Source organism: Gymnogyps californianus, unplaced genomic scaffold (assembly GCF_018139145.2).
Source record: "Gymnogyps californianus isolate 813 unplaced genomic scaffold, ASM1813914v2 HiC_scaffold_120, whole genome shotgun sequence".
NCBI lineage: Eukaryota > Metazoa > Chordata > Aves > Accipitriformes > Cathartidae > Gymnogyps > Gymnogyps californianus.
Genome location: NW_026114001.1, coordinates 1,275 through 145,453, shown reverse-complemented (window position 1 = coordinate 145,453; position 144,179 = coordinate 1,275). Strand labels below are relative to the sequence as shown.

General features: G+C 42.9%; 1 protein-coding gene across 1 annotated transcript; it reads right to left on the bottom strand.

Moving 5' to 3' along the window:
• Positions 1 to 58,837: 58,837 nt before the first annotated feature.
• Positions 58,838 to 127,283, bottom strand: LOC127027993 (dual specificity protein phosphatase CDC14C-like). The gene is given in 15 exon segments (XM_050913827.1): positions 58,838 to 58,942; positions 60,872 to 61,025; positions 61,157 to 61,295; positions 63,625 to 63,855; positions 64,218 to 64,305; positions 65,274 to 65,336; positions 67,303 to 67,369; positions 74,908 to 74,984; positions 92,290 to 92,387; positions 94,737 to 94,796; positions 95,020 to 95,024; positions 95,784 to 95,895; positions 108,946 to 109,069; positions 126,621 to 126,877; positions 127,190 to 127,283. Coding segments are annotated over 15 exon segments (1,674 nt in total).
• Positions 127,284 to 144,179: the final 16,896 nt, after the last annotated feature.

The following is a 144,179-nucleotide window of genomic DNA, read 5'->3' as shown; positions in this document are numbered from 1 at the left end:
CACAGAGCCGAGATATTTGTTTATTTCATGTCTGCGCAGAGATGGGTGCTAGGTGGTAACTCCACAAAGCTAGCACACCTGGTTAACACACGGTAAAGCATTTTATACCTTTCGAGCAACAGTTATCAGTATTTTTACAGTTTCGCTTAGTTACCCTCGTTCCTATTGGTTCTCGCAAGTCTCATCTCCACTTAAAGTCACAGCGTCCTCCATTTTTACTGCACATGTTCTGTGAGGAAGGGGCTTCTGTTGGTAGGGGGCTCTCCCTACCTAAGGGCGGGTTTTCTAGTATGTTAATTAGGAGAGTTCACTCAAAGTTCAAGTAGCTCTTTGATTGCCCCTGTGCTTATCTTGGTATTTCTTTACCCACTGACTTATGGTGTCATCTTGTTTCTCTTCTCAAGGTGGTGCCTCGTTAACTAAGTAGTATCCTTTGTTTTTGTTTCTCGCATATCTCCAACACTAGAAAGCGCCCAGAAGGCTCTGAGATTTCATTGCCTGTGTGGATTTGTGCCCTATGGCAAGGAAAAGTCTTCTTCTGCCGCGACTCCGTCTCTAGAGGCGGGGAGTAGCTGAGGATTGCACATAGCAACGGGAGGAGCGGAGCGAAGTCGCCACCGGGACGTGCTACTGCCATCACCGAGATGTGTTTAGGGCGGGAGACCCGGAACGGGCGCTGTGGAGGCTGCGGCAGCGCGGTCATTGCGGCACGCGGTGGCCGTTGTGGGGCGCTGCAGCGGCAAGCGCGTGGTCGCGCCCTGTGAGGACGCAGAGCAGGAAGCTTGGAGCCGCTGGTGGGCTCCTGCGGGCTACTGCCTCCCTGCGGTACTGGGATATCGCTGGAGGCGTCCAGAGTGTATGGAGAAATGCCTGTTTCGGTACTAGACATAGCACCATTCACAAAAGTTTATGAAATCAATAGGAGTTATATGCCAAATACTTATACAGATCTAGCTTCAGATTGCCATTGTTTTATGAGCTCTAACCAGTCTGTATGAGTCAAAGTTTGAGGTTTATCTAGTATGTTTTATCCAAAGTTTCTAAAAGTTATTAATTTTAGTATTCAGTAATTACTGTTTTTAAAAAAACAGGAAGCTGGGATTTGTATCAGCTTTTATTTGATCCACGTGAGTAAAAGACATACAGCTGAACAATGAAAGATTTGGTGATCAAGAGGAATAATTTGAAAATACAGTGGCATACATTGATTTGGCTTTATCTGGTAAAATCCTGAAAGATAGGTTGTATGTTTGACTTTTAAATCTCAAAGTAACCACAGTTACTTAAATCCTTAAGTTCCAATTAAATCCACAGTTCTTAAATCCTTAATAAATACTTGAAATTAGGAAGGCTTTGGCTTTATCAGATACAGCAGTACTTAATTTATTTTATGTTGTGTTTCTGCATTTTTTTTAAAGTAGTACACCTCACTAATGTATTTCTTTTGGCATTTGGTTCAGGCCTTTAACATGAAGATAACTAGTACTACTAAAGTAATATTCTACTTTTTATATAAATAGTTCACTTGAGCCCAGCTACTGAATGCTCCAGAAGGAAGGAAACAGAATGAGATAATCATGCCCATAATGAAGATTAATTGCCATCCCTTCCTGTGAAGGCAATGGAAGAATAGTAGTTAATATGTAGGACCCCGATACAGAGGAACAATAAGAAATTCTCCCCCTGTACTTGGCACTGGTGAGGCTGCACCTCAAATACTGTGTTCAGTTTTGGGCCCCTCACTACAAGAAAGACATTGAGGTGCTGGAGCGCGTCCAAAGAAGGGCAATGAAGCTGGTGGACTTGGCAGTGTTAGGTTTACGGTTGGACTCAAATGATTCTATGATAAATGTTTCTATAAATACATTAGCAGCAAAAGGAGGGCTAAGGAGAATCTCCAGCCTTTATTGGATGCGGAGGGAAACATAGTGAAAAAGGATGAGGAAAAGGCTGAGGTACTTAATGCCTTCTTTGCCTCAGTCTTTAATAGTAAGACCAATTGTTCTCAGGGTACCCAGCCCCCTGAGCTGGAAGACAGGGACAGGGAGCAGAATGAAGCCCCCATAATCCAAGGGGAAATGGTTAGCGACCTGCTACACCACTTAGACATACACAAGTCTATGGGGCCAGATGGGATCCACCCAAGGGTACTGAGGGAGCTGGCGGCAGTGCTCACCAAGCCACTTTCCATCATTTATCAGCAGTCCTGGCTAACCGGGGAGGTCCCGGTGGACTGGAGGTTAGCAAATGTGATGCCCATCTACAAGAAGGGCCAGAAGGAGGATCTGGGGAACTACAGGCCTGTCAGTCTGACCTCGGTGCCGGGGAAGGTTATGGAGCAGCTCATCTTGAGTGCCATCACACTGCACATACAGGACAAGCAGGTGATCAGGCCCAGTCAGCATGGGTTTATGAAAGGCAGGTCCTGCTTGACTAACCTGATCTCCTTCTATGACAAGGTGACCCACTTAGTGGATGAGGGAGAGGCTGTGGGTGTTGTTTACCTGGACTTTAGTAAAGCCTTTGACACCGTTTCCCACAGCATTCTCCTGGAGAAACTGGCTGCTCATGGCTTGGACGGGTGTACTGTTCGCTGGGTAAAAAACTGGCTGGATGGCCAGGCCCAAAGAGTCATGGTGAATGGAGTTAAATCCGGTTGGCGGCCGGTCACAAGTGGTGTTCCCCAGGGCTCAGTATTGGGGCCAGTTCTGTTTAATATCTTTATCAATGATCTGGACGAGGGGGTGGAGTGCACCCTCAGGAAGTTTGCAGATGACACCAAGTTGGGCGGGAGTGTTGATCTGCTTGAGGGAAGGAAGGCTCTACAGAGGGATCTGGACAGGCTGGATCGATGGGCCGAGGCCAACTGTATGAGATTCAACAAGGCTAAGTGCCAGGTCCTGCACTTGGGTCACAACAACCCCATGCAATGTTACAGGCTTGGGGAAGAGTGGCTGGAAAGCTGCCCGGCGGAAAAGGACCTGGGGGTGTTGGTCGACAGCCGGCTGAATATGAGCTGGCAGTGTGCCCAGGTGGCCAAGAAGGCCAATAGCATCCTGGCTTGTATCAGAAATAGAGTGGCCAGCAGGACTAGGGAAGCGATTGTCCCTTTGTACTCGGCACTGGTGAGGCCGCACCTCGAGTACTGTGTTCAGTTTTGGGCCCCTCACTACAAGAAAGACATTGAGGTGCTGGAGTGTGTCCAAAGAAGGGCAACGAAGCTGGTGAAGGGTCTAGAGAACAAGTCTTATGAGGAGCGGCTGAGGGGACTGGGGTTGTTTAGTCTGGAGAAAAGGAGGCTCAGGGGAGACCTTATTGCTCTCTACAACTACCTGAAAGGAGGTTGTAACGAGGTGGGTGTTGGTCTCTTCTCCCAAGTAGCAAGTGATAGGATGAGAGGAAACGGCCTCAAGTTGCACCAGGGGAGGTTTAGATTGGATATTAGGAAAAATGTCTTCACCGAAAGGGTTGTCAAGCATTGGAACAGGCTGCCCAGGGAAGTGGTGGAGTCACCATCCCTGGAGGTATTTAAAAGACGTGTAGATGTGGTGCTTAGGGACATGGTTTAGTGGTGGACTTGGCAGTGTTAGGTTTACGGTTGGACTCAATGATCTTAAGGGTCTTTTCCAACCTAAATGATTCTATGATTCTAAGTTGGTCTGTCTTCAGTGATGTAGCTCTTTATTGCTCAGCCAAAAACTTCATGCTGTCAATTGAGTTCAGTAGTATTATATTGCTGGAAAATGTATGTAATAACTAGATCCACTAAGTGACAGTGTTACACTCTACCTGTTTAGGTGTCCAGTCCCAGAATGGACCTTGAGTCCTGCAGTAGGTTTGGGAGGTTTCTATTCAGGGCAGGAGACATTTAGGCCCTTGAGAATGAGATTCATGTTGAGGGGGGTGAAAGAGTGGCTGTAGGAAAGGTCAAGGATGGGATGCCACTCACTGGTAATTAAATGCCTCACTGTAAAGGTCAGAGGAAAGTCAGCCTCCATTCGGGTTTCACTGTTTCCTGTAATTAGGAACCTTTGCCCTTTAAAAAAGAATGAAGCAGGAGTTCATTTGGTAAAGATGCCATATTCCAAATCTATACATGCTTAGGAAGCTGGGTCTCCTCTACTTGTGTGGGGCTGCTATTCTGTGCACATGAAAAATCCGCTTGCGGAAAGAACCTGGATGGAGGAGTGTACTGGGTCTGGCTGGTATGGAGCTACTTTTCTTCATAGTACCTTGTATGGAGTTCTGTTTTAGATTTGTGATTAAAACAGTGTTGATAACACACCAATGTTTTAGCTATTACTGAACATTGCCTGCACAGTGTCAAGGCTTTCTCTGTTTCTCACTCTGTCCCTGCAGCAAGTAGGCCGGGGGTGGGCAAGAAGTTAAGAGGGGACACAGCCAGGACAGCTAACCCAAACTGACCAAAGGCATATTCCCTGCCATATAACGTCATACTCAGCAATAAAACTGGGGGGGTAGTCTTTCCAAAGTAGCTGTTGCTCGGAGACTGGTTGGGCATTGGTCTGCTGGTGGGAAGTGGTGAGTGATTGCCTTTGCATCACTTGTTGGTTTTCCTCTCTTTCCTTCACTTATTCAACTGTCTTTATCTCGACCCATGAGTTTCTTGCTTTTGCTCTTCTGATTCTTTCCTCCATCTCGCTGGGATGGGGAGTGAGCGAGTGGCTTGTAGGTGCTTAGTTGCTGGCTGGGGTCAACCCACCACAGTCCTTTTTGGTGCCCAATGTGGGGCTTGAGGGGTTCGAGATAACGATAGATTTCATTGGAGTGTGCTAGACTGAATTTATAGGTGTTATACCTGTTTAGCTGTTACTTGGCAGGTTGTTACTTGCTGTTGCTGGTCACGATGTTGACTTGTTTGCTCTCAATACTGGTTTATTTGTTCTCCTCACCTGCTCCATGGCGTGCTCCCTCTGTTGCTGTACATCAAAGTCCAGGGCTTGTTAATGGCTGCTTTCAATTTTTGCTCTTTGCTGTGTTGTTTATCACTTTGTTTTGTTTTGCCTGGGAGAGCTATGATAAAGGCACTGGCTTTGAGCCTAATCTGGTATTTGGGCCCAACATTGCTGCTGTCCCAGTACTCCAGGAACCATCTCATGGAAACAATTAACAATTACACCTTTCTCCTCTGGCATCTGCCCACCATGATGCACATGGCTTGGAGACCCATTCAATGCTACACCACCTGGGTTTCCCACCATCTAAAGGGACGTAAGATTATCTATACTGTTCTCTCCTTATAGTGTTAGCTCTAATAAATAGCATTTTAAATGATACCTTACAGCGTCTGAGTGTCTTTCTTACTGGGATCATAATGGACCAGCACCTCTGGGTGACAAACAATTGCCTGGCACATCGGACCCACAGGAGTATAAGGCTCTGGTTGACACCAGTGCACAGTGTACCCTAATGCCACCTGAGTATAGCATCGAATGGGCCTCCAATCCATGCACAGCATGCTGGGCAGACCCCGTCCATAGAAGAGATTCTCCCATTTTGGTCATTCAAGCTATTTAAAGGTTTTTCTTACAATAAAACAGCTCTATTCATCATTTCCACTGTCAAACAGAAAGGATGTTCACATGAGAACCTCTTGCTGCACTCCTAGATAAAGGCAGTCTAATCACTGATACCAAGTGGGAGCTGCCCACAGGCTTCTCTGCTACAATGAGTTGGCTGTTTATCCTGTGGCTAAAAGGGATTTGTGCAGCACAACACAGGCCTGAAGTCCACGCTGTATGTGCAGGATATCATGGCACAGCACAGGCCTGGACCTACTCAGGTTAACTGTTATGTGGATCACTAACCCCTCGATGTACAATGGTCTCCTGGTCAGGATCAATACATTCTGGTCTGAGCATTCATTACCTGACTCCTGTAATTGCAAACCAGAAGTCCCTTCATCAGGATCAGGAGGAGAGGTGTCCTCAGCCCTTCTGTTGCCTCTGGGGAATTGCTTGACAGAAACCAGAGCAGTAATCTTTCTGGATGAACCCCTTTTAGCTGCTGTTTTTCCCTGCAATTCATGTACACGGACTTCCAGGTCCGAGGTAGGTGCATGGTCCCACTTCCTCGCATCCTCTCCATAGTCATGTAGATGGAACCACAGGGTGGCATGTGATGTGCACCCACAGTTCCCTTTCATTTGAGTGGGGAAAGGCTGACTCTGTACAGCACTCTTCATAGCCAGGATGCTGGTGTGGTGGGTTGACCTTGGCTAGCTGCCAGATGCCCACCAAGCCGCTCTATCACACCCCCTCCTCAACTGGACAGGGGAGAGAAAATATGAGGAAGGCTCATGGGTAGAGATAAGGACAGGGAGATCACTCACCAATTACCATCATGGGCAAAACAGACTTGACTTGGGGAAATTAATTTAATCTATTGCCAATTAAACAGAGCAGGATAATGAGAAATAAGAACAAATCTAAAAACACCTTCCCCCACCCCTCCCTTCTTCCTGGGGTCAACTTCACTCCCGACTTCTCTACCTCCTCCCCCCGAGCGGCGCAGGGGACGGGGAATGGGGGTTGTGGTCATTTCATTACGTGTTGTCTCTGCCACTCCTTCCTCCTCACGCTGTTCCCCTGCTCCAGCGTGGGGTCTCTCCCATGGGAGACAGTCCTTCACGAACTTCTCCAAGGTGAGTCCTTCCCACAGGCTGCAGTTCTTCATGAACTGCTCCAGCATAGGTCCCTTCCACAGGGTGCAGTCTTTCAGGAATTAACTGCTCCAGCGTGGATCCCCTGCGGGGCCCAAGGTCCTGCCAGAAGACCTGCTCCAGCATGGACTCATCTCCGTGGGGCCACAGGTCCTGCCAGAAGACCTGCTCCAGCATGGACTCATCTCCGTGGGGCCACAGGTCCTGCCAGAAGACCTGCTCCAGCATGGACTCATCTCCGTGGGGCCACAGGTCCTGCCAGGAGCCTGCTCCAGCGCGGGCTTCCCACGGGGTCACAGCTTCCTTCAGGGCACATCCATATGCTCTGGTGCGGGGTCCTCCATGGGCTGCAGGGGGACAGCCTGCCTCACCATGGTCTTCTCCATGGGCTGCAGGGGAATCTCTGCTCCAGCGCCTGGAGCACCCCCTCCCCCTCCTTCTTCACTGACCTTGGTGTCTGCAGAGTTGTTTCTCTCACATATTCTCACTCCTCTCTTCCAGCTGCTGTTGCACAGCAGTTTTTCCCCCTTCTTAAATATGTGTCGTGGTTTAACCCCAGTCAGCAACTAAGCACCATGCAGCCGTTTCCCCCTCCCCCTCCCAGTGGGGTGAGGAGGAGGAAAGGAAAGAAAAAAAAAGTAAAACTCGTGGGTTGAGATAAGAACAGTTTAATAACTAAAGTAAAATATAATACTAACAATAATAATAATGAAATATAATAATAATAGTAATGAAAAGGAATACAACAAAAAAAGGAGGGGGGGGGAGAAAAAAAAAAACAAACCAGTGATGCACAATGCAATTGCTCACCACCCGCTGACCAATGCCCAGTTAGTTCCTGAGCTGCGATCCGCGCCTCCTGGCCAACTCCCCCCTGTTTATATACTGGGCATGACGTTCCATGGTATGGAATACCCCTTTGGCTAGTTCAGGTCAGCTGCCCTGGCTATGCTCCCTCCCAGCTTCTTGCACACCTGCTTGCTGGCAGAGCATGGGAAACTGAAAAGTCCTTGGCTTAAGATAAGCACTACTTAGCAACAACTAAAACATCAGAGTGTTATCAACAGTATTCTCACACTAAATCCAAAACCCAGCACTGTACCAGCTACTAAGAAGAAAGTTAACTCTGTCCCAGCCGAAACCAGGACAATATGTTATCACAGAGGTGGTACCACCGTTGCTGATTGGCTCAGCCTTGGCCAGTGGAGGGTCTGTCTTGGAGCTGGCTGGAACTGGCTCTGTCCGACATGGGGACAGCCCCTGGTGAGTTCTCACAGGAGCCCCCCCGCTACCAAAACCTTGCCACGTAAACCCAATACAGCTGGCCTATAGGGGCAAGAAGGAAGAGAGATTATCTACGTTCTCTTTGAGTTGCTGGAACCAGTGGGACAGTTTCTCAACAGATGAGATACAGGCCTGTAGGGTCAAGGGGAAGGGGGAAGAGATATTCTCTTCAAATTGCCAGAGCTAGCAGGCTGGTTTATCCACAGTTGGTGCCTCAATGTCTGCCCAGACCGTTATCGCCAGGGTGTTGGCATACTACATCAGTGCATTCTGTACAAATGTCCAGCACATAGACTGCATGCACTGGATGTCATCCATATCTTTGGAGGCCTGGTTGTTGTGCAGGTTGCTATAGAATCATAGAATGGTTTGGGTTGGAAAGGACCTTTAAAGATCATCTAGATTAGATTGTTCAAAGCCCCATCCAACCTGACCTTGAACACTTCCAGGGATGGGGCATCCACAACTTCTCTGGGCAACCTGTTCCAGGGTCTCACCACCCTCACAGTAAAGAATTTCTTCCTTATATCCAATCCAAATCTACCCTCTTTCAGTTTATAATCGCTGCCCCTTGTCCTATCACTACAGGCCCTGGTAAAAAGTCTCTCTTCATCTTTCTTATAAGCCCCCTTTATATATTGAAAGGCTGCAATAAGGTCTCCCTGGAGCCTTCTCTTCTCCAGGCTGAACAACGCCAACTCTCTCAGCCTTTCTTCATAGGAGAGGTGTTCCAGCCCTCTGATCATTTTTGTGGCCTTCCTCTGGACCCGCTCTAACAGGTCTGTGTCTTTCTTGTGCTGGGGACCCCAGAGCTGGACACAGTACTCCAGGTGGGGTCTCACGAGAGTGGAGTAGAGGGGCAGAATCACCTCCCTCGACCTGCTGGCCACGACACCTCTCATTACTGGTTTCCATTTGGACTTTGAGTCATTGAATGCAACTCTTTGGATGCGGCCATCCAGCCAATTTCTTATTCATCGAATAGTCCATCCATCAAATCCATATCTCTCCAATTTAGAGGTAAGAATGTTGGGGAGGACCATGTCAAAGGCCTTACAAAAGTCAAGGTAGATGACATCAGTTGCTCTTCCCTTATCCACCAACACAGTCACTCCATTGTAGATGGCCACCAAATTAGTCAGACCACCTCCACCACCACTAATTCCCTCAGATACTGGATACCTTCCTCTGTGGTAGTCCACTTGCCTTGGTAGTTTACAAGATCCTCCTTGAGGTGATACCTTGTCTTCACACTCGACAGAAGCTGCCTCCAGAGGCTGCAGATTATTGCCCCTCTTCCAATTCCCTTGTAGATTCCATGGTCCCTAGTGAGGGATCCCAGCTGCCGGGCTTCCTTATCCTCTAATTCCTGACTGTGGGCCCAAGTATTCCAGCATCGGAGCAACCAGGTGATAATTCGCTCACCTGGCTGATGGCCGAAATCTTTCTGCATATCTCGCAGCTCGCTCAAGGACAGGGACTGGGTGGTTTCTGCCTCTCCTGTTCTTGTGGCTGTCCTGCTGCAGAATAGGCTGACTCTTCTGATTCTTCCTGTAGTGAGAGACTAATTTGTGCCAGAGCTTAGCACTAGTGACTAAGTAAATGAAGCCTTAGGCCGCATGAATTGTACTTCAACCTTTGTTTTTATCTATGGAAATGTAACCAGTAGATAAGGAAGTATAAGTAAAACTTTAACTACAGGATGTTCTGTAACAAAAGAGAAGGAAATGTCTCAAGACACAGACAAAAAGGGTGCCTGGAGACAGCGAGAGTGAATCAGAAGAGAAGACCCCAGACTCCGCGAAGAGGATTGGATGAGCAGAAGTGCCATGAGGAAATCAAGCGACCTATAGAGACTATAAAATCCGGTAACAATCGACAGGCGGGGAGTTGATCTGATCTGTTAAAAAGCAGAACCTAGGGACGAGCCCTGTTGAGGTGACGTCCGCATAATTCCTACCATGGTCTAGGTGGCGGCTGCATAATTCCTACAACATTCCTCCTGCCCCCCCTCAGGAGGATCTTTTTCCTCTCTTACTAACAGGGTTGACCTCCACTTCCATTGTTTCTTCTTGACTACAGGAGCAACTGTTATAGTTGAGGGTTGGGTCTCTCATTTAGCCACAGCGTTCATTTGTGTGCTCTCAAATTGAGCGACCTTCTCAGTGTCTTTGTGTGTCCTTAGATTGGGAGACCCTCTTCTTCTTTTGAGGATGATGGACAGAGGCTTGATAGGTATGGGCCAGGCCCCAATACAGTGTTAGAAGTTGCTGCATCTCATTGGGGCAGGCAAAGCTCCCCTCCTTCAAATGGCATACCAATTCAATGGGATTACATGCCTGTTCAGGCATAAAATCACAGGCTATTGGAGGTGATAACAGACACAGTCACCTGCCCAAATCCTCCCATACACCCTGCCACCCATGGATCAACCACCTCGGGGCATGTTCCTGTGTGGCATTCTCACTTAGCTGGTTAACCTTACGAACAATAATAAAAATCAAAATCAGGCTCATGACACATACCAGTGCAAACAGTCTGATTGCATAGGGATATTCAAGAAACTGAGAGGCCATTACAAGAAGGCTGGAAAGACCTATCCTGGAGGAAAGGAAGGGGTAGGTGCCATTCTTCCCTCTCTCCACAAAGTGTCTCTCAGAGGGGAAAGGTGTAATTGCTGGTTGTCTCCATGAGAAGGTTCTTGGAGTACTGGGACAGCAGTATTCTGGCCCAAATACCAGATTAGGCTCAAGGCCAGTGCCTTTATCATAGCTCTCCCAGGCAAAACAAAGTGATAAACAACACAGCAAAGAGCAAAAATTGAAAGTAGCCATTAACAAGCCCTGGATTTTGATGTACGGCAAGAAAGGGATTAAGCACCAGAGCAGACAAGGGAAGACATAAATCAGCATACAGAGTAAATATGTCAGCATCATGGCCAGTAACAGCAAGTAACAGCCTGCCAAGAAACAACTCAGGTAAACAGATATAATGGCTAGAAGTTCAATCTAGCACACTCCAATCAAATTTGTCATTATCTCAAACCTCTTTAACCTATGTTGAGCACCAAAAAGGACTGTGGTGGGTTGACCCCAGCCAGCAGCTAAGCACCACACAGCTGATTGCTCACTCCCCCTCCCCCAGCAGGACAGAGGAGAGAACAGGAAGAGCAAAAGCAAGAAAACTCGTGGGTTGAGATAGAGATAGTTTAATAAGTGAAGGAAAGATGAAGAAAAAAAAAAACAAGTGGTGCAAAGGCAATCACTCACTACCTCCCACAAGTAGACTGATGCCCAGCCAGTCTCTGAGCAGTAGCTACCTACCTAACACCCCCCCCTCCATTTTTATTGCTGAGCATGACATTATATGGCATGGAATATCCCTTTGGTCAATTTGGGTCAGCTGTCTTATCTATGTTCCCTCCCAATTTCTTGCCCATCCCCAACCTATTCGCTGGAGAGGCAGAGTGGGAAAAAGAGAAAGCATTGATGCTTGTCCTGGTTTCAGCTGGGACAGAGTTAATTTTCTTCCTAGTAGCTGGTACAGTGCTGGGTTTTGGATTTAGTAGGAAAATAATGTTGATAACATGCTGATGTTTTAGTTGTTGCTAAGTAGCTCTTATCTTAAGTCAAAGATTTTTCAGTTTCCCATGCTCTGCCAGCAAGCAGGTGTGCAAGAAGCTGGGAGGGAGCATAGCCGGGGCAGCTGACCTGAACTAGCCAAAGGGGTATTCCATACCATGGAACGTCATGCCCAGTATATAAACAGGGGGGAGTTGGCTGGGAGGGGCGGATTGCTGCTCAGGCATCGGTCAGTGGGTGGTGAGCAATTGCATTGTGCATCACTTGTCTTTTCTTGGGTTTTATTTCTCTTTTTTTTTTGTTATATTCCTTTTCATTACAATTATTATTATTATTATTATTAGTTAGTAGTGTATTTTATTTTACTTTAGTTATTAAACTGTTCTTATCTCAACCCACGAGTTTTACCTTTTTTTTTCCCTCCTCCCCATCCCACTAGGAGGGGGGAGTGAGGGAGCAGCTGCATGGTGCTTAGTTGCTGGCTGGGGTTAAACCAGAAAATGCTGTACAAGTACTGCTCAGCAATAGCCAAAACATTGGTGTGTTATCAACACTGTTTTAGTCACAAATCCAAAACACAGCACCATACCTGCTGCTGTGAAGAAAATTAACTCCATCCCAGCCAGAGCCAGTACAATGTCTCACTATAGTGCTGCATTTGTAAGCTGCTCAGCTGGTCAAAGTATTATTACACACACTCTTTGAGATCCAGGGGTTTAATTAAAACTTTTTTTTTTAAGCAGACACAACTGTCAAACTTTTTGGAAAATCCAGACCAGTTTGTGTAAGTGCACTACCTACCTAAAGCTGAAGTTGTGCTTGGAGTTCAAGTTCAATATACTCCTCCTTTCATTAAAGCCACTCATTAACAGAGGTGGATTATATCCAAAGACCCTTGATTAGACAGTTATGTGATGGCATCAAATTCTAAGCTCTCACTGAATAGTCTACCTGGAAATGCATATATAAATATATAGAAAATTTGGGGAAGAAAGAATTGAGCTACTAGATTCCTGAAAAGAGGTTATTTGCCCATGTGCTTATTACCAGAGCAAACCTAGTCCCCTTCAAAAAAGGATCAGTGCTCTCAAGTGTCTACATTATGTAATGCTTTCTGCAATCTGAAGCAAAAGTCTGCTCATATTCATGCTTCCATAGCTGCCTTTGTAGAAACTTGTCCACTGGAAGAAGGTAGGCAGAGTTCCAAGAGGGGGCAGATTGAAAGTTCAGTAGTTATTGCAGTTGCTGTATGCATGCTATTCACCTGCAATATAACCATGCCGTTGCATGTTTTAACTCAGTCCACTTGACATGGTTTCTTCTTTCCTGCAGCTTCCAGTTTCAGCACTGAACATTCACAGCGATTTCTTTCTGCTGTGTTAAGGCTTCTAGATTTCCTTTCATCAGAATCCTTTCTTAAGTCTAAGGAGTTTGAAGCACTCTATTTTCCTCTGCTTCTTCCAACCATCCTTTAAGCAAAAAATATTCGTTTTGTTTGAGTAATAATAATGTATCCTCATTCCCCAGGTCTGTACATTTGCCAGCCTCCTGGGATTGTTGTGTCAAAAGATTTGATCAATTAATGCACTACAGAATTAATTATTTGATCAATTAATGCACTGCATTTACTGGCACTGTCACCTTTAGCAAGCACAATAACCAAAAAATCAGTGGCAGCCAAGTGGCAGAGCCAGACAGCCCCAGGATGAGGGGGCAACTGGGAAGAGAGGGAGGAGCAGGAAGTAACTGTTGAATAATGCATATACTCATGAATAATTAATTAGCTCATACTCAGACGGATTGAATGCCGTGAGCGGCACATCACAGTAGTCAGTGGCCTATTATTGAACATGCCGGACGCTGTGTGCAGTGTTAGGAGCTGTTGCAGCTTCCTGGGGTAGCTGCAGCAACGATGAAGGGCGTGGTAGGTAGTCTGTTGGCTATCGTCATGCAGGAGAGCTTCGGTTGCGTTGTCACCAACTGCTTTTACCAGCTCCTGGACAATGAGTCTGACCCCTTCCACACCCTCTGTGATGCCGAGCGCCGCCAACAGCGGCGCAAGAAGCACAATGAGGCAGCAGTAGTCACCGCCAGGAGACCTGGTCTCAGTGGCAGGACCAGTAGGACGGAGTCCTGGAAGGAGTGCAAGCAGTTTCATAACCCTCTCGCCCCCAGTGCTGCTGATTCAAAGGAACCGACTCACAGACGGACTGTAAGCCAAAGCACCTTTATTTTTGCTAGCAGGGAGAGCATAGGGTCCGCACCCTACAAAATGCATCTCCGCCGAGGTAAAATTTCAGTCAGCTTATATAGCAGTTTTATTAAACATTCCATACATTCTGTGGTTAATCCCCGATAAGCAAGCAGTCTGGTTACAAAATTTTAGTGCTCTATTTTGTCTATTGTAACTAATTTTATGGTTCCCTAGATAACAAGGCATATGTTAACAGAGCCACCTATCTTCAAGGACAGAGTATATAAAATGTAACTAACAAGACATAATTCTCAGCAAATCTGGTATGGTATCATTATCCCTCCTTTTCTTTTGAGGATAAGAATTCACAGTATTTGCTAACTCATATTTATGCTTAAAAGCGGCTTAGTTATGTCAAGCAAACCTTCAAGCCATACTAAACTTCATTCCTTAATTCACTGCTGCAGCCCCGTATGCCATGTTGAGGGAATTACACCACCTACCAGGAATTATGCCACCGTCAACACCCTTGGCCCGTGTTGAGGGAATTACGCCACTGTCAACAGGGCTCAGCCCTAGGTTCCTGCTTGAAGATGAGTCACCAATCTGCTGAGTAAATAAGTGGTTTATTTATCCAACATGCAGAGCAGCTCGAGCTGGGTGCCTCCGAAGAGGGACCCTGAACAAAGAAATCCCTGGGCATTTATACCCTTACAATCTAAGTTCCCCACCCCTCACACGACAGTTCGGACCAATAGTAATATTAGGGTCTGGGGTCTTCCCGTTCTTCATTGGGTCCCTTCATTGTCTCTAGGCAGGCCGTTTTTTCTCTTATCTCTAAGGTTGCTGCATCAGCTGACGACTGTAGCGGCCTTCCTTGGTTCCTTATCTTCCAGCTCGAACCAGCTCTGGGGCCTCCTTTTACTTAACTAGGTAAAAGTTCAGCATATCTAGGTGAAAGTTCACAGCTTGTGGCCTAAGGCTTCAGCACATTTAGCTACTAATGCTAAGCAAGTTATGCTAAGCAAGTTCTTTATAAGTAGTGTAACAAATCGCACAACACGCCACCTGGCGCTGCAGACGGGGCAGTGGTGCCTCGGCAATCGTTGGGCGAGTGTGGTGGGGGGGTACCGAGAGATGGGGCTGCCTTGGGCAGCACCTCATCATTTGATGGTCCGTGGCTTTCACCTCGCTGTGGTTTTTTTGGGGAGTAGGAGGTGTCGGGGGGAGGGGAGGAGTTGGGCCACTTTTTACCTCTTTCTGCTTTGAGACAACAGGGCAGGTGATCCTGTCATTGATGTCCTCGTTTTTGTGAATTAGAGGGGCATTTTTGTTACGATGAGTGGCTGAGAGTGAGATGGGGAAATTACTTGAGTTCACTGAGCTGTAAGAATGGATTATGGTTGCTCCTTTCTGGAAAAAGTGGTGCACCTACCAAAAAACACAAAGAAGTTACACTAGAAACTTAATTTACTTACCCACAAATAAAGGATCTCGCTCTTCTAGTGTTGTGGTTTAACCCCAGCTGGCGACTAAGAACCACATGGCTGCTCACTCACTCCCCCCCAGTGGGATGGGGGAGAGAATCGGAAGGGTAAAAGTGAGAAAACTCATGGGTTGAGATAAAACCAGTTTAATAATTGAAATAAAATAATAATAATAATAATAATAATAATAAATTGTAATGAAAAGGAAAATAACAAAGAGAGAGAAATAAAACCCAAGAAAGACAAGTGATACAAATGAAAACAATTGCTCACCACCAACCGACCAATGCCCAGCCAGTCCCCGAGCAGTGGCCCCCCCACCAACCTTCCCCCTAGTTTTATTGCTGAGCATGACATCATAAGGTATGGAATATCCCTCTGGTCAGCTGGAGTCAGCTGTCCCAGCTGTGTCCCCTCCCAACTTCTTGTGCACCCCCAGCCTACTCGCTGGTGGGGTGGTGTGAGAGGCAGAAAAGGCCTTGACTCTGTGTAAGCACTGCTCAGCAATAACGAAAACATCCCTGTATTATCAACACTGTTTCCAGCACAAATCCAAAACATAGTCCCATACAAGCTACTATGAAGAAAATTAACTCTATCCTAGTGTCCTGGTTTTGGCTGGGATAGAGTTAATTTTCTTCTTAGTAGCTGGTGCAATGCTGTGTTTTGGATTTAGCAGGAAAATAATGTTGATAATACACTGATGTTTTAGTTGTTGCTAAGTAGCGCTTATCTTAAGTTAAGGATTTTTCAGTTTCCTATGCTCTGCCAGCAAGCAGGTGTGCAAGAAGCTGGGAGGGAGCATAGCCAGGGCAGCTGACCTGAACTAGCCAAAGGGGTATTGGCTATAACCCTAATGTATTGGGTTTGCGTGGCAAGGTTTTGGTAGCGGGGGGGGCTACAGGGGTGGCTTCTGTGAGAAGCTGCTAGAAGCTTCCCCTATGTCCGATAAAGTTAATGCCAGCGGGTTCCAGGACGGACCCGCCGCTGGCCAAGGCCGAGCCAATCAGCAACAGTGGTAGCGCCTCTGTGATAACATATTTAAGAAAGGGAAAAGAAGTTTCAGGGGAGTAGCAGTTGCAGCCAGAGAGAGAGCAGAGTGAGAAGATGTGAGAGGAACAACTCCGCAGACACCAAGGTCAGTGAAGAAGGAGGGGGAGGAGGTGCTCCAGGCGCCGGAGCAGAGAGATTCCCCTGCAGCCCGTGGTGAAGACCATGGTGAGGCAGGCTGTCCCCCTGCAGCCCATGGAGGTCCACGGTGGAGCAGGTGGATGCCCGAAGGAGGCTGTGACCCCGTGGGAAGCCCGCGCTGGAGCAGGCTCCTGGCAGGACCTGTGGACCCATGGCCCCATGGAGAGAGGAGCCCATGCTGAAGCAGGTCTTCTGGCAGGACCTGTGGCCCCACGGAGATGAGTCCATGCTGGAGCAGGTCTTCTGGCAGGACCTGTGGCCCCACAGAGATGAGTCCATGCTGGAGCAGGTCTTCTGGCAGGACCTTGGGCCCCGCAGGGGATCCATGCTGGAGCAGTCTGTTCCTGAAGGACTGCACCCTGTGGATGGGACCCATGCTGGAGCAGTTCGTGAAGAACTGTAGCCCGTGGGAAGGACTCACGTTGGAGAAGTTCGTGAAGGACTGTCTCCCGTGGGAGGGACCCCACGCTGGAGCAGGGGAAGAGTGTGAGGAGTCCTCCCCCTGAGGAGGAAGGAGTGGCAGAAATAATGTGTGATGAACTGACCCAAACCCCCATTCCCCGTCCTCCTGTGCCGCTCAGGGGGGGAGGAGGTAGAGAAAATAAGGAGTGAAGTTAAGCCTGGGAAGAAGGGAGGGGTGGGGGGGAAGGTGTTTTAAGATTTGGTTTTATTTCTCATTATCCTGCTCTAATTTGACTAGCAATAAATAATTTTTCCCCAAGTCGAGTCTGTTTTGCCCGTGACGGTAATTGGTGAGTGATCTCCCTGTCCTTATCTCGACCCACGAGCCTTTTGTTTTATTTTCTCCCCCTGTCCATTTGAGGAGGGGGAGTGATAGAGCGGCTTTGGTGGGCACCTGGCATCTGGCCAGGGTCAACCCACCACAATACCATAGAACGTTATGCCCAGTATGGCCGCCCACCTGTATGGACCAATATCTCAGCTATTAGGAGAAGGTATTCTTCTGGGCAAGAGAGAGGAGAGAAAAGGTACACACCACGGGGTACCCTGTGGTTTTACCTGCGTGAGCACGGAGAGGATATGAGGAAGTGGGATGGAAAACCTACCTCAGTCCTAGATGCACGGGTATGTGAATTGCAAGGAAAAACAACCACACATGAGGGTTCTTCCAGGAAAATTGCTGTTCCAGTCTCCGGAAGGCAGTGTGAGTGGTGCAGCAGACAGAGTAGAAGGGCTGATCTTACTCCTGATTCTATGAAAAGGAATTCTAATCCATTCTTACAAAAAGTGAGTGGAGAATCCTATGACCAGGACTAGAGGGGCCCTGCCTCCAGCCAGGTGGAGGAAAGGGACAACCGGGTTTATTGGACTGTGTGGATTCGATGGCCTGGCACTTCAGACCCACAGGAGTATAAAGCTCTAGTAGACACCAGTGCACAGTGTACCCTAATGCCATCAAGCTATAAAGGGGCAGAACCTATTTGTATTTCTGGGGTGACGGGGATCTCAACAGCTAACTGTATTGGAGGCTGAAATAAGCCTAACTGGGAATGAGTGGCAGAAACACCCCATTGTGACTGGCCCAGAGGCCCCATGCATCCTTGGCATGGACTATCTCAGGAGAGGGTATTTCAAGGACCCAAAGGGGTATCGGTGGGCCTTTGGTATAGCTGCCTTGGAGATGGAGGAAATTGAACAGCTGTCCACCTTGCCTGGACTCTCTGAGGACCCTTTGGTTGTGGGGTTGCTGAGGGTCGAAGAACAACAGGTGCCAATCGCTACCACAAGGGTGCACCGGCAGCAATATCGCACCAACCAAGACTCCCTGATTCCCATCCATACGCTGATTCGTCGACTGGAGAGCCAAGGAGTGATCAGCAGGACTCGCTCACCCTTTAACAGCCCCATATGGCCAGTGCGAAAGTCTAATGGAGAATGGAGACTAACAGTAGACTATCGTGGCCTGAATGAAGTCACGCCACCGCTGAGTGCTGCTGTGCCAGACATGCTAGAACTTCAATATGAACTGGAGTCAAAAGCAGCCAAGTGGTATGCCACAAGTGATATCGCTAATGCATTTTTCTCAATCCCTTTGGCAGCAGAGTGCCGGCCACAGTTTGCTTTCACTTGGAGGGGCGTCCAGTACACCTGGAATCGACTGCCCCAGGGGTGGAAACACAGCCCCACCATTTGCCATGGATTAATCCAAAATGCACTGGAACAGGGTGAAGCTCCAGAACACCTGCAGTACATTGATGACATCATTGTATGGGGCAACACAGCAGAAGAAGTTTTTGAGAAAGGGGAGAAAATAATCCAAATTGTTCTGAAAGCCGGTTTTGCCATAAACCAAAGTAAGGTGAAGGGACCCGCAGAGGAGATCCAGTTTTTAGGAATAAAATGGCAAGATGGACGTCATCAGATCCCAATGGATGTGATCAACAAAATAGCAGCTACGTCTCCACTGACTAGTGAACAGGAAACGCAGGTGTATAAATTCCACAATGGTGGGTCTGCAGGATTCCTTAATACACAAGGACATGGAGGTTTTATTTTCTAAACTTCTTTATTATACATTACTACAAATTACTGTTAGTAAAGCGAGTATATATATATTATTTTTTCAATAGTAGCAGCAATCAAATATTTTAATACTACAAAATTACCACTAGTAAAGCAGCAAATATACTTATGATAAATTACTTGTATGCATGTCTATATATATATTTTATATTCAGAGTGTTACTGGTACCATGCTCATCAAACCAATTCCAGGTGTGGGGTCAATCAAAACCGATCCCAGAAGTAGGGCCAATTGACAATAGACAAAGTCTCACTTCAAAGGTGATCCGCATCATGGAGTTGGGAGTCAGCCAGGCATCCCCAGTGAGGGTCCAGTCTGTCTAGGAGATCTCATAGAAAGGTTTCATGCACACAGAGTTCTCAGAAGCTCCATTTTGTGTAGAAAACAAGTCATTTTTATATTGCAGAGACATAAGGGGGTGTAGGACACCACCACCTGGAGCAGCCAATAGATGTTGCTGATTTCTATTTTTTACCTGGGACAGCCAATAGGTGATGATGTTTTCTGTTCTCTCAGACCAATTATTTTTTCCAGACTGTTTTCCTGTTCTTTCAGCTAGAACAGCCAATAGCAGTTGCCAATTCCTACTTTCTCAGGATGTTTTCCCCCTTTTCCAGACTATTTTTCACCTTTCCAGACAATAAGTTGCTGTTTCAGTTCCTTGTTTTTGCACTTATTGATGGTCTCTCGGGATGTCTCTGTTTTTTAGGTACCTAGCTGCACTTCAAAGATGCCAGTTGTGCTTCTCAAGGATGCTTCTGGTTCACAGGCCTAGTTCCCAGGCTAACAGTTTCCTAGCAGTTCCCAGGCTGGCAGACATCTGTCAGTGTTCAAGCAGGCATTTTCTCTCAGTTCTTCTATTCAGTATTTTTCCCATTATAACCAGGTCAACTTTATGGCTGCTTCCATCATGTACTTCACACTTTTTCAGGCTTGGTCTTATGGAGTCCTGATGGACTCAGGAGGCCTTAAAGGGGAAATGGTTCTTTGGATGTTGAAATGAAAGCTTCAGAAATAGCCCTAAGAGATAAAAAGAAAAGCATCTTGCTGCATTGATGCAAACTCTTCCACTGTTGCATCTGTTATTTACTGGCTGTTTTAGCATCCCTCTTGATATATTTCAGCATTTGGCATTTTGGTCATCACCCTACACATGTAAATTTCCATGCTCTTGCAGCACATGATTGCTGTTGAAATTAACAACATTAGCCGTTCTTAATATATTCTTTTTTTTCCCCCTGTAGTAGTAAGTATAGGATTTTTTGATGCAACAGCTCCTGTTAATTTCACAGTAACTGAACTACATATTTTAATACCATAGGTAAAGGAGACCCTTCATAGACATGTGGCTCTTGCATCAGCATTATTGCTTCATTAAGGCATTGCAAGTGCTACCAACTCCATTGCTTAGATTAATATTCTTACATTACTCAAAAAGCAATTATTTCATCTTGTGTATCAGAGAATCTTCAGTGCCAAATATGCACTAATTAATGGGCATCCTTTGTAGAGGATGATCTTACAAGTTGTCCTTTCCAAATGGTTGTCTGAAACTGTCATCTTCTGAGATTCTTTTGAGATTATGTGACTTTTTGTTAGAGATCTCCATCTGGAAGACCAATATTGACAGTAGTAACTGGCTTATTTTATTTTAAGGATATTTTGCTTTACTTATCAACAGAAGGCAAAGGAGCCTGTTCAGTGAACAGCAAACTTTTGAGTTTAGATGAAAAAGCTCTAGAACAAGTAATGGCTGTGTCGTGGTTTAACCCCAGCCAGCAACTAAGCACCACGCAGCCATTCGCTCACTCCTCCCCCCCCTTGGTGGGATGGGGAGGAGAATCGGGGAAAAAAAAAAGTAGAACTCATGGGTTGAGATAAGAACAGTTTAATAATGGAAATAAAATAAAATATAATAATAATAATAATAATGAAAAGGAAGATAACAAAAAGAGAGAGATAAAACCCAAGAAAGACAAGTGATGCACAATGCAATTGCTCACCACCCGCTGACCGATGCCCAGCCAGTCCCTGAGCAGCGATCCGCCCCTCCCGGCCAACTCCCCCCTGTTTATATACTGAGCATGACGTCCTATGGTATGGAATATCCCTGTGGCTAGTTTGGGTCAGCTGTCCTGACCATGCTCCCTCCCAGCTTCTTGTATACCTGCTTGCTGGCAGAGCATGGGAAACTGAAAAGTCCTTGACTTAGGATAAGCACTACTTAGCAACAACTAAAACATCAGTATGTTATCAACATTATTGTCATACTAAATCCAAAATACAGCACTGTACCAGCTACTAAGAAGAAAATTAACTCTGTCCCAGCCAAAACCAGGACAGGCTGTTACTAGTAGCCTACCAGGAACATGGAAGTAAATGAAGACCATCTTTTACCTCCTACTTGTCTGTAGATATCTTAAATATGTAGATTCTGAGTATAGTTCTGTGGTAAATCACAGTACAGTGTCTTCAGTAACCCTGTGGGCTATCTTTGAATATTTTCTACCTTGATATAATAATAAAAAGTTTCTCTGTGTGGAGACATCAGATGTATGCATCTTTTTCTCATTTCCTGTTGATTTAAAATGGGGGCAAGAGTGCTGGCTCATAGTAGGCTTGAGGAAAGTGAATGATCATCTAGTTTAAGAAGAGTTGATACTTGCTCTAAAAATACTGCACTTCTTTAAAGAAAGTGAGTATGTTGGATTTTGTATGCTCATATGTTTGTGCCTTGGTCTTGTGAAGTAAGGGCTGTAAATGTATAGTGCTCAGGATGCTAAACTAGGGCAAAGAGTTGAGACTTGGGCCTGCTTGTGTGCTCCTGCTTTTGATGTGCTCTCTCTGCTGGCCTAACTGCTCTTTAGGGACACCCTGAGCTAATGCCATCTGGCTTAGGGCACATACAGTGGTAGCATAGCTGACAAATATAAAGCAAGTGGTGAGCTGAAGAAAAAAGATCTAGTTTTTTGGAAGGGGAAATGAGCTTTTTATTTGGGCCATATAGTGTTGAGAGATTTGGTATGCAGGATTCAATCAGAAAACTTCTGGATACAGTAAAAAATTCACAGGTTAGAAAGAGTAACCAACCACTCAGTAAATTCCTCTCACCAGCTGAATTTGGCATAAAGTTTCTGATGATGTCCACATTACTAGAAGAGTGCACCTTTATTTGGGGGAATAAATAATATCCATTAAATTGGTTAGACTTGTAAAAACTAACTAATTTTTTTTTTTTTAAGCTGTCAGATTTGGGGCATAACTCTCTCTCTAATTTCATTTCACTAATTGGGAATTAAATGCCACAAAATAGCATCTAGACTGTCATGAAAATTTTGCAACTGGCCCGTGCCAACTGAGGAGAGATGCTAGGACAGAAAGTATAGAATTACAAGAGTAATTCTTTTATTCATGTGCATGAGGTGTCCCATTCAAATTGGGGCACCTGAATGTGGTTTTACACATGGTTCTTATACCTTTCAAGTGTTCAGATACAACATGATTTGACCAATCACTACTTAACACACATACACACACACACGCACTACTGTTTCGCAAAGCAACTATAATTCTATGGTGTCATCATCCATCTGCTTCTTTCTTGATCTAGATGTCCCTGGAGTCGGTCTTGCTACAGTTACTTATCTATGATGCCAGATAATGGGAGGGTTTCACAGAGGTATTAGAGGGGCTAGGATGCTGGCTAGGATGTTATCTCTCGGTAGTCCCTTATTCTTGGTGGACGACTTTAAGATTCCGAGAAACAAAGGTCCTTATCTTCAGGATGGGGGCTGTCCTTCTTGCAATGAGCTGGGATCCTTTAGTCATGCTTACTTAACCGTGCATGACTATGCATGCTTACTTAACCATGACTATGCAGTATACAATGTAAACTATATATATATATCTCTTAAGAAAGTTCATACAATTTCATACTATAAAGACTAATTGGTACAATAGTTAGGGAATGAGATTTTCCTAACAAGACCCATCTGAACAGCTGAAGCAAGTTTTGATATTATGATTGAAATGACAAAATTCAGTCTGCTTGGAACTAATTTTATCTAATTACTGTGATATATTGCTTGTTTGGGATAGTGTTGGTAAAATTTTCTTTTCCGGTTACTTTTATTTTATTGTATTATTTCTCAAACATGTTAAATCTGAGGTAAGTCTAGACCTTCTGTATGACTTCAGACTTGTAACACATAAAGCTTTGAAGTAGTCCAAAAGACCTCTTTTCTTTAGTGTTATGTTTTGATGTTAGAAAGGAAGGTTTATTTACAAAATGTTGTAAATCAGCAATTTTTAAAAATTATTATTATTTTAAAAATTTGGTTCTTGACTGTGTGGCAGTGTGCTCCCCCCACCCCAATCTGACCTTTATTCAAGTGATAACCACCAGTGGTGGTGGTAATGGATGTGTCTGGTCTTGATGGCTGCATCCTGCTCAAAGTGGATTTGGGGGAGACAGATAACAACACAATAGACAAGGGCTAATTTAAACAATGCGCCCACCTAACCACGGTGCTGGTCAATGTATCTCTTAGAATAAGTGAAAAGGAGCAATTTGATTTTTAGGACCAATGAATGTGCTGCTGATAGTTTGTAGACATCTACAAGGCATTTGAAACTTGTACTGAAATGAAAAATTTTAAACTCAGTTTGAATTATTTTTGTGTGTATGCAAGTGGGAAATCTGTGCTTAAAAAAAAATCTCTAAAAGGGATAAATAAGTAAAGTTTGGTACAAGGTTATTCTCCCTTCCCCCCCCCCCCCCCAAAAAAAATTAAAAGTGGCCAAGAATTGCAGGGTGCTGTCACAAAACATATTGTGAATGTTGTGAATGAGCTATAAAATGGCAGATGAAACTCACTGTCAGTAAATGTAATGTGTGGGAGGACATGGATAGAGGTGGGGGAGTAACATTGCTAGCTATACCACACCAGGAAAGATTTTTCTAATTCAAACTATTGTAGTTCAGGAAAGAGAGCTTAGTCGTTAGGACTGATAATATTAGAATAGTAGTTCCATTTCCAGTTGCAGTTGAAGAGTCAAAGTTGTGTTAGGAATTACTGAGATAGTAGTAGTGTTGCGAATTAATCTGATAAAATAATGATAAAATAATCCAAATTGATTCTACATATAGAAGAGTTATAAAGCATAGGTTTGTTAAGTTTGAAACAATTAATGGCCTATAGAAACTTCACTAGAAATTAATGGCTTATAGGAACTTCACTAGAAATTAATGGCTTTTTGTTTTGTTTTAAGAAACCAAAGTGAATGATAGTCTGCTTTGCTAACGGTCCATGAAGGACCGCTTAGTGTTGCCAAGTTTAAGTGACACTAGGGGAAAGGTAATTCCGGCAGGGGGAGATCACGACCACTGACTCATAGACCACCGACTCAAGAAACCCACCGACCCAAAAAGGTTAAGGAAGTAAAGGTCTCAAATCGTGAGTGGGCATGCATAGTAATTTACATGGTAGGCGAAGAAATTTTAACCAATCATTTAATAGAATAACAATGAATATGTATTGAATGATTAAATATGTTAACATCTCGTGTATAAAAAGTGATGGATTTTGATGTGAAGGTGAACACAGTTTGGCGGAGCTATCCCCCGTGTTCCCAGCGCTGAATTAAAGGAGTGCCTTCTTATCTGCATCTCATTGGTGTTGATAAGTTCTTTCTGTCTCTTTTGGTGACAGTAGCAAGGAAAATAGAAAAAGGATTGTTATGCCTTTGAATGAATCTGGTGTTCCCACATCTTGAAATATCTGCTCTTTTGGTTCCTTCAAAAAGATATTAAAATTAGAAAAGGTACACAAGAGTGACAAGCATGATCAAAGTTATAGAATCATTTATGTACTGGGAGAAATTAAATTAAGGCTTTTCTTTTGAAAAGAGGTGTCTGAGGGCACAATAGTAGTGTATATAAAGCTGCAGGTGAGGCTAAGAAGACAAAGAATATTTATTGCTTCTTAGTATACAAAAATAAAGGCATATTATTGGTGAATTTTTATTGTACCCCTTGAGGCGAATTAAACACGTTTGTGCTTAAATATATAAAAAATATTGAGCAATGCATTGGACAGAGTCCTACTGCCATAAGCGGTTCTACAAGGAGTCTGCAAAGATGGGTCGCTAGGCGATTCCTTATATACACTTGCACCAGCACCAATCCTGTGAGCATTGGCATGGGGTGCCTCAGCCGGTGGTTGGGTCCATCCCCAGAGCCAGCTCTGCTGCCCAAAGGTGGCCCCTGAGCACTTGCATTCCAGGATTGCTACAAGACAATGCTGCAGCATTTCTTATCTCATCACTGAGGGAAACTTCACTCCCTTACAGGGAGTCCTTCTGTCTCTGGCATTTCTGCTTCCAGCCAGTTTAACCCCTTCTGCAGTTGGACCTTCTTGCCCTCCATGCCAGATCATTCCTTGGTCACAAATTACCACTGCTGAGCAGTTACAATTTGAATTTCCCCTTCAGTATCAACTTGGACAGATTTTGTCAAATGAGGAGAATGAATGCTTTTTCTACAGAGTACAACTGACCTGTGGCACTTCTTGCTATAGGATGGTGTTGATGACAAAAGTATACATCTGTTCAGAGAGAAATCTGGGTAAAGACATGGCAGCCCTTCTGTGGTTTTATCCTCATAAATTAATGCTTACAGCCTTTGATTCAGAAAACTTCTCAGCATAGACTGCTGGAAGTTGGGAATTATTTTCAGTGTTTTATTCTTTCTCTAAATATTTGCTATAAGATACATCAATCTGTTGTCTGGCCTTCTATGGTTGCTCTAACATTCACCCTAACCAAATCAAAACAGCACTAAATTTGCCCTTGTTCTGTTCCAGTGTATGCTACTTGAGTCGAACATAAATAACTCTTTGGTACTTTCTCATCCAAGGCTGCATTTGTAGAAATGAAGTATTGATGCAATCTTCTCACTAGGTTTGAGTGTCAACTTTTTAGTGGGATGAGTTGGTCTCAAGCTTATGAGAATCCATAAAACACTATGGTCCAGCATTGTCAGCTGAATTTTGAGCCTGGATACAAGATTTCTGGTGCTCTTTGCAGTAGTAACCTCCCTTAGCCTATGAATTGCATGCAAACTGCCACCCTTGCCTGCTGTGCTTCTTGGATAAGGGAATGGGGGAGTTCAGAACAAGACTTTCACTATAGCTTGTAGTGACTGATAGCAGTTGCAAGTTGACTTCTTTGTGGTGTTTATCTAAATGGAAAACAATGTCTGCTGCTCAAACAATTACTCCCTTTTCCCTTTTAAAAAAAAAAAAGTGAGCACTTCATCTTAGCAGGGGGCAGTGAGTAATGCTTTAAGAGCCATGGTTCCTGTAAAGGTTTAACAGGAAAGATGATTCATGTTATTGTTTTCTTGATAAAAGCTGAATAAAAATTTACTTTGTGCAACTAAATGAAGAAAAAGATCAGAAAAGGCTCTACTATCAATACATTTAATGACAATGTCCCAAAATTGGGGTTCTTTTACCTGGTGTGCAATAATCCAATCTCACACACAGAGCCAAGATATTTATTTCATGTTTGCACAAAGATGGGTGCTAGGTGGCAATTCCACAAAGCTAGCACACCCAGTTAACACACGGTGGACATTTTATACTGTTTGACCATTCGTTACCAGGACAATACTGTTTACATGTAATCTTTCAAGATTCTTATTGGTCCCGGTAGTCTTTGGCTTCATTTAAAGGTACAGAGTTTCCTTTTTCTACTAGGCATGCTCAGAGAGGAAGGGGCTTCTGTGAGGAAGGGGCTTCTAGGTTCGTGGGTGTGATTCTAAGTATTCTAATGAGACAGTTCGTTAAAGGGTAACTTAACTCCACAATACTGCTGAGTCTGTTTCAAAGTTATCTAAGTAAAGTTGATTACCTACTGTCTGTTTGCATCTTCCTTCAAGATGCACCAGATATACGGCCTTCGGAACATCCTGAAGTGATCAGCCGTCCTTTTGTAATCCTCTATATACATACAAGATAAGATTATTTTATGTGTGACAGCTTACGCATTACAACATGAAAATAATTAGCCAAACAGCTTAACTGAATGCTATTCTTTTTTGATCCTGATTTCTTCTGTATATTACTGTGTTCATGTAGAGCAGTTCATGCAAGAAGGATATACATAGTAAACAATGCATAGTTAGAGGATTATAGTAATCCATTGAAAGCACTGAAGCAGTAGGAACCATTGCTAAAATCTCCCAGTTTGGTGTTTTGCTATATACTTGCATGGTGAATTCAATTTGTTCATGTCCAGAGGCCATGCTTAGGTGTTTGGTAGTGTTTTGTAAATATGATTATTGGTGTGCCAAAGAGCTTATCAACTTGATTAATGAAAATGCACAAGCAGTTACTAAAAATTAGAAGGGTCTGTGCTTAAAATAACCTGCTACGAAACAAATCTTACCTGCCCAAAACAGTGAATATCTCTAAATAGGAGTAATCTTAATTAAGATGGCACAGGTGCTTTTAATTGATAGCTGGCTATAACAAGCTTTGCTTCAGTAACAAGCTATAGTATGTGACTACTTTGAAGATGTTCTATTGGGTTTATGCGGTGAGGTTTTGGTAGTGGGGGGGGCTGAAGGGGTAGCCTCTGTGAGAAGAGATCAGGAGCTACCCCCATCTTGGACAGAGCCAGTTTCAGTCGGCTCCAAAACAGTCCCACTGCTGCCCAATCAGCAATACTGGTGGCGCCTCTGTGATAACATATTTAAGAAAGGGTAACAAATGCTGCACAGCAGCTATGAGAGAGAGGAGTGAGACTATGCAGGCCCCAAGGTCAGTGAAGAAGGAGGGGGAGGAGGTGCTCCAGGAGCCGGAGCAGAGATTCCCCTGCAGCTTGCAAAGACGACCATGGTGAAAGCAGGTTGTCCCCCTGCAGCCTGTGGAGGACCATGGTGGAGCAGATATCCACCTGCAGCCTGTGGAGGCCTCTGTGCTGGAGCAGGTGGATATGTGCCCTGAAGGAAGCTGCAGCTTGTGGCGAGAGCCCATGCAGGAGCAGGTTCCTGGCAGGACCTGTGACCCTATTGGAGGATCCACACTGGAACAGTCCATTCCTGAAGGACTGTACCCTGTGGAAAGAACCCATGCTAGAGCAGTTCTTGAAGAACTGCAGCCCATAGGAATGACCCACATTGGAGCAGGTGAAGGACTGTATCCCATGGGAGGAACCCCATGCTGGAGCAGGGAACAGTGTGAGGGAGAAGGAGTGACAGAGAGGAACTGTTATGAACTGACTGCAACCTCCATTCCCCATCCCCCTGAACCGCTCAGGGGGAGGAGATAGAGAAGTCAGGAATGAAGTTGAGCCTGGGAAGAAGGGGGTGGTGATGGGGAGGTGTTTTTAATTTTGTTTTTATTTCTCGCTATCCTACTCTGTTGTTAATTGGCAATAAATTCAATTAATTTCCCCAAGTTGAGTCTGTTTTGCCTGTGATGGTAATTGGTGAGCGATCCCCTGTCCTGGGGACCCTCTGTCTTACTGAGGAGGGGGAGTGAGAGCCGTTTGGTGGGCACCTGGCAGCCAGCCAAGGTTAACCCACTACAGACCTTGAAGGTGAAATAAAATAATTCTGAGCTAAAGACAGAACTAAACTGTTAAGGAAGCTTTTTATTTTTAGCAAGAGCAACTACAAACTAAAAGGTCTCTTGTCTTACCAAGAAGTATGTGTGACATTGAGAATGAGATGGTCCTTTCCTTGCAGCTTTAACATGATTTTGTAACTTGATACTCTAACTCTTTCCCTGTCAAAGGGAACACTCAGAGCCATTCTTAGATCTGAGAGAAACAAGCAAATTGTGCCAGAAGTGATGAGGGAAGGAAATGAGAGGACAACTCCACTGGACTTCTTGGAAATGGGTGTCAGTCATAAAGGAGTCTTCCACTTCCTGCTCAGCTTGGACTCTTTCAGTTTATTGGGAAAGCAGGATGAATATAGACCTTTTATTTTGCTGTTCTCTGCCTCACTTTGGTTTATATCATTTCTAAACAATCTTCTTTGAGAGCAAATATTGGATGAGACTTGAAAGAGGGGGTAACCCTTTTGCTTTGCTTTAAAGTAAGCTCTAAGTGTTTAGAAATTTAAAGTAACTCTTAGTAGTAAGGCTTTTTGCAATTAGGATATAATCCTAGAAAGACAACTGACTTTTTTTATAAGCCACAAACAGATGATCTGCAAAGTAACGCTGCCCAAAGGACTCTTCTTATATTGTTAAATTACATTATGACAGTTTGCTGCAACATGAGATTTTAAATTCCAAAAGGAGCTCATTCTAATGGCATAGTGGTAATCTTATAACCTGTAGTAAAAAGAATGTGGAAAAGCAAACAAAGGTAATGGTGTTATAGGAACTAATACTGATGCTTTTTGAATTACTGAGCTGGATGAAATATTGTAAATGGCTGTTTCACCTTGTAGTCACAAGCTACTACATAATCATTGCAATTTAAGTTTTAACTGCTGCTCTCTTAATAGGTGTTTGAGTGTTTCTCCCCAAAATGGCAGCTTCATGATTGTGGAACATAAGTGATTCTGCCTATAGGACTCTTGGAACTTTTTTTGCTTGTTCTTCCCCTCTTGTTCCCCTTTTCCCACGAGACAAGGAAGAATGAGTCTGAATCTTCCCCCCTCCCCCCTTTTTTGGGGGGAGGTAATGTGTGTGGAGAGCTTCTTTGCAAGACTTGCTTCTATTTCCATCGTGCTTTGAAGGTGTAGCTTTTTCTAGCTGCCTCTTATTTTACTAAGTCTTTTTTGCTAATGAAAGTACTGAAGTACTTAAAAGCAATCGCTCTTTTTATACCAAAAGTGTGGAACCTTGTTATACTACATGCTTAACAGTGTCATGCAGTTGATCCAGTTTTGCCCATTCTCTAGGAAGGTGTGGAAGGATCGCTTTATTTCAGATATGTACCTGCTGTCATGGTCTGTTTGTATCTCGAATTTACAGAATGTACTCTGTAAGTTAAACTTTATTTTATGAGCTCATTGGCGGGGGGAGGATGACACCCACCACAAACACATCAAAGGCTCAATATCCTTTGTACAGGCTAGTCTAATGTGAATTCACTAATTTATTACTTCATTAATTAATGAATTCTCTAACTTGCAAGCTCTCTAATTCCTAACTTCTAATTTGTGCACCTATGAGCAGCAAAATAGTTACGTAGTCGACAATGCGAGTGCTCATCCTTCCTCCTCCATCATGGTGCGGGCATCCCCTGTATCACACTGAGAAGCATGAAAGTCTCAGCAGTCTGGCTGCTGTTGGATCTGCTTCAAAAGATTTTTCTGTTGGCTTTCTTTGGGGATGGTTTAAGACTGTTTAATCTTTTAAAAAAAACCAACAACACATCAAACAAACAACACTTGGTGGGAACTGGGAATGAGGTTTAGTGTAGTTGGTTGCTACTCATTAAACTAAGAATGTCTTAGAGCAGCTAGGTGGGATATTTTTATTCTTCAGTCTGTCAAACGAGTATGCCCTGAGTTTGTCTAGTTGATAGTAACTAAATATAGAGAAGAATTTACTAACTGTAAGTGGTAACAGCGATCTGATTATTTTGCCTAGCCATGAAAAATGAACATATTAAATCTCAATCATCTGTCACATCTAAGGTACCAAAATAGCTTTATCTGTGTCGTGGTTTAACCCCAGCCAGCAACTAAGCACCACGCAGCCGCTTCCCCCTCCCCTCTCCCAGTGGGGTGGGGAGGAGGAAAGGAAAAAAGTAAAACTCGTGGGTTGAGATAAGAACAGTTTAATAACTAAAGTAAAAATAAAAATACACTACTAACTAAGAATAATAATAATTGTAATGAAAAAGAATACAACAAAAAAAAAAGAAATAACACCCAAGAAAAGACAAGTGATGCACAATGCAATTGCTCACCACCCACTGACCAATGCCCAAGCAGCAATCCGCCCCCCCCAGCCAGCTCCCCCCTGTTTATATACTGGGCATGATGTTCCATGGTATGGAATACCCCTTTGGCTAGTTCAGGTCAGCTGCCCCAGCTATGCTCCCTCCCAGCTTCTTGCACACCTGCTTGCTGGCAGAGCATGGGAAACTGAAAAGTCCTTGACTTAGGATAAGCACTACTTAGCAACAACTAAAACATCAGAGTGTTATCAGCATTATTCTCACACTAAATCCAAAACCCAGCACTGTACCAGCTACTAAGAAGAGAGTTAACTCTGTCCCAGACGAAACCAGGACAATCTGTTAAGCATGTCTGCTTCTAACAGTTGCTCCTGGTTTAGCTTTTGTTCCCTCATGTAAATGAGGTCAGGTAGCATGTGTAAATATATACATAAATGCTAGTAAAACATGGCATACATCTTTATGAAGAAATTGAATCGTGTTGCAGATCTTAGTTACATTACTCTAATGCACTACTACAAGGTACTCTGCTGTTACAATTACTTGACTCACCTTGGAAAAATTATTGCATTTTAGCTTTGTTTTAGAATAAATTACCCTAATTTTGTAAAGAAAGTATTTCACCTCTTTCCACAGATATATTAACGCTGTCAGATGTAAATTGGATTGTGGTCCAGCTGAAACATGTATCATGGTATAGGACTGTCGTGGTTTAACCCCAGTCAGCAACTCAGCACCACGCAGCCGCTTCCCCCTCCCCCTCCCAGTGGGGTGAGGAGGAGGAAAGCAAAGGAAAAAAAAAAAAGTAAAACTCGTGGGTTGAGATAAGAACAGTTTAATAACTAAAGTAAAATATAATACTAACAATAGTAATAATGAAATATAATAATAATAGTAATGAAAAGGAATGCAACAAAAGAAGGGGGGGGGGAAGAAAAAAACCAGTGATGCACAATGCAATTGCTCACCACCCGCTGACCGATGCTCAGTTAGTTCCCGAACCGCGATCCCAGCCTCCCGGCCAGCTCCCCCCTGTTTATATACTGGGCATGACGTTCCATGGTATGGAATACCTCTTTGGCTAGTTCAGGTCAGCTGCCCCGGCTCTGCTCCCTCCCAGCTCCTTGCCCACCTGCTTGCTGGCAGAGCATGAGAAACTGAAAAGTCCTTGGCTTAAGATAAGCGCTACTTAGCAACAGCTAAAACATCAGAGTGTTATCAACATCATTCTCACACTAAATCCAAAACACAGCACTGTACCAGCTACTAAAAAGAAAGTTAACTCTGTCCCAGCCGAAACCAGGACAAGGACTTGGCAAGGGTAGATTCCTATGAGACTGCCTTTCAAGGAAAGTAGAGGATTGTCTGTTGGACATAAGAATATAAAAAGACTCTGTAGTAAAAAGCCCTGGTAGAAAGGTAGGCACAGCCTTTGGGTTTGTGTACTGGTTTTGGCTGGGATAGAATTAATTTTCTTCATAGTAGCTTGTATGGTGCTATGTTTTGGATTTGTGATGAAACCAGTACTGGTAATACATATATTCTAGCTTTTGCTGAACAGTGTTTGCATAGCATCAAGGCCTTCTCTGTTTCTCACTCTGCCCCGTGAATAGATTGTGGTGGGGGGTGTGGTGTGTGGGGACACAACTGGGCAGATGACCTGAACTAATCAAAGAGATATTCCATACCGTATAACATCATGCTCAGCAATAAAAGGGAAAAGAAGGGGCTTTAGGGGGTTAGCCATCTTTTGCTCGGGAACTGGCTGAGCATTGATCTACCCACGGGAGGTGGTGAGTGATTGCATCACTTGTTTTGTTTTCTTCCCTCTTCTTCCACTTATCATTCACTTATTAAACAAATACTTGACTCCCAAGTTTTCTTGGTTTTATTCTTACTTTCCTCTTCCCATGTCCCACTGAGGGTGGGGGGAAAGTGAGTGACTGACTGTGTGGTGCTTATCTGCCCGCTGGGGTTAACTCACAACAGCTTGAAAGAACAAAATCCACAGTCCTAGTACCCATATGTCATGAAGATGATTCTTACATAATGCTCAAGCCATTCTTGCTTTTTTCTCTCAACTTTCACAGGCACACATGCATGTATAGACACACTCATATACATTTATATATATATATTTTATGTAGTGTTGAAAATAATGTAACATTGACTCATTGTCACTGGGCCAACAGTTGAATGTGAAACATGGTTATCTTTGTAGAACAAATACCTTTCAGTCACTGAATAACAAACATGGAATTAGAGCTCTTCTCTTTTGGTAATACATGCTGGGCAATTGCTGAACAAGTTTGTATGGGGGAGGAGACCCTTCCATCTTTTGACTGGAAGCAGTAATAGTTGCTACACTTAGGCTCTATTAATTAGAACTTAATTTATAATGCATTAAATCTTCAGCTAGTAACAGGAGACAATAAGCTGCTGTCTGCTGTTGGCAAAGGTAGCTCTGTCTAGATGTGTACAGTAGTTATCATTTGAATTAAATATATTAAGAGTTTTGCATTATGTAATGAATCAGCTGGATAGCTTTGCTGAAAGGTAAAAATAGCAGAGGAAAAAAGGTATAGGTTTATTTTTGGTTTCTTCTGGCAAGAAGGAAAATTGAGATATTCTAATCCAAGAATTCTGTGCTTGTTAGCAGGGAGTGGTTTGATATTTCTCGATATTTATGGATTGAAAGCTGTTTTTGGAAGTGTTTAGTATTTCAGAGTAATGCAGCATTATTGCAAGGACCTTGTTTTTTTCCTGGCTCTAGCAAAGGCGCTGGAATTTGAAAGCTCCAGCTATCATGGGAAAAGTAAAACCTAGTAACCTTTTCAGTGATGTTTCCACTGAAGTGAAAGAAGAGCCTAGGCTGGAAAATGTCTGATCAGTGAGGGAGGAGGGAAAGGAACTCTTCAAATAAGGAAAGAAAAACATTAAACAATAGTTCACTTTTTTTAAAAAAGTCAGTGTGAAAGTGGAGGATGTGGACAAAAAGCTTGAACTTGAAGAAAAAAATGACTACTGATTTCCTTTTTTTAAAATCTCAGCAACTGTTTCTTCACATCTAGCAAATGAAGGCTGGTAAAGAACTAGTAACTGGTATAATTTGAGAGGCATATGTGAGGAGTGTATTCTGGCACTGGTTTATGTTTCCAGCCATATGCGGTTGAAAAGCCTTCATTTTCTGCTTAGTCTGTGGCATAAAAGTGGGGCATGTGTCTGATGCCACTTTGTCTCTTGAGGGTGTAATCATAACTGATGAGGAGGGGATACAAGTTACTTATGGACTGTGCAGTTTCAAAAAAAAAAAAAAAAAAAAAGTGGTTGGGGGGGAGCATGGCTGCTTGCCAGTTGTAGGAATTATGCAGCTGCCACCTAGACCATGGTAGGAATTATGCGGATGCCACCTCAACAGGGCTCGTCCCTAGGTTCCGCTTTAATAAAAGAATCAGAGTTCCTTCTTCTACTATGTTTAATATGGAATAGTAGTTACAGCTCGAGCTGGGTGCCTCTGAAGAGGGACCCCACCTGTCGATTGTTACCGGATTTTATAGTCTCTATAGGTCGCTTGATTTCCTCATGGCACTTCTGCTCATCCAATCCTCTTCGCGGAGTCTGGGGTCTTCTCTTCTGATTCACTCTCGCTGTCTCCAGGCACCCTTTTTGTCTGTGTCTTGAGACATTTCCTTCTCTTTTGTTACAGAACATCCTGTAGTTAAAGTTTTACTTATACTTCCTTATCTACTGGTTACATTTCCATAGATAAAAACAAAGGTTGAAGTACAATTCATGTGGCCTAAGGCTTCATTTACTTTATTCACTAGTGCTAAGCTCTGGCACAAATTAGTCTCTTGCTACACAGTGACTGACATTGAATCTTTGCATGTGAAAATAGACCTTGGCAGGGTTTTGGAGCTTCCTCTGCTGTATGATGTGTAGCCCTGCAGAAAGTGGTGCCAGCTGCAGGTGCAAGTAGGGAGCTGAGGGGTGTGCAGGTGCTGTTTGGAAAGGCAGCTTGTCTCCCCTGCTTGTCTGGAGCAGGCCTGCATGCCACCAGCAATGTATTTGGAAAGCTGCTGCATGTGGACAGCAGAACATTTTCTGTTTTCTTGCAGAGGAAATGGAGCAGGAGACTACAAAAGGCTCTGGACTTGTGAAGATAGAAGGACAAAGGCCTCCTACCTATCAATAGTAGCGAGGAGAAATTCAGTCCTAGAAGCATGAAGTTTAGGGAAAAGCATTGAAAGATTAATCTGGTTACATCAGAACTCAAACTTGGGCAGAAACTGTTTGAAGGAGGGGTGATGAGGAGGCTGAGCCCTTCCACTGAGAAGGAAACCAAGGGAATGCCTGGCTGTCCTTCAAGAGAGATGGTATCAAAGTACTGATGGAGGCAAGAGCAAGTCCATCAGGGTGAGCTTCAGCATTTGCCTTGTGGCTATCTTCCCACTATTGGCAACAATCACTTTGGGTTTTCTTACGTTAATAATAGCTGCTGCCAAGGGTGTATTCTTATGGCTGCAGAAGTTCTATGTGTATATTGGTATGCAGCAGGGAGGCTTTACCCTCTTTTTAATCTGAATGATTAGCTGCTGATCTGGCTGTGCAGGCAGTGTGGTTTTGTCACAGATTCTCTAGTAGCCTTGTGAATTGGGAAGGAGCTTAAAGGAGATGATACTGACTAGGAGTACAAATGTTTAAAGGACAGAATTTCCAGATTTCCCCAGTCCTTTTTAGCGCCCAACGTGGGGCCTGAAGGGTTGAGATAACAACAGATCTGACCCGTACGTGTTAAAACGAATTTGTTATAAGCATTCATTATATTGGTTTAGTAGTCGCTGGTCACAATGTTGATTTATTGGCTCTTAGAGTTGTGGCGTTTGTTCTTAGAGTTGTGTTATGTATCACCTTACTTGCCGTATATAGTCCCTGTGCTGCTGCACAAAAAAAATTGGAGAAAACCCCCCCCAACATTTCTTCTTCAAAAAACTCAGTCAGTTAGGCTTAAAGAATGAGGTTTCTCTTTAAGCCCAGGCTTGTATGTTTCTGGAGACATCACATCACTTTCACTATAGTATTCTTTATCTATGCCTACATAGGCTATGTAGAAACTGTAATATTTAGGTGGCTATAAATAAAGCCCAATCAAAGTTAAATCAGTTCAGAAATGACTGTAAATAGATTATCCTTGCAGTGCACTAACTTATCAATGGTTTTGATCTGGGCCACTGTTCCAAGTGTTGTCTTCCATAGTGGTTTTTGGGGTGTGGGGGGTATTTGGTGTGTGTTTTGTTGTTGTTTTTTGCACAGTGCCAGTATGTGTTTTGCTCTGGCTATCAGATTGTATTGGGTTTGCATTGCAAGGTTTTGGTAGCGGGGGGGGCTACAGGGGTGGCTTCTGTGAGAAGCTGCTAGAAGCTTCCCCTATGTCCAATAAAGTTAATGCTAGCAGGTTCCAAGACGGACCCGCCGCTAGCCAAGGCCGAGCCAATCAGCAACAGTGGTAGCGCCTCTGGGATAACATATTTAAGAAAGGGAAAAGAAGTTACAGGGGAGTAGCAGTTGCAGCCAGAGAGAGGAGTGAGAATATGTGAGAGAAGCAACTCTGCAGACACCAAGGTCAGTGAAGAAGGAGGGGGAGGAGGTGCTCCAGGTGCCAGAGCAGAGATTCCCCTGCAGACCATGGTGAAGACCATGGTGAGGCAGGCTGTCCCCCTGCAGCCCATGGAGGTCCATGGTGGAGCAGATATCCACCTGCAGCCTGTGGAGGACCCTACGCCAGAGCAGGTGGATGTGCCCTGAAGGAGGCTGTGACCCCGTGGGAAGCCTGTGCTGGAGCAGGCTCCTGGCAGGACCTGTGACCCTGTGGAGAGAGGAGCCCATGCTGAAGCAGGTTTGCTGGCAGGACTTGTGACCCTGCGGGGGACCCATGCTGGAGCAGTCTGTTCCTGAAGGACTGCACCCCGTGGATGGGACCCATGCTGGAGCAGTTCGTGAAGAACTGCAGCCCGTGGGAAGGACTCACGTTGGAGAAGTTCGTGAAGGACTGTCTCCCGTGGAAGGGACCCCACACTGGAGCAGGGGAAGAGTGTGAGGAGTCCTCCCCCTGAGGAGGAAGGAGCAGCAGAAACAACGTGTGATGAACTGACTGAAACCCCCATTCCCCGTCCCCCTGCGCCGCTCAGGGGGAGGAGGTAGAGAATTCAGGAGTGAAGTTAAGCCTGGGAAGAATGGAGGGATGGGGGGAAGGTGTTTTTAAGATTTGGTTTTATTTCTCATTATCCTACTCTGATTTGACTGGTAATAAATTAATTTATTTTTTCCCCAAGTCAAGTCTGTTTTGCCCTTGACGGTAATTGCTGAATGACCTCCCTGTCCTTATCTCGACCCATGAGCCTTTTGTTATATTTTCTCTCCCCTGTCCAGCTGAGGAGGGGAGTAATAGAGCTGCTTTGGTGGGCACCTGGCATCCAGCCAGGGTCAACCCACCACACAGATACATGCACTGATGTTTTCCCAGGCAAAGCCCATCATTCATTCTTCAGCAGGCCACCAGTTTGTCAGGAAAAGGTGGTTTAAACATTTATCTAGCTTAGAAAGTGTCATCTTAGAACAGATGAAAGAAAAAAAAAATCTCCAAACATAAATTAACATTTCTTACTTTCTGGAGCAAGTATAGAGAAAGTGCCCTTTGTAATGTGTGTAAGGTAAGGGTGGCTACAAATATTTGAGAATTTAAAAGTGTTTGAGTATTTATTTTATTTAAAAAAAAAAAAAAGAAAGACTAAAATAGACCCCCATTTCTCCTTATGTAAAATGAAGTGTTCTTAAAAAGGAAGCTTTCACTTTTGAGAAACTTTTACTTTCATGGTAAGTATCAAAGTATATAGTATTTTATAACAGCAGTTTCAAAATTAAGTAGCATACAATCAGTGAAAAAAGGCATAATAAATTAATTAGAATGCTGCTGTTCGAGCTTACCTTTTCTTTTTTTTTTTTTTAAACTGGGTAATAGTATTCCAACAATTCAAATGTAATTACCATTTTTTCCAAAGTGAGTCCCCTGAAACGTGGGCTCAAAAGTTCTCTATTTTTGAAATTGGAAAAGGTATGTCTGTTAAGGATTTGTGCTTTAATTAAAGTTCTCAGGCAGGTGAGATTCTTGCATTATTTTTAAGAACACGAGTCATTTGTGGTACAAACATGATATTGTTATGAGTTTTTTAGAATGTTGGAAATAAGAGTGAGAACTTCTGATTATTATTTTTAATTTTACACAATTCATTATTATTTTGTATAAAACTAGACACAATATGCAGTTTTTAAGACATACATATTGAACTACTTAAGGCTTCATATTATCTTTTAATATTATCTTAAATACCTTCAGCAAAATAAACTCTCATGCTGTCACTCAACCCAAGTCAAAATACAACTAGACATATGCAATTTAAAAATAATCAGGATGAACAGTACTGATTAGTCAAGAAGCTTTAGATCTTGATAGTCTGTACATGAGTTTACACAAGACAGTCTGCAAACCATTAATATAAAAATGACAATGCGATAAACCAATAAATATCACTTAATTTTTTCCATTTAATGCATGAATCTACAAATTTTATTTTCTGTTTAAAAACAGCAACACCTTCTCCTTATCTAACTAGGGCAAAAGTACAAGGTCTGGGTTAACTTCTGTGTGTTGCTAGTGTTGTGATGGAAGCCTGCAATTTGACCCAAGATATTATAGCTTTTGAGTATCTTACATACTTTTAAGTAACAGATAGAGGGAGAATCTCTCTCATGTATTTGAAAGAGGGGGAAGAATTATAAGTTTAACCAAAGCTATTAATTGATGACAGCAAAAATAACTAATTTCCTTCAGCTGTTCCATGTTACATAGCTGAAGCAGGTGCTGCCATACATTGCATTTTGGCACATAATATTTCACAACACAAGAAAGATTTAGAAAATGAGGACTTGCTCATCTGTGCTCACTGTTTATACTTGTACTTAAGACAGCTTTGGTGTGATGTAATAAAAGTGCAAGGAAAAATACTAAAACTAAGCAGTATGATTAGATGGGACACAGTGAGGTAATGGCCTTATTTTCTATGTAAGGCTGTTTGGAGAATTTGTTATTAAAATTCCCTTCCCTAACTATTAATCAGTTTTTATAATATGAAAGTGTATTAACTTTGTTAATATGTATTAGTTCACATTATACACTGCAATGTAATGGGGTAAGATACCCCTGGACAACCAAGATAACGCCAGCATCTTAGCCCCCCCTAACCACATCTTTGAAACCCTCCCAGCATCGTCTGGCATCATAGATAAGTAACTATAGCAAGACATCTGGGTCAATAGACAATCAGCAAGAATGCTGCAGAAATATAGTTGTTTTGCAAAGTTTTACTATGATTAGTAATCGGTAGTGAGTGTGTCAGTGATTAGTCAAATCGTGTTGAACCTGAACATTTGAAGGGTATAAGAACCCTGTGTAAAGCCACATTTAGGGTGCCCCAATTTGGCTGGGACACCTCATGCGCATGAATATTTACCGTTGTAATTCTATACTTTGCATCCTAGCCTCTCTCCTCGGTCGGCACGGTCCAGTTGCGAATTTTTGTAATAAATGCAAATTTTTGTAATAAATTCAAATATAAAATGCAATAACATTCATGTGTTTCTCAGTAATATATACTGTGGCAGAAAAGGTAGCCTGAAACACTTTCTTGCCAAACATGCAGTTTTGGTTTAGCTAGAGTTGCTATTGTAATTTCTGTGTGTTGTGTATTTTATACAAATCTGATCTTCTGACGAAGCTGAAAGTGCTAATGGCTCTGCTGGATACTTAAAATTTGAATGTTCATTTTTTAGGACAGGTATTTGGAAGGGGGTGTGAAATAGGCTGATTATTTTTAGTTAGCTTTGAAAACAGAAAAGTGTATTTATTGGAGGTACTATTTTAAACTCATTTGATCCAAACAAGATATTTGATACTTGTTCTGTATCCAGTATTTGCTAATACCACATTATTATAAATCCCTTGTCCTAAACTAGAAGAAATTCTACGTATCAAAGTAGCAGCAGAGGAAGGGCAAGCCAAATACTATGGATATTACTAAACTTTTCTTGTTTTGACTCTCACTCACCTCACTAGTTTCATCCTTTCCTTCTGTCGTGGTTTAACCCCAGCCAGCAACTAAGCACCACACAGCCGCTCGCTCACTGCCCCCACAATGGGATGGGGGAGAGAATCAGAAGGGTAAAAGTGAGAAAACTCGTGGGTTGAGATAAAGACAGTTTAATAGGGAAAGCAAAAGCTGCGCACACAAGCAAAGCAAAACAAGGAATTCATTCACTGCTTCCCATTGGCAGGCAGATGTTCAGCCATCTCCAGGAAAGCAGGGCTCCATCATGCATAACGGTTACTTGGGAAGACAAACGCCATCACTCTGAATGTCCCCCCCTTCCTTCTTCTTCCCCCAGCTTTATATGCTGAACATGATGTCATATGGTATGGAATATCCCTTTGGTCAGTTGGGGTCAGCTGTCCTGGCTGTGTCCCCTCCCAACTTCTTGTGCACCCCCAGCCTCCTCGCTGGTGGGGTGGTGTGAGAAGCAGAAAAGGCCTTGACTCTGTGTAAGCAGTGCTCAGCAATAACTAAAACATCCCTGTGTTATCAACACTGTTTCCAGCACAAATCCAAAACATAGCCCCATACTAGCTACTATGAAGAAAATTAACTCTATCCCAGCCAAAACCAGCACACCTTCTGTCTGTTGAGAATTGTAAGTTCACTGACAAAACTTCTAAGATAAGAATTTTCTTTTACAAACATTCATATTTGTATAACATACCTACTGTTGTGGTTATTGTACTTCAGCTTTTGGGGCAAATGGCTCATTTAAAAAAAATGCCAAGAAGCTTTAATCACTATATCAGAGTGAATTCTGACTTTTTTTTAGGTGCTTCTCACCTAGAAGATGGTGAAGACTAAGAGGAAAACCAAAAGTATTTGGTGTCTAAGTCTCAGTGGTCACTTATTTTGCATCATACAAGCCTTCTGTTTTCTTTGTATTTGTAAAATTTAAAGCGTCCAAACTTGCAGATGCTACCTACCTATAAGCTTAAATATATTTCACATCCTGTCTCCCAATTAATGATGTATTGTCTTACCACAAAAAGGTATTCAAGCCAGTATGTGGTTACTCATATTGGTATTCAGAAAGCACCAGCCTAATAGGAATCTTATTTTTTAAAAAATAAGGATGTAGACTGGAACTAGTCACTAAACCTGCCCATTTACATTCATAGAAAGAAAGTTTTCCCCTTTGTAGAGGTAACTTGTGTCTTTAGAAATGGAGACATCTGTTTTATTCCTCTCTAGCATGACAGTCATCAAATAACTGTATTATACTTAAGGCTATGTGGTAACAGATCAAGTCCAAGGGATATACAGCTATAAATTTCAAGTTAGCAGACAAGAATACATCACCGAGAAATAAGCCTTCAGATTTCAAAATGTGAAAACTGGTAGGAACAAAATGCTGCCACTGTTTGAAGACAGTCTTGTAGTAGATGTTGTGGAAGGTGGCAAAGCTGAGCTACATGAGCATGCGGACCACACCCGAACAAGACATAAACAGCACATGGCAATAACGGGATAAGATTGTGAGGCTATAATAGCACAGGAATGTAGAAGAAAATTAACTCTATCCCAGCCGAAACCAGGACAATAAGTTACAGAGGCTGTTAATATGTTTTGGAGGGCTTTTTTTGTTTAGCTGCTTAAAAGTAGTCATTCATGATAAAGCAGAACTCAGCTTGCTTAATGCTTTTGTTTAACATTGACCTATTCCCTGATTGGAGGAATAAGAAGATTCAGAAAGCCCCAGAGCCAGTTTGAGCCAGGAAAAGGAGACATAGTAACAACTAGCCTAAAAATAAAAAAAAACAGGAAAGAGAAAGAACCTGCCTAGAGATGAGAAAAAGGACCCAATGAGAGAGAAGACGACCCCAGACCCGAATATTACTATTGGACCAGACTATGGTGTGAGGGGCAGGAATTTAGATTGTAAGGGTATAATCGCCCAGGGATTTTAGTGTTTGGGGTCCCTCTCCGGAGGCACCCAGCTCGAGCTGTCTAAATTTGTGCACCATAGAGAGAATAAATTACACTTTTTATTTTGAAGGCCTTGATTAGAGATTCTGCTTCAGGGAACCTAGGGTCGAGCCCGAGGGAAGAAGCAGTGCCCAAGGGTGAGTGTGTGTGTGTGAGGAGTCGAAAGGGGCACCCATCGGCTCACTTGAGTCGCCTGCTGCAAAGGGACTCCGGTCCTAGCAGTTAAAGTCTCGGGTGGTGTGTGTGTGACTCCTTGATTGGTGTGTGAATGCTCGGGCAGCAGCTTCTCCCTTAACAGTTTGGCGACCCAGATGGGACCCTAGGTCACTCTCGGAACCTCTTGGATCCAAACCTCCAACTGCCGGCACAGGGTGAGTTCACCCGAGGATTTTGGACATGGGAGGCACCGAATTGCTAGAGTGGTGAGTGTTAAAATCCCCTAAATCTAAATTCAATATAGGGAAAAGGACAGAATTCAGGGGGGTTCAAGTCCCGCCCAGAAAGATTTTTAGGGGGGGTTCAAGTCCCACCCGAGGTGCGTGGCCTGATCAGCGTAAATCGCACACGAGTTTGTACACAGTATGATCAATGCAAGACATACGATTGAAAGGGGGGTTCGAGTCCCGCCTGGATTAAATCATGGGTAACATAACTGGAGTAGAGAAGGGGATGCCCTTAGCAGAGATAATACAAAATTGGGAAAAAATCTATGGTGCAAATTTATTACCAAAGAAGCGCACAATAGTTCTATGTCGACAAGGGTGGCCATTCGTCACCCGAGATGGAGGTAGTGAAGATCAATGGCCACCGCAAGGGAGTTTTGACCAACATCGACTGACCTTTTTGTGACACCGACTTGAGGATCGGTTCCCGGGACAAATGGATTATTGGTATGTGTGGGATGATTGGGTGCGGGAGAGACAACATTCAGGGAGAAAAAAGGGGCCAACAGGAAAAACCAATCTGTAAGGTAACTTTGGCCATAGCTGAGGCTACAGCCCTGAATGATGACCAGACAAGGCCCTCCCCGACTCCTGCCCCACCTTATAGTCCCTGTACCAACCTCCCCCCAGACCCCCCTGTAGCAACTGCGGGACTTTACCCCATAGTTTCAAATGTTTTGACTAATCTGGCCACTTTACGGCCAGGGGGTGACCATGCATGCCCCACATTGACGGTTTATACTAATCAACCGTGGAACCCAAATGATTTAGCCATATGGGGGAGTAAAATGCCAAGATTAAGGGAGGATGCAGAAAAATGTGTGCAGTTATTTTCGAATATCTGCACGGGACACAATCCTAACTGGGGGGACACCCAAATCTTACTCTGAGAATTATTCTGCCCAGATGAAAGAGAATAGATATTAACTAAGGATGTGGAATTAGCACGACAGGTGGGAGGAAGGAGAAATCTGTGGCTGACAGTAAATGCGAACTGGAACTGTAATATGGCTGGAGACAGCCCATTGCCAAACACCCCTAAGAAATTTAATAGAGGCAATTCGAGCATGTGGAGAACGTAGGGTGAACTGGCCAAAGGTACAAGAATGTAGACAAAAAATAGATGAACATCCCAGTGATTTCTGGGAACAACTCCGACAAGCTCTGTTGAAATATGGAGGAATGAATGATCAAAATTTTAATGATGCCCTGGCGATTAGTGTTTTTGTAGACCAAGCGGCACCTGACATTCGGAAGTATTTTAAAGAACATATGCCTGGGTAGCAGGGGGAAAATTTACAAAAAATTTTAAGTGTTGCGATTTTCATGTATGATGGAAGGGAGGAAAAACAGAAGGCAGAACTATTACGAGAAAAGAAAAAGGCAAAAGAACGAGAGATAAATCTTTTAGCTGCAATTTTGACAAAGAACCTCCAACCTAGAAGCCAAGGAATAGCAAGGGGGAGACCAGGACCAAGGTTCGGATCCAGGCCGGGAGGTAGAGAGAGTTTTTTAGCACAAAATGCAGGAATAGAGTATTACTACTGTCACTGATGAGGACATATGCAGCGAGAATGTCCTCTCCGCCCACAAGGACCAGGGAGAAAGGATGAACCAGTGGAACCTCTAATTAGTAGGGAAAGATCATATTCACAATGACTCAAAAATGGGGATTCTGAGGGCACGGGGGAAAACTGGGAGAAAATAGAAATATTTAATTTGTGGGGTACCCAACTAGACCAAAGTGGATGGATAAGAGGTAAAGTGGAAGGACGGGAAGTTGAATTTTTAGTAGACACGGGAGCTACATTATCCCTTTTAAATTTTATTCCAAAAGGATCTAAAACTAAGGATAAAGTTCTGATACATGGAGCCACGGGGGAGGGAGAAAAATATTTAAGTAAACCCCTGTTAATAACAATTGGAAACAAAAGTGTATGGGGAAGACTTGTATTAGCAGAAGACTCCTTGGCAAACTTACTGGGAAGAGATTTATTACAAACATTAGATGTAGAATTGCGGTTGTGACCCGAGGGAGTTGACTTGATTATTATGGGAATGAGTATTGTAACCAAAGGAATAGAAAAGGATGAAGAAATTCCTAGAGAGTTAGAAGCAGTGCCTAAAAGATTGTGGAGTAAAACAAGTACAGATGTAGGACTACTGATATCGGCACAACCAGTACACATAAAAACAAAGGGAGGACCCCCATCAGCAATAAAACAATACCCCATACCCTGGGAAGCAGAAAAAAGTATACAGAAACAAATAGGTAGGTATGTAGCCCAAGGAATTTTAAAATTGTGCTCATCACCCTACAACACTCCAATACTCCCTGTAAAAAAGAACAGGGTAGATGAACATGGGGACCCCGAGTATCGGTTCATACAAGATTTAAGAGCTATAAACCAGCACGTGATTGTTCCCCACCCCGTAGTGCCTGACCCTTCCACTATTCTATCACAAATACCACCTTGAGCTAGAGTTTTTACGGTGATAGATTTGACTGCCGCTTTTTTCAGTATATCATTAGATGAAGAAAGCCAAATCTTGTTTGCTTTTACATGGAAGGGGAAGCAATTTACATGGACACATCTCCCTCAGGGATTTGCAGGATCCCCCACAATTTTTTCGTGAATATTGGGAAACGACCTCAAAGATGTTGAATTACCCGAGGGATCTGTTTTGGTACAATATGTAGATGAATTGCTGATAGCAAGTAAAAGTAAAGAAGCATGTTTAAAAGATACTGTACGTTTGTGTACCGCCCTAGCAGAAAGGGGGCATCATGCATCTCCATCCAAACTCCAGCTGTGTCAGAAAGAGGTAAAATATCTAGGATTTATTCTTAGAGAAGGTGAACGAGTCATAGACCCAGAGAGGGTGGAGGCCATAGTTAAGATACCATGCCCCATTACAAAGAAACAGGTAAGGGGGTTTTTGGGAGCAGTAGGATTTTGTAGACCATGGATACTGGGACTAGGGGAATTAACCAAGCCCCTAACAGATGCTACAAGGAGTGAGGAGGTGGAACCCATTATGTGGGGACCAGAAAGAGAAAAGGCTTTTAATGCCATTAAGGGAGCTTTAGCCTCAGCCCCCGCACTTGGACTACCAGATTATAAGAAATCCTTTAACCTATGTGTCCATGAGCGAAAAGGAGTAGCATGCAGGGTAGTGACACAGAAACTAGGACCCCACCAAAGACCAATAGCCTATTACTCCACCCAGTTAGATCCTGTAGCAGCAGGAGCCCCTGCATGTATCAGGGTAGTGGCAGCTGCAGCAACCGTAGCGGAAAAAAGTTGCCCTTTCATTCTGGGACACCCAGTAACTGTCTATGTCCCACATGAGGTAGAGATACTACTAAAACAATATGCAACCCAGGCATTATCACCACAACAGGTGCATTGATACGAGATAATCCTCCTAATGGCAGAGAATATAAACATCAGAGATGTAACACATTGAATCCAGCAACTCTAATACCTCTGCCAGATGATGGAGAGGAACACCATCAGTGTGAACAAGCAATCCACACTGTAAATAAACTTTGAATAGACTTAACAGATGAACCAATATCAAACCCTGATCTAATTCTATTCATGGACGGCTCATCCTATTATCAAGGTGGTCGAAGGCGTACCGGATACGCCGTAGTCAACCAAAAACAGGTAATAGAAGCGGAACCAGTCTCAGCAAGAACAAGTGCACAAGGAGCAGAACTAGTGGCACTAACGTGTGCAGCACACCTAGGGAAAGGAAAGTGAGTTAACGTTTATACTGATTCACGATATGCCTTCGGAGTGTGCCATGCTAGTGGAATGCTGTGGAAAGAATGAGGCTTCCTAACATCATCAGGAAGAAGAGTGGCAAATGGGAAAGAAATACAAGACCTGATGGAAGCAATCCAACTACCTAGAGAAACTGCCATAATGCATTGCCCTGCTCACACTAAAGATAAAAGAGAGATCAGTCAGGGTAATGAACTAGCCGATGCTGCCACGAAAGCCACCACATTACAGCCCCGGAAGGAATGTATGGCTGCAGTACCCACACAGAACCAGAATAAATGGCCAGATCTTACTGATCCAAAAGCAATGTATGAAAAAGACTGCTCAGTGGAAGAGAGAAAGCAGTGGGAAAAATGGGAAGCTAAACAAGAAGAAAGTGGGATTTGGACAATTGGGGGAAAACTGATCTTACCAAAGAAATATATCATCACAGTAGCCAGGTGGTTCCATGACAAAACCCACAGAGGAGCAGAGGCCATAGCGGAACAAATATGAAAAGAATGGTCAGTTCCAGGAATTTATGGAGCAGCGAAGAGAATTGTTAGCAGCTGCCCAACATGTTTAAAATTCTCAGACACTCAGCCTCGGGCATATTTCCCCTTCCAAAGACTTCAGATAGATTGTGCCAATATGCCCCCAGCAAATGGATATAAACATCTTTTAGTTATAGTGGACCAATTATCCGGATGGGTAGAAGCATTCCCGACCCAGAGGGCAGACGTGGGGGGAGTAGTAAAAGCTTTATTGAAAGAAATAATACCGAGGTACGGAGTCCCAGAATCGACAGAGTCAAATGGGGTAGCCACTTTACAGCAAATATAATAGGCCAATTATATAGAACCTTAGGCATAGAGAGAAACTTACATACCCCCTATCATCCACAATCCTCAGGATAGGTAGAAAGAATGAACAGAATGTTAAAGGATAGGATAGCAAAAACATGTAAATGTACAGGCCTGAAATGGCCCGATGCATTGAATTTGGTGCCGTGGGACATTAGAAACACCCCACAGCGTCCTACAGAGCTGACTCCTGCGGAGATATTATTTGGGAGACATTTAGCCATACTAGGGACTTATATTCCAGCAAAGACCAGCCTGTTGGAGGGAGATGAACAATTAACACAATATGTGATAAGTATGCAGCAATACTTCAAACAGAACAAAAAAATGGCTATGTGGAGCCAACTGGTCCCTACAGAAATCCAAGTACGTGGAATACAACCAGGGGACCAGGTATTAATTAAAAGTATTTTCAAGGAAATCTAAACTGGAACCTAAATGGGAAGGACCTTATATTGTACTTTTATGTTCTCATTTTGCTATTAAAGTTGCAGGAAAGGACCATTGGATACACCACTCACATGCGAAATGGATCGATAACGACCATGGAGCGTCTGACAAAGATTAGCCTGAAATTACTAGCGTTGGTGCTCCTGGGTACCTGTGCGAACATGTCACAATGGCCATGGACGCAAGCACATTTTGGATACATGGGTAGCATGGGGCAGAAATCAAAGATAAACGGGTTAAATTTATCCACGGTAGTTATGCACGGTAATGAGGTGTTTTTGGAAAACGAGTGGAGTTGGGACCAGGGGGAACCCCTACTAAGACCCCCCAACTCAGGGTAAAACAAGGGAAAGAGATTAAGGCAGGATGCTGAATGACTAATGGAATGAGCTACGAAAAGGCCTCTCAAATTACTATAAGAGATATCTATAATGGCCCAAGTCGAATGAGAGTGATATGTTCAAATCAGAAACAAGAGAGAGAACGTTGGCACAATTTCACCTTGACACAACCAGTGTTTGTAATAAATCTGTGGGCCGATAAAAGGGCAGGTAGAAACTTGTAGATATAGAAATTATCAGCAGCCCCAAAAGGAAAAACCAAACTGCATTGTTGTTTAAGGTGGAAATTATAACTCTTACAACTACAATACAGACCCCCACAAGACAAGAAGGTCAGCCAGCTAATTCAGAAAAAGAAATAACTTTAACCCCCCCAGATAGCTAGAGTTGGACCATATGTCGTTAAAAGGGTAGGACAACAACAACTCTTGTTTAATCCATCCTGGTCCCTGAAATGAGTAGAGTTGGGTATGCAAATCAACATATCAGCTATCAAACCCATTTGTTCACCATTTCTTAATACATCCTATACAGGATGGTTAGCTTGGCTACATGGTCGGGCCTTGCCTCCTCCCAAGAGGATAAAAAGAGATGCCTCAGGAATCCTAGGGACTAGTTTAGGAGTACTAAACAGTATTGATGTGGAAGTATTAGCCAATAAACTCAGCACAGTTACCACTGACCTGCATAAATTAGAACACCTGCTACAATCGTCCCTAGAGGCATTAGGAGTGGGCCAATGGCTGACATCCAAAATCTTACCATATTGGAAAGTGACTGAGGAAAAAGATAATTTACTTATTATAAGTGCTTTAGAAGAAACTCAAAATAGTACATCACTAGCACCGAGCTGTATTCAGGCACAACTGTGGGTACAGAACACAGTCACAGCAATTATTAGGGAAGGGGAGGCAGGCACGCTACCAGCTGAAATCCAAAAAATCGTGTGGAACAATGCCACCGAATTGGAAAAAGACCTCCAGACATGGTGGAAACTAATTAATTTTACTTATGACCCATTACAACAAAAGTCAATATCATATGTATTAATGATAATTAATGCTTCAGTATATACTATTTACCCTATAATAGCCTTGGGCCTCAACCATAATGGAACTATATTCTATCCAATCAAACATAGAACCTGGGCTTGGCAAAATGGGAAAAAGTGGCAAACTATAGATACAGGAGCCTGCTCAGCACAAGAGCAGCATGGATATGTTTGTGAAAGTAATATTTCAAGAGCACAAGATATCTGCTTAGACACAGATCAAAAGATTTGTCATTTTGAAATATGACCAGGTGAAGACCCTAAATCAATAACAATAATATATACAGGCCAAGGCTGTGTCTGTCTAAGAACCCAGTGTCAAAAGCTGATTGTTGATAACGGAACAATCTTCTTAAAAGACAATCTAAATATTTGTATATGTAACTTTACAAAAATAATAGGTTGTGATTTTAATTATAGTGCCCCCATCACCACACATCAAATAATAAGATCCAATTATGAGATATATCAGGACCTGACCCCTATATCGATAGGGATGAACCTCACAGTAGTAAAAAAAGCTATTACAACATAAAGACTTAAGGGATATCCTACAGAAGAACCAGGATAATAACCATCAAATCCTGATCACCATACACCATAATACCGAGGAAATACATCGGGTTTTAGAGAGAATAAAAAAGGACGGAGAACATAAATGGTGGGAAACATTCTTTGAATGGTCGCCAACTGCGACGGGAATCCTGAATCATGTTACACCCAATAGTATTTTTGTTAATGCTAACTGTATTATGCTTGCTTTTAGTTTTGATATTCTATATAAAAATTTGGAGAGTGATACAACGTATAGAAAACCTCCAGACAGTTGTCTGGATGCATTAGCAGGTATGCTGAAGAAAAACAAAGGGAGGACTGTTGTGGAAGGTGGCAAAGCTGAGCTACATGAGCATGCGGACCACACCCGAACAAGACATAAACAGCATGTGGTGATAATGGGATAAGATTGTGAGGCTATAATAGCGCAGGAATGTATATAAGTGTCCTGGTTTCGGCTGGGATAGAGTTAATTTTCTTCTTAGTAGCTGGTACAGTGCTGTGTTTTGGATTTAGTGTGAGAATGATGTTGATAACATGCTGATGTTTTAGTTGTTACTAAGTAGCGCTTATCAAGGACTTTTCAGTTTCCCATGCTCTGCCAGCAAGCAGGTGTGCAAGAAGCTGGGAGGGAGCATAGTCAGGACAGCTGACCCGAACTAGCCAAAGGGGTATTCCATACCAAGTTATAGAGGCTGTTAATATGTTTTGGAGGGCTTTTTTTGTTTAGCTGCTTAAAAGTAGTCATTCATGATAAAGCAGAACTCAGCTTGCTTAATGCTTTTGTTTAACATTGACCTATTCCCTGATTGGAGGAATAAGAAGATTCAGAAAGCCCCAGAGCCAGTTTGAGCCAGGAAAAGGAGACATAGTAACAACTAGCCTAAAAATAAAAAAAAACAGGAAAGAGAAAGAACCTGCCTAGAGATGAGAAAAAGGACCCAATGAGAGAGAAGACGACCCCAGACCCGAATATTACTATTGGACCAGACTACGGTGTGAGGGGCAGGAATTTAGATTGTAAGGGTATAATCGCCCAGGGATTTTAGTGTTTGGGGTCCCTCTCCGGAGGCACCCAGCTCGAGCTGTCTAAATTTGTGCACCATAGAGAGAATAAATTACACTTTTTATTTTGAAGGCCTTGATTAGAGATTCTGCTTCAGGGAACCTAGGGTCGAGCCCAAGGGAAGAAGCAGTGCCCAAGGGTGAGTGTGTGTGTGTGAGGAGTCGAAAGGGGCACCCGTCAGCTCACTGGAGTTGCCCGCTGCAAAGGGACTCCGGTTCTAGCAGTTAAAGTCTCGGGTGGTGTGTGTGCAACTCCTTGATTGGTGTGTGAATGCTCGGGCAGCGGCTTCTCCCTTAACAAAGAAAACTTAAGTTCTGATTCCTCTAAAAATGACACTGCTTTTTAATAGATATAGCTGTTTTTGAAAATTCTCTGACTAGTATATTCCTGCAGGCTGCTATTAAATATACTATTTCCATCATCCAATAGAGAAGACTTCTCATAACTTCTGGTACCTTCAAAAGAAGATGAGGACAGGGGGAAGAAAAGCTCTGTGGGGAAGAAATTGCAAAAGGACTTGGAATTTTTGGCACTATTTATAAATCAAGTCACAACTAGTTTTTAATGTTACTTGCCACCTTTTACTCTTCCTAACAAAAATAAGTCTCTTCAGCATCAATAGATCTATTAAAAAGTTTTTCACTATAAGCACAAGACAAATTCTTGATATTTGTAACCACTGGAAACTGCTCGGAAATTGTTTTATGCCACTTAAAGTAGGGCTTAAATTTAACTGGCATTTGCCAGTTTAGTATAATTTTTCTATAGTGTATGGATGTCTGCACACATGAAAGCAAGAGAACACCAAGAAGGGAACAGTGGTGCTTATATTCTCCTAAACTAGGACTGCAAAGCTAGACTCTCAGGCTCATACTTTGATAATATCTGGGAGATCTGCCCTACAGGGGCATGAATGAACACACACACACGCACCTGCAGAAGCAACATAGTAGTAGTGTGGCCATATGCTTCCTGGCCAAAAGGCACTTTCATCCTTGCACAAATCCATCCAAATTTAAAATTTCCTTAAGCTTTACAGAACAGGTTTAGTTCAGATTCTCAACCATTCTTCTCATTACAATATCTCATACCAGTATACACATATGTTTTATACACTTCACCTTTGCAATATCCACAGCCAGATTGTTCTTTCTCCTGCATTTCAGTTGTCCATCTAATTCCTCTTAGTTTGGACTTGAAGTACTAATACTTAATGCTGTGAACAACTTTTCCTCCTCTCATTCCAGTCAGTGGTTTGGTAAAGAAAGACTTTTTCTGTTACTTGAATACCTCATCTTCAGTAATTCTTACTCACACTAGAAATCACTATAAAATTATAAGAGCTGAAAGACTCAGCAACATGAACAAATAACATGAGATTTAAAGTTCCAGATATTCTTGGTACATAACATAATAAAATATATATAGATATATAGATATCTTTACTCATTTCTCATCGCTAGGAGGAGGAGTTGAACCATGCCAAAAGTCCCTATCAGCAATGGATACACCAACTCAAAGTATTTGTCTAATGAACAGTGATTGGATCTTTAAAGAGGGTGATTCTCACCTTTTTAAACTGTTTTTTCTTGCAGCAGACCTGATAGTTCTTTTAGTAATGTATGTACTGTCAGAAATGCTAGGTTCACAGGTTTTATCTTACTGAACAACACTGGACCGTAGAATTTCTCTGAAAAGAGTAGGAAAAAAGAAAGATTATATAACCTGAAAGTTTCTAGAAAAAAATGCTGAAAACAGGATGTCATATTTGCAGCAGAACTAACAAATATCAGACAGCTTTTCACAAATCATTCTGAAAAGCAAACTGTTCTGCCTGAAGCACGTAGCCTTCTCTTTATAATGTCCTTGTAATAAGTATGTTAATGCAAGTTGTTTCATTAAGGGCTTTTTTTTTTTCTTTCTTTCTTTCTTTTAAACTTTCAAAGATTCAAATAAATAATACTTTGAGATTTTCTTTTAGGTTCTGGAATACAAAAATATTAAAAAGCATATTTTAAGTTATTGCAGCAAAAGGAAAAAAAAAAAAAAGAGTAAATCTGAAGGATGCAACAAAAACAAATGTTATTTTCCAGACTGACATAAAAAGGATTAAAAAGAATTAAATTCATGAGGATCAGAGTCTAAATCTACAATCAACAATGAAATATTCCCTTGAAATACAGTAGGCTGGGAAAAACATTTAATATGCTGGCATTTTGCTCTTACAGAGAATAACCACACTATACTTAAAGCCCATCTTCATAAACTAGTTGTGCTCAACAGCTTCTCTCGAAGAGTCTAGAGCAATGTACTATTTCCTAAACAGGCAGACAAATCCTGGTGTTGCTTAGCATCAACATCACTAAGACAAGACCTAGATATTGTGAAACACAAATAAATACTTTTAGCCATGAGCTAACTGATTTGTAGGGAAACCACATCTTTTGTATTCCTAAATACTTGTAGCAAAATTATGATACTATGAAGAAAAGTGACAACTGGTCAATGGAGTCCACAGACACCTATTTACTGCAACATTTCATAGGTTTATTTTCTAGTCATTCCATCTGTGCAAGTTTCCAACTATAAAAACATGCATCATTTTAGAGATTCATGTAATTTAGCAATTCTTTTATTTTTTTTTTCCCTGCAGAGTTATCAGCACTCTAATTTTCAGTGGCTTCGCCGAGTCCATCTGTGTCAGTAGATTTTATTAGATTGGAAATCAAAACCTTCATTAAGTTATAAAAATTGTAGTTTGGTTGCTTAATACTCTGAAAAAAACTGTTTTCAAAGAATTCTAGATATGAACATAAAATGTGAATTTTGGGCAAGAAAGTGGACTGGCATAAAAGTGAGAAAAAAAGATATGAGTATTTTGGAAACATATTCCCCTTTCAAGAGGTAATTACTGAAAGCAGAAATGGAAAAAACTCTATGCTATCACTGGTTTATATGGGTTTGATACCAGAACTAGAATATGCAAATGTACCCAACATAACACAATTTCATTTAAAAATCAATTCTGTATTATATTTCTCCATTCTGCAGCAGTAAAACTGATCAGCAGCTTTGTTTACCACCTACTTCTAGATTGTTTAGGAAACAAGTGACTATAGAACCACAAATTTCAAGTATTTTAAAATTCTATTTGAACAAGTCTCTTAATATTTCAGACTTGCAAAATCTTGCAACTTAATTTGCAAAAAGTCCAAATCAATCTTTATCTTCTTCCAAGATAATAGAAGACTGCAATGACAAGGACTATTAGAATGCCGAGCAAATTCTACTGTAAAAACAATCAAAATTGGAGGAATGTAAATATATTTAGCTTAATCAGTTATTTGAGAGGCTAAAAATAAAATGACAGATACCTTCATAATTATGTAATGCTTCAGTAGACAACACAAATTCTTCTGTTTTCCTTGTACTCCTAAATTGGAAAGGTTCAAAACCTTGAAGTTCACTTTATAATTTCTATTGCTGTTATAAAGCAATTCTAACAAGTTTTAGTATTAAAACTTACAATTCTCTTTTCACTGCCACAATTGTCATACAACATGAAGAAATCATTTTGAACTAAGCTTTGAAAATGGCACCAACAGTGAAAGAGACTAGCATTGTACCTTTTAACTGTGCCACTAGCAACTTCCAGGACTGAATGGAAAGATACAAAGCCTGCTTAACCCCATAACATTTAGTCATTGAAATATGAGTATGATCGAATCATGTCACATGCTGGTTTATTAGTGCTGATGCACACAGAAATATGGAAAAATAATGTTTTCTCCATATATACATAAATATTGTGTGTGTGTATATATAAAAATTATCATTTATGTAATGTATATATAAAAGAAAGCAAATGTTATTGGATCCTGACCTAATGATTATAATCTCTCACTTATAGGTGTGTATTCTTTCCAGACACCAGAAGTTCAGAAAGGATGTCAGTATATAGGGCTTAACCCCACATACCCATCTAATATGAACTAAAACACCATGAAGTGTTAAGATATCCCCTTGCACAAACACTTGAATATTCATCTTTTCAACATAACACAGATAAGTCCATCCTTACGTGTTCAAACATGTGTCCTTACGTCCTTTCTGTGTTCAAAGCAAATGAAATTAAGAAAGTTCTAAATGGGAAGGTGACATATAAATAGGTACCATATACAATTTCACCTTAAAATCAAACCAACCATGACATTCTCCTCTTAATATTGCTGTATTTACCAAAGGGTAGGGAGAGAAGGAGCTGGCTTATGGGATCAGCCAAGAGTCAGCTTTGAGCACAGTAGAACCTTTAACATCACCTGCTCTTTGGTAGTTATGTCATTTTTACATCTAAGTGATATAAAACATTATACAGCTAGCCCAAGAGTAAAGACTAACTGAAATCCCTGTTAACAGAACATTTGCTGAATGATCAGACATGTTTAAATCAGACTAAAATTCTACACTTCCAAGGCTTGTAGCACCTCAGGAAAGATAGACAACTTCCCATTTATACCACTGACACAGCATTACAGCTAAACACCCAGAGCTGTCTTCTGGCCTAACAACTGTCAGCTTAGGAGCAGTAACAGTGCTATCAGGATATTTATTAGAATGCTATTTCATACATTTTTAAGGTAAGGGAAGTGAAGAAACTAGGTTTAATATATGAAATTTTGATCTAACACACAATTAGACTAGTAGACTCTAATTAGACTTTATAGCAGTGTGTCGTGGTTTAACCCCAGATGGCAACTAAGCACCATGCAGACACTCGTTCACTCCCCCCACCCAGTGGGATGGGGGAGAGAATTGGAAAAAAAAAAAAACCAAACAACCTCATGGGTTGAAATAAAGACAGTTTAATAGGACAGAAAGGAAGGAAAAATAATGATAATGATAATAAAATGACAATAATAATACTAAAAGAATTAGAATATACAAAACAAGTGATGCACAATGCAATTGCTCACCACTCACCGACCGATGCCCAGTTAGTTCCCGAGCAGCGATCCGCCCCTCCTAGCCAACTCCCCCCAGTTTATATACTGGGCATGATGTCATATGGTATGGAATAGCTCTTTGGCCAGTTTGGGTCAGCTGTCCTGGCTGTGTCCCCTCCCAACTTCTTGTGCCCCTCCAGCCTTCCTGCTGGCTGGGCATGAGAAGCTGAAAAATCTTTGACTTAGTATAAACACTACTTAGCAACAACTAAAAACATCAGTGTGTTATCAACATTATTTTCCTACTAAATCCAAAACACAGCACTATACCAGCTACTAGGAAGAAAATTAACTCTATCCCAGCCGAAACCAGGACACAGTGGCTAGGTTTTGTATTGAACGTGAGGTGAGGATGCAGTAGACAAAATCCTCCCAAAAATCTCAGCACCAAAAAAAAAAATCCCAAACTATATTAGAGAAGGATAAGATGTTCAGGACACCTACCTTACTACTTTGTAATTGTGCATTTTAAAAAAGTGTGTCATGCTGTAGAACTGAACAACTAGCTGTTCCAGAAATGCCAGTGGAAAGATGTACAGAAAGGTTCTCTATATCAATGAAACAAGATTTAAAAAACAAAACCACACAGAACATTTCCTGAATGCATAGTACAAGATGCTATAATAGGCATACTACTAAAATAGGTAATCCATGTATCCCAAGAATTTTTCCAGTTAATCTGTAATGGAAGCATCACTTTGTAGTTCTGAATCTAATATATTCCCCAAACACCATACTAATTTGCACACTACTTTCTTATTCAAGCTAATATATTGGTCTTTAAACAAATCAAAATAGGCTTAAATGGAACAGTGTTCAGGTCAGTAGAACTATCTTTTAAATAGTTCACAAGTTTGCTTCATAAATTAACGGGGGGGAGGGAGTGTGAAGAGAAATGACAAAACACAAAAGCATAAACCCTACAACCCAAGACAAAAACCAGAAAAATTTGTAATGCCAACAGGATAATATACCTTGGAAGGAAATAAATCCATATAAAAAGCTTTTAAAAATAATTGATTACATTCATCATAGGGAGGGATGAGGTAAAGAGAGGTTACATAGGAACATGTCTTCTCTGACCTCCTTGTTCTTGCCAAGCTTATCTGTTTTATGAGGTCTGTCAAATGCAATATTTTTTTCTCCCTAATTCCCTCACAATTTTTAGGAAAACAGGCCACTCCCCTCCAAATCTGGAGACACCTACCACTGCTCAAGCCATCGATAAATCAAAAAGTGACTGATACTCTTCAGTCTACAGGGCTTCAGTCTACAGGACTGCCTGGCTAGCCAAGAGAGTTCACTATCCTGACTGATAATTTGGTCTCTTCAAATATACAAGGGACACTAGCTGTATAAGAGAGAGAACATTAGTCTACCTTGTTTCCTTAGATAAGATTCATCATTTTCACAGCAAGATTAATTATTTTTAAGAGTCTGAACTAAAAAGGAAAAAGATTGATATAACTATTCAAGTAGGGTTGACTCCTAACTCAAGTAGGGCAGCAAAAATATTCCTAGTGGTATTTTGGTTTAGGAATAACACCACCAAAAAATTTAAGAAGTTATACACTTTTCACTAAATTATTTCAGTACAAGCTGCAAATCATATAAATATTTTGGGGAAAACAGGAGGAGAGAAATTCAAACTCCCTGTGAAAATGCATTTCAGATAATTTTTCTTCTAGCCACAATGCACACTATGGAAGACTACTATAAGCTCTAGTTCATTTATTTTAATTCTACAGAAGTACAAACTAATTCGTTGTTTTAATTAAAGCAGTGATGTTACAGAATGTTTCATGAATGGAATAATATTTTAATAGTTGATAGGCCTTCTGCATATTAACGCAATGGCTATGAATAGACTATCGTACAGTCAATATTCATTCTATGGAACATATAATAAATGATATCTTTCACAAACTGCATTACATGACTTATGTCATGGAGGAACTGCACTCCTTTTGAATTTATTGAGTGAAATACTGCTATTCCCTGCCTTCCAGATCTATCAGCCATTCTCTTTATGGATTTAGGAAAAATAATTCTCCAAGGAAGAGGAAAACAAACAAAGCTAAAGATTTTTCTTTCAACTCTTCTGAAATAGCTGACCTTACTTCAAAAACAAGTACATACCTTATTTCAGCCAAACACACACTACCACACAGAGTGACATTCTTCCATTTTTATACTACCATAGTAAGGACAAGGGAATGTTTGTGATTAAACTGAAAGTACAGAATTCAGAAACACTGTAGGAACTTTTAGAGCATAGAGCAGTGGAATCAAAAAACAAAACAGAAAACTCAAAGTTGAGTGATACAGTTCTTTATATAAGCTCTCCTGCCTCATTAACACTCACCAAGCCTTCAGAGAAATGACGAATCACAGAATCATAGAATGGTTTGGGCTGGAAGGGACCTTTAAAGGTCATCTAGTTCCATCCCTCCTGCAATGAGCAGGGACATCTTTCACTAGATCAGGTCGCTCAAAGCCCCATCCAACCTGACCTTGAATGTTTCCAGGGATGGGGCATCTACCACCTCTCTGGGCAACCTGTTCCAGTGTTTCACCACCCTCATCGTAAAAAATTTCTTCCTTATGTCCAATCCAAAACTACTCTCTTTCAGTTTAAAACCGTTAGCCCTTGTCCTATCACTACAGGCCCTGGTAAAAAGTCTGTCCCCATCTTTCTTATAAGCCCCCTTTATATATTGAAAGGCCGCAATAAGGTCTCCCCAGAGACTTCTCTTCTCCAGGCTGAACAACCCCAACTCTCTCAGCCTTTCCTCATAGGAGAGGTGTTCCAGCCCCCTGATCGTTTTCGTGGCCCTTCTCTGGACCCGCTCCAACAGGTCCATGTCTTTCTTGTACTGGGGGCCCCAGAGCTGGATGCAGTACTCCAGGTGGGGTCTCACCAGAGCAGAGGGGCAGAATCACCTCCCTCGACCTGCTGGCCACGCTTCTTTTGATGCAGCCCAGGATATGGTTGGCTTTCTGGGCTGCGAGCGCACATTGCCAGCTCATGTCCAGCTTTTCATCCACCAGTACCCCCAAGTCCTTCTCTGCAGGGCTGCTCTCAATCCCTTCATCCCCCAGTCTGTATTGATATTGGGGATTGCCCCGACCCAGGTGCAGGACCTCATGCTTGTTTTAAATGAGTGAAAATAGACTTGCCAACAAACTTTGGGGGACTAAGAGAAGTATGCATGAAGAAGGGATAAAAATATTTCTGGCATTTAAACATCCAGAAACTGACTTACATTAGCAGAGATGCAGTTGTAGCTTTTGCCTGCCTTCTACTTTTCAGAGCACAAAGCTTATCACCTTATGTTACACAGTTTGTAAGATCTTCATCACTGTACTGGATAAAGGGAGGGGGATAAACTAAGAAATAAAATATATACACTTAGGCATTTAATACTTAACCTCATTTTAAATCTTAAAATCAGAATGATCTCAACAGGAAAAGTTTGCCAGCATAAAATCAAAGGAAATTCACTTGCATAAATACAGTTCCGTTTCCTGTTAGCTGCTGTTTTTAAAGCTGCAAACCATTAAGTGATATCATGAAGTATATGCATTGGAATGTGTGGTGGGTTGACCCTGGCCGGATGCCAGGTGCCCACCAAAGCTGCTCTATCACTCCCCCTCCTCAGCTGGACAGGGGAGAAAATAAAACGAAAGGCTCATGGGTTGAGATAAGGACAGGGAGATCACTCACCAATTACCATCATGGGCAAAACAGACTCGACTTGGGGAAATATTAGTTTAATTTATTACTAGTCAAATCAGAGTAGGATAATGAGAAATAAAACCAAATCTTAAAACACCTTCCCCCCCACCCCTCCCTTCTTCCCAGGCTTAACTTCACTCCTGAATTCTCTACCTTCTCCCCCCCGAGCGGCGCAGGGGGACGGGGAATGGGGGTTTGGGTCAGTTCATCACACGTTGTTTCTGCCGCTCCTTCCTCCTCAGGGGGAGGACTCCTCACGCTCTTCCCCTGCTCCAGCATGGGGTCCCTCCCACGGGAGACAGTCCTCCACAAACTTCTCCAATGTGAGTCCTTCCCACGGGCTACAGTTCTTCACAAACTGCTCCAGCATGGGTCCCATCCACGGGGTGCAGTCCTTCAGGAACAGACTGCTCCAGCGTGGGTCCCCCGTGGGGTCACAAGTCCTGCCAGCAAACCTGCTTCAGCGTGGGCTCCTCTCTCCACGGGGCCACGGGTCTGCAGGTCCTGCCAGGAGCCTGCTCCAGCACAGGCTTCCCACAGGGTCACAGCCTCCTTTGGGCATCCACCTGCTCTGGCGTGGGGTCCTCCACAGGCTGCAGGTGGATATCTGCTCCACCATTAACCTCCATGGGCTGCAGGCGGACAGCCTGCCTCACCATGGTCTTCACCATGGTCTGCAGGGGAATCTCTCTGCTCCAGCGCCTGGAGCACCTCCTCCCCCTCCTTCTTCACTGACCTTGGTGTCTGCAGAGTTGTTTCTCTCACATCTTCTCACTCCGCTCTCTCTGGCTGCAACTGCTACTCCCCTGTAACTTCTTTTCCCTTTCTTAAATATGTTATCCCAGAGGCGCTACCACTGTTGCTGATTGGCTCGGCCTTGGCCAGCGGCGGGTCCGTCTTGGAGCCTGCTGGCATTAACTTTATCGGACATAGGGGAAGCTTCTAGCAGCTTCTCACAGAAGCCACCCCTGTAGCCCCCCCCCCCGCTACCAAAACCTTGCCACGCAAACCCAATACAGAATGTTATCTACCTTTAAATTATTGGAAACATATCCTAAACCTATGCTTAGGTACAGCACAATCTTCACTCAACTACAGTATTTCCTTCCTCTATTTACCTTTTTAAAACAGCACTACCAGTTTTGTATTTTTTTTTTAAAGGCAGCATCAAAAAGTATTACAGAAGCTGCAATTACTTAGAAACTAAAAAGAACAATAAACCTCCATCATGTCCCCCAAAATGCACACAGTAATAATGTAACAGACAATCCAAAATACAATCACAGCATTTTTGATTGCAAATTGTGTGTTTTTTCTTGTTCTAATATCTACCTAATTAGAAGATCAAAGTATAATAAGGATGCTCCTACTTTACCTGTGTATTGCACTTCATCTTTCATACATACTGTCCATACTTTTTTAGCCCCCAAATCTCTTGGTACAAAAAGGGAACATACAAGAAGAATCTGATAACTTAGTTTTATTTTACCCACAGGTTTTTTCAGAACCTCAACAGCAGTTGTAACTTTTAGAACAGCACAATGTTTGGATGGTTACCAGCGCAATGTCCTTTTGGATGGTTCTCCTGTTTTTTGCATGATTAATTGGAATATCATCTACTCTTGACAGGATTCTTGTTACAGCAATGTTATGGTTTCCCTTCAACTTTACAGGGAAAATATCTCCCTCTGTCCAAAGTTCTATCTGTTTCCTATCATGATGGGGGGGGAATGACCACACAAAGCAACAAATAAACACCAAAGATGATGAAGAATACAATAAAAGAAGAAAAAGACATCTAGATCTATTTTCAAAATTATTTATTCTAGTCAATTTACTTACTCCATCAGGAAGCGTTGTTGTAGTCTGATCACTGAACCAGGTCTGTTTATTCTAATCCAGGCAATAGTTTCAGCAGCTGTCATCTGATAATGCTTCATAATGTAACAGGCTATAAGTGTGCCAGTTCGCCCAAGACCAGCTGTGTAAGATAAGAGAATGGCTTCTTTTATATACCCATTTTTATCTGGAATCTGCTGTAGCTACAGACATTGTTACTTGGACAAATAGTTAACTGCCTAGTTTATTAAACCTGTAACTGGTCAAACTGGATACATACAATTTACCTTTTGAAAATTTTTTTCCCATATACAAGGTTACTAACACATTGTTCACATGCTTTTTTGAGCGAGGTGACCTTCCAGAGCCAGCTACTTGACAAATATATATATAATATGAGAATCTTTTTATGCATAGTTGTGACTGGTACCCCCTGCTCCCAACCCCTGGTAATATGGTTAGCATGACTAACGCCATTTTATAAGGCAAGCAGCCATTCTCTGTGACTGAGCAAGTCACATATTCATTCCCTTTCCCTCATTATCAGGCCCTGAAGGTCCTGTGAATCAAGTAGACAAACCAAACAGATTTCTTCTCCCCCTCCCTACTGGCCTCAAGATTCCTGGGCGCCAGGCCGATTACTCCCTTCCTTACTGGCCTTGAAGGTCCCAGGCACCCGGCCAACCAGATGTTGTTGACCCCGTCACAGAACAGGGAAGCGTAGCAGCACACAGAGCACTGTCTATAAAATCAAGCAGTTACAAGTCCTAAATGGGGAACTTGGACCAGAACTGCTGCTGGACAGTGAGACCCGTGAATCCCTGGTGGCCAGGGACGCCTCCACTGTCGTCTGCTTCCTCTGAGGATTGAGTGACTTGTATTCTTTTATTTATTTTATTTATTTTTTGAGTCTAGATTATTATTATTGTTATATTGATACAGCAAACCATGTATTAAGATCCGACCCGATCTGCAGAGGGTCCAGGTGATTAGAAATCATAAATTAAGTTAGGGTCTAGGTGATTAGAAATTATAAATTAAGCTGTATTATAAATTCTGTATTACGCTGCTTATAAATTGTACTACTGATTCCGCTTGTAGAAATTCTGTGCCATTCTAATCATAAATTCTGTGCTATAATAATCATAATATCCTGTTAAGAAAATAAAGCTTTAATTGTAACTACAATTAGTGCCATCATCATTCTGCCAAGGATCCCTAAAAGAACCTGTCTGTCCCCTCAGTGTTGGGTGACAATAGTATAAAACAGCTGCCTCTCTCAAAAATTCTCAAAGCACTTCAATTCTAAATTGATCATAAGTTGTACTAAAACAGTTGCTCTTCCAATTCCTCCTCTAACTAATCTCTTTTGTTAGCTCTCAAGGAAGCGCTAAATTTTGCAATAAGCAAGTCTTGGCACTAGCCAAAACAGGCAAAGAGTACTCCTAACTGAGAAACCTTCTTTGAAAGGGCCTGAGGAACAGTTCCATTTATCTTGGCAAACATGAGAAGGAAAGGAAAATAGCTCCAGCTCAGGTGCTCCTCTCGATCATTTGCTGTAAATGCCAAGCTACACATCGCTATCTCTCATTTAAGAACTGACTGCTGAACACCAGTGTAAAAATCTTCAATATAGTCCAATAGCCAAGACAAGCACACAGCACTTTCCATGCCTTCCCAGCTTAAATAATCAGCAGCAGTATTCTATGCTTTCTGAAGAGGTAATATCAGGTAGAGGATCATAAGGTAGTCTAAGCAATGTTAGCATGACCAACATCTGAATGAAAACAAAACACTTGCATCACTGCTACCTGATATTCAGGTGCTATCAATTAAGCAATATGCCTTACTTCCCAACAGTCAAGTAGCTGTTTTAACCAATTTTTCCATTTCACAGTATAATCTTGTTAAACATGCAGCAAGTAACTGGCAGATCCGGGGGGGGGAAAAAAAAAAAAAAAAAAAAAAAAAAAAAATCAGTCTTTGCAGGACCCAGGCAAATGCTTTAAGAAAAGGCCTTCCTCCTTCACTCAGTGTTATATGGTACACTACTGAGGCAGAGTTGATGGGGAACAAATGGAGTGTGACAGACTATTAAAGATGGTGTGGAAGGGGAGCTGTATTAGCATGTTGCAGGCAACTTTATTTCTAGTATTTCCCATTTTGAATGCTTGACACTGTAATGTGAAAGCATCAAAGTGCTAACACTTTCTAGCAGAAAGAACTGCTAATATTGGCAAGCTCACTTTTCCCAACCTCATTACTGGAAATCGCTGAAAAAATTTTGCTGGAACTTAAAAAAAAAAAGTAAAAAATGAAATGCAGAACAAAAGCATGGAAAGAATTTGTCCAGAAAAGTTGCACTTTGGCAGAGTTGTTAATAACTAGAAATAATCAAATTATAGTGCAAAATATCTCAGGAACTGTAACTATAAGCATCACCTGTAATATAAATTGTTTGCACACTATACCTTTGCAATGAATGGCTATAACACCTTCAGCACTTTCACAAATATTTAGAAATGTTTTAACTATAGTATCACTAGGAATGCTTCCATCAGCAAAGAAGAGGTCATAATGCTCAAATCCAGCATCTGTAAATCGTTTGGCATCATACAGTTTTTTGTTGAGGCGTATTATAGTGGTGACCTTATGTTTCTTGAAGTATGGGAAATAAGCCTCTGGAGCATGGTGCAGACAGCCTATTTGGAAAAAAAAATAAAAGAATAAGTTTCAAACTGCAGAAATATGTGAAGACTAAAAAAAAAAAAAAAGAGAGAGAGAGAGATGAAAAAACACTTTCAAAATAAAACTCATGTTCAACATGCAGAAATTGACTAACCAAAAATGGAATTTTAACATAATTGCCTAGTTCAGATACAACTAAACCAAGCATTAAAATTTTACTGTCAGTGTTCTTATAAAAGAAAAAGAGCCAAGGAAAAAAAAAAAACAAAACAAACCACCACAGTTTGAGGAACAATTTTTAAAGTTTGTTCTTACTGATAACAATCAACTAGGAAAGCAGTGGGCTTGTGTCTCCCACCTCCTTTTTTAAGCATACCATTTTCAACTTTACTTCTTGAATGAGGTCCACTGAAGGCAATGCATTTGTTTGGTATTATCCAGTTAAAATCTCCATTTTCTGCTCTCTGTCAAGAGAAAATCCTTTGTTTATCATTACCCCTGTATTTTCAGACTTTTCCTTATTATTTCAAAATACATGCTAGATAGAAGTGATGTATGTTTTTTGCCAAAGGAAGTGTGTTAATAGCCTGCTTTTTGTTTCATCAGGAGAATGCCAGATGCTCTCAACCTCACTCTTCTTGCCTATATTCTCCTCTTTCTAAATTACAGTTTTAGAGCAATGCAACTTCATCTAAAGAGCAACTTCTATTTTTAAAATTTTTTATAGGTTTCAAAATTGAGCTTGGCCTTACCTCTGTCCACTATTTAAATAATAATTTTTTAGATTCTAAAAATACATAATTTTCTCTTTACAGATAACTGGCAGTTTTGCATTTGTGAGACTGTACATAGTCAAGTTTTGTAGTTCTTTATCTACACGTTAGTTTCCCATGTCCCAAAATGAATTTTATAGGCTTGAGTTTTCCAGACCTCTTTTTTTTCTTTACCTCAAAGAGTGTTATTATACCATTGTCATCTGTTCATAGATGTATACTTTAATTGCTTTCCAAAAGCCAACTAAACATAGACTTGTATGTCCTCAAGTTTCTCATCAAGATTGCTCAGGAATATGCATGACCTATAAGAAGTGGCTGAGGCACAAATTCCCTCTCCACCATCACCTTCCAGGGATTTAATAAAAATGTGGAAAAAAAAAATTTATTTCCCTTTTGGTTTCTGCAACATCCACTCTCCCCCGCTTTTGAGCTTGACTATGCTTACATCTGAATTTTAATTCTCTCTGACCACACACCTATATTTAACAATCAAAGCTTAAAGAGACAAAACAGAACACAGAAATGGAACCTTACACTAAAAACACCAACCACCCCCCACCCCCCCAAACTCAAACTCACATATCATAAAACAACCATTACATAAACCAAGCATTAATAACAGCAAACAAATCAGAAGATGGATACTGAATGCTTACCTCATAATACGCATATTCATTTTTGTCAAATGCATCAAAATCAAGGAAAGCATACTGCAAAGCCTAAAATTCAGAATACAGCTTTTAACAAAGATAGTATCCTCTCAATGAGGACAGTTTTATCACTCTTAGGTTACTGAAAGCCCCATAATACTTGTTCTACTGTTTCAAAGAAATTTTTCCATTCTTGGGGGGGGGGGGGGGAGAGAAAGAAAAAGAGGATCAACTCAGTCCTGGTTTAAAACAGATTTGAGAATTTTAATATAACTGAGGGTAAACAAGGAAGCCCCCTCTTTTTCTGTTTTAATTTAATCATTAGAAAATTATAGACTACAGAAATATTCAGTCTTTTTGATACTGCTAACAGTACAGAGCACCAAAGAGAAAAATAGCTGGCAAAAAAATAACCATTTAAATTACGAGTATATTCTAAACTCTACATTCAAGGATTACAAATATTTTTGGTGCATGAACACTATTCTCTGTCATTACAATTCTAATATCTTCATTGATTTTAAATTGGCTGCAGATAGTCTGTCCACAATCCTAAACAGACATTATGAGGCATCAGGGACTGGGCTAATTATCCACAGCCATTATTTGAAAACATTTGGGCAACTGGCAGTTTGCCCACTTGATAAATCAGGGAGCATAGACACAGACGATCCCATATCCCCAGATATTTTAAATACTACATTCTAATCTCTTTTGCTGCATAACCTTTTGTGGTTGCTGTTCATGGGTACTGACAAGAACGGCAATTCACCACTCTTGTCAGATTAGTGGCCAATGTCAACTCCTTGTTTAAAAATCTTCTCTAGTTGATTATATAAGGTATCAGTCGACTTCTGTGGATGCCATATCTAGGAGTTCTGTTACAATGCATAATGCATAACAAGCTAGGCAAAAATCAGAAAATCTGCTACTGTACAGCTCTAATTGTCCCTAGCTTCTGTCGCAAAAGTGATTTGGGACATTAGGGTAGAATTACAAAAGGTTTATCTCATGATCATGAGACTTCCCCCTCCATAAGGGAAGGAAGGTATCCATAGGGATTTTCTAGGAGTTTATATACAGCTTGAAATAAAATGCTAAGCATAATCATCCAATAGTACACTGACACACTTTAGTCCTCTCCAATCACATTGAGTTCCTTTGAAGTATTCTTATGTTGTGCTGACCATGCAGTCTGGCCCTTAACACATGACCTTCTGAGGTCCAGATGTTCCCCTTTGCTTGCCAAACACAAGTTATAGTTTATTCTTCTTCTCCTTAGGGCATCCTGCTCACTTCCCTTCTCACCATTGTTATCTGGCAGTCTAGGCTCAGCAGTTAACCCTTTCATCACTGTCCTGGTTTCGGCTGGGATAGAGTTAATTTTCTTCTTAGTAGCTGGTACAGTGCTGGGTTTTGGATTTAGTGTGAGAATAATGTTGATAACACTCTGATGTTTTAGTTGTTGCTAAGTAGCACTTATCTTAAGCCAAGGACTTTTCAGTTTCCCATGCTCTGCCAGCAAGCAGGTGTGCAAGAAGCTGGGAGGGAGCAGAGCCAGGGCAGCTGACCTGAACTAGCCAAAGGGGTATTCCATACCATGGAACGTCATGCCCAGTATATAAACAGGGGGGAGTTGGCCAGGAGGGGTGGATCGCTGCTTGGGCATCAGTCAGCAGGTGGTAAGCAATTGCATTGTGCATCACTTGTCTTTCCTTGGGTGTTATTTCTTTTTTTTTTTTGTTATATTCCTTTTCATTACTATTATTATTATATTATTCTTAGTTAGTAGTGTATTTTATTTTACTTTAGTTATTAAACTGTTCTTATCTCAACCTGCGAGTTTTACCTTTTTTTTCCTCCTCCCCATCCCACTGGGAGGGGGGAGGGGGAAGTGGCTGTGTGGTGCTTAGTTGCTGGCTGGGGTTAAACCACGACAGTCACACTTCCTAAGCTGCCTTTTTTTGCTGGACCATATTTACTCCACCTTTTGCAATTAAAAAAAAGTAAAATAAAAAAAAATAGTTTTACTAACCTTGTTTATTGCATGAAAACAGTCCAGCAACGTCAGATGAAAACTACAAGTACCAAATGAAGCATCCCTGTAACACATGTTTTCAGGTCCAAAACTGTAAAATTTTCCCATTTGAATGCAAGTCAAAGCAATTAAAGTTATTTCTCTAAAAAAAACTGTAAAAGATGATTACTTCAAAATAATTACTATAATAGCAAAATAATTACATCAAATGATTACTCCATTTCCCCCATCTTGCAGCTTATAATAACAAAACATAAAATAAGTTAACAGATAAGCCAAGACTAAGCTTACTCCAGTTATACTTCTCAGTAAAACTGACATGTTCAATTTTTAATGTTAATAAATGACAAATATTTGAAAAAATAACAAAAACTCTTTCTGGCAAAAAGTAATGCCTAAATGAATATCATGTTATAGCATACACTCTTAAAACATTTTCTTTTGAAGTACACTTTCAAAAACGTTTTCATGCCTTAAACTGTAATATACTGCAAGATATTTCCTCAGACCCCATTTAAAAGAAAAGAGATGCTGTGCACATACATTTTATATATGTGAACAGCATCTTCTTAATAAAACTGTCAAGATACACATTTGTGTAGCTATATTAAAAAACTTTCCTTCAGACACATAAAATAGGTTATGTTAAAAATGAGGAGAAACTGATTTTTGTTAAAGCCCTGTCTTTCAACTACTATTTCTTTAAACCCTCTTGATCCAAGAAAAGCATGTTGTGAAGCAATATGAGAGGAGTGAAGGAAAAAAAAGTATGAGAAACAACCTTGCAGACACCAAGGTCAGTGAAGAAGGAGGGGGAAGAGGTGTTCCAGGAACCAGACTAGAGATTCCCCTGCAGCCTGTGTGTGCTGGTTTTGACTGGTATAGAGTTAATTTTTTCCATATTAGCTTGTATGGGGCTATGTTTTGGATTTGTGCCGAAAACAGTCTTGTCATGGTTTAACCCCAGCCAGCAACTAAGCACCACGCAGCTGCTTCCCCCTCCCAGTGGGGTGAGGAGGAGGAAAGGAAAGAAAAAAAAAGTAAAACTCGTGGGTTGAGATAAGAACAGTTTAATAACTAAAGTAAAATATAATACTAACAATAGTAATAATGAAATATAATAATAATATTAATAATAATGATGAAAAGGAAAATAACAAAAAAAGGAGGGGGGGAAGGAAAAAAAAAGTGACACACAATGCAATTGCTCACCACCCGCTGACCAATGCCAGAGCCGCGATCCGCACTTCCTGGCCAACTCCCCCCTGTTTATATACTGGGCATGATGTTCCATGGTATGGAATACCCCTTTGGCTAGTTCAGGTCAGCTGTCCTGCCTATGCTCCCTCCCAGCTTCTTGCACACCTGCTTGCTGGCAGAGCATGGGAAACTGAAAAGTCCTTGGCTTAAGATAAGTGCTACTTAGCAACAACTAAAACATCAGAGTGTTATCAACATCATTCTCACACTAAATCCAAAACACAGCACTATACCAGCTACTAGGAAGAGAGTTAACTCTGTCCCAGCCGAAACCAGGACAATATCCACCCCTTATTCTATACCATTTACGTTATGCCCAGATCCCACACTTTCCAATACATTTCCAATTAATCACCATCACCTTTCCTGTCTTTTAATATATACACACAGATATCATTCCCGCGGTCTATGAGCCATCTCTACCAAATGTCTGTTGAGTTCATTCAGTCCATGACTTTGGGCTCCATCTGTCATAACAGTCTGTCTGGGCAGGAGGGATGATGCAAAGTCCGCTCAGTCGGCAGAACAGGATTGGGCTTCGGTGTGATGTGGCAGGCAGGTGACATTGGCCACAGCAGGAGGATGGTGTGTAGTGTTGGATTCTTGCATGCTGAAGTCAGTCCTGGTTCCATCGCTACTGCCCTTCACTCAGTTTTGTCAAAGTTCATTCTTCATTAATCTAAGTGATTCTTACTGTAATATAATTAATATAGCATATAACAATTATAATGATGATGACATACAGTGGCAGGATTATATAGCAATCAACATCATACAGTTTAATCTATTGGCTGTTCTCACCTAAAATCAAATCCCCTTGAGGCACACATCGGACTTCCCCATCCTTCCGCATCACCCACCAAGGGCACCCAGGTCCTTGAGCAAAAGCAATCCCACGAATGGGTTTGCCTTTGCCTGAGGCAGGAGTAACCCAGACTGTCTTCCCTAGCATATTTTTTATGTGCACTACAGGGACCTTATCCCCTTCTACAGTACGTAAAAGTTCTGATTGGGCAGGGCCAGTTCAATTGACAGATCCTCTAGTGTTGACTAACCAGGTGGCCTTTGCTAGATGTGTATCCCAATGTTTGAAGGTCCCACCACCCATTGCTCTCAATGTAGTCCTTAACAATCCATTGTATTGCTCGATTTTCCCTGAGGCTGGTGCATGATAGGGGATGTGATACACCCACTCAATGCCATGCTCTTTGGCCCAGGTGTCTATGAGATTGTTCCGGAAATGAGTCCCGTTGTCTGACTCAATTCTTTCTGGGGTGCCATGTCGCCATAAGATTTGCTTCTCAAGGCCCAGGATAGTGTTCCGGGCAGTGGCATGGGGCACGGGATATGTTTCCAGCCAGCTAGTGGTTGCTTCCACCATTGGAAGCACATGGCGCTTGCCTTGACGGGTCTGTGGGAGTGTGAAATAGTCAATCTGCCAGGCCTCTCCATATTTATTTTTCAGCCATCGTCCTCCATACCAAAGAGGCTTTAACCGCTTGGCTTGCTTAATTGCAGCGCATGTTTCACATTCATGGATAACCTGTGCGATAGTGTCCAGGGTCAGGTCCACCCCTCGATCATGAGCCCATCTATATGTTGCATCTCTTCCCTGATGGCCTGAGGTGTCGTGGGCCCACCGAGCCATAAAGAATTCACCCTTATGCTGCCAATCCAGATCTACCTGAGCTACTTCAATCCTAGCAGCCTTGTCTACCTGTTGGTTGTTTTGATGTTCTTCAGTGGCCCGACTCTTGGGTACATGGGCATCTACATGACGTACTTTCACAACCAGGTTCTCTAGCCGGGCAGCAATATCTTGCCACAATGCAGCAGCCCAGATGGGTTTACCTCTGCGTTGCCAGTTACTCTGCTTCCATTGCTGCAACCACCCCCACAGAGCATTGGCCACCATCCATGAGTCAGTATAGAGATAAAGTATTGGCCATTTTTCTTGTTCAGCAATGTCTAAAGCCAGCTGGATGGCTTTCACCTCTGCAAACTGACTCGATTCACCTTCTCCCTCCGCAGTTTCTGCGACTTGTCATGTGGGACTCCAGAGAGCAGCCTTCCACCTCCGATGCTTTCCTACAATGCGACAGGACCCATCAGTGAACAGGGCATATTGCCTCTCCTTTTCTGGCAGTTTATTATACAGTGGGGCCTCTTCAGCATGCATCACCTCCTCCTCTGGTGATATTCCAAAATCTTTGCCTTCTGGCCAGTCTGTGATCACTTCTAAAATTCCTGGGCGACTGGGGTTTCCTATTCGACTTCGTTGTGTGATCAGTGCAACCCACTTACTCCATGTAGCATCAGTTGCATGATGTGTACAAGGGACCGTCCCTTTGAACATCCAGCCCAGCACCGGCAGTCGGGGTGCTAAGAGGAGCTGTGTTTCAGTACCAACCACTTCTGAAGCAGCTCGAACTCCTTCATATGCTGCTAATATCTCCTTTTCAGTTGGAGTATAGCGGGCCTCAGATCCTCGATATCCCCGACTCCAAAACCCTAGAGGTCGACCTCGGGTCTCCCCTGGTGCTTTCTGCCAGAGACTCCAGGCAGGGCCATTCTCCCCGGCTGCAGTGTAGAGCACATTTTTAACATCTGGTCCTGCTCAGACTGGCCCAAGGGCTACTGCATGAACTATCTCCCATTTAATCTGTTCAAAGGCTTGTTGGTGCTCAGGGCCCCATTTAAAATCGTTCTTCTTCCGGGTCACTTGATAGAGAGGGCTTACAATCAGACTCTAATTTGGAATATGCATTCTCCAAAAACCTAGAACACCTAAGAAAGCTTGCGTTTCCTGTTTACTAGTTGGTGGAGACATAGCTGCTATTTTGTTGATCACATCCATTGGGATGTGACGACGTCCGTCTTGCCATTTTATTCCTAAAAACTGAATCTCCTGTGCGGGTCCCTTCACCTTACTCTGTTTTATGGCAAAACCGGCTTTCAGAAGGATTTGGATTATTTTCTTCCCTTTCTCAAAAACTTCTTCTGCTGTGTTGCCCCATATGATGATGTCATCAATGTACTGCAGGTGTTGTGGAGCTCCACCTTTTTCCAGTGCATTCTGGATTAGTCCATGGCAAATGGTGGGGCTGTGTTTCCACCCCTGGAGCAGTCGATCCCAGGTGTACTGGACACCCCTCCAAGTGAAAGCAAACTGTGGCCGGCACTCTGCTGCCAAAGGGATCGAGAAAAATGCATTAGCGGTATCACTTGTGGCATACCACTTGGCTGCTTTTGACTCCAGTTCCTACTGAAGTCCTTGGCTTAAGATAAGCGCTAGTTAGCAACAACTAAAACATCAGAGTGTTATCAACATCATTCTCACACTAAATCCAAAACACAGCACTGTACCAGCTACTAAGAAGAGAGTTAACTCTGTCCCAGCCAAAACCAGGACAATAATACAGGGATGTTTCAGTGTGTTGGGTTTGTGTAGCGGGGGAGGGGCTACAGGGGTGGCTCCTGTGAGAAGCTGCTAGAAGCTTCCCTGGCTCCTCAGACCCACCTCTGGCCAAGGCCGAGCCAATCAGCAACGGTGGTTGCGCCTCTGTGATAGCATATTTAAGAAAGGGAAAAAGAGTCCTAGGAGAGAGAGAGTAAGATAGAGGAAGGTAAAGACAACCTACAGTAAAAAAAAAAAAAAAAAAAAAAGGAGGAGGAGAGGAAGAAGAGGAGCTACAGTGAGGAGAGGAGTGGGATGTGAGAGAAACAACCATGCAGACACTGAGGTCAGTGAAGAAGGAGAGGGAGGAGGGGCGCCGGAGCAGAGATTCCCCTGCAGCCTGTGGTGAGATGGCAGGCTGTCCCCCTGCAGCCCATGGAGGGTTAACGGCGGAGCAGATATCCACCTGCAGCCCATGGAGGACCCCATGCTGGAGCATGTGGCTGGACCCGGAAAAGGCCGTGACTCTGTGGGAGAGCCCACGCTGGAGCAGTTCATGGAGGACTGCAGTGCGTGGAAAGGACTTGAGTTGGAGAAACTCATGGAGGGCTGACCCCCGTGAGAGGGACCCCACGCTGGAGCAGGGGAAGAGTGTGAGGAGTGTCGTCCATCGTCCCCCCCCAGGAGGAAGGAGCGGCAGAGACAATGTGGGATGAACTGGCCACAACCCCCATTCCTGCCCCCCTGCGCTGCTGTGGGGGGAAGGAGGTAGAGGAATCAGGAGCAAAGCTGAGCTTGGGAAGAAAGGAGGGGTGGGGGGAAGGTGTGTTTTTAAGATATGGTTCTATTTCTCATTATCCTACTCTGATTTGGTTGTTAACAAATTAAATTGATTTCTTTTTCCCCAAAATCGAGTCTGTTTTGCCTGTGACCATAAGTGGTGAGTGATCCCTCCCTGTCCTTGTCTTGACCCAGGAGCTTTTTTGCTGTATTTTCTCCTCCCCATCCCACCAGGGGGGAGGAGTGAGCGAGCAGCTGCGTGGTGCTTTGTGGCTGGCTAGGCTTAAACCATGATATTCAGTTATTGCTGAGCAGAGCTTACACAGAGTCAAGGCCTTTTCTGCTTCTCACACCACCCCACCAGTGAGTAGGCTGGGGGTGCACAGGAAATTGGGAGGGGACACAGCCGGGACAGCTGACCCCAACTGACCAAAGGGATATTCCATGCCATATGACATCGTGCTCAGCAATAAAACTAGGGGGGGAGGTTGATGGGAGGGCTGCTGCTCGGCGACTGGCTGGGCATCGGTTGGTTGGTGGTAAGCAATTGTTTTCATTTGCGAGCGGCTGTGTGGTGCTTAGTTGCTGGCTGGGGTTAAACCACAACACTGTGGAAGAGACCACGGTGGAGCAGGTTGTTCCCCTGCAGCCCATGGAGGACCCCACACCACAGCAGGTAGAAATGCCCTGAAGGAAGCTGCAGCCCTGGAGCGTCCCCATTGGAGCAGGCTCCTGGCAGGAACTGCGGCCTGTAGAGAGGACCCACACTGGAGCAGTTCTTGAAGGACTGTAGCCCATGGAAAGGACCCACGCTGGAGCAGGGGAAGAATGTGAGGAGGAAGAAGCGAAAGAGAGGAACTGTTACAAACTGACCACAACTCCCCGTTCCCCCTGTGCTATTCAGTGTGTGTGTGTGGGGAGGTAGAAGAGGCAGGAATGAAGGAGTGAAGTTGAGCCTGGGAAGAAGTGGGGGTGAAGGTGTTTTTAGTTTTGTCTTTGTTTCTCACCATCCTATTTTAATTGGCAATAAATTAATTTTCCCCCAAGTTGATTCTGTTTTACCCATGATGGTAACTGGTAAGTGTTCTCCCTGTCTTTATCTCAACCCATGAGCTTTTCCATCTTATTTCCCCCCCCCCCCATTGAGGGGGGGGGACGACAGAGAGCAGCTGGGTGGGGGTTTGGCAGTCAGCCAAGGTCAACCCACCACAGGAATATGGAAAAAAAAAGGAATTAAAGAGAGAAAAATTGAATGGTGGAAGTGTGCAAATAAAGAGAGGTGCTCTCCTACACCCTTGTATTGATTTGGGGGGGGAGGGGGGTGGCACAGGGAAGGAAAGAAAATACCAAACACCAAAAGCCCAGCTCTTGGCAAGGCAGCTAGAAAGCACAAAAAAGCAAGGAATGAATTAATTGCCTCATAGCAACATATTTGGACAGTAAACTTGCCTTCTAAAAAGTTTTTTGGCCATTCTTTCCTGCATATTGTGGCAGCCAATGGAATGTTTGGTCCAACTTTTAGAAAACTGTTTAGAAGAATTCAAGAAGTTGTTCCTCTACACAACGGAATAACCTTCTTTGTTACCTTAAGCAGCACAAGAAATACCACAAAGAGAAGTCTGTGGTTTGAAACCAGTTAGGATTACATTCTGTCGGGGTCAAATAACCATGAACCAATGGTTTTATGCATTTCCTCATTGGTAAAAAGAAATACTTTAAAGTTGCACTAAATCATATGAGGTTAGCTAGCATTCTTTATACACAAAATAGTATTTGTAGATTGCTTCATACATTCAGCAAGTGGGAAAAACAGTGCTATAAGTATTACAAGCCATTTGTGATGACTGGCAGATATGTTGATATGTTTAACTATTAACTACTGGTACAAAAAAAATACTGCCAAGTGAGAAGCTACATAGATTAAAGTTCAACAAGAATACATACAAAACAGCATGGCTACTTCACCTCCTGCATGTATGTCAGTATACTTCAGTACCAGCTGCCACCACCCTTGTTCAGCAGTTTGCACTTAGAGTTCAGTCAGTGAATGTGTCACATGTTAAAACTTCAGCAAAAAACCAAAAACTCAGTACTGCTAAATGCCACACTCCTTAAAAAGAAAAATAAAATCAAGCTACAGAAAGTTCTAACATTTTTATATTTACCTGAAATAAAGATATGAAACATTTCCAGCCAATAAAAGCCTGTACACATCTTCTGGGGATTCACTCAGGTATATTATCTATTTTTGTGGAAAAAACCAAAATATTTTCATGGTTATTTTAAGATTCATAGGAATATCTTCAAGTCACTTGTTTACTACAGAAGGCATAATTAAATATCACAGCTCAGAAGTGGTGGGAAAGAGTGGCATCAAGAACAAAAGAATACAAGTGTGCAACAATAAAGCTACAATAAAGCAAAAGTATAAAATACTGGTCAAGCTACATGAGCATTTATCTTTAATTGAAATGTATAGACTTCCCCAGGAGTTGTTCAACTTTAGGCTACAGTGAAAAAGCTTCTGTCCCTCTGGGTTCTTCTATACTTTACTACAACCCTGCTGGACCAGTTTGTAGAATTTTTTTAAAATTAAGCTTTTAAGATGTAATTTAAAGTACAAAAAAAAAAATCTCAAAGATACCAGTAAGACTATCAATTAGCCTGTCTATAAAACAGTGTATGTACTCAGTAGGCAAGGTTACAACAGTAATTAGTATATGCTTTGATTTTCCTACAGCAGTAGATTTGCATTATTCCAAACCTTGTACTTCATCCTTTGTACGGGTGAGGCAGCATCCAGTAACTAAATCCAGATGCCATAAAGGAAAACAAAAAAACACACCTGAAGCTTAAGAAGCAAAATCCCGAGAACATAATGAAGCAACATACTTGAAACACTACATATCAAACTTTCTACTGTCAAAAACAATCAGGAAAGAATATCAGATTCATGAAAGACCAACTCAGACACATCTGTATGGTCTTCTCTCACCACCTGACTGATTGCTCTTTGATAGCCTCTAACACTAAGCTCTCCTTAACTGCTACTGTAAAACTCCTCTTTTATGCAAATCATGTCTTCCAAAATTAGCTGGTCCATACCATCTCCAGCATGGCCAGGAGAGAACAACTGTTAATGACAAGCTGTGAGCAGTAGGTCAATGTTCAGTAATTTCAAGTTCATACTGCATTAACTAAGCATTATAACACTCCAGGAAGTGGTTTTATTATTATTAAAGTTCTGTAAAATTACTTCTCTCTTTTATATTAATGACCTTTTTTCTTAAGTTGTTTTTGGTTGGGGTTTTTTTGTGTGGTTTTGTTTGTTTGTTTTAAAGCAGGAATCCTAATGAGTATTAAATAAACACCCTCCAAAAAATTTAAGTCTGGCATATTTGCTTTTTTGGGGGTGTTGCCTTTTTTTTTTTTTTTTAATGTTGGCATTGCCTTTCAAATTTATGTTATGCTGCTGCAAAACCAGCTTGAACAATTGGTATAAGATACTTGCAACATTCTCTCTACAGACACACGTGCATTCTTGTAGGGTGAGAATGGGAGGTGGAACAGATGTTGCTAAAAAGAAAAAAAGTTTTAAACATATCCATAGCAGACAACTAAAACATACATGGCAACTGGTAACCCCATTTTGTTTTTCCTCTGATTTGATTACTGTTTTAAGTTGGGTTTTTTTGAGCATTCTTCCTGTGCAATTCGCAAAACAAAGAAAAACACATCTGTTTTAAGTAGTTTGGTTAAGTCATGAAAACGGCGTGCTTTTTGCATGTGCATGTTTTCACCAGGATGGGGTTGGTGGACTTTGCATTTTATTCCAGGTGTATGCTTGTGAATATAGAGAGACTAAAACCAGCAAGATTCTGTCACGGAAAAAAATGGAAGGCAATTTTGATCAGGTCAGAACAGAAGCAGTTTATTACTATAGCTATAGGAGAGAACACAGAGCAGCAGAGTGGCAGATTCTGCTGAAATGAACTCTGCCCAAATGGGGCAATTAGCTATGCGCATAGCTAATATGAGAGAATAAATTCCCTTGGTAATTCTATGCTAAGCGTCCTTGTCTTCCTCCTCGGTTGGCAAAGAACTGACTTTTACAGATGGCACCCCAGATGGGACACCGCCAACTCGTCCGATTCACCACGTCGCTACGCTCCCCTGTGATTCAACGTCCCACTGCTGGCAAGAAGGTGAGTTCACCGTGGGAACTTGAATACGTGGGGTAGCTAGTGGAAGAATCCTTTTTGGGTGTTAAAAGAGGTGCATTAATGATGGGAGGAGGACTTAGTATAGTGAAGGGGTCAGCCTTAGAAGAAGTTCTAAAAGACTGGCCGAAAATAAGTAGAACTCATGGCCTCTCGACAAAAAGGGCATTATGGTTATGCCAATTAAACTGGCCTGAGGTGACCTCTGTTGGAACTGCAGACCAACAGTGGACCAAGATGGGCAGTCTGGATGAAGGCAGACAGCGATTTTTGCATCTACAATTAGAGGATCAGTTCCCCGGACAGACGGATTATTGGTATATCTGGAATAATTACACCTGGTGAAAGAAACATCCCCCTCCACTCAACCATGAAAGTCAGGCAAATGGGGAATTTTTTACAAGCCAAACCCCCTCAATTTTCCCCATGCTTTGAGGACCCTGGATCTCCTAGTGCACCGGAGATTCAGGCTCCTCTAAAACAAGTTGTAGTGGGACCCAGGCAGGTTCCCGGACATCTGACTTTAGGTACTGTTCACGTTCCTTTCAGCCCTAATGATTTAATGATTGCAACTATTGTGGGTAGTTAGGACACTGGAAAAAAGATTGCCCCTATAAACCCTGTTCTTCTCTGACACCACAAGTTCTGCCCAGTTCAGCTGTGACTCCTGGATTCAATCCCCCTGCCCCTGCACAAAGATATAATTATCTTCTTCACTCAAGATTAACAATTACTGGGAACCTATTATGCAGCAACCATGAGTAACGTCCACATGATTTCAAATACTGTAAACTCACAACAAGAACTCCAACTGACCCTTAAGGTGGGGGGGGGGGGGATTACTTGTGCCTAGTAGATACAGGCGCTACACATTTGGCTCCAAATAAACAACCACAAAACGTTAACACAGTGGGACAAAAATATATCATGGGAATTGAAGGAAGCCCCCAACATGTATCCTTGTTAGAAAAGATGCCCCTCCAGACAAGGCCCTTATCAATTACACATTCTTTTATACTACTTGAAAACAGCCCAACTAATTTATTAGGGAGAGACTTACTCTGTAAATTGCAGGCAAATCTAAACTGTTCCCCCCAGGGCATGCAGCTCCGGATACCTGTCAAAAATTTATCTAAGCTAGTTGCCGCATTACAGGAAAGCCCTAAAGACTTCACCCTACCAAAAGAACTGCAAAAACTCCCGCCCCATATTTGGGGGTGGGATCCCACTGAAGTAGGGCTCCTAAAATCCGCAAAACCGGTTATCTTACGAACTAAAGAGGGTCTCCCACCTCCACTCAAACAATACCCATTATCTCATGAAGCCATTGAAAGGGTATTACCCCTAATCCAAAGCTTTTTATGCCAAGGAATATTAAAAGAATGCCAATCACCATGCAACCCCCCCATTCCACCCATTAAAAAAATGAAACCAGGCCCAGACAGAAAACCTGTCTACCAATTCATACAGGATGTAAGAGCCATCAATGAGTGGGTAGAAATACCCCACCCAATAGTGCCCAATCCATCAACTATTATCACCTTAATCCCCCCAAATTCTAAATTTTATACTGTAATTGATTTATGTGCAGCATTTTTTAGCATCCCCATTCACCCAGATTCCCAATATATTTTTGCCTTTACTTGGATGTCAGGGCAACTTACTTGGACCTGATTACCTCAGGGTTTTGCAGGATCACTGACTATTTTTTTCTTCTTAGATATTGGCCAAAGATTTACAAGATGTAAAACTTCCAGGGCAATCTGTACTGATACAATATGTCAATGATTTACTTATAGCTAGTCCCAACTCCCACACATACAAAATCGATACTCTAGCATTATTGACTGCATTGGCTGATAAAGGTCACAAAGTTTCTCCTTATAAACGTCAATTTTGTAAATCAAAAGTGGAATATTTGTGATATATCTTAGAAGAAGGAACTCAACTTTTATCCCCAGATTGCATCCAAGCAATCCAAAATATTCCCCGGCCACAAACTAAAAAAACAGATGTGAGCCTTTTTAGGAGCTGTAGAATTGTGTAGACCATGGATTGCTGCTTTTGGAGAATTAGCAAAGCCACTCCTCAATAGTATACATCAGGATCAAGCAGGAATATGAGGCACTTTGCCCCAGACTAAGTGCACAAGCAGCCAAATTAATTGCCCTAACTGAAGCCTGTAAACTAAGCACAGGTAAATCAGTTAACATCTACACAGACTCGCAATATGCCTTCAGAGCGTGCCACGTCACAGGAAAAAATTTCGAAACAGAGAGGTTTTATAACCTCAGCGGGAACACACATTTCAAACAAAGAACAAACAAAAGAACTCTTACAAGCACTCCTGCAACCCAAAGAAATAGCTGTAATACATCAACCAGCTCACCTCAAACTCACCTTGCCACATACCAGAGGAAATGATGCAGCTGCCAAAGCCGCAGCAAGACAACTCTTGACCCCAACCTCGCAACTGACTGCAAAAAAAAATTGAAAATCTGACCTCCATCCAATTACCAAATATTTACAAAAATCTCCCTGACGATGAAATACAACAATGTAAAACTACAGGAGCTCAACTCGATGAAGCAGGAATATGGTGGGTAGGGGAGCACAACCTTCCACTACTACCAAGGCAATATTACCTCCCAATAGCTCACCTAGAACACAGCCAGGGCCACTTCAAAACAACTGCTCTGGCTCAAACCATCTTGAAAAGCTGGGGGGCTCTGGGGATCTACGTTGCTGCTAAACAAATTACCTCAGCTTGCCCAACCTGCCAAGAATTTAATAATGATCATAAAGCCTCCCTCAAGACCCAAGGAGGAAAACCCTGAGCGAACTATCCCTTTCAAGGAATACATATAGACTTTGCAGAATTACCACCATCCCAGGGCTATCAATATATGCTTGTAATAATAGATCAACTTTCTAACTGGCCAGAAGCAACTCCATCAAGAAAAGCAGACATAGCCAGCATACTCAAATTTTTGCTGAAAGAAATCATTCCTAGATTTGGACTCCCTACTCAAATTGATTCAGACAGAGGAAGCCACTTCACCTCACAAATTATACAAAACATTACGAAAACCTTAGGCCTACACCAACACTTCCACACTCCATACCACCCACAATCAGCTGGTAAAATAGCAAGAATGAACTCATCTTTAAAAACACTTATAGGGAAAATTTGTTCCGAGACCAACATCAAATGGCCAGACACTCTACCACTAGCTTTAATGCACATTCGGCAGCGACCATTACAGTCTACCAGACTATCACCTTATGAAATTCTCTTTGGACGATCTATGCCTATGGCCACCAATATATATACTGCCGCCCATATGAGCCTATTAGCCAGGAATAAACAAGTAACACAATATACCCTAAATATTCAACAAACTATAAACCAAAATCAGGATCAGGCCCAATTGGCACAGCCAATACCGCTAAAGGGAACATTACATACCTTTTCTCCAGGGGATAAAGTATGAATAAAAATACATAAATGGAAAAATGGTTTGTCTCCAAAATGGAAAGAACCCTATCTTATGTTACTAACCTTTTTTCTGCAATAAAGGTGGAGGGTAAAGATTCCAGGATTCATCACTCCCATGTAAAAAGGGACCAGATGGCAAAAACTGATCCTACGACAGAAACATCTAATTCGTAAAAATATGCCTTAACAAATAGTTATTCAGAACCAATTGGCCTTACATTACATTTTAGCAGCACAAGGTAGAGTATGTGCCCTAATTAATACTAGCTGCTACTTTTATGTCAATCAAAATCAATAAAGACAGATATTGAACAAATTAAAACTCATTTACGAGTCCTACATGAAATAGGACAAGAACAAACTTTTGATGCTTTAAGTTGGCTAATGTCATGGTTTCCTAATATTGCTCATTGGGCACAAAAGCTTATAATGATCTTAATATTATTCGCTTTTGTTGTCTTTCATGTGGGTATTAAATGTTGTCTTTCTCTTTGTAATACTATAACTCCCAAGTATTATTTTAAGTAAATAGGTCCTGACGGAAGAGGAGGGACTGTGAAAGGCAAGGCGCTAACTGCAATACAACTTGCTTAGAAGAATAAACACTACCTGAGACTATGAGCTTTTACCTCAGGATCAACGTGACCTGAAGACCCAACCTAAGCTGGCTTCCACTGCCTGAGAACACCTCATACTGATGATAAAACAATAGGAGATTTGCCTTAGGAAACCAGGTGTATAACCAGCAACTGACCAGAATCCAATATAAAACCACTCCACCTGCATGGGACATCGGTTTAGAACAATGAAGATTAACACACCATTGACCATACATCCACACCACCTGCACGGGACAAGCACATACTGATTATGCAAACAATAGTAACTGATTAGCCCACCCCTTAACATGAATAATTTGATTCGGCTACACAATTGTATTGTAACATATATAAACCCTGCCTTCCTCTGTATCGGGGTCCTCCATGCATTAGGCTGGGGCACCGCTATGCGCATAGCTAATATGAGAGAATAAATTCCCTTGGTAATTCTATGCTAAGTGTCCATGTCTCCCTCTTCGTCTGGCGAAGAACTGACTTTTACACCAACAGCCATATAAACACAGCATTGTTTACCTATCAGAAAAAGAATAGCCCTGTCCAAGAAAAACTTGCAGACCAGAGACATGAAATGGCATTAGCAAACAAAAGAGACTGTAATTAAACAGCACAAATTGAGTTTGTACCCGGAAACGAGCCACCCAGAAAAACAACTAGGATTCAGTGCTGTAAGGTTGGGTAATACAGGGAGTACTACTTGTACTACAGGCAAATAGAAATGCAGCTAATACTAGCTAATCCTTTAAGCATATGTAGCTCAGAAAGGGTAAAGATTCCTCCCACATCTCAGTTGATCATTTACTAGTTTCTAGAACAAAATAAGCTTCAATAGCAAAAGCATTTGTTTGCAAGCATAACAGCAGCAAGAGCAGAGTTTTTTCCACAACAGAAGTGTTGTATTAAAATAAGACAAGTCTAAATAACATACCACATAGAAACATGTTAGTTCTTAAGCACAGATTCAACTTCTGAAATGACATTACTAACAAAGTTGCTAGAAACACCATTTCAACATACATGTGCAAGTGTATGGACTTTGCGTAACAGTTATATGAACACTCACCACAGACAAGGACACTTAAAAAAGCCAACATGATTTCTGATGCAAATGAGTACTGGAATGTATGATACTCAAAACGTACCATACATTATCACAGAAAAAACACATTGCAAGGGATGGCATTTTTAAATGTGGACAAGCTTAAAGAAACAAGTACCAAGCAAAAATGTGGAGTACTTCCAGTACATCTGAAGCAATATACAGTATATTCACTGAAGAAGGAAGCTCTTCATTGAAGTTGGATTTCTCAGAACTTTTTGAAACAAAGAGATACTGCTGTACTTCAGCCGTGACACTATTACACACATAAGATACAGCCTATTAGAATTTTAGATTTATTTCCCAAGTGGCTCCTTTTCTTCAGGCCAGGCAAATACTCAACAAAAGCAGCTTTTTAAAAAAAATTAGAAAATTCTGCTGTCTGGAGACCTGAAAAAAACATGTGCAAAAGGTATAGTTGCATTGGTTTTAGAGTTTTCCTACAATCATGTACATATACACGCACACACACAAAACCACTGTTAAAATCCTTTACAAATCCTTTACTTAAGTACCTTCCAGGAAAAATGTTACAGTAGGGAACTGACATCTTTCAAGCAAAAATAATACATTGTTTTATCACATTGTATAATCACTTTTCTTTATGCCTACAAAAAATATTCTACTGAGCTCAAAATATAGCCATAAATTTGCTATTAGCAGCTGAACCATGAACATTGCTCTAATCATCATTTTCATTTAGAACATGTGTTTCTAAGGACTGTACGTAGCTCTGAGAATGGTTAAGAACCATCCAAGCTTTGCATACCAGGAAAGGTGCACTCAAGCACTGCTCCTGCCAACATCGCCATGTAGTCCAGCAGCCACTATAATGTTCACTGAATTAAACAGAAAAGCTTGCAAGACTAGGCTATCCAGTCCTTATTTCCGAGCATTTAAAAATCAACTATGGAATGAGAGTTCTTTTAGCAGGCCATGTTATTGTCTGGTTCATATTAGTGTTTTCAAACCAGCCCTATTTTAAACAGAGGTTTTCTAGATTACTGTTACAACCATGAAAACAGTATTCACAATAGGATGAGAAGTATTCACAACAGAAGGAAAAAGTATTCCAGGTAGAAAAGGAAAAGAGGCTATGGCTGAAAAAGACATCTTCATCTTCAATACATGGGATTACCAAGTGAAGTAACAATACTGCAGGCAAGACAAAATACGTTTGATAATAATGATTTTTCATATAACTTGTTGCTTTTTCAGGAAAATTAAATAGGAAGTTTAAATATGCTATACTCTTAAAAATTATATCAACTCAAGTCTGTAAATAACGCTTGAAATTCACATTTATGAAGTGCTTGGCTGTCGTGGTTTAACCCCAGCCAGCAACTAAGCACCATGCAGCCGCTTCCCAACTCCCAGTGGGGTGGGGAGGAGGAAATGAAAAAAGTAAAACTCGTGGGTTGAGATAAGAACAGTTTAATAACTAAAGTAAAAATAAAAATACACTACTAACTAAGAATAATAATAATTGTAATGAAAAAGAATACAACAAAAAAAAAGAAATAAGAAAAGTGATGCACAATGCAATTGCTCACCACCCGCTGACCGATGCCAGAGCTGCAATCCACCCCTCCCGGCCAACTGCCCCCTGTTTATATACTGGGCATGACGTTCTATGGTATGGAATACCCCTTTGGCTAGTTCAGGTCAGCTGTCCTGACCATGCTCCCTCCCAGCTTCTGGTACACCTGCTTGCTGGCAGAGCATGAGAAACTGAAAAGTCCTTGGCTTAAGATAAGCACTACTTAGCAACAACTAAAACATCAGCATGTTATCAACAGTATTCTCATACTAAATCCAAAACACAGCACTGTACCAGCTACTAAGAAGAGAGTTAACTCTATCCCAGCCGAAACCAGGACATTGGCATAATCAAGTTTTTTCTCCTGTCCATCCTTAACTGCAAAATCTACTTAAAGGTTGCTACCTAAACCACACATTTTACCAAGCATATTGACTTAAAAGCAAGAAAATAATGAGATAACTCATTTTAAACTGTTTACAAGCATATTTCATGATACAACTATCTTAAAAAAGTCACTCACCCAAAATAATCTAAACAGCTATAAACTGCAAGTAAACAAACCCATTCTGAATAAATACAATAATTACTATATGATATTGACCAGAATCAAACACAAGCTCACACAAATGCATAATTTTACTCTAAGTTAATACTCCTCCTAAAAAACCTCCACTGAATATACTACTCAATTAATAAAATAAAATTTCTAACAAAATTCCTTACAAGAAAAGGTTAAATACTGCAAAATAAAAATAGAAATATATTAGAATAAAAACCTTCCTGTATAAATTTGTAGCGTAGTAAAAAAATGCACAAATGGCCCTTTATTAGCAGAAACGCAGTGGTAAGAGGATAAAAGTGGCAGAGAGGAAACAACTGCCTGCTGCTTTGTTCCATCATCAGCAAAAGGAAGAAACCTACAATTACTTTTCAAACAGTAGAGTGGAGGCATAAAAAACCCCATTAGCTGAGAACACACCAGGCTGGGCACATCAGGAGTACTTCACAACCACTAAGGAAGGAAGCTAGTACTATGATGAGGCACCCTTATTTGACTAGAGAGACAAGCAGTGTGGTAAGAACACGGCAAGGGAGAACCTGGTAGAAACAGCAAGAAAAATTGCCATCATGAAGGCTAGTCACAATTTCCAAAACACAATTCAGAGGAGGTATCTCTTTTAGAGGACATGAATAAAGAAAAGGACAAAAGACTTGAGGCAACTTTTGCTTAAATGAAAGGCCAATACTTCTTTCTCCATCTCCTCTCTGTCACTCACTTTTCAAGCATAAACACCCTTCGCTAAAATGTAGCTGAGGGTAAACACAGCTTACCCACTTCTAATTTGAGCGCTGTAGTTTTTACCCACTGTATTGGCAAGGTTGGGGGGGGGTGCGCTGCAGGGGTGGTCTCTGTGGGAAGAGACTAGGGGCTGTCCCCATGCCGGACAGCCAGTTCCAGCCGGCTCCAAGACGGACCCGCTGCTGGCCAAAGCTGAGCCAATTGGCAATGCTGGTGGTGCCTCTGTGAAAACATATTTAAGAAAGGGTAAAATACTGGGCAGCAGTTGTGAGAGAGAGCAAGGAGAAAAAAAAAAAAAGTGTGAGAAACAATCCTGCGGACACCAAAGTCAGAGAATGAGGAAGGGGAGGAGGTGCTTCAGGCACTGCAGCAGAGATTCCCCTGCAGCCTGTGGAGAGGACCACACCAGACCAGATATCCACCCTGCAGCCCATGGAGGACCCCACATCACAGCAGGTGAATATGCCCTGAAGGAAGCTGCAGCCCATGGAGAGCCCAGGCAGGAACTGTGGCCCATGGGGGACCCACCCTGGAACAGTCTTTTCCTGAAGGACTGTAGCCCGCATAGAGGGCCCACGCTGGAGCAGTTCTTGAAGGACTGCAGCCTGTGGGAAGGACCCACGCTGGAGCAGGTGAGGAGAAAAGAGCAGCAGAGAGGAACTGTTATGAACTGACCACAACCACCCCATTCCCCTCTGTGCTGTTTGGGGGTGGGGAGGAGGTAGAAGAGTCAGGAATGAAGGAGTAAAGTTGAGCCTGGGAAGAAGGTGTTTTAGTTTTTGTTTCTCACCATCCTACTCTATTTTTAATTGGCAATAAATTAAATTAATTTTCCCCAAGTTGAGTCTGTTTTGCTTGTGATGGTAATTGGTAAGTGATGTCCCAGTCTTTATCTCACCCCACAAGCTTTTTCATCTTATTTTCTCCTCCTGTCCTGTTGAGGAGGGGGAGTGAGAGAGTGGCTGAGTGGGTGTATGGCAGCCAGCCAAAGTTAGCCCACCACACCCACTTAGTGCTAACTCAGCTTGGACCACTGAACAGGTGGGTTTACCTACTTTCCCACTGCTTAGCCAAAGATAATTCTGCAAATGTCACTATAAGAACAGAGCAGTTCAACATTACACAGGTCAGTGCTAATTGCTTCTACAACTTCCACCCAACATTAGGTCACAACTAGGAAGGACACTAACAACTTGAAAAGGCAAAACCAATACTATGGATCAGAATAGATGAAGGAAACACTGCTTACCCTGAAGAAAGAAGGTGAGAAAATAGACGAAGTACAGAGATGAGTCATGGAGAACGTGACCTGAATTACAGCAGTTCATGGGGTGGTACTCACAAAGGGTTGCCTACATAATTAGTGCCAAGCCTGAGAAAAGAAACACTGTTACTAAGTTAATGCAGTGAAGGGGAAAGGGGGAACTTGGGAATTGGGTGGGCAGGGCACAGAGGGTATGTTTTCTTTCTTAATATGTAAGGAACAATGATGGGAGAAGCAGACTTTCCTCACCCACAGCCAAGTCCTGGCAAAAATCAAGAGAAGCCACAGTAGAGATCAACTCAGAAGATTGCTGCTGTGTTGGCAGAGTTAGTAAGGCCTTAACAGATAGCTTCCAAAGAAAAAGTATGTTATCTTTAAATGGTGAAGAACAAAGTCGTTGCCCCTGCCCCCTTCTTCCTACCTCAAATGAAGTGTAAACATTCAACCCCAACACACTGAATTCTGGCTGCCCTTTGTGTGGTTGAATATGCCAAATTTATCCTAATCAACGCAGAAGAATATTATTCCCATTATGCATTATATTATCTGTAAAAATGAACAAATAAATAAAATGCAGTATTATAATGGATGGAAGATGAACAATAAAGGGGTTAAGATCTAAACTGTTAAGATTTACTCTAAAAATTCATATTGTACTATAAAACTACATATATAACAATTTATTTGAAACTTTGTTCTTCATCTTTAAGGCCATATTCTTTTGAAGAGCCCTGTAGCTTGACTTAGGCTGTGCTGGCACATCAAAGTACACCTGGAAGGAAGCAGCAGATGCAGGAGAGGGAAGAAAGTTTCTGAAGGGGCCATCCAGGCTACACCTATCTCCACTAAAGAGGAAAGAAAGACAAGTTAGATGAAAGGGGGGGGGCAGGGGGAAGACCATTAAAACACACCAACTGTGAAGAAAAAGACTGGGAACAGACTTTGCTTGTAAACCAGAACACTAACAGCTGCCCTTATACATCCCCACTGTTAATGAAGACTTTTATAATGGCTTTAGTAGTCAGAATGAGGCATATCCCCATTTTTTTTTTTATGTATATACACACACACCCCCCCCAAACAAAAAAGGTCAAATGATAAATACTGCCAATATATCCCAATTCCTTTAAGCAGAAGTTACATAACATTCTATTTAAGACTGCATGAAATACAACTTTAAGATCAAACAGCCTTTAAAATGACAAACTTGAAAGTTGCTAGCATAAAAAATATTGAATGCTTACTCTTAGACCCATGGGTTCCAGAGGAGAAATAGTTATATATGCTTCATTACAGATTAACAGTTACATGCTAAAGTGTGACTGCATTAAAAAAAAAAAAAAAGAGAGAGAGAGAACAAAACAACAAACAAACAAAACAGACACTATCACTATCACAAAAATTTCACAACTGGTCCATGCCAACTGAAGAGAGAGGCTAGGATGGAAAGTATAGAATTACAAGAGTAATTCTTTTATTCATATGCATGAGGTGTCCCATTCAAATTGGGGCACCCCAAATGCGGTTTTACACATGGTTCTTATACCTTTCAAGTGTTCAGATACAACATGATTTGACCAATCACTACTTAACACACTCTGGTGGGTTAACCCTGGCTGGATGCCAGGTGCCCACCAAAGCAGCTCTATCACTCCCCTCCTCAGCTGGACAGGGGAGAGAAAATAAAACGAAAGGCTCATGGGTCGAGATAAGGACAGGGAGATCACTCACCAATTACCTTCACGGGCAAAACAGACTCGACTTGGGGAAAAAAAAAAATTAATTTATTACCAGTCAAATCAGAGTAGGATAATGAGAAATAAAACCAAATCTTAAAAACACCTTCCCCCCACCCCTCCCTTCTTCCCAGGCTTAACTTTACTCCCGAGTTCTCTACCTCCTCCCCCTGAGTGGCACAGGGGGACGGGGAATGGGGGTTTGGGTCAGTTCATCACACATTATTTCTGCCGCTCCTTCCTCCTCAGGGGGAGGACTCCTCACACTCTTCCCCTGCTCCAGCATGGGGTCCCTCCCACGGGAGACAGTCTTCCACGAACTTCTCCAATGTGAGTCCTTCCCATGGGCTGCAGTTCTTCACGAACTGCTCCAGCATGGGTCCCATCCACGGGGTGCAGTCCTTCAGGAACAGACTGCTCCAGAGTGGGTCCCCCACGGGGTCACAAGTCCTGCCAGCAAACCTGCTTCAGCATGGGCTCCTCTCTCCATGGGTCCACAGGTCCTGCCAGGAGCCTGCTCCAGTGCAGGCTTCCCACGGGGTCACAGCCTCCTTCGGGCATCCACCTGCTCTGGCGTGGGGTCCTCCACAGGCTGCAGGTGGATATCTGCTCCACCGTGGACCTCCATGGGCTGCAGGGGGACAGCCTGCCTCACCATGGTCTTCACCAGGGGCTGCAGGGGAATCTCTGCTCCAGCGCCTCGAGCACCTCCTCCCCCTCCTTCTTCCCTGACCTTGGTGTGTGCAGAGTTGTTCCTCTCACATATTCTCACTCCTCTCTCTGGCTACAGTTGCTGTTGCACAGCAACTTTTCTTTCCTTTCTTAAATATGCTATCACAGAGGCGCTACCACTGTCGCCGATTGGCTCAGCCTTGGCTAGCAGTGGGTCTGTCTTGGAACCCGCTGGCATTAACTTTATCGGACATAGGGGAAGCTTCTAGCATCTTCTCACAGAAGCAACCCCTGTAGCCCCCCTGCTACCAAAACCTTGCCACGCAAACCCAATACACACACACACATACTACTGTTTCGCAAAGCAACTATAATTCTATGGCGTCATGATCCATCTGCTTCTTTCTCGATCTAGACATCCCTGGAGTCGGTCTTGCTACAGTTACTTATCTATGATGCCAAATAATGGGAGGGTTTCACAGAGGTGTTAGAGAGGCTAGGATGCTGGTGTTATCTTGGTAGTCCAGGGGTATCCCTTATTCTTCAGGGTGGGGGCTGCCCTTCTCCTTGCAATGAGCTGGAGTCCTTTAGTCATGCTTACTTAACCATGACTATGCAGTATACAATGTAAAATATATATATATAAAGTTCATACAATTTCATACTATAAAGACTAATTGGTACAATAGTTAGGGAACGAGATTTTCCTAACAACACACACTCACTCTATTTGTGCTATTCCTGTAAGCTGGCAGCCTGTTATTCCTAAAAAGTATCTTAAAAAATCTGCAGCGACAGAGCATCTTTCATCCAAAATTATGCTTAAGTTATTGAAGGTCTTACAACACACACATACAAGCACTATTTCATGGCTAACTGTGGAGGCTACCTCCCCTTTCTAGTTTCTTGCTCTTCCCACCTGAACTCCTCTTCTCCAGTCTGACACACTGCCCTACATTTCCTCAGCCTAAGGTAAAGTTGAAACGGGAACCCACCATGAAGCTAAAAAAAAAAGAAAACAAAAACCATTCAACCCACAGAAGACAAAATATAGTGACAACCTACCACTTACACAGTAAGCTATCAGAAATTAAATTATGATCTTCAGTTCAAACAGTGCATTACCAGCAGGACCATGGTCTGGTAATCTAAACTTACAGAAAAGTTTCTCAAAATTTTGACCAATAGCTGGATAGACCCTTCTTCAGCAGAAAGCAAAGCTTTTAGCATTCCGAAATGAAGTAGTAGCTAGATACTTAAGCCTATGTATGTTTAAAATAGAAAAAAGCCTCAATATATTTCCTTTCAATCAGGAAATATGATTATAGGCATACATTTATCATGCATCCTGAACAGATCCCTATGCTGTTCCTCACCACATGAAGAACAATCCAATTCTCCCTATAAAAAGTGGAAACATTAGATGCATATGTCTGAACACTTTAGCAACGACTGCTGTAATTAAGCTTGCCTCTTCATGAAAGATCAAGGTGTATGGGAGGAAAAAAAAAAGTAAGCTTTGAGGCACAGTCTTTCTTCAGTAATCTTCCTTCACTGGAATGCCTCCCATATCAATCTGGGAAGAAATTATACCCTACTTTATAGAAAAAGCAGTACCAAAGCCAAAGTTTGTTGAACTGGAAAGAAAATTAGGATCTAGCTAGAGCTGCCTCATCATCTAGGACTTTTGACTACGCAAGAGAGACCCCTTCTTGTTCAAGGAGGAAATTAATATTCACATAGTGCTTCACTTTGCCATGGGTTCTTTTAGGGAAACTACCAAAAGATTCAGCCTGTACAATGCAATAACCTAAGCACAGATCTTTGGACTCATGAGAATTATCTATGGTTTTGACTAGCCTCTTTCTGCCATATGCCAACTGGCTGAAACTAGTCCTCCCACATGCATCGGCTAGTCAGACATAATCTCTCTTCACAGTTCAGCCAGAAGCGTGTTAGCATCCTTTCCATACTCTGCATCTCCTGTCTCCTTCACTGCAGTTCTCTGAAGCAAAAACCACCTATTACTCTGTCCAATGGTCTCCATTTTTAATTATTCTGTTTTGTGCTATCATAAACCATACATATTAATCTGAGATCTTATGCATTTATGCAAGTCTATCCAAGCATTCCCTCCAACTGTATATTGTTATTCCAACATGGCAGGGCTACTGAATGATCACAAGCAAGATTTAAGTTAGGTTTTTTGTTTATTTTTGAAGTCAGCCATAGTGTTTTCAAATCAGATTATTTTGCCATTAGTTAATTTTCTGTATCATGGATGCTGATCAAAAGGCCAGATGCTGTGCTGCACAGTAATACTATACATATTCAGAAAAAACACGAACAACTTCCCTCCAAATAATGGCTAATAACTGAAACCAGTCCACCTTTGCTTTCTGGGCCTATAATATGAACAAGTCACTTTGAAGAAGTAGTTTTCCTAAAAGCTGCAACTTTTTTGTTAATATAATGCTTTAACTGAAAACAAGTTAAGCAACCCATGTTGCCAGTTTCCATATGATTTAAGAATGCAAGGGTCAACAGTAACGTTCCTAAAGCTTCTGTGTGCTTCAAATACCAAATGAGTGACACATTTCGAAGTCAAATTCTATATTTATAAATAAGTACTCTAGGAAATGGACAACAGAAAATCTCTGGGGACCTCCTCCATATTGTAAAGAAGCAACAAGGAGATTGCCAGCATCACAGCAAGTACTATATAACCTTGAAGCTAATAAAAAGGAATGACCTAAAGCTACATGAACTCTGACCCCTCAAATCTCCAACATGAAAAAAACATAGGTTCTCAATTCATTTCATCATTTTATTAGTAAGTGAACAAGAGCAAGAGATGGTTACAATCAAGTACAATCAGTACAAGTCAAAGCACAAAATGAATATAGTACATCAGATCTTTCTTTCTTAAGCATTCAGCATTTTATTCCTTGACTATACTTTTGTGTACCAAACACTGATTCTTTTAGAGTTAGTTGTGATGTAAAGCCAATCATTTTTCCCCTCTACGGTCAAGGCCCTGACCCAGTATATTTTCAGTTACCCTGTATATTCCCAAGCTTTATATTGGCTCTAAGCCTGCCACGTGATCTCGCTCCTCTTCCTAGGTTAGCTGAAAAGATCACCTTACATTAGAAAAGAAGAAGCTGGAGAAGAAAAGGTATATTTCAAAGTGTATGCAATGGGAAATGATATCCTGTACTTTGTGCAAGATAACATTTCTCTATTTTAAAAAATCCCCCCAAAATAGAGGGAGTGGGAGGAAAAATATCAAGAAGCAGTCATTTTTTTCTAAATGAAGATATGTATAAAGATTTTTTTCTTCCAGTGGTGCTCTTATTTCTTAGGAGCATAGATTACAACGGAGAAAAAAAAAACCCAAACAAATCAAACCACCCTCTCCACATACCTGCTAGACTTTTAAAACTGTCTTAGAATGTGGCACCTTATTGTAAAATGCATTAGTAGGAAGATTATTCAAGGGGGAAAATTTGTTTCTATCTTGCTATTTTAAAAATTGAATATAAAAGAATGAACATATTTAGCAAGCTGATGTAATGGTAAAAATTTAAAAAATACTGCGTAAGAGCCTATGAGAAATGCAGCATTCATTTGTTTTTTCTGATCAAATCCAGTATAATGAATTATTTTCTTCCTTAACAATGAAAATGACTGCATTGAGAAATGAACAAGATTATAATTTTTCAGTTTGGACTTCTTGTGCTTTCTTTTGTTAAATCAGAGGAATGTAAGGCTCAATTCACCTACTGCCAGCCACCTGTACTCAGAGGACCAAATATACTATAGATTAACCCGTCAATAGCTTCAGAAGAGTCTATTGCATCCCTAGCTAGATTATCCCAGTATTTTTCCCAGTATCCAGTCTAAATCATATTTGATGCAAATTACACTAATTTTCTTTTTCTCCTTGTATGTATTCAACGTTTCTGATGTCTTAGCCCTATGCAAGAGGTATGCAATTATGCGAAATAAATACAAAGTGGCATTCTCAAGAACATCAGAGACATGTTAAAGTCTTAACTAGTTTTGAAAATAGAATTTAGACTTTATTATTAAAGAAATCCTGACTCTACATAAATTAGTTTTCTATTAATAGTTGTTTCTAAAATATGACTGGACCAGAAGCACTGGAAAACATAGGTTTAAATTAAAATATTCTGAAAATATTTCTTAACCTTATCAGAAATAACTTCTTAAAATTTCACCTCAGTGCTTGGAATATACCTTCTCTAATTATCTTAGAAAGGGGGTGGAATGGCACTGCCAATAGAAAGGACACTGACTTCTGTGGTGGCAGCAAAAACTATCCCCTAACATGCCCTTAAAACAAATTTCAGTGTGCTTGAAACTGTATACTTTGAATGATCAACTGCTAAGCTAACATAAAATATCACTATTTAAATAGCCCTGTGTCCTGGTTTCGGCTAGGACAGAGTTAATTTTCTTCCTAGTAGCTGGTATAGTGCTGTGTTTTGGATTTAGTAGGAAAAGAATGTTGATAACACACTGATGTTTTTAGTTGTTGCTAAGTAGTGTTTATACTAAGTCAAGGATTTTTCAGCTTCTCATGCCCAGCCAGCAAGAAGGCTGGAGGGGCACAAGAAGCTGGGAGGGGACACCATCAGGACAGCTGACCCAAACTGGCCAAAGAGCTATTCCATACCATATGACATCATGCCCAGTATATAAACTGGGGGGAGTTAACTGGGAGGGGGATCGCGGCTCAGGAACTAACTGGGCATCGGTCAACGAGTGGTGAGCAATTGCATTGTGCACCACTTGCTTTGTATAGTCTAATTCTTTTAGTATTGCTATTGTCATATTATTATTATTATCATTATCATTGTTTTTCATTCCTTTCTGTCCTATTAAACTGTCTTTATCTCAACTCATGAGTTTTTTTTCCTGATTCTCTCCCCCATCCCAGGGGTGGGGGGGCAGTGAGCGAGCGGCTGCGTGGTGCTTAGCTGCCGGCTGGGGTTAAACCACGACACCCTGTTACTTGCTTAATTACTATTCAGTGCACTCAAGACAAATAAACCCCAAATCATTAGCAGTAGTAGGTTCTCATCAATCTTAACACACCTCTCTGATATAAAACCCAACATATTCAAAAGGATTATAATATAGACTTGTGTCACTTCAGAGCATCCTGTAAGCAAAAAAAATCAGAGAACCTTGTCTCAGGCAAATCTGTTCATAATGCCACAGGGACAAAGTGAATCTGAATTATGCAAACTAGTGCCACTGACAGGTATCAAGGAATGCTTAAAAAAGAAAAAAAAAACCAAAACAACTCTGTTAAACTATAATATTCTGCATACTTCCCAATTGTCACAGTTCAGTGGTGGTTTCAAGATCTAAGCAATTTTGAAGAGGCAAATTGTGATTTGCTTTAATGCTAATAAGCTTTTTTTTACCTAACAGGTTTTGTACTTCAACTTCTGTTAGAGGTCAGCTAACTTGCAGTCATTCATTTTAATTAATAAAGGAACTCTCTGTTTTAAAGATACTACACTCTATCAAGAGTCCAATCCTGAAAATTACTGAGTACCCCTCAGAGATGATAACCTGCAGTGGGAGTATAACAGTCTGTTTCAGGACCATGCCATAAATGTTATCATTTAAAGATCAAATGTTCTTCTTACAGAAGTGATATCAGGACCAGAAGAGAAACCCAAGTCAAACAAAAGCCATCTCAAATAAATGCATTGCATTGCTTCCTCAAACTCACTCAATACCGGCAGATCGCCAAGGAGACTAAATTCCAGAGGAGGGGAGTTTTTCCACACACAGAAGTCTGTACCCACTTACTAACTGATCTTCTAGGAGTTTAATATTAGTTACTGCCACAATGGTGCAACTTCTGGATCTTAAAAGTAAGCCGTTTTTCTCTCCTGACCCTCCTCCTCCCTAAATGCACCTTGATAAAATTTAACACGCGCATTCAAAACTTAGCTTTATTAGGAACCCAAGGAAGCACTTGAACAAAAAACTTTTTGGCCATTTGCTATTGTTCTTTAAAGAGTATCTGTAGACCATTGCCAGATTGAGTGGTCCAAAGTCTGCACAGAAGCCTGTAGGAGAAAGGGGGAAAATTGTTTATACATGAACTCTGTAAATGCTTTCTTTTTTTAAAATCAGATGCACCAAGCAAGAAGTAATAATATATCTGCGCATCATTCTAAACACAATAATGCCTTCTTGCATACATACTATTTTGCTAGAGGAAACAGTTTTGTCATCTTTAAACAGGGACTAAAACTTTTCCCTTCATTTTCCAGACACCACCACTCAAAATCTAGCTGAAATACTCAAGGTTTGAAAAGTTCTCAGTAATATATCACTCTCTGACACCAGTTTAGAAACACTATTTTAAGAACAACCCAAAAGCTTGACTTTTAGCAATCAATAATATATCACAAATATTTTGGAAACGAGTTCATCTATATACATGTAGTGCTCCTGGTACACTCTATAGTAAGACACCTCAATGAAATAAAGATACAATCCGCAGTACTGCTAGAGAGAAGTGAAAATAGAGAGTAAAGATTGATTGGTACTTTCAAAAACAGTAAGTATGTCCTTGGTCAAAAACATTTCAAGTATTAGTAGCATTCCAGATCACATACAAAGGCATATGCTGTTCACTACAGGGGAAATAATATATTCATTCTTGGCTCATAAAAGCTTTAATTAATTTTGCCAGTTTTTTTCTCTTATTCTAAGAAGTTTAGACACTCCACCTATCACTTGAGCAATTAAAGACATCTCCTTCAGCTCAATAGTCCAATGTGTGTTACTGAATATATATTGTTGCAACATATTCCAATGTCTTCCAACAAGAATAAGTATAATGAAAGCTGCTTTGAAAAGATTTTTAAGAAATCCTGATGTGAAGCCAAGAAACCATTCTAAGAGGTATAAATCATTATGGCAGACAAGTCTGAGAGGACAGAACTTGTATAATTAGTTCTATGACAGGAATAGTATGTTTCCCTCAGCTATATTTAAAAACAATGTCAATTAGAGTGTTTCCTCATTACTGTTACTAATAAGTCTGTACTTACTCCTCATATACAAGTTCATCATCTATACAGAAATAATGGGTATTTGCAGCTTTGCTCTTTGGTTTTTGGCAGAGAACTGCAAAATGAAGGCGATCTGAAATGCAAGAGAATTTAAAGCTTTTATAAACATACTTTTCTACAGAAAGCTTGAAGTATTACTGCCAGTAGAACAACTTTAAACAGTTAAAAAATGAACCACATCTTTCCTTTAAGCATTACCAAACTAGACATTATTATTTCTCAGGTGCTAGGTAACAAGTGTGGTGGGTTGACCCTGGCCGGATGCCAGGTACCCACCAAAGCAGCTCTATTACTCCCCTCCTCAGCTGGACAGGGGAGAGAAAATATAACAAAAGGCTCATGGGTCGAGATAAGGACAGGGAGAGATCACTCACCAATTACCATCACGGGCAAAACAGACTCGACTTGGGGAAAAAAAAATAATTTAATTTATTATCAGTCAAATCAGAGTAGGATAATGAGAAATAAAACCAAATCTTAAAAACACCTTTCCCCCACCCCTCCCTTCTTCCCAGGCTTAACTTTACTCCCAATTTTCTCCTCCCCCCGAGCGGCACAGGGGGACGGGGAATGGGGGTTTCAGTCAGTTCATCACTCGTTGTCTCTGCTGCTCCTTCCTCCTCAGGGGGAGGACTCCTCACACTCTTCCCCTGCTCCAGCGTGGGGTCCCTCCCACAGGAGACAGTCCTCCACAAACTTCTCCAACATGGGTCCTTCCCATGGGCTACAGTTCTTCATGAACTGCTCCAGCATGGGTCCCATCCACGGGGTGCAGTCCTTCAGGAACAGACTGCTCCAGCATGGGTCCCCCGTGGGGTCACAAGTCCTGCCAGCAAACCTGCTTCAGCGTGGGCTCCTCTCTCCACGGGGCCACAGGTCCTGCCAGGAGCCTGCTCCAGCATGGGCTTCCCACGGGGTCACAGCCTCCTTCGGGCACATCCACCTGCTCTGGTGTGGGGTCCTCCACGGGCTGCAGGTGGATATCTGCTCCACCGTAGACTTCCATGGGCTGCAGGGGGACAGCCTGCCTCACCATGGTCTTCACCATGGTCTGCAGGGGAATCTCTGCTCTGGCGCCTGGAGCACCTCCTCCCCCTCCTTCTTCCCTGACCTTGGTGTCTGCGGAGTTGTTTCTCTCACATCTTCTCACTCTGCTCTCTCTGGCTGCAACTGCTACTCCCCTGTAACTTCTTTTCCCTTTCTTAAATACGTTATCCCAGAGGCGCTACCACCGTCGCTGATGGGCTCAGCCTTGGCCAGCAGTGGGTCCGACTTGGAGCTGGCTGGCATTGGCTCCATCGGACGTAGGGGAAGCTTCTAGCAGCTTCTCACAGAAGCCACCCCTGTAGCCCCCCCCCCCCGCTACCAAAGCCTTGCCACGCAAACCCAATACACAAGGCACATGAAGATTGAGGCTTTTTTCAGGCATCCACAGCTCTTTAGCAGTCTTTGACAAATAAAGTGTTCCCAAGAAAGCTGCCTGTTTGAAGACTTTGAAATATAGCAGGAACCCGACTTGCATCCACACACACAGAGGAGAGACCAACCTCCTCTTGGCAACTGGAAACAGTCTGCCACACAGACCCCAGCTGTTGCAATGCAAATACCATACCCCTCACCACCACAAAACCCTCAGGCACCTCCTAGCACCTACATTAAACTAAATAGTAAACTACACTCGCACCAAAATATAGACACTTCCCATCTTCTTTTAAAATTATTAATTTGACGATAGCAGCGTGAAATTAAAGGTTGCAGGCATCATACGTTCGAGGAATGGTGGGGGGAGCTAGGAGGCGGCCCCGCCACCACCCCCTAGCAGCGAGAGCGAAGCCACTGCCTGGGCTGGGGCCGCTCCTGCCCCTGCCCGCCGCCGCCGCCCCCACCTCCCCGGGAACGGGGGGGGGAAGAAAAAAAGTTTCTTAGCTGGTTTACTTCCTTCTGCCCTGAGAATGAGCACTAACGTGTGTGTGCGCACACGTGTGAGAGACTGAGGGCAGTGGAGGAAGAAAAAAGGAAAACTGAGATGATGATATATCTAGGGGTTATGTTTAAACTGGCATTGCTAGATTAAACACATGTCAAACTGCAGCCCTAAGCTATAATTTCACACTACTACCAAACTGTTAGCTGCCACCAGGTTCCTTACAAGGAAAACTTTTCTTCTGGGTTAGCTCCCTGAACCAGCTCACTGTGGGTTAGCAGTGGGAATATACAGCCAGAATTTCTCCCTCAATGGCATCTGTTCTTTAGACTCAGTCTAATTATTGCGTAAGACTGGGCTCTTAATGTACAGAAACAACATTCATATCAAAGTCTGGGCAGAATGGCTGTAGTACTCAAATTGACATGCTACTGTTGTCCCAAAAATCAGGATTCTTTCACCCGGTGTGCAAAAAAGCCGATTAACACACAGAGCCGAGATATTTGTTTATTTCATGTCTGCGCAGAGATGGGTGCTAGGTGGTAACTCCACAAAGCTAGCACACCTGGTTAACACACGGTAAAGCATTTTATACCTTTCGAGCAACAGTTATCAGTGCTTTTACAGTTTCGCTTAGTTACCCTCGTTCCTATTGGTTCTCGCAAGTCTCATCTCCACTTAAAGTCGCAGTGTCCTCCTTTTTTACTGCGCGTATTCTGTGAGGAAGGGGCTTCTGTTGGTAGGGGGCTCTCCCTGCCTGAGGGCGGGTTTTCTAGTATGTTAATTAGGATAGTTCACTCAAAGTTCAAGTAGCTCTTTGGTTGCCCCTGTGCTTATCTTGGTATGTCTTTACCCACTGACTTATGGTGTCATCTTGTTTCTCTTCTCAAGGTCACGCCTCGTTAACTAAATAGCATCCTTTGTTTTTGTTTCTCGCATATCTCCAACAATTCCCCCCTTTGAGACTTAGATAAATAGTTCTTATTTAAAATAAGTCTCACTTAGATATTTTCATTCTAAAACTTCAGTCTCTGGGAGATTTCAAAATTTTCCAAAACTGCTCATAGGTTCCTTCCCATTGACATATGTCTTGCTGGAATTTTTTCCTGTCCTTTATAGGGAAGTTTTCAAGTTTGAGGGATTTATCTCCCTCTGTCATGAGCGTGCATACCCTGGGTGATTGCATTAGAGCAATTTGCTTCATCATGTGCCAAACCTTAAAATACAGTATGATTATAAGCAGTAAACATAAACATGTTAGCAATAACAAGATCACAACAGGGTGTAGCATGAGATTAAGAATGCCTGTTGTCTTGGGTGACCATCCAAGGAAGGCTTCCCACCACCTATGTTCTCCATCTTTCTTCACCCGGTCCAAAACACGATGTATCTCTTCTGTGTCATGGTGAACGGTGATTAAAGTCCTTTTTCCCTCTTCTCGGGCACGTTCCAGCAACTGGCGTAGATCATTATGTTGTAAAAATTTTTTTTCACCAGTGTGAGATCCATCCCAATGGGAGTAAGCAATAGATCCTTAACTAAAGTATAATTGGATTGTATTAGCTGATAAGTCGTAACCGGAGCTGAATAGTTGAAATCACATCCTATAATGTTAGTAAAGTTACAAATGCAAGTATTTGAGTGATTATTTATCCCGACAGTAATATTATCTACAACTATAAAATTACATAGAGTTCTTATACACACACATCCTTTCCCAATGTATATGAGTACAGTTCCAGGGATTTCTTTCAGATGTATCTCGAAGTGACAAACATTTTGCCCAGTGTCAAGACAAATGTCTTGAGCTTTGATGGTATTACTTTCGCAAATAAATCCCTGTTGTTCCCATACCATACATGCATCAACTTCAACAGTCTGCCATCTGTTATTGTCTTGTTGTGCCCATACTCTATGCTCTAGTGGATAGAGTACAGTCCCGTTGTGATTTAAGCCTAACGCAATGATCGGGTAGATGGTTTTTACTGATGCATTCTGTATGGTTACAACAAAGGCCGTGGCTTTGTTATCGATAGGATTGTGAGTGAAATTGACCAGATACCACCATGACTGGAGTTCTCTTTCAAATGCAGTTGCCTTTTCCCAGATTATTTTCCGAATTTCAGTAGGTAAGGTGCCATCTTCACCTTCTCTTACAATTGCTGCTATTGTATATTGCACCCACAGTTGAGCTTGGATGCAACTAAGAGCTAGAGAAATATTATTTTGGGCTATACCAAGTACATCTATGATTAATTGGTGGTCCTTTTCATTAACCCTTTCCCATTGAGGCAATATATCAGATAACAGCCATTGATGAGTTCCTAAAGCTGACAGGGAGGATTGCAATGGATGTTCTAGTTTTTTTAGATCATGTGTGGCTGTACTGAGTTTGTTTGCAAGTATTTCATATCTATGCTGTTTAAGACTCCCAATCCTGTCCCTAGGATACCAGTTACATTTCTTTTTACTCGATTTGGAAGGGTAAGAGACTGCCCATGTAACCATGCTAACCATCCTGTATAGGACGCACTTATGAATGGTGAACAGGCTGGTTTAACTGCAGAGATATTAATCTGCATTGATAGTTCTACCCGTTTGAGGGACCATGATGGATTAAACAAAAGTCGTTGTTGTCCAACCCTTTTAACAACATATGGTCCAACTCTAGTTATCTGGGGCGTTATTTCCTTTAGTAATATCCTAATTACTTCCCTAGCCCCATTGTTGCGACAAGGGAAAGTCTCAGGCCATCTGGAAAACGTATCCGCTAGAACAAGTAGATACTTATGTTGTCCGCATTTTGGTAATTCAGAGAAATCTATTTGCCAGTATTCCCTAGGGGTTATTCCTCTTTTTACATCACCTGCTGGCGGCTTTCTTTGTATTTTGGGATCATTTACACAAGTTTCATCTCTTTGCTATTATATCTGCATTTGTCTGCATTTTTGGCCCTATAGCGTATCTCTCAACACTGCTTATCATAGCATCAGCTCCCATGTGAGTTTCTTCATGTAGTTTCTTGAGGAGAGCTTCCATTGTTTTTTTTAATTTCATCAAAACTACTCCGACACTCTGGAGTCCATTCTAACAACTCCCCACAAGGCCCTTTGTGGCTGCATATAAGGGCTTGGTTGTAAGTCCGAAATTGGGGATCCATATCCAGCAGAATCTGGCTATTCCCAGAAAGTTTAGCAGGCTTACTGTGGCTTCTGTACAAGTCTGTTCTGTATCTGCTCCAATTAAGATATCATCCACATACTGTAAGAGAGTAACATTATCATTATTAGTTCGCCATTGTTCTAATTCTTTGGCCAGTACTTCACCGAACAAAGTGGGACTATTTTTAAATCCCTGGGGAAGAACGGTCCAACACATTCGTCCTTTCCTTCCAGTAGTCGGATTCTCCCATTCAAAAAGCGAAGAGTGTTTGACTCTGTTCATCCACTGGAATACAGAAGGCGACATCTTTTAGGTCCAACACTGTAAAATAGGCATTGTTTTTGGGTACAGATGCTAACAAAGTATAAGGGTTAGACACCGTAGGATGTATGTCTTTGGTTATCCAACTTATAGCCCTCAAGTCCTACACTAATCGGTAATCCTGGGAGTGAGGCTTTCTCACCGGTAAAATCGGTGTATTGTATTCAGATTGACATTCTCTGAGCAGTCCATATTGAATAAAGGTATTTATCAGGGCTTCGAGGCCCTTGCGAGCTTCCAGCCTAATAGGATGTTGATGCACCCTTGCTGGTTTTGCCCCCTCTTTTAGTTCTACTTTAATTGGACTCACGTTTTTTGCTTTACCTGGGTTTTTTTTTTGAAGCCCATACCAGGGGAATTACCACATTTAATACAGCATCTGGAATATTCTCTTCAATTTCTTCCAATGTTTCATCTGTCAGCAAGCAGATCTGAGCTCTCCAGGCGGTTTCAGGTGGGATATGGAGCTGTACAGCGTTCTCAGAAAAGGTTACTTGTGCATTTAGTTTGCATAATAAATCTTGCCCCAATAAAGGTAGGGGGCATTCTGGCATGTATAGAAACTCATGAATTAATTTAGCTCCCCCAGTTGTGCATTCCATTGGTTGTAAAAATGGCCTTACTGTTCTTTTTCCCTTTGCCCCAGCAATAGGTATAGTTACTTTACTTAGAGGTCCTTTACAAGTGGTGACTACTGAATGAGTAGCCCCACTGTCAACTAAAAAAATCTATGGTCTCGTTCCCCAGCTTAACTGGAACCAGGGGATCAGCTGGGGAGATTTTAATGTTCTCCCCTGGTCCCCTTCATTCATTGTCTGAATCTTATAACAAGATTAGCATTTTCTGCATGATCCCGTTCCTTTGGCCCCTCTCGTTTCAGGCATTCATTCTTCCAGTGTCCCTCCTGTTCACAGACCGCACACTGATTTAGCCCTAAAGGGGTTCAGTTTTGCGGACCTCTTCCCTGCATTATTCCACCACATCCTCCTATTCCTTTACTTTTTCCTCTACCCTTCCCTTCAACATCATTTCCATTTATTGCCGCTGCCAGCAAAGATGCGTGCAACTTCATTTTGTTCTGTTTTTCTTTTCTTTCCCTCTCATCTCGATTGTCATAAACCTTATACTCTATCAATTGTGAGATCGACATTCCCCCAGCTCCATCAACTTTCTGCAACTTTCTCCTTATATCCTGAGTCGACTACCCAATAAACAACATATATTGAACATCCTCTGATTTGCCTCATCGTCCGGATTCAAGTCCATCCATTTTCTAGCTACCTCACATAGCCTTTCATAAAAGGCTGATGGATTTTCCTCCAGACCCTGCCTTACCTCATAAAGCTTAGACACATTCTTCAATTTAGGCACTCCATGCTGAACCCCATATAGTATCAGCTGCTGATACTGCTTCAGTTGAACCCTCGTTCCCCCCCCCATTAGGATCCCATTCTGGGTCCCTTTTAGTAGGTAGGAACTCCTCAGAATCTTCTTGCCTGTTTCTCCTTCCCCCTTCTTCCCTGGCCCTTTCAATCACCATTCTCTTTTCCTCTGCTGTAAAGAATGTATTTAGCAGAGCCTGTATATCTCCCCAGTTGGGATTATGTGTTAACATTATAGCTTCTAATAGTTGATGTACTCCCTCAGGGTTTCCCCTATAGGATCCAACAGATTGTTTCCAATTTAACAGCTCAGAGGTAGTGAACAGAACATGTACAAAAACCAGCAGTCTTTCCGGTCCCACTGCTTGTCTCAGGGGAGCCTGTACAACTGGTTCAGCGTGCCCTCTAGTCCGGCTGGAAATGGGGCTAAAATTCTCATTGCCCGATTGTAAATTAGGATCGATTGGCAATTGTCCAGCACTGCTTTTGTATAGTGGTGGGGCTGTCGGGACTAACAGTTGCACATCTTTCTGCTCTTCTCCCCCTGCAGTCTTTCTATCATCACAGCCTATGCAACAAGCACTCTCCTTTTTCTCAGAAGCTGTATACATCACTAGGTCAGTCTTTAGCTTACATTTTTCCCGCATATCAGATTTTCTATACAAAGTCATAAAGGCATCAACATAAGGTACTTCGTCCCATTTCCCCATCCAACGGCAAAACGACATAAATTGTCATATAGCATTATAGTTTACCGATCCATTTTCTGGCCAGACCTCATCATAACCCAATTTATAATTTGGCCACCATTGACTACAATATCTTTTCATTTTATCTTTAGTCATCGGATCTCCCCCAAACTTATTCCAGTTTTTCAAAATACACCCCAAAGGGCTACAGGGAGGAATCACGGATTGGCTTGCTCCCATTTTAACTGAATTTACCTATTTGCCGGCTTTGACTCCCTTGGTCGGTAATTACCCTTCTGACCCCTTTGGTCAGTAATTACCACTCTGACCGCTTTGGTCAGTAATTTCCTCTCTGACCCCCCTTGGTCAGTACCGCTCTGACCCCCCTTGGTCAGTATGCGCACTCAGTTCTGACCCCCCTGGTCAATTAAGGCAACCCTTTGCCGAACGTCTACGTGGGACTTTATGCGCCCCCCTGGTGACTTGATGCGCACTCGGCTCTGACCCCCCTGGTCAATTAAGGCAACCTTTGCCGAGCGTCTACGTGCGACTTTACCCTTTAACCTTCCATGGGAGTCATTGAATTTGTAATTAAATTTTATACTCACCAATCCAAGGATTCATTCCCCTTTCACCCTGATACAAATATCTCTGGTCAGCGTTGCACCTTTGAGTCGCTTGTCGCCCCGGCTTCGGAGGGAATCCGGAGGAGTCCCCGATCAATAGGTCGGTGCGCGCTGGAGCTCGGTCCGGTCCGGTCCGCTGTCGGGGACGGCAAGACGATCCGGGCAAGGCCTTATGGCCGTCCCATCTGGGTCGCCAAAATGTTGTCCCAAAAATCAGGATTCTTTCACCCGGTGTGCAAAAAAGCCGATTAACACACAGAGCCGAGATATTTGTTTATTTCATGTCTGCGCAGAGATGGGTGCTAGGTGGTAACTCCACAAAGCTAGCACACCTGGTTAACACACGGTAAAGCATTTTATACCTTTCGAGCAACAGTTATCAGTATTTTTACAGTTTTGCTTAGTTACTCTCGTTCCTATTGGTTCTCGCAAGTCTCATCTCCACTTAAAGTCGCAGTGTCCTCCTTTTTTACTGCGCATATTCTGTGAGGAAGGGGCTTCTGTTGGTAGGGGGCTCTCCCTACTCAAGGGCGGGTTTTCTAGTATGTTAATTAGGATAGTTCACTCACAGTTCAAGTAGCTCTTTGATTGCCCCTGTGCTTATCTTGGTATGTCTTTACCCACTGACTTATGGTGTCATCTTGTTTCTCTTCTCAAGGTCACGCCTCGTTAACTAAATAGCATCCTTTGTTTTTGTTTCTCGCATATCTCCAACACTACCTTCCTGCATCTAACCTCTTCACACAAACTTTATATCACTTTTGAAAATATAAAAGCACTACAGAAAGAGTAATCACAAATCCTCAAATACAAGAGCAGGAAAAAAAAAACCACACAAAAAAATACATTTGCATAGGTCAGAGGCCTAAAAGAATTGTACTTTGCTCCAAAACAGAATTCGGAGTAACAGACTCACTTGCTTCCTCAGCGCTTCCCATTTTGCTGAAAATTTTCTGCAGCTTTTGCAAAAATCTCCAACAAAAATAAGAATTTGTGTCTTGAGTGAACAGTGTAGAATGCCAACAGCAATTCAAAGACCAGGTACATTCTGCATTGGTATCTTTGAATCACATTAATTATTGCTATTCTTAAGACACCTGAAAGAGTTTAGCAAGAAACTCAAGTTGAATGAATTTACAGAACAACCTCACAATAAGAGCAGTACATGTCAAATGCCACTACCCTGATAAACTGTCCATTTCAGTGCACTAACAATTGCTCCCTATTAAGTAAACAGTAAGTGCCATCTTTTTAAGGTGTTTCCTACTGGGAAATTTAAAAGTTAACTACACAGACAAGTGTATTGGCTTAGCAGTCCAATATCAGACAAATGATAAATTACTCACTACATCTGTTTTTACCCATTTTTTGCAATTACATTCCCAGTTTTGTTTACAGTAGCCAAAGATTAGTGTGTTAATTTTTGAATAGGAGCATAATACACTGTCAAATGAGCATTCCTCCTTTGAGGATCCAATTGCAGGATCAGGGCTTATACATATAATACACTGGAGCACTGACAAATTGATTTCAATAGGACTCCATAAAGGTTTGGACTGCAGGAGTAAGGCTTCCATTTTAATATTTTTTTATGCTTCCTTGGTGTTGTGGTTTAACCCCAGCCACGCAACTAAGCACCACACAGCCGCTCGCTCACTCCCCCCGCAGTGGGATGGGGGAGAGAATCGGAAGGGTAAAAGTGAGAAAACTCATGGGTTGAGATAAAGACAGTTTAATAGGGAAAGCAAAAGTCGCGCACGCAAGCAAAGCAAAACAAGGAATTCATTCACCACTTCCCATTGGCAGGCAGGTGTTCAGCCATCTCCTGGAAAGCAGGGCTCCATCATGCATAACGGTTACTTGGGAAGACAAATACCATCACTCCAAACGTCCCCCCCTTCCTTCTTCTTCCCCCAGCTTTATATGCTGAGCATGATATCATATGGTATGGAATATCCCTTTGGTCAGTTGGGGTCAGCTGTCCTGGCTGTGTCCCCTCCCAACTTCTTGTGCACCCCCAGCCTACTCGCTGGCGGGGTGGTGTGAGAAGCAGAAAAGGCCTTGACTCTGTGTAAGCACTGCTCAGCAATAACTAAAACATCCCTGTATTATCAACACTGTTTCCAGCACAAATCCAAAACATAGCCCCATACTAGCTACTATGAAGAAAATTAACTCTATCCCAGCCAAAATCAGCACACTTGGTTAAATTTAGATCTTCAGTATTACATTTATATACAATGTACTTGAATACTTCTAAATTCTTCCAAATTTCTGATAAAAGGTCATCCTAAAACTATCATAAAGTAAGCAGATCTTTCTAATCCTATCAGAAGAATGAGAGAGTAGGATTTACTGCCTTACAAGCCACAGCTGTACTGCAATTAGAAGATATGACTGCAGTAGGTTATATAGACTTCAATTACAAATTAGACTTTTGTTAGTCTCAAATAACAAAACAGTTAAAATACAGAAACATGGACTTCACTGCAGGCAACTAACTCAAGCAAGCATCCAAGGTACAAAATAAGCCTATATACCCCTAACTGAGGGCTATGCTACCACAGCTTTGCTGCTGCTGGTACATGAACTAGTGAGATTAAAGCTAGCACAAGCATATCTACGCAAGCTATAATCATGTATCCAATTGCAGTGTGCGTACAGAAAGAAAAGCATTTTGCAAGTTTTTCAGCTCAACAATATTCTGTTGAAATATACGTTTAGAATACTGAGAGCTACCACCTCATAATCATGTTCATGTGAATCTAGAGATGATACAAAATAACCTCCTTTCCTTTACTCTCAATAAGCCTGATGTTTCTAGGGATCTGCTGTAAAGGCCTTAGAGAAAGAAATGTCAATAATTCAAGAGGCAACTAAATACCAAGCAGGCACTCACTACAGGACAATAAGTCTGTATACAAACAGTAAAGTTTATTTCATAAAAAGAGAAATTCTACAGTTTGTTTGTTAAACACATCCCTCGGATAAGAAATGCAGAGGAGACTGACAGTACAACTAAAAACAACTTAAGTCTGTTTTGAATTATCAAGAATGCAACCAGAAAGTTATTTATTATTGTAGCAGAGGTGTATTTCTAAATCCAGAGTTGGTACATAGTATTTTGTTATAAATTAGATTTTAAAGACTTCAAAATATCAGGAAGGCACAATAGAAAACATAAAAGACAAATGCTGTTACAATGTCAAAATGATAAGTAAAAATCTAAGGGATTTTTTCAGTCATTCTACCATGAAAAGGTTCATTCCTGCATCACTACAATATATTTTGAATTTAGTGATGATACAGTTGACAATTATAACAATAACCTGGCCTTCTAAAAAGAAAATTAAGACAATAAAAAGCTAAAGGAACTTTTTATTTCAGACAACCACAAAAAAGTTTTCAGAGTCATGTCGTGACTGATCAACAACATTGTGTTACTTATCAAATATAGTCCTTGCTCTGTTACTCTTGTCACATTTACAAGATTACATTACGCATGTTCATGCGCTTTCAGTGCTGGACTAGATAGTAAAAGCCTTAAACTCACATTTAAAATCTTCAGTTTGAGAAAGACTCACAAGTGAGGTCATTTTGATAAAAGAGTAAATACCACTTTTGTAGTGAGATAGCTGTATAATGAAAACTAACAGAAAATGTTGATAGTCAAAATCTTGAAAAGCTTAATGACACTCAATAAGTGTTCTTATCATGTCAGAAAATTTTGTTTTCTCCATAATGCACAAGGTTTACAGTGGCAAGCGAACAATACTGGAAAAAATCTTGAACTCAATGGTTTCAACAGAAAGAAACATCAATGAACATATCAAACCAAATGTTATTTCATAAAAACTCCAAATGACAGTGTAAGTAAAATGATTCTCAATTAAAGGGGAAAAAAAGCATAAATGGTACAGCTTAGAGCACCCTTTAAGAAGTTAATTCCTCACTGTAAACAAACTGGATATCTATTTAGCAGGAGGACAAACAAACCTCAAAAAATGACTCACTTATATCATTTAAAGTAACTTAATTCCAGATCTAGTTATTGTAGTTAATTCATTTTGGAATTAACTACAGAAAAGAGGTGAGGGAGAAACACACACCTGTTGTCCAAAGTTTATGCATTACAATTTCACATCTTCTTTAAAATGTTATTTATAAAATTAGAGCAATGACAAACACCCAAGGAAAGGAAATCAACAGTTTTTTAGCATCTTGCTGTACTTTTATAAGCCTCTTTTCTAAAATATATTTTTTTCATAGAAACAGATATTTTATGGGTTCAAATATATTTTCCCTTGTCTCCCTTAGGAGCAGAAAAAAATAGCACAAGGCAATTGCTCAGTACTGCCATACAAAGTTATTTAAAAATGCAATTTTTATTCTTCTGGGACGTGGAATGGTTGAATTAGGGATGCTTTTTTAAACACTTTGCTATTGAGAACTACAGATATACGTAAAAATTGACTTATTACATATATTGCAGAAACAGCAGTCAACCAGCCAAGCGTTTAGGTCAACACGCGATTTACCGTACAAAGTACTGCTTCCCATTATGGGGGCTCCCGAGAGTAAACACCCTCTTGGGAGTCACTGCGGGGACAGGAACAAAACACAGGAAGTTTTCCCTTTCCGCGATCGTGCTTTCCACACAGGAGCCAAGCGCAGCACGCACAGCACCCACCGGGGTAGGGGAGTGACACCCTATGCCCTGAATTCCGGGCGCAGCGACCACTGCTCCCCCCCCCCCAACATTTCCCCCACTTAACGTGATATTTTTCGGCAGAAAGCCCTTCAGACCGACGGAGCTGTTGCGAACCACCACTCTCTCAGCGCAGTGATTACAGTCGTGTTTCTTCACAAAACTATCCCGCAGCCAGGCCATCGCCAAATTGCACAGCAACTCGCAGAGCCGCGGGGCAGCAAACGGCCCCATCCCGCCCCTACGCCCCCACCTCGGTCACCTCCACCAACACGGCTACAAACTCCGCCGCCCCCGGCACGCACCCTTACCTGCGATCTTCAGGCAGGTCTCCTGCCATTGCTCCACCTCACCCCTCGACGCCGCACTCCGAGGTCTCTTCAGAACCGGTGGCGCCGGGCCCGCGCGGTCACAGGCCTCGGCCCAGCTCTTCCGCTTAATGGTGGAGGCTGCCGCACCACTACAGTAGGTGCGAGGCGGTCCGGCTCATCCCTGCCGCGCCGCTCGGAGGGGAGGGGCCCCGCGACAACGGCTGACGTGTCAACCCGGACATCGTCCCTCCTACCTCCCTATACACCTACCGCCCACCCGCCCCGAACCGGCAGCGGCTCTCGGACACCTCCAGGGGCCCCCCTCCGCTACCTGTGATTGGGTCAGGGCGGTGTGGCATCATCAGTACGGAGTGGTGGGGATGGTGATGTCATAGTGGCCGGCCGTAACAGGTCGAAGGCGGAGTACAGGGTTGGGCTACCGTGGTGAGTGTGTGTTATGGCCTTGCCTGGACGCAGTCTGCTCCTTCCCCCCGCCATAGGTGTCACCTCATGATCCTTCTGACATGGCTGCCCCAGGGATGTTACCAACACTTAGCGTTTGTCTCCTGCCGCTCTGCTGGTGCCCGCTTGGGTTCTCCTCTGGCCTCGCACACGTCGGGGGTGGCCCTGGGATGCGTGTCTGTCAGCTTTGTGGGGCACAGGCCCCTGCCCACTACGAGAGAGGGTGAGTCTGTGAAGAGGCCCATAGGGTGCCCTCAATACAAATGGGTAATTAATTAACAATAAACTTCTACACCATACCACCCTTCCTTAGTTGCCTACTTTTTAGGTGGCACTGTACTTCCAGAAGGAGTGTTCATGAAGAATAGTGTTATTGAAATATAGCTTTTTGGGGTGTAAAGGCCCCAGCTGCAGGCACACAGCTTATCATGTGTAAAGCAGGATGAGGTATTTACTCCCATGAAAAGGCCTGCAACATTTGTTCTTACATAAAACTGTATTCATTAGAAAAGAGTATTTTTAATTGCATTCTTGAAGTGTATCAGTCTTTTGGGTACCTATTACAATATATACGAAACAAGGATTCTATGGAGAGATTATATCTTGTTAGACCAACTGATACAACTGGAAATAAACCAATCCAGTAGAGACACCCTTCTTCTGGTCTGAAAATATAAGTGATTTATTTGAAAAGTTAAAATAATTATTTTTGTATCTATATATTGGATTTATGTGGCAAGGTTGGGGGGTGGGGTTGCAGGGGTGGCCTCTGTAAGAAGAGACCAGGGGCTGCCGCTGTGCTGGACAGAGACAGTTCCAGTTGGCTCCAAAATGGACCCACAGCTGGTCAAATCTGAGCCAATCAGCAAAGGTGGTGGTGGTGCCTCTGTGATAATATATTTAAGAAAGGGTAAAAATGGCAGTGCAGCAGCTGTGAGAGAGAGGAAAAAATATGACAAACAACCCTGCAGACACCAAGGTTAGAGAAGGAGAGGAAGGAGGTGCTCCAGGTGCAGGAGCAGAGATTCCCCTACAGCCTGTGGAAGAGACCATGGTGAGCAGGTTGTTTCTCTGCAGCCTATGGGGAGGACCATGCTGGAACAGTTCGTGAAGGAGTGTATCCTGTGGAAGGGACCCCACACTGGAGCAGGGGAAAAGTGTGAGGAAGGAGCAGCAGAGATGAAGTGTTATGAACTGACTGCGCCCCCATTCCCTATCCCCCCTGCGCTGCTTGGGGGGGAGGAGGTAGAAGAGTCAGGAGTGAAGTTGAGCCTGGGAAGAAGGGTGGGGAGTGGGGGGAAGGTGTTTTTAGTTTTGTTTTTGTTTCTCACCATCCTACTCTATTTTAAAATAAATAAATTAAATTTTCCCCAAGTCAAGTCTGTTTTGCCTGTGACGGTAATTGGTGAGTGATCTCCCTGTCCTTATCTTGAACCATGAGCTTTTCATCTTATTTTCTCTCCCTGTCCTGTTGAGAAAGGGGAGTGAGAGAGCAGCTTGGTGGGGGTCTGGCAGCCAGCCAAGGCTAACCCACCACAATCTACTTTTCAAATACAGCATTATTTTAAAATACACTATTATTTTAAGTAGGTATCAAAATAAATCAAGAATATAGTTAAAACAACTTTTGAAAACTGCTCCCTCCCCATCTCTGTCTAATTGGCCGTGCCAACAGCCCTTGCTGAAAGTATTCTACCATCTGCTGAGAATGAGGTCAGTGATTATCTCCCACTGTTTTCCACCTTTAACTGTGTCACTTTTTAAAAATATTTTTTAATTTAGCACAAGAAACCTAAAATTGTGCTGGCATTTTGAAAATCATGTCTCTTATGGACAAATGTCTGTCATTCTTACAATTTATTATGCGTGAGGAGGATCATTGTCTCACAGAGCTCCAGTGAACTCAATGAAACTGTGGGCAGATGAAATAGTCCATCTGCATGCAACAAATGTAGGGCTGATAATACCTTAATTAGGATCATATTTCTACTGAGTCCTCCTCTGTCTCTTTCTCTCTTTTTGTTTGTCTTCTTTTTTGTGAATCTTTCTGAAGAATAAGTGATTTTGCTGGAATAACACAGAGTCTATGGTATGATTGCTGTCATATTGACATGGTGAGCATGGATGACTTAAATCTACAAAGCTGTCAAGCTACAACCTAATTCATTCCAATGCCTTTTAAAGATACACAGTTCTTTTAGATATAGTTAATTTTATTTATTGTTTTGTATGTAAAATTTAACAATAGAAGTATTCCCATCATATATTTTCTTTATTTCTGCTGAAAACAAAACAAGCAGAAAAACCAACCAGTCAAACAATTCCTTTAAAATCGAAAGCACCAAGAACATGAAGATGAAATGGTTGTAAAACAAAAGTGGAACTAGAATCAGTGTCCTTGGCAGTGGTGATCAGATAAATGAATTAAAGTAGTAGCACTATAAATAAACTGAATATTTAACATTCTTTCACTTTGAGCATATTTTAAGTTTTCTACATTTCTAATAACACTTGCCTTTGTTTTACAAACATAGGACTAGTTTTCTAGCTTGTTTTTTTTTTTTCTTCCGTGGTTTCAGTAACATACAGGCAGCTGAAATCCAGAGTTTCTGGCTTACTCAAAAAATATTTTTAAGCTGGGAGAACCCTGGAAATAGGGGGTAATTCCTTATTTATGAATGTAGAGGCGGATTTCATTAAAAACAGACCTTACTCTCTTGTGAATCTTAGCTGCCAGAAAGGTTCGTGAGCTGGTCAGTCTATTATGCTAAGTACTGAGGAAGCCTCTGGCCAACTCTGAAATCATGAGGGTTCAAAGGCTGCATGTGATTACTTTTAACCCTGTATTGAGTGCTGTTTAGTCAAAGCAGGGAATTGAATATAATATTTGAACACTAATAATATCCTTTTCAAACATGTGAATCACTCGAAACATATGTATATAAATAATAAGGTGCTATGGGATAGTACCTAGAAGAGTATCTGTGGTTGTAAATGACCATCTTTTCCCTCAGAACAAAATCCTTCAGTGAAAATCATTAAGACATAAAACACAATAGAGTATACAATTTATTTAATGACTATTTTATTTGCCTTGATGTGATGACTGTTCAATAATTATAAGCCTGGCATTTGCACCCTAGAGCAGAATATAGGTATTGAAACTCTAAAGAGGAACTTGGTGTTTCTGCATGGCTGCAAAGCATTAGCAGCAATTGGTGTTCTGAGTTAATGATCACAGTGTACTGAGTTGAAATTAGTCACTTACATACTTGGAGTGTTGTCCCAAAAATCAGGATTCTTTCACCTGGTGTGCAAAAAAGCCGATTAACACACAGAGCCGAGATATTTGTTTATTTCATGTCTGCGCAGAGATGGGTGCTAGGTGGTAACTCCACAAAGCTAGCACACCTGGTTAACACACGGTAAAGCATTTTATACATTTCGAGCAACAGTTATCAGTATTTTTACAGTTTCGCTTAGTTACTCTCGTTCCTATTGGTTCTTGCAAGCCTCATCTCCACTTAAAGTCGAAGCGTCCTCTTTTTTTACTGCGCATGTTCTGTGAGGAAGGGGTTTCTGTTGGTAGGGGGCTCTCCCTACCCGAGGGCGGGTTTTCTAGTATGTTAATTAGGAGAGTTCACTCAAAGTTCAAGTAGCTCTTTGGTTGCCCTTGTGCTTATCTTGGTATTTCTTTACCCGCTGACTTATGGTGTCATCATATTTCTCTTCTCAAGGTCCCTCATTAACTAAGTAGCATCCTTTGTTTTTATTTCTCGCATATCTCCAACAGGAGCACTTTTGTCTATCACCTACAGTTAGCAGCTATATTAATTTATTAAGGGATAAATTATTTTTAAAGGTAACTTTTAAGTTAGATATGCATTTTTAATGTTTTTTCTAGCATTAGTAGAGTCATCTTTTCAACCAATTGCAAACTGTTTTATCATTTTTGGAAAAGCAAAATTCCCACTCAATTGTACCTTCATCTAAAGAAGCAGCATGCAAATATTGTTGCACATACAAGTACCTGTGTTTTACATATACCAATACTCATTAATATATATAACTTGCATCCACATGTACTGCTGTCTTTTGCAGGTGCAACATTAGGCTTGAGTCTAAAATACAGGGAAAACATAAGTTTATTTAGATGCCAGTAATGCAGTTAATGAAATGTAAGGTTATTTGAATATTATGGTGTAATACTTGCCTAGCCCCAGTAGAATCACTTTGTTTGTTAGCAAAAGAAACCCTCCTAAAATATACTAAAAAAGCATGGAAGAATTTGATATTTATTTGAGCAGCCAAATTAAAAAAAAAAAAAAGTCATACTGAGTAACATTAATTGAGTGGTTTAGAAAAATCTGTCCTGCAAAGGAGAGCTGCCAAAGAAATTGTTCCTCTTCATCCTGAAGTTCCTTTTCCATCTAAGGCCTGCTGTCAGCAAGCAGCCAGATCTCTGTCAACAGCTACTCTGCTGTTGGGAACAAAATATGGCAGGATTTCAGTCAGCAGACTAGAAGAGACAGATTGATCTTTCTAATTTAGCAGGGGATCATTGTCTTTCTCTGGTATCTCCTACCACTCAACAAATACCAGTCCATAGCAACCCCTGCCCACTCAATTTCTCCTTTCTGTTACTATGTCACTCCTGTTTGTGCAGCTGCCTGGTGAACAGGTCACACAATTGATGGAACTTACAAATAACCCATAGAAAAATAGACTATTTTAAATCCAGATCAATTTCCTGATCTTCCATGCACAACCAGTAGTCAGCTGTACCAGCATAATGGAAAGGGCAGTAGTTAGTGGTGGGGAATAGGCAGCTGCCCAGGGAGGTACACATACAGAAAGAAATGCCTGTCAAATGTTGTTTAACACAGTAGAAAAAAACAGCATCAAGCTAATAGTGCAGGGAGAAATAATGCTGCTGCAATAGAGCATGCAGTGCAAATTCCTTCATGTGTCCCCTAGGCAGATCAATTATGGCAACTGTAGCAAACAATGAAAGTACTATGTTCTGAGCTTCTGTTTGATTCCTAGAAGTTTTAAGCCTCATGCAAGCCTGCAACAGGAGATAGCAGGTTGTAGTGATCCTGACTAGAAGACTATTGTATATCGAGGAGTTAGTGGTCCACATAATAGTTAACCTGAGTAGGCCCAGGCCTGTGCTGTGCTGAGCTGTGCTACATGTGCAGCATGGCCTTCAGGCCTGTGTTGCTCTGCACAAATCCCTTGGCCGCAGGATAAACTTAGCCAGCTCATTGTGACAGAGGAGGCTGCAGGCAGCTCCCACTTGGTACTGGAGATTATGCCACCTGTGTGGCCTTGCCTTTATCTAACAGCGCAGCAAGAAGTTCTCATGAGAACATCCTTTCTGTTTGACAGTAGAAATGATGAATAGAGTTGTTTCCTTGTAAGAAAATACTATAATAGCTTGAATGACGAAAAGGGGAGAATCTCTTCTATGGATGGAGTCTGCCCAGCATGCTGTGCATGAATTGGAGGCCCGTTCGATGCTACATCACTCAGGGTTCCCAGCATATAAAGGGCCATAAGAGTGTCTGTACTATACTCCCCTTATTGTGTTAGCTCTAATAAATAGTATTCTAAAATGTTACCCTACAGAGTCTGAGTGCCTTTCTTACTGGGATCATAACGGACCGGCATCACCTGGTGCAAAAAATTTGGCATAGTCAGCAGGTCCCAGTGAGAAATACCTTTCTGGAAAAAGAACAATGAAGAGAGAAACTGGGTGCCCAGCTGGCCCAGCACGAATCCGTAGAAGGTAGCTGCAAGACATCTAGCCCAAGCAGTTTCCCCAGTGGATTGGAAAACTGAGGAGGAATTGGCTGAATGCCCCATCCCAGCTAAAGTTGTCTTAGAAAACAGAGGCTAGGGAAAGGAAAAGTTAAGGAGAACTTGTGCTGTCTTTGGTTGTTACTAACATGCTTGAAATGGACATGAGGGCATTTGGAGCTGATGCAAAAAGACCTGCACAAGCTGCAGCCGTTGCTCTGCACGGCAGCCCCTGGGCAGCAAGCGCCAGTACAGGTGCCCATAGTGCAGGGAGGGTGCACGGAGCAGCTCGGGAAGGGCACTGCTGAGGTATGAGCTATTTGCCAAAAGAATGAATGGTAGAACGAGGATCCCTGGTTCCCTGGTGAGGATGAGTGGACAGAGGGGTTGGAGGATAAGTGTGGCAACAGCATTTCCATGGCCACTAGTGATTCACAAAGCAAAGGCCCCCCTGGGGGCACCACAGAACGCTTTCTTGGTGTGCAATTTTACACAGCCTGAGTTGCAAGATTTAGCAAAAGCATACCGACAAAAGCCAGGAGAAAGGCTGGCATGCTGGCTTTTGTGAGTATGGGACTTTGGAGGAGATAGTCTACATTTAAATTCTAAACAATTAAAGTGTTTGGGTGTCATCTCACAAAACCCTATGATTACCCAGCAGCTGAGAGGAGCACAGGATAATATATCCCACTCCCTGTGGATATGGCTCTGGGAGGCTTTACAAGTAGAGTATCCCTTGCCTACCGATTGGGACAATAAAGCAGCATCCTGGAAAAGCATAGCTGAGGCTGGTCAGTATTTACGGGAGCTGGCCACACGGCAAGGCATGTATTCACGTAACTTTTTAGGTCCTGATATGGAACTTTTTACACTGTAAAAGTCAGTTCTTTGCCAGCCAAAGAGGGAGACAAGGGAATTTATTCTCTTGTATTAGCTATGCACATAGCAGTGCCCCAGCCTAATGCATGGAGGACCCCGATACAGAGGAAGGCAGGGTTTATATATGTTACAATACAGTTGTGTAGCCCAATCAAATTATTCATGTTAAGGAGTGGGCTAATCAGTTACTATTGTTTGCATAATCAGTATGTGCTTGTCCCGTGCAGGTGGTGTGGATGTATGGTCAATGGTGTGTTAATCTTCATTGTTCTAAACCGATGTCCCATGCAGGTGGAGTGGTTTTATACTGGATTCTGGTAGGTTGCTGTTCTGGCCGTGGTTATACACCTGGTTTTTTTGAAAGGCAAATCTCCTATTGTTTTATCATCAGTATGGGGCATTCTCAGCTGGTAAGAGCTGGCTTAGGTTGGGTCTTCAGGTGTCCTGGTTTCGGCTGGGACAGAGTTAACTTTCTTTTTAGTAGCTGGTACAGTGCTGTGTTTTGGATTTAGTGTGAGAATGATGTTGATAACACGCTGATGTTTTAGTTGTTGCTAAGTAGCGCTTCTCTTAAGCCAAGGACTTTTCAGCTTCCTGTGCTCTGCCAGCAAGCAGGTGTGCAAGGAGCTGGGAGGGAGCAGAGCCGGGGCAGCTGACCTGAACTAGCCAAAGGGGTATTCCATACCATGGAACATCATGCCCAGTATATAAACAGGGGGGAGCTGGCCGGGAGGCGTGGATCGCGGTTTGGGAACTAACTGGGCATCGGTCAGCGGGTGGTGAGCAATTGCATTGTGCATCACTGATTTTTTTTCTTTCCCCCCCCCTTCTTTTGTTGCATTCCTTTTCATTACTATTATTATTATATTTCATTATTACTATTGTTAGTATTATATTTTACTTTAGTTATTAAACTGTTCTTATTTCAACCCACGAGTTTTACTTTTTTTTTCCTTTGCTTTCCTCCTCCTTGCCCCACTGGGAGGGGGAGGGGGAAACGGCTGCGTGGTGCTGAGTTGCTGACTGGGGTTAAACCACGACAGCCTTTTTGGCGCCCAACGTGGGGCACGAAGGGTTGAGATAACGACGGATCTGATCAGAGTGTGTTAAAACAAACTTGTTATAAGTATTCATTGTATTGGTTTGATAGTTACTGGTTACAATGTGGGTTCTTTTGCTCTCAAAGTTGGTGTTGTGGTTCTTGAAGTTGCGTTATGTAATGCCCTACTTGCAGTATATGCTCCCTGTTGTGCTGTTTATCATCTGCGGGAACCGGGCTAGAGTTATCACGTTGTTGTTGTTTGTAACACTGGTTTATGATATGATAGAAGTGCAAGCCGTGAAACTAATCGGGTGTTTGTACTCGGCATTGTTGTCACCTCTGTACTTCGGGAGCTGCCTATGGGAGACTATTAATAATTGTACCTTTCACCTTTTCTCCTCTGGGAACCAATCTGTGGAGGAGAGATCTCCGTACTTCGGGTGCTATCTCCTAGAGAATATTAATAACTGCACGTTCTACCTTTTCTCCTCGGGGAGCCAACCTGATGGGGAGACATCTTCCCACATCTTCCTTTTCTTTACCAGGTTAATTGCAATAGCATTGAAGGAGTTTGTAAATTTTGAATATCCTTGGGATGTTGAACTTAGTATGGTCGTACTGCTAGGAATCAGCCTGTTCCTGAATGTGATTCAGATCTTGTTTAGGGTTAAACAACTATTTAAAAATACCACCCAGAGATCAGCTCCCATGACTGCAGCTACTCCAACTTTGGTGACAGGCACTACGGCTACTCAAACTCTGGCGACAGCTACTGCAGCTACTCTAATCCCTATGACAAGCGCTGTGGCTACTCAAACCCCAGCAACAGGCACTGTGGCTACTCAAACTCTGGCGACAGCTACTGCAGCTACTCTAATCCCTATGACAAGCACTGTGGCTATTCAAACCCCAGCAACAGGCACTGTGGCAACTCAAACCTTGGCGATGGATGATGCAGCTGAACTAGAGGATCAACCGGTGCCAATATCAATCGCCCCTATACAGAAGAGGAAATATACAAAAAATCAGTTCGCTTAGTGAAGGATGAAGGTGAAGCAGGGCCATCACGAGAACAGGAGGAAGAGGCAGAACCGGAGATAATCACCCGGTCACTATCCCCGAGTGAGCTGCGAGATATGCGAAAAGACTTCAGCCGTCATCCAGGCGAGCACATTATCACCTGGCTGCTCCGATGCTGGGATAATGGGGCAAGTAGCTTGGAATTAGAGGGTAAGGAAGCCAAGCAATTGGGATCCCTTTCTAGGGAAGGGGGCATTGACAAGGCGATTGGGAAAAAGCCGCAAGCCCTCAGCCTCTGGAGGCGACTTCTATCGGGCGTGAGGGAAAGGTATCCCTTCAAGGAAGATGTTGTATGTCAGCCAGGCAAGTGGACCACCATGGAGAAAGGTATCCAGTACCTGAGGGAATTAGCCGTGCGGGAGATGGTTTATTATGACCCAGACGATGGGCAGTTACCCACAGATCCAGATGAAGTCCAATGTTCACGACCCATGTGGCAGAAGTTTGTACGAAGTACACCATCATCGTATGCCAGTGCATTGGCAGTAGTGGACTGGAAAGACGAGGAGGGACCAACAGTAGATGAATTGGCTCGCCGACTTCGGCAATACGAAGAAAGTCTCTCTTCCTCCCTCGTCGTGGCTGTGGAGAAACTGCCAGACACGCTAGCCGAGAAATGGTCCCAAGAGTTCCAGCGATTTGAGGATAAGTTTGGCCGCCCACCTGTACGGACCAATATCTCAGCTATTAGGAGAAGGCATTCTTCTGGGCAAGAGAGAAGAGAGAGAAGGTATATACCACGGGGTACCCTGTGGTTTTACCTGCGTGAGCACGGAGAGGATATGAGGAAGTGGGATGGAAAACCTACCTCGGTCCTAGATGCACGGGTACGTGAATTGCAAGGAAAAACAAACACAAATGAGGGTTCTTCCAGGAAAATGGTTGCTTCAGCCTCCAGTGAGCACTGCGAGCGGTGTGGCCGACAAAGTGGAAGGGCTGATCTTACTCCTGATTCTATGAAAAGGAATTCTAATCCATTTTTACAAGTGAGTGGAGAATCCTATGACCAGTACTAGAGGGGCCCTGCCTCCAGCCAGGCGGAGGAGAGGGACAACCGGGTTTACTGGACTGTGTGGATTCGATGGCCTGGCACATCAGATCCACAGGAGTATAAAGCTCTAGTAGACACCGGTGCACAGTGTACTCTAATGCCATCAAGCTATAAAGGGGTAGAAGCTATTTGTATTTCTGGGGTGACAGGGGGATCTCAACAGCTAACTGTATTGGAGGCTGAAATAAGCCTAACTGGGAATGAGTGGCAAAAACACCCCATTGTGACTGGTCCGGAGGCCCCATGCATCCTTGGCATAGATTATCTCAGGAGGGGGTATTTCAAGGACCCAAAGGGGTATCGATGGGCCTTTGGTATAGCTGCCTTGGAGACAGAGGGAATTGAACAGTTGTCCACCTTGCCCGGACTCTCTGAGGACCCTTCGGTTGTGGGGTTGCTGAGGGTCGAAGAACAACAGGTGCCAATCGCTACCACAAGGGTCCACCGGCGGCAATATCGCACCAACCGAGACTCCCTGATTCCCATCCATACGCTGATTCGTCAACTGGAGAGCCAAGGAGTGATCAGCAGGACTCGCTCACCCTTTAACAGCCCCATTTGGCCAGTGCGAAAGTCTAATGGAGAGTGGAGACTAACAGTAGACTATCGTGGCCTGAATGAAGTCACACCACCGCTGAGTGCTGCCGTGCCAGACATGCTAGAACTTCAATATGAACTGGAGTCAAAAGCAGCCAAGTGGTACGCCACAAGTGATATTGCCAATGCATTTTTCTCAATCCCTTTGGCAGCAGAGTGCCGGCCACAGTTTGCTTTCACTTGGAGGGGCGTCCAGTACACCTGGAATCGACTGCCCCAGGGGTGGAAACACAGCCCCACCATTTGCCATGGACTAATCCAAAATGCACTGGAAAAAGGTGGAGCTCCAGAACACCTGCAGTACATTGATGACATCATCGTATGGGGCAACACAGCAGAAGAAGTTTTTGAGAAAGGGGAGAAAATAATCCAAATCCTTCTGAAAGCCGGTTTTGCCATAAAACAGAGTAAGGTGAAGGGACCCGCACAGGAGATTCAATTTTTAGGAATAAAATGGCAAGACGGACGTCGTCACATCCCAATGGATGTGATCAACAAAATAGCAGCTATGTCTCCACCAACTAATAAAAAGGAAACGCAAGCTTTCTTAGGTGTTGTAGGTTTTTGGAGAATGCATATTCCAAATTATAGTATGATTGTAAGCCCTCTCTATCAAGTGACCCGGAAGAAGAACGATTTTAAATGGGGCCCTGAGCAACAACAAGCCTTTGAACAGATTAAACGGGAGATAGTTCATGCAGTAGCCCTTGGGCCGGTCCGGGCAGGACCAGATGTTAAAAATGTGCTCTACACTGCAGCCGGGGAGAATGGCCCTACCTGGAGCCTCTGGCAGAAAGCACCAGGGGAGACCCGAGGTCGACCTCTAGGGTTTTGGAGTCGGGGATATCGAGGATCTGAGGCCTGCTATACTCCAACTGAAAAGGAGATATTAGCAGCATATGAAGGAGTTCGAGCTGCTTCAGAAGTGGTTGGTACTGAAACACAGCTCCTCTTAGCACCCCGACTGCCAGTGCTAGGCTGGATGTTCAAAGGGAAAGTCCCTTCTACACATCATGCAACTGATGCTACGTGGAGTAAGTGGATTGCACTGATCACACAACGAAGTCGAATAGGAAACCCCAGTCGCCCAGGAATTCTGGAAGTGATCACGGACTGGCCAGAAGGCAAAGATTTTGGAATATCGCCAGAGGAGGAGGTAACGCGTGCTGAAGAGGCCCCACTGTATAATAAACTGCCAGAAAAGGAGAGGCAATATGCCCTGTTCACTGATGGGTCCTGTCGCATTGTAGGAAAGCATCAGAGGTGGAAGGCGGCTGTATGGAGTCCTGTACGACAAGTTGCAGAAACTGCAGAAGGAAAAGGTGAATCAAGTCAGTTTGCAGAGGTGAAAGACATCCAGCTGGCTTTAGACATTGCTGAATGAGAAAAAATGGCCAATACTTTATCTCTATACTGACTCATGGATGGTGGCCAATGCTCTGTGGGGGTGGTTGCAGCAATGGAAGCGGAGTAATTGGCAACACAGAGGTAAACCCATCTGGGCTGCTGCATTGTGGCAAGATATTGCTGCCCGGCTAGAGAATCTGGTTGTGAAAGTATGTCATGTAGATGCTCATGTACCTAAGAGCCGGGCCACTGAAGAACATCAAAACAACCAACAGGTAGACAAGGCTGCTAGGATTGAAGTAGCTCAGGTAGATCTGGATTGGCAGCATAAGGGTGAATTATTTATGGCTCGGTGGGCCCAGGACACCTCAGGCCATCAGGGAAGAGATGCAACATATAGATGGGCTCGCGATCGAGGGGTGGACCTGACCATGGACACTATTGCACAGGTCATCCATGAATGTGAAACATGCGCTGCAATTAAGCAAGCCAAGCGGTTAAAGCCTCTTTGGTATGGAGGACGATGGCTGAAATACAAATATGGAGAGGCCTGGCAGATTGACTATATCACACTCCCACAAACCCGTCAAGGCAAGCGTTATGTGCTTACGATGGTGGAAGCAACCACCGGATGGCTGGAAACATATCCCGTACCCCATGCCACCGCCCGGAACACTATCCTGGGCCTCGAGAAGCAAATTTTATGGCGACACGGTACCCCAGAAAGAATTGAGTCAGACAACGGGACTCATTTCTGGAACAACCTCATAGACACCTGGGCCAAAGAGCACGGCATTGAGTGGGTGTATCACATCCCCTATCATGCACCAGCCTCTGGGAAAATTGAGCAATACAATGGACTGTTAAAGACTACATTGAGAGCAATGGGTGGTGGGACTTTCAAACATTGGGATACACATCTAGCAAAGGCCACCTGGTTAGTCAACACTAGAGGATCTGTCAATTGAACTGGCCCTGCCCAATCAGAACTTTTACATGCTGTAGAAGGGGATAAGGTCCCTGTAGTGCACATAAAAAATATGCTAGGGAAAACAGTCTGGGTTACTCCTGCCTCAGGCAAAGGCAAACCCATTCGTGGGATTGCTTTTGCTCAAGGGCCTGGGTGCCCTTGGTGGGTGATGCGGAAGGATGGGGAAGTCCGATGTGTGCCTCAAGGGGATTTGATTTTAGGTGAGAACAGCCAATAGATTAAATTGTATGCTATTAATTGCTATATAATCCTGCCACTGTATGTCATCATTATTATAATTATTATGTGCTATATTAATGGTATTGCAGTAAGAATTACTTAGATTAATGAAGAATGAACTTTGACAAAACTGAGTGAAGGGCAGTAGTGATGGAACCAGGACTGACTTCAGCATGCAACAATCCGACACCACACACCATCCTCCTGCTGCGCCCAATGTCACCTGCCTGCCACATCACACCGAAGCCCAATCCTGTTCTACCGCCTGAGCGGACTTTGCATCATCCCTCCTGCCCAGACAGACTGTTACGATAGATGGAGCTCAAAGTCATGGACTGAATGAACTCAACAGACATTTGATAGAGATGGCCCATAGACCGCGGGAATGATATCTATACGTATATATTAAAAGACAGGAAAAGTGATGGTGATTAATTGGAAATGTATTGGAAAGTGTGGGATCTGGGCATAACGTAAATGGTATAGAATAAGGGGTGGATATTGTCCTGGTTTCGGCTGGGACAGAGTTAACTTTCTTCTTAGTAGCTGGTACAGTGCTGTGTTTTGGATTTAGTGTGAGAATGATGTTGATAACACCCTGATGTTTTAGTTGTTGCTAAGTAGCACTTATCTTAAGCCAAGGACTTTTCAGCTTCCTGTGCTCTGCCAGCAAGCAGGTGTGCAAGGAGCTGGGAGGGAGCAGAGCCGGGGCAGCTGACCTGAACTAGCCAAAGGGGTATTCCATACCATGGAACATCATGCCCAGTATATAAACAGGGGGGAGCTGGCCGGGAGGCGCGGATCGCGGTTCGGGAACTAACTGAGCATCGGTCAGCGGGTGGTGAGCAATTGCATTGTGCATCACTGATTTTTTTTCTTTCCCCCCCCCTTCTTTTGTTGCATTCCTTTTCATTACTATTATTATTATATTTCATTATTACTATTGTTAGTATTATATTTTACTTTAGTTATTAAACTGTTCTTATTTCAACCCACGAGTTTTACTTTTTTTTTCCTTTGCTTTCCTCCTCCTTGCCCCACTGGGAGGGGGAGGGGGAAGCGGCTGCGTGGTGCTTAGTTGCTGACTGGGGTTAAACCACGACATCAGGTCACGTTGATCCTGAGATAAAAGCTCATAGCCCCAGGTACTGTTTGTTATTCTAAGCAAGTTGTATTGAAGTTAGTGCCTTGCCTTTCACAATACCCAGCATGAAAACCCACATGTTAGGGTTTTCAAGGCATATGGGTTCCCCATTGGCCTTGAAAGGACCAATAATTTCCTTGCTAGGGGCTGCGTGGGAAAAACAGTGGGGGATGTTATTCTATCACTAAGACAGCTTAGTGATTATCAGACTGAAAAAGAGGAGACAGAGCCTGAAGCATTTCAAATGCAACAGCTCAAGGGAAAGGTTACTTGGAAAGAGATGTTTCTTGCACTAATGCAGGTAGGAGTGCCTAGAGAGCAGGCCTTGGGGGCAAACAATCGATTGTTTTAGTTCTTGATGAATGTAAATATATACAAAGTATTACAAAAAAGGATCCAAGGAGTATCAAGAGTATCAATATCACAAGTTCCCACATATAATCAATATAAAGGATATACGATTAGAGCTAAACAGGCTGAGCACTAAATGCCAAGATGAGCAGGTCTTGGAAATTCTTCAAGTTTGTAGGAGATAACTTCTTGTCACAAGTACTCAGTGAGCCAACTAAGAAAGATGCCCTCCTAGGCTTGTTATTTGTGAATAGAGAAGGACTCGTGGGGGATGTGATGGTAGGTGGCTGTCTTGGCCACAGGGATCATGAAATGGTTGAGTTTAAAATTTTCAGTGTAATAAGAAAAAAGGTGAGCAGAGTTGCTACCCTGGACTTCAGGAGAGCAAACTTTAAGCTATTCAGGGAGCTATTTAGCAGTGTCCCCTGGGAATCTGCTTTTGAGGGCTTAGGAGTCCACGAGTGCTGCTCAGTCTTTAAGAACCACCTTTTAGAAGCACAGGAGCAGGCAATTCCAGTGTGTCGAAAGTCAAGCAAGCGGGGCAGAAGAACAGCTTGGCTGAACAGGGAACTCCTCTTGGAGCTCAGGAGGAAAAAGAAATGGTATGATCTCTGGAAGCAGGGTCAGGCTTTGCAGGAAGATTACAGAGCTGTGGTTCATATATGCAGGGAGAAGACACGAAAGGCCAAAGCTCAGCTAGAGTTGAAACTGGCCAGTGTTGTGTCAGACAACAAGAAGGGCTTTTTTAAGTACGTTAATAGCAAGAGGAGGTCTAAGGAAAACATTGGACGGATACTTGTTGAAGATGATCACCTGACAAATAGGGATGAAGAAAAAGCGGAGGCATTCAATGCTTTTTTTGCCTCAGTCTTTAATAATACTGATAGACCTTGGGCTGCCCGGTCCCCTGAGTCGGAGGACCATGAGTGTGGGAGCAGTGACTTTCCATTTGTGGACACTGAAATTGTGAGGGACCAGCTGTATCAGCTGAATGTTCACAAGTCCATGGGGCCTGATGGGATTCATCCCAGAGTACTGAAGGAGCTAGTGGATGTTATGGCAGGACCCTTCTCTATCATCTACCAAAGGTCTTGGGAGTCTGAGGAGGTCCCCGCTGACTGGAAGCTAGCCAATGTTATTCCAATTTACAAGAAGGGCGTGAGGGAAGACCCAGGGAACTACAGACCTGTTAGTCTAACCTCAGTTCCTGGAAAAATTATAGAGAAGATTATACTGGGTACTATTGAAAGGCATTTAAAGAACAATGCAATCATCAGGCACAGTCAACATGGGTTCACAAAGGGAAAGTCCTGTTTAACTAATTTAATATCCTTCTACCATAATGTCACCTGCCTAGTGGATGAAGGGAAGGCGGTGGATGTAGTCTTTCTGGATTTTAGTGAGGCTTTTGATACTGTCCCTCACAGTATCCTTCTGGACAAGTTGTCCAACTGTGGGATGAGCGGGTTCACGGTGCGCTGGGTGAAGAACTGGCTGAGTGGCAGAGCTCAAAGGGTTGTAGTGAATGGGGCTACATCTGGCTGGCAACCAGGCACCAGCGGTGTTCCTCAGGGCTCAATTCTAGGGCCAGTTCTCTTCAATATATTTATCAACAATCTGGATGCAGGAGTTGAATGCACCATTAGCAAGTTTGCTAATGATACTAAACTGGGAGGTGCTGTTGACTCTCTTGAGTGACAAGAGGCCTTGCAGAGGGATCTGGATAGATTGGAGCATTGGGCAATGATTAATGGGATTAAATTTAACAAGTCCAAATGCCGGATTCTGCACTTGGGATGGAGTAATGACGGGCACAAGTATAAATTGGGAGAGGAGTGGCTGGAGAGCAGCCCTGCAGAAAGGGATCTGGGGGTGCTGGTTGACAGCAGGCTCAATATGAGTCAGCAGTGTGCCCTGGCAGCCAAGAGGGCAAGCCACATCCTGGGGTGCATCAAACACAGCATAACCAGCCGGTCAAAAGAGGTGACTATCCTGCTGTATTCAGCGTTGGTGCAGCCTCACCTTGAGTACTGTGTGCAGTTCTGGGCCCCACAATTTAAGAAGGATGTTCAGGTCCTTGAATGCGTCCAGAGGAGGGCAACAAAGCTGGTGAAAGGGCTGGAAGGCATGTCCTTTGAGGAGCGGCTAAGGACTCTGGGTTTGTCTAGTTTGGAGAAAAGGAGGCTGAGGGGTGACCTCATTGCTCTCTACAGCTTCCTGAGGAGGGGAAGTGGAGAGGGAGGTGCTGATCTCTTCTCCCTGGTATCCAGTGATAGGACTCGTGGGAATGGTTCAAAGCTGCGCCAGGGGAGGTTTAAACTGGACATTAGGAAGCATTTCTTTACCGAGAGGGTGGTCAAACACTGGAACAGGCTTCCTAGAGAGGTGGTCGATGCCCCATGCCTGTCAGTGTTTAAGAGGCATTTGGACAATGCCCTTAACAACATGCTTTAACTTTTGGTCAGCCCTGAAGTGTTCAGGCAGTTGGACTAGATGATCATTGTAGGTCCCTTCCAACTGAAATATTCTATTCTATTCTATTCTAGCACTATGGATATGTGTCATTCATCTGGATGTTATTCCCAAATTATCAATACCCTATATTGTTGCAAAGCTCTTCTAACTGTTAGTGGCTGGTGTAGTCTGCACACACAGCACCAGTTTATGTGTCCAGAGGCACCTTCCCTAGTTATACTTCCCCAACTCTAACCCTGTCGACAATGTTCCCAATGACCTTTAAAACAATTATTAGTACACCTTCTCGGACGACATGGACCACAATTGTTACAGGATGACCGAAGCCAACCATGTTGATAAAACCTGAGTTCTTCTCCTCTTGGGGGATTGCTTGGATGTATAGCAGCTCTATATGGATGATGAATACACCAAACAGGACACTGGCCTCTTTTAACAGTGTCCGATGGTCCACTTGGCCACGCTGCAGGAGCCTCTCTGGTCCAGGTAGATCTAGAAAGGAAACAAAAGTGACATGGTTCCGGAATTCCTTCCTCCTTAGGGATTTGAATGATCCTGGCTTTAATCTCCATGGCAGGATTGGTGGGGTTCTGCATGGCTGGTGGTTATTCATTTAAATGATGTTCCTTAGGAATTCGTTTAACATGTGAGTGATGAATCCAATTCTCTTTCCCTGTAACTTTTACAGCAAAATAGGAAGTTAATAGCACAGTAAATGGACCCTCCCATTTAGGGTCCAACTTCGTTTTGCGAGAGTGGACTTTTATCATTACTGTATCCCCAGACTGGATATCATGTACTTGCATTCCTGCTGGTACTGGTTGAAACCATTGGGCTTGTGCCCTATTTTCTTGTAGATGTTTTTGTATCCTAAATACAAATCTGGTAACTCGTTCATCTCCATCTAAAAGGCTGGTCCTAGTGGGGACAAAGGTCCCAGGTACAGCTAAATGCCTGCCAAACACTATTTCTGCTGATGACAACCCTAGAGGTTGGTGAGGGGTATTTCTAACATCCCATAGCACTATTCCTAAAACTTCAGGCCATTTCAAACCCACTTGACTACAAGTCTGAGCAATTTTTAAGAATCCTATTCATTCTTTCCACCTGTCCTGAGGACTGCGGATGATATGGAACATGTAGCTGTCGCTGTATTCCTAAACTTTTATAAATGTTGTTTAGTACTCCTGCTGAGAACCCCTATCAGATTCTATGGTTTCAGGTATTCCGTATCTGGGAATGATTTTCCCGCAAGAGTGCTTTGACCACTCCCACAGTATCAGCCTTCCTGGTGGGAAAAGCTTCTACCCATCCTGAGAGTTGATCCACTATTACCAGCAGGTGCTTAAGTCCGCTCACAGGAGGCATGTCAGCATAATCAATTTGCAGTCTTTGGAATGGGAAGTATGCCCATGGTTGTCCTCCAGCCTCCTGTTTGGGTTTTACATCGGAAAACTTCCAACATGAGGGACAAGAACTCACAATCCTTTTAACTGCCATATCTATTCCTGGAGCTGCCCACATTCTCTCAATCTGGTTAACAATTGCTACCATCCCTCTATGTGTTTTATCATGAAACCACCTAGCCAAAGTCATTAAATATTTTCTTGGTAAAATGGGGTTTCCTCCAATAGTCCAAATTCCAGTTGCATCTTTCACAGCCTCCCAACTTTTCCATCGAGCCGTTCTTCCTGAGTGACCTCTGCATATATTTGGGCTGGATTATTGATATCTGTCCAGTCATTAGTAGAGGGAGTTGTTATGGCGGTACACTCGTATATAGGTTGGTGGGCAGCAGCTTTTGCTGCTCTATCTGCCAGTTCATTACTCCTTTCAATTTCGCTGGATCCTTTGGTATGAGCTGGACAGTGTACTACAGCGATTTCCCTTGGAAACTTAATAGCTTCCAACAGCATTCGGATTTCAGTCCCATTAGAAATATTTTTTCCCGCCAAGGTAAGGAATCCTCGTTCTTTCCATAGCATACCCGTTGCATGGCACACTCCAAAGGCATATTGAGAGTCAGTATAAATAGTTACTCGCTGATTACGTCCCCACCAGGCTGCTCTTGCTAATGCAATTAATTCAGCCCCTTGGGCACTCACCGAGGGTTGTAGAGGTTCTGCTTCAAGTACCTCTAAGTTTCTCACCACTGCATAGCCCGTGTGTCATTTTCCATTCATGTAGTACGAAGATCCATCAGTGAAAAGGGTTAGGTCCGAGTTCTCTAGAGGTTGATCCCACAGATCTTCCTGTAGGCGGCCAGAGTGAAACACTACCTTAGCACAGTCATGATGTGGTTCACCATCGGAGGGAACAGGCAGTAAAGTTGCTGGATTCAAAACATTACATCTTTTTAAAGTAATATTATCCGCATTTAAAATCATTAATTGACAATGATGCACTCTTTGTGGGGACAATGCTTGTGCAGCATGTTGTTTAAGAATCATTTCTCCTTCATGCGGGACATACACGGTTGTTGGGTGACCCAGAACTAATGGTCTGCTCCTTTTTATGATAGTTGCTGTTGCTGCTATCGCTTTAACACAGGAATTATTCCCTGCCGCTACAGGATCCAGTTGAGTTGAGCAATAAGCCACAGGGCGGCGGTGTGGACCTAGCTTTTGAGTAAGGACTCCGCTAGCTACTCCTTTGTTCTCATGCACAAATAGTTCAAAGGGTTTGGAGTAAAGCTCCTTTTATAGCTTGGAAAGCCTTTTCTCTCTCTGGACCCCAACGTATAGGCTCCACTTCCTCTGCCTTGGTAGCTTCTGTCAATGGCTTACTTAACTCCCCTAGCCCCAGTATCCAGGGTCTGCAGTATCCTACTGCGCCTAAAAATCCTCACGATTGCTTCTTTGTTAACGGTCGAGGTATTTCTACAATAGCCTGGACCCATTCTGGGTCTACTAATCTTTGTCCTTCTTTTGATATGAATCCTAAATATTTTACTTCCTGACGACACAGCTGAAGCTTAGAAAGAGATGCACGGTGACCTTTTTCTGCTAAAGCAGTACATAGACAAATAGTATCTTTCAAGCAATCTTCATATGTCTTGCTGGTAAATAACAAATCATCTACATATTGTACAAGTATAGAACCTCCAGGTAATGTAATATCTTTCAAATTTTCTCCTTGCCACCCTGGCATGTGATCCTTAAAATAGTTGCAGATGTCAGAGGCGGCTTGGTCCACAAACACGCTTGCTGCCAATTCATTATTAAAGTTCTGGAGAGTCATTCCCCCGTATGTCAACAAAGCCTGTTGCAATCTTCCCCAGTAGTCACTGGGGTGTTCCTCTGGCCTCTGTCTACATTTCTGTACTTTAGTCCAATTTACTCTTATTTCCCTGCAAGCTCTAATCGCATCTATCAGATTTCTAACCGCCATTCGGCAATTATCTCTATCTGTTTGATTATTATAATCCCAATTAGGATCAGCCTGAGGCCAGGCAGTCTGATTTCCCCCTGCCTGTAGGGTTAATTCCGCATCCTTTTCAATTATCTTATCTCTCTCGTCTGGATGGAGCAACTCTCTCAATAACGGGTTAACATCGGCCCAGGATGGATTATATCCCGAACGAATATTGGAAAATAATGATGCACATTGACCTGCATCTTCCCTTAACCTGGGCATTTGATTTCCCCACATAACCAAATCCCTGGGGTTCCAGGGGTGATGGGTGTATACATACACGTAACACTGGAGGTGGAGGAGGAACATTTCACACACACCCCCACACACGCCCACCGCCCCTCGCCACTGGCTGCATTGCAAGAGGATTAGGGATAACATTAGAAACCACAGGGTAAGGCCCAGCAGAAGCAGTGGGGACAGCAGAGGCAATTGGGGGGGAATCAGCAAGCGATACAGAGGGAGGAGTATAGGGTGGTGCAGAGACCGGCTCTGCAGGCGCCTCGGTTAATTTACTCACAACTGCTGCAGCTAAAGTTCTTCCTCGAGGTTTTCGTACTCCTTTTCGACCATCCTCTTTATGGCGGTCATATGCCCAATTATCCCATACATACCAATAATTCATTTGCTGAGGTTTTTCATCTTCCAAAATTTTCCAGAGCGTAGCCAATTTCTTTAATTTGAAGGATCCTTTGCAGGGCCATCCCTCTGTTCCTCTAAGTGCTGGCCAGTCTTCCTTACATAGTGTTACCATCCTTTTTTTAGACAGACCTTTAATACCATCTATTTTCTTTGAGTTTTCTAAAACCTCAGTTAAGGGCGTCCCCTTCTCTACACCAGGTTTATTTCTATTATTGCACGCTTCCAGAAACCAGATTACCAGAATTTAGAATTTAGGAGCAGGAGTTTAAAGACTTACCAGCTGGAGCCCCTCGTTCCCAAGGTCCCAGGTGAACTCACCCAAGGTTGTTGGCACTGGACGTTGGTGATGAGAGGGTCCGTCGGCATCTCCTAGGGGTTGCCAAATCTGTTGCAGGAATTATGCAGCCGCCTCCTAGACCATGGTAGGAATTATGCGGATGCCACCTCAACAGGGCTCAGCCCTAGGTTCCTGCTCGAAGATGAGTCGCCAATCCACTGAGTAAATAAGTGGTTTATTTATCCGACGTGCAGAGCAGCTCGAGCTGGGTGCCTCCGAAGAGGGACCCTTACTGCAGACCGTGCACCCCAATTCTACCCGTACCACCCATCACCCGATCCCAAGTCCAATCACTTCATTCTGGTCGGTGGTCTCTTGATTTCTTATTGATTTTCTTTTCACTGGGCTGGCCTTCTTCTGAAGTTACCTCATTCTCTTGGAATTGTTTCCTTGGTCCTTATCCTCTTCATTCTGCTTGTATCTGCTGGTTTCAGCTAGTTCTGTGTTTGCAGCATTAGTTTTATCAAAACATTTACTCTTGGTTAGCTCTTTCGGCCTAAGGCTTCAACTACTTTAGCTTCTAGTGCTAAGCAAGGCTATTAATCCTAACAATTCTCAACATACCCCAAGAATAAACTGATAAATATTAACGTATTCGAGGGAAGGAAAGAGCCGTCTTGAGAAGTTTCTCTAATCTTGCAACTAGAAGGATACCCACTGGTTTTGGCTCAAGTATGGGCGATGAGAGTGCCTGCATATATAATCTGTTAGCAGGCAACACTTTTTATACCACTGGGGGAAAATATTCTTTTGGTACCCGATCACCTCGGATCCGCGCTTATGGTAGGGAGGACTGTGCCTCCCCGCCCCCCCCCCCCCCCCCCCCCCCCCCCCCCCCGCTGTGCTGACCGGACACCCCTCCCCCCCTCCCTTCAAGCCTATAGCCTTAAAACAATACCGACTGCCTGGGGGCCATACTGGGATCTCTCAAACTATTAAACAGTTGTTAGAAGCAGGGGTTATCATCTGACGAACACATTCACCTTTTAATAACCCTATTTGGCCTGTAAAGAAGCCAGATGTATGTCATACACCTGGTGTATGACTGTGGATTACCGGCTTTTGAACCAAGCCGCCGCTCCCATGGCTGCGGTCCTGCTGGACATTGTCACTCTGTTAGAGCGGCTGGAAGCTGGGGCAAACGCCTGGCACGCTGTTACCAACTTGGTGAATGCTGCCTTCAGTATTCCTATTGCTGAAGAGTTGCAGGAACGGTTTGCCTTTTCCTGGGAAGGCCAGCAGTACACATTTACGGTGCTGCCTCAGGGATACCTGCACAGCCCCACAATTTGTCATGGGATTGTAGCTCAGCACTTGGGGGAGTGCAGCCTGTCCCCAAAGTGTAAACTGTTCCATCACATTGATGACATCCTGCTGACCGCACCTACGGAGCAGGATGTCGGGGAGGCACTGAGCAGGGTTGTGGACACCATGAGAGGGCATGGTTGGGAAATTAATCCACAAAAAGTACAAGGGCCAGAAACTGAGGTAAAATTTTTAGGCATCATCTGGCAAGGACCCTGCCAAATTATGCCTGAAGCTGTGAAACAAACAGTACTTCATATAGCTGAGCCCCGGAAAAAGGTTGATGTGCAGCGCTCTGTAAGATTACTGGGGTACTGGCACCAGTTTATCCTACACTTAGCACTGATTGTTAAGACCCTTGTATAATGTCCCCATGTTACATACAGAAGTTCTGCTCCAAAGAACTCAGCTGAGGGTCTGACAAGATGCAAGAGCTGGATAGGGCTAAGGACAGTAACGTGAGATAAATAAAAGCGTAGCCAAACAGACTGAAAGTGTCAGACATCTTCAGAGAACTATCCAAAATAGCTTCTAAAGTCTTTTAACAGATAACTTAGAATGTTATACATTATGCTATTTTTCTCACTTGACACTGAATTGCATTTATTTTTGTATTGGGTTTGCATGGCAAGGTTTTGGTAGTGAGGGGGCTACAGGGGTGGCTTCTGTGAGAAGCTGCTAGAAGCTTCCCCTATGTCCGAAAGAGCCAGTGCCAGCCGGCTCCAAGACAGACCCACCGCTGGCCAAGGCTGAGCCAATCAGCAACAGTGGTAGTGCCTCTGCGATAACATATTTAAGAAAGGGAAAAACCCAAAAAACCTGCGGGAACAAGAGCAGAGGAGAGAGGAGTGAGAATATGTGAGACAAGCAACTCTGCAGACACCAAGGTCAGTGAAGAAGGAGGGGGAGGAGGTGCTCCAGGAGCCAGAGGAGAGATTCCCCTGCAGCCCGTGGTGAAGACCATGGTGAGGCAGGCTGTCCCCCTGCAGCCCATGGAGGTTAACGGTGGAGCAGATATCCACCTGCAGCCCATGGAGGACCCCACGCCGGAGCAGGTGGATGCCCAAAGGAGGCTGTGACCCCGTGGGAAGCCCGCACTGGAGCAAGCTCCTGGCAGGACCTGTGGACCCATGGAGAGAGGAGCCCATGCTGGAGCAGGTTTGCTGGCAGGACTTGTGTCCTGGTTTCGGCTGGGACAGAGTTAACTCTCTTCTTAGTAGCTGGTACAGTGCTGTGTTTTGGATTTAGCGTGAGAATGATGTTGATAACACACTGATGTTTTAGTTGTTGCTAAGTAGCGCTTATCTTAAGTCACACTTTTTTACTGTGAGGGTGACCGAGCACTGGAACAGGTTGACCAGAGAGGTGGTGGAGTCTCCATCCTTGGAGATATTCAAAAGCCATCTGGACATGGTCCTGGGCAACCGGCTCTAGGTGGCCCTGCTTGAGCAGATGGGTTGGACCAGAAGACCTCCAGAGGTCCCTTCCAACTTCAACCATTCTGTGATTCTGCGATTCTGGTTTTCTACAGTAAGGACGAGCCCACTTAGAAGAGGCAATACAGTTCAGAGTATGTGGTGACAATTAAAGCAGAAAGATGTGTTTAAGACATGAAATGACTGGATTCAACTAAATGTGTCAACACTGAATCCTCAGTCCTTCAAGTCCACGTTACTACATGCATATAGCTGAGATTAGCCTCAAGAGGTTCTCTTGAACATAGGGTATCTGAAAAAGAGACCAATTTAAAACAGGAAATGAGTCAACCTTTATGCATTTTTCAATTTGGTTAAAAATATTATCCAAGACCTGAACATAATTCTTAACTTCAGTGGGTTAATCAGGGTCCATCCTGTCTTCCTCTATTTTAGCAATTTCCTGCTGAATATTGATCATTGCATGACAGAATCTATCCAGCTCTGCCTTCTATTCAGACTCTGTTGGTTCAATCATAAGTGTCCCTGCCATTGGCCAGGACATGGTTGGAGCATGAAAAACTGGTTGTCTTGGTTTCGGCTGGGATAGAGTTAATTTTCTTCCTAGTAGCTGGTACAGTGCTGTGTTTTGGATTTAGTGTGAGAATACTGTTGATAACACTCTGATGTTTTAGTTGTTGCTAAGTAGCACTTAAGGATTTTTCAGTTTCCCATGCTCTGCTAGCAAGCAGGTGTGCAAGAAGCTGGGAGGGAGCATAGCCAGGACAGCTGACCCAAACTAGCCAAAGGGGTATTCCATATCATGGAACGTCATGCCCAGTATATAAACGGGGGGGGGAGTTGGCCGGGAGGGGTGGATCGCTGCTCTGGCATCGGTCAGCGGGTGGTGAGCAATTGCATTGTGCATCACTGACTTTTCTTGGGTTTTATTTCTTTTTTGTTATATTCCTTTTCATTACAATTATTATTATTATTAGTAGTAGTATTATATTTTATTTTACTTTAGTTATTAAACTGTTCTTATCTCAACCCACGAGTTTTACCTTTTTTTTCCCGATCCTCCTCCCCTCCCCACTGGGAGGGAGAGGGGAGGGGGAAGCGGCTGCGTGGTGCTTAGTTGCTGGCTGGGGTTAAACCACGACACTGATAAAGAACAAATCCAGTCACTGATTACAGGTTATGAGTTAATGTAAGCATTAGCTAGCAGTTGACAACCTTATTTTTCCTAAAAGATGAAAAAACAAGTTCTTAGGCCTTTTCTGTAACCCTTTTCAGGACTGAACACTCAGGTAGGCAATATGCTGGAGGGGGCAGATTGCTCAAAGAACCTTAGTTCCTACCTAAAGGGGAGTATCTCATTGTGTTATTGATAGTAGAGGAAAGAGTCACACACAGACTTTATGGAATGATCTTAAAAGCTGCACTTTTAGATTCTGGTTCTCAGCCCAAAGGATAATACTTCCTTCCAAAGTGATTGGGGTAGAGGTGAGGTGCTTTCCCTGGCTGTCAAGGAAACACTTGGACAGACAGATGAAGCATCCTGGTGTCACCATATCAGCACCCATTCTTGGCATGATGGCGTCGGCAGCACTTTCTAATATCTGGTGTAGTCTGCGGGTTCCTGATCCAAAATCAGCACACGAGGTGTGGTTAGGAACGAAGACTTGGTTGAAGAGGGAAATGGACCTCAGAGGGGGGAAACCTCGGTGCTTAGAATGGGTAGGAAAACTGGTTGGGAATGTGATAATAAAAGGAAGCTTTGGCTGCAGTGCCCATGAACTAGCAGAGTTGAAGCTCCTGAGGGTAATGAGGAAAGCAAGTAGCAGAGTACAGGCCCTGGACTTCAGAAGAGCAGATTTTGGCTTATTCAGGAAACTGGTAGGTGGTAGGTAGTGCTGAAGGGCAAAGGAGCTCAAGAAAGCTGGGAGGTCTCTAAGGACAGCATTGTCCAAGGAAAAATATGGTCCATCCCAATACTCAGGAAGACAAGTAGATGTACCAGGAGACCAGCTTGGCTAAACAGGGAACTCATGGTAGAGCTCCAATGCAAAAAGAGGGCATTGAGTAGATGGAAGCAAGGACAGGTGCCGTGGTTTAATGCCAGCCAGCAGCTAAGCACCGCATAGCCACTCACTCTCCACCGAGTGGGATGGGAAAGAGAAATGGAAGGGCAAAAGTGCGAAAACTCGCGAGTTGAGATAAAGACAGTTTAATAGGTAAAGCAAAAGCTGTGCACGCAAGCAAAGCAAAACAAGGAATTCATTCACTGCTTCCCATTGGCAGGCAGGTGTTCAGCCATCTCCAGGAAAGCAGGGCTCCATCATGCATAACGGTTACTTGGGAAGACAAATGCCATCGCTCTGAATGTCCCCCCTTCCTCCGTCTTCCCTGCTGCTTTTATTGCTGAGCACGACATCATACGGTATGAAATATCCCTTTGGTAGGCTGGTAGGTTTGGTAGCTATGCCCCCTCCCAACTTCTTGTGCACCCCCAGCTTACTCGCTGGCAGTGTGAGAAAACAAAGAAGGCCTTGGTGCTGTGTAAGCACTGTTCAGCAATAACTAAAACATCCCCCACTGTTTTCATCACAAATCCAAAACATAGCACCATACAAGCTACCATGAAGAAAATTAACCCTATCCCAGCCAAAACAGGTACAGACAGGCTACAAAGGAGGAATAAAGAAACACTGCCCAAGCATGTAGGGATAGTGTCAGGAAAGCCAAAGCTCAACTGGAGGACCATCAAGAGCAACAAGAAGAGTTTCTACCGTTACATTACCAATAAAAGGTTGAACAAGGAAAATGAACAAGGGCCTGTTGTTGAATGGGCCAAGGGATTTAGTGACAACACATGCAGATAAGGCTGAGTTACTCAATGCCTTGGTTGCCTTTGCCTGCAAACTGACTTGACTCGCCTTCTCCTTCAGTGGCTTCTGCGACTTGTCGTATAGGACTCCACACAGCAGCTTTCCACTTCCAATAGTCTTCCTCACGATGTCCCTTGGTTGAACTCTTCTTCTCAGTTAACTTCTGCATACTTTGCATTTCTTGCGAATATCCAAAACTGATAAAGACCTACTGAAGCCTACCTAGTTTCTAATTACAAGGACATCCTGACCATATATCCTTCCTCTTATCTACTGAATAGGACAATGCATGCCTTATTTGGTAGCCTAATATTTAGCAGACAACACTTAATCACTAAATAGAGTTTTACTATGGTATCAGGGACATAGCTGTTATCTTATTGATCACATCCCTTGGGTCTGTGACAACGTCTGTCTTGCTATTTTATTCCCCAAAACCGGATGTCTTGTGCAGATCCTTTGACCTTGCTTTGACCTTCCTTTTTATAAGAGGCAAGTATTGAACAGGTTCTTCTGTTTTCTTCAATGCTGACTTTAACCTCTCCTGTTAAAATTTTGGATCATAATATATAAATTTTAAAAAATGTTCAACAGATCAGTCCCAGCATTTTCTTGATACAGTGCATGAAGAGGTGTACTGGATCTGGCTGGGATGGATTTAACTTTCTCATAGCAGCCCATATAGTGCTGTGCTTTGGATTTGGCTAAGACAGTGTTGATAACACACCAATGTTTTGGCTACTGCTGAGCAGTGCTTGCACAGCATCAAGGCTGTCTCTCCAGCATCCTCCACCCCCAAAGGCCAGTAGGCTGGGGGTGGGCAAGAAGTAGGGAGGAGACATAGCTGGGACAGCTGACCCAAACTGACCAAAAAGATATTCCATACCATATGTTGTGCTCAGCAATAAAAGCTAAGAGAAAGGAGGAGGAGGTTGGCATTCTGTATTAAGGCGTTTGTCTTCCGAAGCATCTGCTACACGTACTGAGGCCCTGCTTCCCAGGAAGTGTCTGGACATTGCCTGCTGATGGGAAGTAGAGAATAAATCTCTTTTTCTTTTGTTTTGCTTCCCTGCGTGGCCTTTGCTTTTTTGTTTTCGCGTTAAACTACCTTTACCTCTGTGGTGGGTTAACCTTGGCTGACCACCAGGTGCCCATAAAGCCACTCTATCAATCACTCCCCCTTCTCAACAGGACAGGGGGAGAAAAAATACTATGAAAAGCTCATGGGTCGAGATAAGGGCAGGGAGATCACTTACCAATTACCATCATGGCTAAACAGACTGACTTAGGGAAATTAATTTAATTTATGCCAATCAAATCAGAGTAGGATAATGAGAAATAAGAGCAAATCTAAAAAACGCCTTCCCCACCCTCCATTCCCAGGCTCAACTTCACTGCCAACTATTTACCTCCTTCCCCCAAGTGGCACAGGGGGATGTGGAATGAGGGTTGTGGTCAGTTCATAATGCTTCTCTCTGCCGCTCCTTCTTCCTCATGCTCTTCCCCTGCTCCAGCATGGGGTCCCTCCATGGGAACTTCTCCACGTGAGTCCTTCCCTGGGCTGCAGGTTCTCCAAGAACTGCTCCGAGCAGGGTCCCTCACTGGGTGCAGTCCTTCAGGAATGGACTGCTTCAGCGTGAGCCCCCGTGGGGTCACAGGTCCTGCCAGCAAACCTGCTCCAGCATGGGTCCTCACGGGCTGCAGCTTCCTTCAGGAGAATCCACCTGCCCTCCGGGCTGCAGGGTGGATATCTGCTCCACGTTAACCTCCAGGGGTTGCAGGGGAAGACGCCTCAATGGTCACAGACGGGCTGGCAGAGGAACATTCTGACTGACCACAACCTCATTCCACATCCTCCCTGTGACCTTGGGTGAAGGAGGTAAAATAGTTTCGAGTCAATTGAGCCTGGAAGAAGGGGGTGGGGCAAGCGTTTTTTAGATTTGCTCTTATTTCTCATTATCTACTCTGATTTGATTGGCATAAATTAAACTAATTTCGCTAAGTCAAGTCTGTTAGCCCTGTCTGGTAAGATGGTAAGTGATCTCCCTGCCCTTATCTCGACCCATGAGCTTTTCATAGTATTTTTTCTCCCCCTGTCCTGTTGAGAAGGGGGAGTGATTGATAGAGTGGCTTTATGGGCACCTGGTGGTCAGCCAAGGTTAACCACCACAGAGGTAAAGGTAGTTTAACGCGAAAACAAAAAAGCAAAGGCCACGCAGGGAAGCAAAACAAAAGAAAAAGAGATTTATTCTCTACTTCCCATCAGCAGGCAATGTCCAGACACTTCCTGGGAAGCAGGGCCTCAGTACGTGTAGCAGATGCTTCGGAAGACAAACGCCTTAATACAGAATGCCAACCTCCTCCTCCTTTCTCTTAGCTTTTATTGCTGAGCACAACATATGGTATGGAATATCTTTTTGGTCAGTTTGGGTCAGCTGTCCCAGCTATGTCTCCTCCCTACTTCTTGCCCACCCCCAGCCTACTGGCCTTTGGGGGTGGAGGATGCTGGAGAGACAGCCTTGATGCTGTGCAAGCACTGCTCAGCAGTAGCCAAAACATTGGTGTGTTATCAACACTGTCTTAGCCAAATCCAAAGCACAGCACTATATGGGCTGCTATGAGAAAGTTAAATCCATCCCAGCCAGATCCAGTACACCTCTTCATGCACTGTATCAAGAAAATGCTGGGACTGATCTGTTGAACATTTTTTAAAATTTATATATTATGATCCAAAATTTTAACAGGAGAGGTTAAAGTCAGCATTGAAGAAAACAGAAGAACCTGTTCAATACTTGCCTCTTATAAAAAGGAAGGTCAAAGCAAGGTCAAAGGATCTGCACAAGACATCCGGTTTTGGGGAATAAAATAGCAAGACAGACGTTGTCACAGACCCAAGGGATGTGATCAATAAGATAACAGCTATGTCCCTGATACCATAGTAAAACTCTATTTAGTGATTAAGTGTTGTCTGCTAAATATTAGGCTACCAAATAAGGCATGCATTGTCCTATTCAGTAGATAAGAGGAAGGATATATGGTCAGGATGTCCTTGTAATTAGAAACTAGGTAGGCTTCAGTAGGTCTTTATCAGTTTTGGATATTCGCAAGAAATGCAAAGTATGCAGAAGTTAACTGAGAAGAAGAGTTCAACCAAGGGACATCGTGAGGAAGACTATTGGAAGTGGAAAGCTGCTGTGTGGAGTCCTATACGACAAGTCGCAGAAGCCACTGAAGGAGAAGGCGAGTCAAGTCAGTTTGCAGGCAAAGGCAACCAAGGCATTGAGTAACTCAGCCTTATCTGCATGTGTTGTCACTAAATCCCTTGGCCCATTCAACAACAGGCCCTTGTTCATTTTCCTTGTTCAACCTTTTATTGGTAATGTAACGGTAGAAACTCTTCTTGTTGCTCTTGATGGTCCTCCAGTTGAGCTTTGGCTTTCCTGACACTATCCCTACATGCTTGGGCAGTGTTTCTTTATTCCTCCTTTGTAGCCTGTCTGTACCTGTTTTGGCTGGGATAGGGTTAATTTTCTTCATGGTAGCTTGTATGGTGCTATGTTTTGGATTTGTGATGAAAACAGTGGGGGATGTTTTAGTTATTGCTGAACAGTGCTTACACAGCACCAAGGCCTTCTTTGTTTTCTCACACTGCCAGCGAGTAAGCTGGGGGTGCACAAGAAGTTGGGAGGGGGCATAGCTACCAAACCTACCAGCCTACCAAAGGGATATTTCATACCGTATGATGTCGTGCTCAGCAATAAAAGCAGCAGGGAAGACGGAGGAAGGGGGGACATTCAGAGCGATGGCATTTGTCTTCCCAAGTAACCGTTATGCATGATGGAGCCCTGCTTTCCTGGAGATGGCTGAACACCTGCCTGCCAATGGGAAGCAGTGAATGAATTCCTTGTTTTGCTTTGCTTGCGTGCACAGCTTTTGCTTTACCTATTAAACTGTCTTTATCTCAACTCGCGAGTTTTCGCACTTTTGCCCTTCCATTTCTCTTTCCCATCCCACTCGGTGGAGAGTGAGTGGCTATGCGGTGCTTAGCTGCTGGCTGGCATTAAACCACGGCACCTGTCCTTGCTTCCATCTACTCAATGCCCTCTTTTTGCATTGGAGCTCTACCATGAGTTCCCTGTTTAGCCAAGCTGGTCTCCTGGTACATCTACTTGTCTTCCTGAGTATTGGGATGGACCATATTTTTCCTTGGACAATGCTGTCCTTAGAGACCTCCCAGCTTTCTTGAGCTCCTTTGCCCTTCAGCACTACCTACCACCTACCAGTTTCCTGAATAAGCCAAAATCTGCTCTTCTGAAGTCCAGGGCCTGTACTCTGCTACTTGCTTTCCTCATTACCCTCAGGAGCTTCAACTCTGCTAGTTCATGGGCACTGCAGCCAAAGCTTCCTTTTATTATCACATTCCCAACCAGTTTTCCTACCCATTCTAAGCACCGAGGTTTCCCCCCTCTGAGGTCCATTTCCCTCTTCAACCAAGTCTTCGTTCCTAACCACACCTCGTGTGCTGATTTTGGATCAGGAACCCGCAGACTACACCAGATATTAGAAAGTGCTGCCGACGCCATCATGCCAAGAATGGGTGCTGATATGGTGACACCAGGATGCTTCATCTGTCTGTCCAAGTGTTTCCTTGACAGCCAGGGAAAGCACCTCACCTCTACCCCAATCACTTTGGAAGGAAGTATTATCCTTTGGGCTGAGAACCAGAATCTAAAAGTGCAGCTTTTAAGATCATTCCATAAAGTCTGTGTGTGACTCTTTCCTCTACTATCAATAACACAATGAGATACTCCCCTTTAGGTAGGAACTAAGGTTCTTTGAGCAATCTGCCCCCTCCAGCATATTGCCTACCTGAGTGTTCAGTCCTGAAAAGGGTTACAGAAAAGGCCTAAGAACTTGTTTTTTCATCTTTTAGGAAAAATAAGGTTGTCAACTGCTAGCTAATGCTTACATTAACTCATAACCTGTAATCAGTGACTGGATTTGTTCTTTATCAGTGTCGTGGTTTAACCCCAGCCAGCAACTAAGCACCACGCAGCCGCTTCCCCCTCCCCTCTCCCTCCCAGTGGGGAGGGGAGGAGGATCGGGAAAAAAAAGGTAAAACTCGTGGGTTGAGATAAGAACAGTTTAATAACTAAAGTAAAATAAAATATAATACTACTACTAATAATAATAATAATTGTAATGAAAAGGAATATAACAAAAAAGAAATAAAACCCAAGAAAAGTCAGTGATGCACAATGCAATTGCTCACCACCCGCTGACCGATGCCAGAGCAGCGATCCACCCCTCCCGGCCAACTCCCCCCCCGTTTATATACTGGGCATGACGTTCCATGATATGGAATACCCCTTTGGCTAGTTTGGGTCAGCTGTCCTGGCTATGCTCCCTCCCAGCTTCTTGCACACCTGCTTGCTAGCAGAGCATGGGAAACTGAAAAATCCTTAAGTGCTACTTAGCAACAACTAAAACATCAGAGTGTTATCAACAGTATTCTCACACTAAATCCAAAACACAGCACTGTACCAGCTACTAGGAAGAAAATTAACTCTATCCCAGCCGAAACCAAGACAACCAGTTTTTCATGCTCCAACCATGTCCTGGCCAATGGCAGGGACACTTATGATTGAACCAACAGAGTCTGAATAGAAGGCAGAGCTGGATAGATTCTGTCATGCAATGATCAATATTCAGCAGGAAATTGCTAAAATAGAGGAAGACAGGATGGACCCTGATTAACCCACTGAAGTTAAGAATTATGTTCAGGTCTTGGATAATATTTTTAACCAAATTGAAAAATGCATAAAGGTTGACTCATTTCCTGTTTTAAATTGGTCTCTTTTTCAGATACTCTATGTTCAAGAGAACCTCTTGAGGCTAATCTCAGCTATATGCATGTAGTAACGTGGACTTGAAGGACTGAGGATTCAGTGTTGACACATTTAGTTGAATCCAGTCATTTCATGTCTTAAACACATCTTTCTGCTTTAATTGTCACCACATACTCTGAACTGTATTGCCTCTTCTAAGTGGGCTCGTCCTTACTGTAGAAAACCAGAATCGCAGAATCACAGAATGGTTGAAGTTGGAAGGGACCTCTGGAGGTCTTCTGGTCCAACCCATCTGCTCAAGCAGGGCCACCTAGAGCCGGTTGCCCAGGACCATGTCCAGATGGCTTTTGAATATCTCCAAGGATGGAGACTCCACCACCTCTCTGGTCAACCTGTTCCAGTGCTCGGTCACCCTCACAGTAAAAAAAGTGTGACTTAAGATAAGCGCTACTTAGCAACAACTAAAACATCAGTGTGTTATCAACATCATTCTCACGCTAAATCCAAAACACAGCACTGTACCAGCTACTAAGAAGAGAGTTAACTCTGTCCCAGCCGAAACCAGGACACAAGTCCTGCCAGCAAACCTGCTCCAGCATGGGCTCCTCTCTCCATGGGTCCACAGGTCCTGCCAGGAGCTTGCTCCAGTGCGGGCTTCCCACGGGGTCACAGCCTCCTTTGGGCATCCACCTGCTCCGGCGTGGGGTCCTCCATGGGCTGCAGGTGGATATCTGCTCCACCGTTAACCTCCATGGGCTGCAGGGGGACAGCCTGCCTCACCATGGTCTTCACCACGGGCTGCAGGGGAATCTCTCCTCTGGCTCCTGGAGCACCTCCTCCCCCTCCTTCTTCACTGACCTTGGTGTCTGCAGAGTTGCTTGTCTCACATATTCTCACTCCTCTCTCCTCTGCTCTTGTTCCCGCAGGTTTTTTGGGTTTTTCCCTTTCTTAAATATGTTATCGCAGAGGCACTACCACTGTTGCTGATTGGCTCAGCCTTGGCCAGCGGTGGGTCTGTCTTGGAGCCGGCTGGCACTGGCTCTTTCGGACATAGGGGAAGCTTCTAGCAGCTTCTCACAGAAGCCACCCCTGTAGCCCCCTCACTACCAAAAACCTTGCCATGCAAACCCAATACAAAAATAAATGCAATTCAGTGTCAAGTGAGAAAAATAGCATAATGTATAACATTCTAAGTTATCTGTTAAAAGACTTTAGAAGCTATTTTGGATAGTTCTCTGAAGATGTCTGACACTTTCAGTCTGTTTGGCTATCGCTTTTATTTATCTCACGTTACTGTCCTTAGCCCTATCCAGCTCTTGCATCTTGTCAGACCCTCAGCTGAGTTCTTTGGAGCAGAACTTCTGTATGTAACATGGGGACATTATACAAGGGTCTTAACAATCAGTGCTAAGTGTAGGATAAACTGGTGCCAGTACCCCAGTAATCTTACAGAGCGCTGCACATCAACCTTTTTCCGGGGCTCAGCTATATGAAGTACTGTTTGTTTCACAGCTTCAGGCATAATTTGGCAGGGTCCTTGCCAGATGATGCCTAAAAATTTTACCTCAGTTTCTGGCCCTTGTACTTTTTGTGGATTAATTTCCCAACCATGCCCTCTCATGGTGTCCACAACCCTGCTCAGTGCCTCCCGACATCCTGCTCCGTAGGTGCGGTCAGCAGGATGTCATCAATGTGATGGAACAGTTTACACTTTGGGGACAGGCTGCACTCCCCAAGTGCTGAGCTACAATCCCATGACAAATTGTGGGGCTGTGCAGGTATCCCTGAGGCAGCACCGTAAATGTGTACTGCTGGCCTTCCCAGGAAAAGGCAAACCGTTCCTGCAACTCTTCAGCAATAGGAATACTGAAGGCAGCATTCACCAAGTTGGTAACAGCGTGCCAGGCGTTTGCCCCAGCTTCCAGCCGCTCTAACAGAGTG